The sequence below is a fragment of the Gigantopelta aegis genome, chromosome 9, assembly GCF_016097555.1.
Source record: "Gigantopelta aegis isolate Gae_Host chromosome 9, Gae_host_genome, whole genome shotgun sequence".
Classification (NCBI taxonomy): Eukaryota; Metazoa; Mollusca; class Gastropoda; order Neomphalida; family Peltospiridae; genus Gigantopelta; species Gigantopelta aegis.
Window position 1 is genome coordinate 81,874,964 of NC_054707.1, and position 125,805 is coordinate 82,000,768.

The 125,805-nt window shown below is 37.7% G+C and overlaps 3 protein-coding genes across 4 annotated transcripts in view; 1 reads left to right on the top strand and 2 right to left on the bottom strand.

Moving 5' to 3' along the window:
• Nucleotides 1-4,313, bottom strand: part of LOC121381786 (cysteine--tRNA ligase, cytoplasmic-like) — a 270,786-nt gene extending 266,473 nt beyond the window's left edge. Inside the window, exons 1-2 of the mRNA XM_041511141.1 lie at nt 4,157-4,313; nt 429-520 (exon numbers count right to left, since the gene is read on the bottom strand). Coding sequence (XP_041367075.1) covers nt 429-520; nt 4,157-4,172 — 108 coding nt within the window. The 5' untranslated portion in view covers nt 4,173-4,313. The remainder of the gene's footprint in view (nt 1-428; nt 521-4,156) is intronic.
• A 136-nt stretch (nt 4,314-4,449) lies between these two features.
• LOC121381276 (eukaryotic translation initiation factor 3 subunit M-like) lies at nt 4,450-33,274 on the top strand. Of its 2 annotated transcripts, XM_041510520.1 has the most exons (9): nt 4,450-4,584; nt 5,944-6,082; nt 7,082-7,232; nt 8,809-8,932; nt 10,275-10,369; nt 19,918-20,101; nt 21,523-21,604; nt 31,262-31,405; nt 32,935-33,274. In XM_041510520.1, exons 1-9 carry the CDS (start codon nt 4,534-4,536, stop codon nt 33,135-33,137), a joined length of 1,173 nt encoding a protein of 390 aa, XP_041366454.1. In that variant the 5' UTR covers nt 4,450-4,533; the 3' UTR covers nt 33,138-33,274. The 2 variants fall into 2 exon arrangements, with proteins under 2 accessions (XP_041366454.1, XP_041366455.1); XM_041510521.1 differs by lacking the exons at nt 4,450-4,584; nt 5,944-6,082 and adding an exon at nt 6,218-6,264.
• A 10,805-nt stretch (nt 33,275-44,079) lies between these two features.
• On the bottom strand, nt 44,080-121,168 carry LOC121381929 (low-density lipoprotein receptor-related protein 6-like). The gene is made up of 16 exons (XM_041511353.1): nt 120,966-121,168; nt 95,634-96,027; nt 67,333-67,739; nt 59,877-60,008; nt 58,388-58,588; nt 55,595-55,790; nt 55,201-55,451; nt 54,430-54,570; nt 52,973-53,262; nt 52,016-52,242; nt 51,269-51,453; nt 50,612-50,815; nt 48,671-48,811; nt 47,729-47,946; nt 47,041-47,240; nt 44,080-46,274 (listed from the first exon to the last, which is right to left on the bottom strand). The coding sequence occupies exons 1-16, from the start codon at nt 121,018-121,020 to the stop codon at nt 44,672-44,674; spliced, it is 4,845 nt and encodes a 1,614-aa protein (XP_041367287.1). The 5' UTR covers nt 121,021-121,168; the 3' UTR covers nt 44,080-44,671.
• Nucleotides 121,169-125,805: the final 4,637 nt, after the last annotated feature.

Consider the following 125,805-nt stretch of genomic DNA (forward strand, 5'->3'; position numbering starts at 1 on the left):
CCAGACATACACATTATGTATGTCATATGACAAGGTTAATTTAGATTATCACTTTGCTTTAACTTGATGCGCAGTTGGTCTGGGATCGATCCCCGTTGGTGGGCCCATTGGGCCATTTCTCGTCCCAGCCAGTGCACCACGACTGGTATATCAAAGGCAGTGGTATGTGTTATCCTATCTGTGGGATGGTGCACATAAAAGATCCCTTGCTGCTAATCGAAAAGAGTAGTCCATGAAGTGGCGACAGCGGGTTTCCTCTCAATATCTGTATGGTCTTTAACCATATGTCCTACGCTATATAACTGTAAATAAAATGTGTTGAGTACGTCGTTAAATAAAACATTTTCTTTGCTTTAAATGGCCATTATATTCTTTCAGTATAGGGAGGAATGCAAGACACTGTAAATATAGAGAGAGACACCACTTACCTTCTGCCGAGTCAAACTGTTATACAGCTTGAGTTTGGTTTCTCCAGATCCGCTAGGTGGCATCCACGAAGGTTGAGTTCTCTTCATCTTACCTGGAAATAAAAACAATAATATGTATATGTAATATGTAGCTCGGTGTTACAAGGCAGGACATAGCCCAGCAGTATAGCATTCACTTGATGCACAGTCGGTCTGGGATCAATCCCCGTTAATGGACTCATTGGACTATTTCTTGCTCCAGCCAGTGCACCATGACTGGTATCTCAAAGGCCGTGGTATGTGTTGTCCTGTCTGTGTGATGGTGCATATAAAAGATCCCTTGCTGCTAATTGAAAAGTGTAGCCCATGAAGTGGAGACAGCGGGTTTCCTCTATCCATATTTGCATGGTCCTTATTCACATGTCCGATGCCATATAACCATAAATAAAATGTGTTTAGTGCATCGTTAATTAAAACATTTCCTTCCTTCCTTACCATGCTACATTTTTTTTCCATTAGTAGCAAGGGATCTTTCATATGCACAATCTCACAGAAAGAATAGCACATACCACAGCCTGTGATATACCAGTCGTGGTGCACTGGCTGGGACAAGAAATAGTCCAATGGGCCCACCGATGGGGATCAATCCCAAACTGACCGCGCATCAAGCGAGTGCTTACCACTGGGCTACATCCCACCCCAAATGGTATATAAAAATGTTTCAAAGAATGTGGCATGGCTCTCTGTTAAAACAAGTCTGCTTGTTGAGAACACGTCATTTGGGGTGCAGGACAATTAAATATAATTGTTCAAATAACTTGTCCGACTGAATAGGTGAACTAAAAAAAAAAAAAAAATATTAAGGGATGTAAATAATGGGGGAGGGGGGTCCACAAATGGGCAGTTGCTTCACAAAAAAAGATAATAATAAAAAAAAAAAACCCCGCAAAAAAGTGCTTATTTTATTTTAATTTGTGAGTGAGCAGTTTGAAGGCAGTGATAACAAGTCAGTAATTCTTATTGTCAACAAAAAGTTAATATTGATCCTGAACTTCCATGCTGGGACTATAACAAGGCCAAATGGGGGCTCTTTAGACATCGTACAAGTACTCTCATCAAGGCTTTGCAAGTCAAAGGAAGAGATATCAACCACGAGCAGCTAATCGCCTAGCTGACAATTATGAAGAGCAGGGAAGCATACATGTCAGTGCTGAGCAGCAGCGAGAAACAAGAAAAGAACAAAGGGAGATAACAAGAAATGCTTCACCAACAGAACCCATGCATTGACTGATCACAATCTATGAGCTACATGTATCACAAAAGCTACATGTATCACAAAAGAAACTCAAGAGGAAAAAATCACCAGGTCCAGACGTGCTTACTCATCTTGGCAATGCAGAAATCACCAGGTCCAGACATGATCACCAATGGGGTGCTTACTCATCTTGGCAGTGTAGCAATCACCAGGTCCAGACATGATCACCAATGAGATGCTTACTCATCTTGGCAATGCAGCAATCACCAGGTCCAGACATGATCACGAATGAGGTGCTTACTCATCTTGGCAATGCAGCAATCACCAGGTCCAGACATGATCAAGAATGAGTTGCTTACTCATCTTGGCAATGCAGCAATCACCAGGTCCAGACATGATCACCAATGGGGTGCTTACTCATCTTGGCAGTGTAGCAATCACCAGGTCCAGACATGACCATCAATGGGGTGCTTACTCATCTTGGCAATGCAGCAATCAACAAGCACTTGGAGGTTTTTGATCGCAGCTGGGAAGACGGTGTCTTTCAACAAATCTGGAGACAGGTCACAATGATTTCGGTCTACAAGAAAGGAAAAGACAAGAAGAATGCTACTACCAGCTACTGTTCAATCAGCCTCACCAGATGTGTTGTCATTTTGGCAATGGAGAGAATAATCAACCAATGCCTCCAACGGTGTCTTGAAACTAAGAATATCCTGGCTCCCGAGCAAGCAGGCTTCAGACAGTTTCACAGTAGTCTAAGATGCATTTCAGAAGAAAAAACACGTCTTTGCTATCTGGGTAGATCTACAAAAAGACTTTTGAAGCTTCATGTCTGGACTGATGGTCTCATTGTCAAGTTACAGAGATGTGGAATAATTGGAAACATGCTCTCATGGATCAAATCATACCTTTACAACCATAGAGCAAGGGTCACAGTTGACAGAAAAGAAAGCAAAAAGGTACTTTTGCGATATGGTGTCCCACAGGGAAGAGTCGTATCACCCACCTTCTTTCTGATCTTCATCAACGACCTGATACAAGAACTCCCCAAAGGAATATTAGCTGCTCTCTATGCTAAGGACTTGGTGATGTGGTGCAAGGCAGAATATGCTAGTACTGCCACCTACAGAATACAGATAGCAGCAGACAAGCTGACAGAATGGTCACAAAAATGGTGTGGTTATCAACAAAGACAGTCTTCCACCACACTTTACTCTATCACTAAAGCAAAAAAAGCGGGAATTATTAAATTGTCATTACTCCACTAAAGAGTGAAGAAGAAACAACATACCTTTGACAAGAAACAAACTTGGATACCACACATCCAAAAAGCAGAAAAAAAATCTAGACACAAGCTAACCATTATGCAGAAACTAGCAGGGACCATCCTCAAAGAGTATATGAAGGAACCATAAGACCTCGTCTCGAGTATAGTTCGACAACTTGGCCAACAACAGAAAAGACAAACCAGCAAACTCTAGACACGGTTCAAAATCAAGCTTGTTTATGAAGTTCCCTTCAGAACTGGCTCCTACAGTTCCAAGTATACTGCAGAAGCCCAAACCCTAATGCAGACAGCTACCATGATTCAGGACTCCCAAAGATGAATGTCAGCAAGTCGCCTTTCTGTCAGATGCTTGTTCAGTCCTGCAAGTGTTAGAACAGGACAAACTTTCTCATCTAATGGAGTGGTCAGACCAAGACCACATCAAAAACTGCCCTAGTAAATAACTGGCAGATAGTTACAGAAATGTTGTAGCCACTTTAAAAAAGAATTAGCAATTGACTAATTTGGCAATGGGCAAGGTGAGCCGTAATTAAGCTATTTCACATTCAATAAATTCTTTCTTGGGTCCCAGGTACTGAAACAAGTGTCTGTTAGCCTGCATTCTCACCAAACAAAATACTACCCTCATTTCAAAACTGCAGGGCCTACAGCTCTATGTATAAACCCCATGATCTGGAATCTGCAACAAGGAAACATTTAATTTGAAAATACATTTTGTGGAAATCACTGAACAATTTCTTATGCTTAAACAAATGTAACTGATATAGGTCTAAATATCAAATATAATTACTATAAAAAGATATTTAAATAGACATCACATTTATTTTTGAAAATTAAACTTAAAACCTAGAATCCTTAACAAGGAAGTATTTGGTACAAAAACATACATTTTTGAAAACATCACTAAACAGAACTTACTATACTGGTATTTAAAATTCCATGATTGGTAAACATATCACACATCTATAAAAAAAAAAAATTAAAAACTCATACAAAAACAGACATTTCTTTTTAAAAACTATTGAGCATTATTAATCTAATTTACCACATTTTTGCAAACATGAATATGAAGTGAACAGATTCATAACACATATCTATTACACAAAAACAAGACATCTACATTTCATAAACTTCTTGAAGTTGCTTTAAAAATTATTTGACATATTTTATACCGTACTGTGTTTCATAAACGTAGTCACTTACTTGTTGAGTCAGACATGACTGCTGATAGCTTGCTCTATGTTCTTCCTGGAAGATGCAATAGATGACTGCGAGCTGCAATCCGTATTTATACCAATCAAGGAGGACTTAGAAACTGAAAACGAAACAAATGTGATGCAACCGGTTATAGATGCAGCTGCAAGCATAAGGAACCACGTGAACGCGCGTCTTATTCTCCAGTAGACGCCTATCGATGTATCAGAATCTTTCATTGGTCTGAATGCATCCAATGATTTTGTGCAATTTATTGGCACTAGACCAGTCTAAGGTCCATACGTATCTCTTGTACTAAAATAAGCCTAGCGCAACAGAATAGAAAATTGGCAAATCGCCATCATTGAAAATCTTTCCGGGACAAAATGACTGAGATGTCAACTCCCGTTTTTATAGACATTGCTGAATCTGATCAGGTGTGATGTGATGCTGTTTGTTTAAATGAGCAATAATACAAGTTCCAGCGTTCATTAGTGGCATTAAAAACATGCATAAATAGTTTTTAAAATACACATATGGCTTAGGCACGTGGGTTGTGAATTCAGTGTCCTTTAATTCCGTTATACTTTTAACAAGGCTGTAAAGCTTTAAAAGGGCATATTGTATATTTTTATCCATCCATTTGTCTAGAATAATTGACACTTAAGTGTTAGAAACTTCAGCATACGGTACATTCATGTTATTGTCATAAATTATGTTGCATTCTTGAGTTAAATTAGGTCTAATTAGTAACGAAGTCAACAAAGATGAGGCCTTTATAGTTGATACCTTTGCTAACACTTCTAAACAATAAACATCAGGTTTGTTACTAGGCTGATCTGATTAATTTAGCTAAAAGGCAGAATGGGTTTTGGGAAAGGGTACAGAAATGACAGATTCTTACTCTATCTATTGGAATTAATGTCTTGCCAGTGATTCTGGGTCGTTTCATCCTAAGTCTTATTCACTCAGGGTTAGTTCGCCCTAAATCTTATTCTTACAGTCGTTTCACACACACACACCAAATTAAATATATTTATTATAGTTTTGAAGTTGGGTTTTTTCTTCTGTTTATTCATTATTCATTACCAAATATTAAATCAACATATTATACTCGACGTTTGAACGCTGGGGAAAATCGCCATATGTAGTATATTTAATAAGAAATCACAGCACATCAGACTCAGTAGTATGCAGTGTGACTATAAATTAAATGATTAATGTGTATATGGCTTGAGTAATTAATGATATTGGAAATAAAAAAATTTATAACATTATTTTTATCTGTAAATATAAACCCACAATATAGACCACAATGTGTGAAATCTAAAAATCAACGAATTTATGATTCATTAATGAATAAATGTACTTTATTAACAAAATAAAAATTATGGCGAAACAACTTGGTTAGAGGTATGAATCGACCCTGGCCAGAGCGACTAGGGTGAACTCGTAATAAGAGCAAAACAACCTGTTACCCTTGCCAGTGGTAAAGCGCACACCTGATGCACGGTTTGTTTAGGATCGACCCCCATCGGTGGGCCGATTGGGCTATTTCTCGTTCTAGCCATGTGCATCACAACTGGTATGTGTTATTCTGTATGTGGGATAGTGTTAGAAAATATCCCTTGCTACTAGTGAAAAAATGTAGCGGGTTCCTCTCTATGACTGTCAAAATGACCATATGTTTGACATCCAGTAGCCAATGATTAATAAATCAATGTGCTCGTGTAATAAGCAAAACAAACAAACTTTTTAATGTCTTGCCATTCAACTTTTATTATTTTTGGTTTTAGACATCTGAATTGCGCAGTTATCTCAAGTCTCTAGGAGCAGAAATATCAGAAGAAAACTCCGAACATGGAAGTTTAACAGATTTGAAAAACATTGTGGAAGCTAGTACAGTATGTTGGAAAGAGGTCAGCAGTGAAAATGGTAAGCATATTCAATGTAAACTTACAACATAGGTTATGAAACATTGTGGAAGCTAGTACAGTATGTTGGAAAGAGGTCAGCAGTGATAATGGTAAGCCTATTCAATGTAAACGTACAACATAGGTTATGAAACATTGTGGAAGCTAGTACAGTATGTTGGAAAGAGGTCAGCAGTGAAAATGGTAAGCATATTCAATGTAAACTTACAACATAGGTTATGAAACATTTTGTTCAGTATCATGTTGCTACATTATTCTGACATGTTAAGTAATAGAACTTTGCGAATCAGTTTTCAAATTCACAGTGCAGTACTCGGACATATGACTGACTAGTTGTGGAAAACAAGGTGGAATTTTTAAAATGAACTTTAATGACTTTATTCTCTATTCTGCTAGGTTCAATCCCCATTGGTGGACCCATTTCAATATTTCTTGTTCAGCTAGCAGGGGTGAAGAAATGGAAAATATTTAGTTAGTCCGTCAGTCTATAGAACATTATATATTATTAACAATATTATAATATACCATGTCTTCACTTCAGATGACAAAACATTATTAAGAACACTTGGTAAGTGATCAACATCATGTGGCAAACCACATCTAACAGACAGATAGATCTTCGGACTGGTAGTTGCATGTTTTAACTCGTCCATCAGAATGTTTACTTGCATTTGGCGAGCAGGCGAGTACTTTCTACATCCCTGAATTAGTGCTCCACAACTGGTATAACAAAAGCCATAGTATGTATTATTCTGTGTGTAGGATGATGCATAATAATAATAGATCCCTTGCTACTAATTGAAAAGGGTAACTCATGGAGTCCGAGTGGCAGTATCAGGTTTCCTCTCTAATTATGTCTGTGGCCCTTAACCATATTTTCAATGCCATATAACCATAGTTGAAATATGATGAGTTCATCGTTAAATAGAACATTTCTTTAACTTTCTCTTTTCTCTATTTTCTTTAATAAATATTTTGTTACATTATTTAATTTTTTCAGACATTGAAATGGTCTTCAATGGGATTATATCTCTCATTCTCTTGGTTCCACCGGAGGACGCAGAGAGCTTGGGTATTCTCTTCTGTGAGAAGATCATGAAAGCAGGGCAGAGCGACAAAGGAGATAAACGCATGAGTACTAGAATAAAGCTGTAAGTGTCAGGCTTTCAAAGTCTGTTGTGTGGTAACTTCATTTGTGTACACATGCAAGATGAGTTGTTAATTTGGTTGTTTAATTCCTTAAAAATACTTTATTTTCTAGAATTCATTAACAGTCATGGTTTATAGGAGTCATTGAAATCTTGGAAAGTCTTTTTATACCAATTCAATGTTCAGTAAATGTGATAGGAGAGGATAAACAAAAATTCTCTGGGTGAGCAAAACAATTCTCCAAATTGTCATTAAACTTAAAAAATTGCAGAAATTATCAGTTTTTTGTTTTTTTAAAATCAATTATTACCGTATATCTTCGCTTATAAGTGGACTTTTTTTCACCCAAAAATGTATTTATAACTTGGGGGACTTATAAGAGGATAAAAAAATATTACCGTTTTGGGGATTATTTTACAAGTTTTATTGTTGAAGTATGCCCTGTATTTATACTAAAATATGTTAATTTGACACATTTATTTTTTATAACCTTTAGTTTTTTTTGCATTAGAACGGTTTTGGTTATGCGAAAAGGCATGTGATCTCTCTGACATGCCAAGACAACAGTCCACTTAGTTAAAATAACAGTCATCACTAATAGCTAAAATGTAAACAATACTAACTACCTGTTGCCTGAGTTTATTTTGAAATCTGCTCACTGTCATTAATGGTTGTTTCAAACAATGTCTTGTCGGTGATTAACTTCATGAATATTACTGAGCCTTCCCTTAAAATAACTTAGACTGATCTCTGCAGTTCACTAGACCAATAGGGACACACATCATTTGGTACAAAAACCAGTGTACTTTCCAGAGTTATCCTCCTCACATGTATTAATATGGCAGCAAAACGTGATTAACCGATGATAATGTACTTTCAGTTTTATCGTAGTGATCTGTTGTCAGTGTTTATAAATAAAGTTGTTGTCTGTGCACAAAACCATGCTGTACAGTGCCATACGGTAACAGTCAAACAGCTTTCACTATCTACTAAGGGAATATTTCGTTTTGATGCTATGTAGTTTGATTGGAATATTTCGATGTACAAAACGTGAAAACCGAAGTTTGTAAAATAATTTTCTTTTGTTCATATATTATTGTTCTCATGTGCTGAAAATAACAAATACTTCAATATTTATAAGTTGTTTTTCATGGGTCGACTTATAAACGGGTCAATAAAAAAATATGTTTTCATGGCTTGAAATTTAGGGACTCGACTTATAGCCGAGATCGACTTACAGGCGAAGATATACGGTACCTGAAATTATTTCGCTATTTTTTTTAATTGAACTAAAATAAATTTTTCCAACTGCTTTAAAAATTTGCAGTTGGTGAATTTGGCGAGTGCCAGAGCTAGCCGTGGCAGTGAAGTTGTCTGCAGGTGCTCATCCTCTTAAAAAAACATCACAACTTCATACCCTGTGTTAGCTTATTCCATATTTCCCTCATTACAACATCTTGACGTCTTAATTCATGTCTTTAATTTACCATCTTGCAACTTTGATAAGCTGTTTATACAGATATATATATATATATATATATATATATAAAAAAAAAAAAAATATTTTTATCTCTCTAGGCTGAGTAATCTGTTTCACGGTTTACCTGAAACGTCTCCGGTGCGGTACACAGTGTATTTAGCCATGTTGAGACTCGCTGGGCAGGCTGACATGCTGCAGATGATACCCACTGAATTAGATCAGGTTTTTATGCTCTTATTTGAGTTTTTAATTTCATGGGTCACATGTACAGTGTACAACGTATCCAAGACATTCACAAAATGGGCTGGTTTTGAGAAAAAGAAGTAGATTGGAAACTGGACACTAGCAGGGAACATTTCTTTCCTCTTCACATGTAATCAAACAAATGCATATTCCCCTACGGATAGTAGTCTGGTAAAGTATCTAAAAAAAGAGAAAACATCTTAAGTTATTTCCATTTTATTTTCAAAATCTTGATTAGTGATATTTCTAATTGAAAATAGTAGCAACAGCTGTTTAATGTTTTAAAATTGTGTAGCGATCTCTGAAACTTGCGATACTGAACAAAATGTACTCTTGACTAGAAAATGAAAGTAGTACAGATTTTAGCCACTCGATAAAAATTATAGCTGTTGATTGATAGGATATTATCTCGCCTTCATGTAAAATTCTTTAATCTCATTGGTTGTTTGCCGTTGGACAAATCCCTTATACCCCTGTGGGCGGAGCCAAATTCTCTTATACCCCGTCTGTAATTTCCAACAGTTTCCAGCCACTCCAGTTAATGCTAAAGCAATAATTAGATTATAAATAACATTGATAATCAATCAAGTATACATAATTAATTTTATTTTTACTATAAAATACACTATTTCAATACTTTTAAAAGCTGCACTGTTGAACTGGGCCACCTAATTACAGTCGTGGTGTTATTGTATTAATGCACGATTAGCAACAGTTGTTTTTTTGTTTTTTATTTTTAACATTTTAATTTTTTTTACTACATACATTTCTGATAAAAAAAAAGGTTGGTTTTTTGTTTTGTTTTTATTAATATATGTTTCAGACAATTTCGTATTACAAACATTTGAAGTTAAAAACTCGTTTATCGATGGAACTATTTTTCGTCACTGGCAAGTGGTTTTGTTCGCACCCGCATGGTATGGCTCCGTTAATAAATTGTTAACAATTATTGTCTGGCGTTATTTTGATTATTTGGCTATAGGCCTATGGTTTAACATGTCAGCAAGATAAATTCGTTGTAGAAGCATCTCTCGGGGTATATGGCTTTTTATGTACCCTCTGTGTGCCTTCGGCTCGGGGTAAAAGAACACACAAAGGGTACATATACCCCTCATGACGCTTCTACAACTTATAATGTTTGTTTTTTAATTTTGTGGGGTTTTTTCTGCCAAAGGTTTCTTGTTTAAAATTGCTGTAAGTAACACATTTTTAACTTCAAGCCTTAAATCTGTGGGAGTAACATACATTTGAATCAAAGTAAGTTATTTTATTCTTTAAATCTGTTACATAATATAATATATTGCATAATTGACTTTTATAGGTTAAAACTTGGATTGCTCAGTGGGGCATTAACATTCAGAAGAAACAAAATCTCTACCGGGTGCTTCATGAGGTCCTCTTGGAAGCTAAACAAAGGTATGGTCCTACCTACTGGCTATCGTAGTCCATTTTTAATTAAGCTTATTAGTCCCCAACCCATCCAACATGAGGGCACTATTGGTTTCATCTCCATCCTTATGTCTGGCTTTTTATGGTTTTTTGAATGTTTTATCCACAATGCCTTGAGATATTGAGCTGAAATTTTGTGTATAGGTTTATTATGTACTGTTACCCATTATTGACATTATGCCCCTTGAACATAGGAAATGTAACCGGGTTCAAAGGACGAAAACAACACGTCACAACGTTTGGAAATGATTTACTTCATAAACAGTTCATTATGACATTGCAAACAACGCCCTGCAAGAATAAAATATACAATATATAACAGGCGTTCATTATAAATAATTACATGTATGCGTCATAAAAATAGTTCGATCATACATGTCAATCACAACATCATAAAAATATGTCCATCACATGTCATCAATATTAAAAAAATATATATTAACATTTCAATTCGTATCCCATTAATGTCACGGTTATAAGTAACATCTACTAAAATATAATATCTTCCTAATCAAACAATCTGTTTGATTAAACTAAACCTGAATAACCTTTTGGTCCACACCTACATGTATATGATAGATATCGGGATAATCAATTCCAAGGGGAGGTAATTACAAGAATAACAAATGGTTGAGATTTAGTGAATACATTAACCTAATTGACTTAAAATAAATTACTGTGGAATGTTGTCAGAATAAAAAAATACTTTACTATATTAAATATTACAATTATTTTATAATGAGGTTTAAGATTAATAATTAATTGAAATAACTGCTTGATTACTAACTAACTATGTCATACCCTGTATGTGGTACACGAGCGTAAACAATGCCGGTGGTCAACAAGACAGTGTGTGAAAACCTGGGGAATAAATTATAAACTATTAAGCATCATAAACTACAGATGCTTACGAACCTGCAACAAAATAAAACATTGGCACAGCATACACTCATAAATCATACACGCATATCTTCGTACAATTATGATAGTGGGAATATTAAAATAAGTTGATGTTTAAAATACAAACATATCTTTACGCTGAAGAATTAAGTGTTATTGATATAATATATTTATATGATTCCTTTTTAGAAATAATTTAAAACATTTAGTAGTTTATTATACTTAGTCGTGGAACTCCTAGAACTTGCACAATTAGTTATATTATTATCAAAACAATGTAATCATTTATCTGCATTAATTCGCTAGTATGTGAGCAATATATTTATATATATTATTAATAATGTTTAACTAAAAGAAAGAAATTAATTTGTACCTATAATGTATTCTGATCTGTCGCCTGTCAAAACCCGTCAAACATGTCTGCTGTTCATGTAGTGTGTGCACGTGAAAAGCATGCAGTGCTATTAGCCAATCAGATAAACTAATAGAATAAATACTATTTGGCAGACAACAATATCTGACAAATACCTGCGAAATATTAAAATAACAAATTACATATTTACACAATATTAAAACATCAACTGCCACACACTTCCCCCCACCGTGAAATGACGTCCTCGTCATTTAACACTACCGCTGACCAAACTTAAAATAGCATGGCCAACATCTGACGGTGTTGTAAACACCCCCTCAGCTTGAAGAGATCTGAGGTAATTGGCACGTACATACCAGTCAGGTTGTGACACTGCTGAAAAGACATAATCTCCTCCAGTCATCCACTTAGGCTCTGTGCGTCGTCGGCTCGACCGCCGAGGTTGGGGCATAGGTGGAGTAACTCTGTTATCTTCAGAAACAATGTCGTTTTCTTCATTACTTGGGTCGGGATCAACATCCACCAGTTGAGTTGGGGGTTCGTCCGATTCCTGTTCACTGGAAACGTCATTTTCTGATGTCTCTGATACAGCAGCATCTTAGGGTACCTCTACATCTCCTAGAACCTCATCATCAGCACTCATGTCCTCTCTCTGGTCATCCTGTACTGCTTCTACCTCAGATGGCCCATCAGCTGCAATATCAGCTGAAACTGAAGTATCAGATGGGTAGGCGGAGATAATAACTAAATCGTCATCCCCAGACTCAACTTCTTGGTCACTGTCAACTACGGTAGTAGTTTTCACCTCGGTGCTATCTTTTACTGAAGATGTTAACGTCCGATTCCTCCTTGGTTTAGGGACTGGTACCAAAGGTTCCTGTGGAGCAATGGATCCTATGGGAAGTAGTAAATTCCTATGTAGCGTTCTATTGCGACCATCTCCATTTTCCTTGCCAACGATGAAAACTGGTATGGATGGATTTGTTTGTTTCTGAACGATGTACACATCTTCTTCCCACTTGTCTGATAGTTTGTGCTTACCATCAAACGCAACAATCTTCACTAGCACTCTATCTCCTGGTTCCAACACTGCAGCTCTTGCTTTCTGATCATAATACAGTTTTTGTCTTGTTTGAGACTTCTTGACTGCAGCGGAGGCTAAATCATAAGCATGTGTTAGACGTTCTCGTAATTCTTTGTTGTAGGCTGCTACAGATTTGGATTTCTTTGTCTCCATGTCCAATCCAAAAGCCATATCCACAGGTAAACGCGGTTGACGTCCAAACATCAATAAAAATGGAGAATAACCTGTAGTTTCATGACGTGTGCAATTATATGCATGAACTAAAGGACCTAGATGTACTCTCCAATTCTTCTTGCTGTTCGAATCTAAAGTTCCGAGCATGTTGCAGAGTGTCCGGTTGAAGCATTCGCACATCCCGTTACCCATTGGGTGATAGGATGTGTTTCTGGATTTGTCAATCTTCAACATGGCACACAGCTCTTGCATCAGTTTTCCCGTGAAATTAGCTCCGTGGTCGGAATGAATACGTTTTGGAATTCCATAGTGAACTACAAAGTTGTTGAAAAACGTCTCTGCTGTAGTCTTTGCAGTCATGTTTTTGGTGGGATATGCCTGCGCATACCTGGTGAAATGGTCGGTAACTACTAAGATATACTGTTGCCCTCCTTTCGATGGTTCCAATGTCAAGAAATCCATACAGACAAGTTCAAGCGGATGTGAAGTTTCTATACTGACTAAAGGTGCTCTACTTGTTGTAGGTGTCTTTCTGCGTAAACAAGGCACACAGTTATGAACATGTTCCTCAACATCTTTTGTCATTCCCGGCCAGAAAAATCGTTCTTTAATGAGTGATAATGTTCTATCTCTGCCTGGGTGTCCAACATTATCATGCAAGCTGCTCAAAGCCACCAATCGGCATCTGTCTGGAAGGACCAGCTGTTTGTGTGTCTGACCATCCACTTTAGTGATTCGGTACAAAACACCACGCTTAAGTTGAAGCTGTTGAAAGGTCTTCAGAAATCCGATCATCTCCTGATTTCCAGTATACTGCAACCTGTCAGGTCTGGTTCCATTCCTCAAATGTCTTCAGAAATCCAATCATCTCCTGATTTCCAGTATACTGCAACCTGTCAGGTCTGGTTCCATTCCTCAAATGTCTTCAGAAATCGGATCATCTCCTGATTTCCAGTATACTGCAACCTGTCAGGTCTGGTTCCATTCCTCAAATGTCCGATGACTGTGGCAAGTGCTGGATCCTTGTTTTGAGAACGTCTCCATTCACGAGCATTCTCTACACATTTGTCCTCTGTAATATCGGTATCATCAAATTCACTAACATCAATGGACAAACACAAACTTTCAGCCAAATTGGAAACACAAGTTGACTTACAAATTGCTTGAATGGAATCGTTTGACAAACTTTCCATTTCTTGTGAAACATCTGTGTCTTCTGGTAACCGTGACAGTGTGTCAGCATCGGCATTAGCCTTGCCTGGTCTGTATCGGATACTGAAATTATAATTTGCCAATGAAGCCAACCAACGATGTCCAGTGGCATCAAGACGAGCAGAAGTCAATACATATGTCAACGGATTGTTGTTAGTCACTACAATAAAATCATGCCCATATAAATAATCATGGAATTTTTCAGAAATTGACCATTTCAGACATAAAAATTCCAGCTTGTGAGCTGAGTAATTCTTTTCAGAGCGGCTCACTCCTCTACTGGCATAGGCAATGACTCTTAAAAGTCCATCTTGTTCCTGGTATAATACAGCTCCCAAACCTTGAGCAGATGCATCCGTGTGGAGCTCAAAAGGTTTGTTGTAATCTGCATATCCCAATATGGGTGGAGAAGAAAGTCTACTTTTTAATTCTTCAAAAGCATCTTCTTGTTCCTTCTCCCATTTCCACTGCACTGCGTCAGAAGCCTGTCGTCTTGTCTTTTTAGAAGCGGTTTTGGCATAAGTTCATTTAATGGCTTCGCAATCTTGGAAAAGTTTGATACAAATTTCCTGTAATATCCTGCAAATCCAAGAAATTTTCTAACTTCTTCCGGGGTTTTCAGAGTAGGCCACTGCTTGATCTTATCCACCTTCTCTGGATCTGCTTCTATGCCATCTGCAGAAACAATGTACCCAACATACTTCACTCGATGTTTGAATAGATTGCATTTCTTTGGACCAAGCTTTAACCCACAGTCGCGAAGTCGTTGAAATACTGTCTCCAATCTCTGGGCGTGCTCTTCATAAGACTTTGAAAATACAATCAAGTCATCAATGAATCATGCAAATATTGAGATGCAGTTCATCCAGACAAGTTTCCATCAAATGTTGGTATGTTGCTGGGGCATTGGACAACCCAAATGGCATCCTGTTAAACTCATAAAACCCAAGAGGTCCAACAGTAAAAGCAGTCCATTCTTTGTGTTTTTCCTCGATCTCCACCTGGTGATAACCACTTTTCATATCGAGAACTGAAAAGTATTTCATTCCTCCCAAACAATCCAGAAGTTCATCAATCCGTGGCAAAGCGTAAGAATCTTTGATGGTCTGGTTGTTCAATTGGCGGTAATCAATACACATTCTCAGTTTACCATCTTTCTTCTTAGCAAGCACAACATTTGAAGCCCATGGACTATGTGATCGTCGGATAACTCCAGCAGACAAAAGTTGTTGTAGATGACTCTTCACTTCTTCAAACATGGATGGAGGAATCCGTCTATGTCGTTGTTTGAATGGTGTACAGTCATACAAATCAATTCTATGACGAACTTGACCAGAGTAACCAAGATCTTCATCACCTTTAGAGAATATATCCTGAAAATCCTTGACAACTTTTATTCCCTGTTCCACTTCCTCTGGAGTAAGGCCTTCTTTCTCAATCTCAACCTGATCTAACAATGTTGTTATGTCAACTGGCTGGTGGACTGGTGGATCCTCTAAAGTCACTGGGTGTAGTTCACAAAGCAGTGCTCGTGGTGGAACCATTACAGTTCGAGACGTTACATTGCAGATATGAACTTCAATAATGTCCAAATTTTCACTGTCATAGGTGACAATAGAAGGTTCAATACCAATGTCATCTGTCAGAGATGACCTTGACGTCGATTGGAGGAGTACACACATCTTCGGTGATTTCAATCCTTTATCAACTCGACCTCTTACAACCACTCTGCTATTAGGAGGAACCAAAATGTTCTTATCTTCCACACTTTTGACAAAACCCAAACACCAATCATTCCTTGCCAAGTCTTTCTCCTGCAAAACCATACTTCTATAAGCCAAGTACCATGGAGTAAATAATGGAGCTTTTTGTAGAAATTTGTTTCCATGTTTAGTCTTACATTCTGTTATTAGACAACTCAGGATGTTGGTACCCAACAACACAGGCACACAGGCGTTATATTGTGTATCCGGGACAATCAAAAACAGACAAGGTACACAACCAGTGTCGATTCCACCACCAGTAGTGGCGAGTTGAACCTCGACAAACCCGTTGTAAGGAAGATTTTCTCCTCCTGCGCATTCAATGTTGAGAAGATCTCCAACCGGTTCTAGAGGGATATGCTGCAAATTCGAAACAAAAAAATGATTCTGAAATGATGGAAACAGTGGCACCAGTGTCTAAGAGAGCACACACTGGTACACCTTCAATAAAGACATCTACTTCGTTAGCATGACCAACTAACCCATCTGGTATATGATTCACTGTAGGGCGAGCATCAGGACTTATGGTCGCCCCCTTCGCATAAGCCCTCGGGAGTTTAAAGGTCGGCGTAAGTGATCAACTCGCACTCTGCAACCTAATGCAATATGTCCAGAATAACCACATCTATAACACACAGGTTCCTGATATTCATAACCTGTAACACCTGCATCCTCAAAGTTGTTACCATCTGGAAAAGATGAAGCGTGCTGACTGTAATTCCGAGTTGGCGTTCCCGTCTTTGGCCTTGTGTCATCCACATATTGCGATGTACGTCTTGGTCCAGACTGTTGGCTATAATACGGTGTAACTCCACAAGTAAACATCTTCCTATCACCTCTACTCTGGTTGTATGGTGCATCGAGTCTCGGCTGACTGGCTGGATTCTGAAACTGCTGTTGATTAACAAAAGTAGAATCTTGTCTATGCTTCAAATCTGAAACCTGACTACAAAGATCCTGTACAACTGAAGTGAGTTTATCCAAATCTGTTCGTGTTACAGTATCTGATACTGATGCCATCTTCACCGAAGCAGGTTTCTTGAATGGTGCAGTCGCAGCACTCGCCAGGTTACTCTTCATGTCATACTCAATTTCCCTCAAAGCAATTCTAAGAGCATCAAAGGAATGTATGCTGTCAAATTTATGACCAGAAACCGCCTTCATGCCTGGTATCAACCCACTCCAGAGCATGTTTCTCAACATCTCATCTTGCTCTGACAATGGAATTGGATGATGTTCTGTAACCTTTGACAAAAGGTGTTCCAAACGGCATCCCCATGCCGATATATCTTCCTCAGCACCCTGACTCGCACCATAAAACTGTGCCATTAAAGCTTCCCTGCATTGTACTGTCCCAAAAATACTTCCAAGTTTTGCCAAAATATCCTTGATTGAAGCTTTAGGACCCAATCTCATGGCAACCCGAGCAGCTTCCCCTCTAAGTGATTGTCTGATGGTCTGACTGATGTCCTCTGAACCGTAAGCCTTGTCCTGAATTAAACAATTAACTTCGTATGTCCACAAATCAAAAGTAGTATCTTTTCCCTGCCTATCACCACTAAAGAAGGATAATTTTGGAAAACGTGGGAAAACAGCAGATTCCTTGGGTGGTGGTGGTGGTGGCAAAGGATCCTCAGTCTTTAAAAGCGGTCCTTGCTGTTGCGACATACCATGAATCCATGTCTTTAAACTGTCAGATGTATCCAATTTGGGTTCCAACCCCATCTTATGAAACACATTGACCAGTTCTCCAATCTGTTGTTTATCAAGTTCCATGGCTGAAGATCAAATCAACTTGATAAAACAATAAACTGAATATAAACAATTCCCAAATAGATGGTACTATGAACACAGTCCAATCCAAGATCACCAAATATACAAGAAAGCCAGTTTATTTTAAAGAGAATAAACAGTATATGTCTTCATAAATATGAAAACATTCATCAGTGTTCTGAAATTTTTAGAATTTCAACTAATATTTTTGTTTAAAACAGAAAATGGGAATGTGTGGACCAGCTAAGTACAAGATGGACTAACAAAACTGACAAAATTGTTATCTGAAAGTATCTGAAAAATCACAATCCAAATCTAATCAATAAATGTCAGTAAAAAAAGATTAAAGTGTAAAAAAAACAAATTATGCACAATGCATGTACATCAATTGCAATGACAATAATTATTGTGAGCTCACATAAAAAAAAACTAAAAAAACCCAAAAATATAAATTTACACACACACAACACAAATATTCAAGGCGCCAAAGTATACATGATGGAATCGACAAAGATCACATTTAGCTAGCTAAATACCGTTCAATCACAGTCTGTATCACTATCAACAGTTTTCACAACACTTGTGGCATTCCAACGATGTTCAGGTCCAAACGAATTGATGTCCCTACGTCGGCTCCAATTTGTAACAGGGTTCAAAGGACGAAAACAACACGTCACGACGTTTGGAAATGATTTACTTCATAAACAGTTCATTATGACATTGCAAACAACGCCCTGCAAGAATAAAATATACAATATATAACAGGCGTTCATTATAAATAATTACATGTATGCGTCATAAAAATAGTTCGATCATACATGTCAATCACAACATCATAAAAATATGTCCATCACATGTCATCAATATTAAAAAAATATATATTAACATTTCAATTCGTATCCCATTAATGTCACGGTTATAAGTAACATCTACTAAAATATAATATCTTCCTAATCAAACAATCTGTTTGATTAAGCTAAACCTGAATAACCTTTTGGTCCACACCTACATGTATATGATAGATATCGGGATAATTAATTCCAAGGGGAGGTAATTACAAGAATAACAAATGGTTGAGATTTAGTGAATACATTAACCTAATTGACTTAAAATAAATTACTGTGGAATGTTGTCAGAATAAAAAAATACTTTACTATATTAAATATTACAATTATGTTATAATGAGGTTTAAGATTAATAATTAATTGAAATAACTGCTTGATTACTAACTAACTATGTCATACCCTGTATGTGGTACACGAGCGTAAACAATGCCGGTGGTCAACAAGACAGTGTGTGAAAACCTGGGGAATAAATTATAAACTATTAAGCATCATAAACTACAGATGCTTACGAACCTGCAACAAAATAAAACATTGGCACAGCATACACTCATAAATCATACACGCATATCTTCGTACAATTATGATAGTGGAAATATTAAAATAAGTTGATGTTTAAAGTACAAACATATCTTTACGCTGAAGAATTAAGTGTTATTGATATAATATATTTATATGATTCCTTTTTAGAAATAATTTAAAACATTTAGTAGTTTGTTATACTTAGTCGTGGAACTCCTAGAACTTGCACAATTAGTTATATTATTATCAAAACAATGTAATCATTTATCTGCATTAATTCGCTAGTATGTGAGCAATATATTTATATATATTATTAATAATGTTTAACTAAAAGAAAGAAATTAATTTGTACCTATAATGTATTCTGATCTGTCGCCTGTCAAAACCCGTCAAACATGTCTGCTGTTCATGTAGTGTGTGCACGTGAAAAGCATGCAGTGCTATTAGCCAATCAGATAAAGGGTACCTGACTGAGAAAACTAATAGAATAAATACTATTTGGCAGACAACAATATCTGACAAATACCTGCGAAATATTAAAATAACAAATTACATATTTACACAATATTAAAACATCATCTGCTACAGAAATATGAACATTTGCTTGTCAAACCTTTTTTTCTGCAATGCCTGAAGATACTGAGATGAAATCTGTATATGGCTTTACTGTTAATATTTATTTAACTTTCATAGCAATTTACCAATTTTTTGACAGTTATGGCCCTTGAATTTAGGGGATACAAAAAAAATGTTGGGCATGGCAAGGGACATGTTTTGCTTTAACAGTACTCACAGAATACTATTTTTTTTTAATACCTACTGATTAAATACAAAGCAGACATGTTATTAAACAATTGTTCGTTTCCCTCCAGCAAACAAGCGACAAAAGTGATGATAGAGTTGCTAGGCACATACACGGAGGACAACGCGTCTCAGGCGCGGGATGACGCCCACCGCTGCATCGTGACGTGTCTGAACGACCCGGACACCTACCTCATGGATCATCTACTCACTCTGAAACCAGTCAAGTTCCTCGAGGGAGAATCTATTCACAATGTAAGTTTTATTTGAATGTGAGTATTTAACTCTTATCAAGTTCCTCAAGGGAGAATCTATTCATAATGTAAGTTTCATTTGAAATTGGGGTATTTAACTCTTATCAAGTTCCTCAAGGGAGAATCTATTCATAATGTAAGTTTCATTTGAAATTGGGGTATTTAACTCTTATCAAGTTCCTCAAGGGAGAATCTATTCATAATGTAAGTTTCATTTGAAATTGGGGTATTTAACTCTTATCAAGTTCCTCAAGGGTAAATCTATTCATAATGTAAGTTTCATTTGAAATTGGGGTATTTAACTCTATCAAGTTCCTCAAGGGAGAATCTATTCATAATGTAAGTTTCATTTGAAATTGGGGTATTTAACTCTTATCAAGTTCCTCAAGGGAGAATCTATTCATAATGTAAGTTTCATTTGAAATTGGGGTTTTTAACTCTTATCAAGTTCCTCAAGGGTAAATCTATTCATAATCAGGGCTAGCTCTAGCACTCGCCAAATTCGCCAACTGCGAATTTTAAAAACAATTGGCGAATTTTACTTTAATTTGGCAAATAAATTTTATGTAACATTTGTTAATTTATTAGAAAATAACTAGGTTTTTGCTATTTTTTAAGGTTAAATAAATCATTTGGCAAATTTTTCTGCTCACCCAGAGCTTGCCCTGATAATGTAAGTTTTATTTAAATGTGAGTAATTAACTCTTATCAAGTTCCTCGAGGGAGAATCTATTCATAATGTAAGTTTTATTTAAATGTGAGTAATTAACTCTTATCAAGTTCCTCGAGGGAGAATCTATTCATAATGTAAGTTTTATTTAAATGTGAGTAATTAACTCTTTATCAAGTTCCTCGAGGGAGAATCTATTCATAATGTAAGTTTTATTTAAATGTGAGTAATTAACTCTTTATCAAGTTCCTCGAGGGAGAATCTATTCATAATGTTAGTTTTATTTAAATGTGGGTAACAGAAACTTGTCAATTGCTTGATGGAGAATTTATCTACAACCTAAGATGGTATCACCTATGCCTGTAACAGTTCCATTTGTTCTTGGTAACGCAATTGATTAATTTGTTTGCTATTACTTCATACATTTTTGGCTCAAATATGCAGTATGTAGTAAGAGTTGATAGAATAAGAGAATAGAATAACACTTAAATTCCTCAAAGGAGAATTTATCCATAATGTTTTATTGATAAACAATCTCATCTGAGTATGGGTAATAAAATCAGTTAATTTGTTTTAAATTAGAATTGTTTTCTGGAAAACTATGAATATTTTACCTGGCATCTTCCGGAACTCAAAGTGTGTGTTTTCATAATTTGCAATGTTTTTTTTTATTTCAGTCTCTTTTTGGGGCAATTTTATAGTATTACCTGCAAAATGTGAAATAGGTCAATAGTTTACTTGTTTTCTTTCAGCTCTTAACAATATTTGTGTCTGGAAAATTGTCACAGTATCAACAGTTCTACAAAAACAACACAGACTTTGTGAAATCTTTAGGTAAGTTGACAACTCTGTGTCTGTGCAAAAATCAACAACTGCTTATCTCTGCAGATTCATTTTATTTCATTTCAACAAAGTTATTTAAGTGAGTGTTTTTTATTGTTATTATTGGGGTTGTTTGTGTGTGTTTTTTGCTTATCATCACTTAGGTTCAAGTATACAGTCCTGGGCACACACTTCAGCTATCTGGGCTATCTGTCCAGGATTGAGATTAATGATAAGTGGCTGGTAAGAGAGAAATCAGTGTAGAGCATTGTTGAAAATTCTGCTGGACAGGAGTCTGTATGTGGATTTAAACCCCAAACTTAACACACTGAGAACTTGTCTCTTAACTACTATGTCACCAAGGCCTGTCCATTCATTTCAACTTCACTGCATAATTATCCCATGCTAAAATCTGAATGGGCACTGGTATGTTCATTTCCTTTCAGCTGCAGGGTTTGAACACGTTATTTTCTCTTTTTTAAAAGGTTTTAGGACAATTACAAATCATGGTAGCTGTTTCGTGGAATTTCTATGTATACAAAAAATAAAGTTTGTTTTGTTTAATGACACCAATAGAGCACATTGATTATTAATCTTCGGCTATTGGATGTCAAACGTTTGGTAATTTTTGACATAGTCTTAGAGAGGAAACACAATACATTTTTTCTATCAGTAGCGGGGGATATTTTATATGCACCATCTCACAGACAGGATAGCACATACCATGATCTTTAATATACCAGTCATGATGCACTGGCTCCAACGAGAAATAGCCTAATGTGGCCCACCGACGGGTATCATTCCCAGACCGACCGTGCATCAGACATGTGCTTTACCACTGGGCTACATCCCACCCCAATGTATACGAGAAATAGCCTAATGTGGCCCACCGACGGGTATCATTCCCAGACCGACCGTGCATCAGACATGTGCTTTACCACTGGGCTACATCCCACCCCAATGTATACAAGAAATAGCCTAATGTGGCCCACCGACGGGTATCATTCCCAGACCGACCGTGCATCAGACATGTGCTTTACCACTGGGCTACATCCCACCCCAATGTATACAAGAAATAGCCTAATGTGGCCCACCGACGGGTATCATTCCCAGACCGACCGTGCATCAGACATGTGCTTTACCACTGGGCTACATCCCACCCCAATGTATACAAGAAATAGCCTAATGTGGCCCACCGACGGGTATCATTCCCAGACCGACCGTGCATCAGACATGTGCTTTACCACTGGGCTACATCCCACCCCAATGTATACAAGAAATAGCCTAATGTGGCCCACCGACGGGTATCATTCCCAGACCGACCGTGCATCAGACATGTGCTTTACCACTGGGCTACATCCCACCCCAATGTATACAAGAAATAGCCTAATGTGGCCCACCGACGGGTATCATTCCCAGACCGACCGTGCATCAGACATGTGCTTTACCACTGGGCTACATCCCACCCCAATGTATACAAGAAATAGCCTAATGTGGCCCACCGACGGGTATCATTCCCAGACCGACCGTGCATCAGACATGTGCTTTACCACTGGGCTACATCCCACTCCAATGTATACAAGAAATAGCCTAATGTGGCCCACCGACGGGTATCATTCCCAGACCGACCGTGCATCAGACATGTGCTTTACCACTGGGCTACATCCCACCCCAATGTATACAAGAAATAGCCTAATGTGGCCCACCGACGGGTATCATTCCCAGACCGACCGTGCATCAGACATGTGCTTTACCACTGGGCTACATCCCACCCCAATGTATACAAGAAATAGCCTAATGTGGCCCACCGACGGGTATCATTCCCAGACCGACCGTGCATCAGACATGTGCTTTACCACTGGGCTACATCCCACCCCAATGTATACAAGAAATAGCCTAATGTGGCCCACCGACGGGTATCATTCCCAGACCGACCGTGCATCAGACATGTGCTTTACCACTGGGCTACATCCCACTCCAATGTATACAAGAAATAGCCTAATGTGGCCCACCGACGGGTATCATTCCCAGACCGACCGTGCATCAGACATGTGCTTTACCACTGGGCTACATCCCACCCCAATGTATACAAGAAATAGCCTAATGTGGCCCACCGACGGGTATCATTCCCAGACCGACCGTGCATCAGACATGTGCTTTACCACTGGGCTACATCCCACCCCAATGTATACAAGAAATAGCCTAATGTGGCCCACCGACGGGTATCATTCCCAGACCGACCGTGCATCAGACATGTGCTTTACCACTGGGCTACATCCCACCCCAATGTATACAAGAAATAGCCTAATGTGGCCCACCGACGGGTATCATTCCCAGACCGACCGTGCATCAGACATGTGCTTTACCACTGGGCTACATCCCACTCCAATGTATACAAGAAATAGCCTAATGTGGCCCACCGACGGGTATCATTCCCAGACCGACCGTGCATCAGACATGTGCTTTACCACTGGGCTACATCCCACCCCAATGTATACAAGAAATAGCCTAATGTGGCCCACCGACGGGTATCATTCCCAGACCGACCGTGCATCAGACATGTGCTTTACCACTGGGCTACATCCCACCCCAATGTATACAAGAAATAGCCTAATGTGGCCCACCGACGGGTATCATTCCCAGACCGACCGTGCATCAGACATGTGCTTTACCACTGGGCTACATCCCACTCCAATGTATACAAGAAATAGCCTAATGTGGCCCACCGACGGGTATCATTCCCAGACCGACCGTGCATCAGACATGTGCTTTACCACTGGGCTACATCCCACCCCAATGTATACAAGAAATAGCCTAATGTGGCCCACCGACGGGTATCATTCCCAGACCGACCGTGCATCAGACATGTGCTTTACCACTGGGCTACATCCCACCCCAATGTATACAAGAAATAGCCTAATGTGGCCCACCGACGGGTATCATTCCCAGACCGACCGTGCATCAGACATGTGCTTTACCACTGGGCTACATCCCACCCCAATGTATACAAGAAATAGCCTAATGTGGCCCACCGACGGGTATCATTCCCAGACCGACCGTGCATCAGACATGTGCTTTACCACTGGGCTACATCCCACCCCAATGTATACGAGAAATAGCCTAATGTGGCCCACCGACGGGTATCATTCCCAGACCGACCGTGCATCAGACATGTGCTTTACCACTGGGCTACATCCCACCCCAATGTATACGAGAAATAGCCTAATGTGGCCCACCGACGGGTATCATTCCCAGACCGACCGTGCATCAGACATGTGCTTTACCACTGGGCTACATCCCACCCCAATGTATACAAGAAATAGCCTAATGTGGCCCACCGACGGGTATCATTCCCAGACCGACCGTGCATCAGACATGTGCTTTACCACTGGGCTACATCCCACCCCAATGTATACAAGAAATAGCCTAATGTGGCCCACCGACGGGTATCATTCCCAGACCGACCGTGCATCAGACATGTGCTTTACCACTGGGCTACATCCCACCCCAATGTATACGAGAAATATGCATAAAGGTATTATATAAAAAAAGCATCAAGAAAATTTCACTCACCCTCTTCTGGTTGGTGTGAAAAATCACTGATGCAAGATAGAAATTATGATTATCCAAGGCAACTGCTTTCAATAGCTTTTTGCTTATTTCAAGTCACAAACACAAATTAATTTAAACCAGATGGTCTGCCACATGGCACTAATCAAAGATTGTCAATGTGGATGGATGCATTGTAGGTGTTTGCTTTATTTTGTACTTCATCGAGATAGTGAAAACAATATTTTGTATTTTAAAAATAAATGAATAATATTACACATATAAAAAAATGGAAGTGATGATATTTATCCTTTCTAGAACACTCCCCCTCTCCACACACACACTTTATTCAGTAATGTTTTGTGTTATAGTTAGTGTTAGAATGCTAGCCTGAGATGTGATGGGTTGCTGGATCGATAACCATTGAAGGATGAGGTGGGGAAGGGTTGTAGTGGGTGGGTTACAGCTCAGTGATAGAATGCTAGCCTGAGGTCTGAAGGTTGCAGGATCAATTACCCTCAATGGGCAGTGGTGGGGGTGTTTCTAGTCAGTAGTGACTCATGACATACATCAGACAATAGGGTACTCTGTTGGAATGTGTATGTAAAAGATACCTGGTTGCTTCTTGGAAGTAGTAGCCAATCACAGAATTGAATGCCGTATATTTTTCACTATAGTGCTGTATGTGATGCATCATAGGGCACTGAAATAACAAAGCATCAAGAAAATTTCACTCACCCTCTTCTGGTTGGTGTGAAACATCACTGATGCAAGATAGAAATTATGATTATCCAAGGCAACTGCTTTCAATGGCTTTTTGCTTATTTCAAGTCACAAACACAAATTAATTTTAAAAACTGGTCTGTCATATGGCACTAACAACAGTTCGCTCATCTTAGTAGGTGCATAGTTGATGGTTTTGTACTTAGCCAAGGTGGATAAAAGCAGTGAAAGAATGTGCTGTATTTTATGTCTTTAAAAATGTATAATATTATACATATAAAAGAATGGATGTGGCTATATCAACCTCTTCTATGAAAAAACAATTCACGCTATTCCGTCTTGTTTTATAGTAAGTCGTTGTTATAGCTCAGTGATAGAATGCTAGCCTGAGGTGCTGTGGGTTGGAGGATCCAACACCATTTAAGGAGGGGTGGTTATAGCTCAGTGATAGAATGCTAGCCTGAGGTGCTGTGGGTTGGAGGATCCAACACCATTTAAGGAGGTGGGTGGTTATAGCTCAGTGATAGAATGCTAGCCTGAGGTGCTGTGGTTTGGAGGATCCAACACCATTTAAGGAAGGGGTGGTTATAGCTCAGTGATAGAATGCTAGCCTGAGGTGCTGTGGTTTGGAGGATCCAACACCATTTAAGGAGGGGGGTGGTTATAGCTCAGTGATAGAATGCTAGCCTGAAGTGCTGTGGGTTGGAGGATCCAACACAATTTAAGGAGGGGGGTGGTTATAGCTCAGTGATAGAATGCTAGCCTGAGGTGCTGTGGGTTGGAGGATCCAACACCATTTAAGGAGGGGTGGTTATAGCTCAGTGATAGAATGCTAGCCTGAGGTGCTGTGGTTTGGAGGATCCAACACAATTTAAGGAGGGGGGTGGTTATAGCTCAGTGATAGAATGCTAGCCTGAGGTGCTGTGGGTTGGAGGATCCAACACCATTTAAGGAGGGGTGGTTATAGCTCAGTGATAGAATGCTAGCCTGAGGTGCTGTGGGTTGGAGGATCCAACACCATTTAAGGAGGGGGGTGGTTATAGCTCAGTGATAGAATGCTAGCCTGAGGTGCTGTGGTTTGGAGGATCCAACACCATTTAAGGAGGGGGTGGTTATAGCTCAGTGATAGAATGCTAGCCTGAGGTGCTGTGGTTTGGAGGATCCAACACCATTTAAGGAGGGGGGTGGTTATAGCTCAGTGATAGAATGCTAGCCTGAGGTGCTGTGGTTTGGAGGATCCAACACCATTTAAGGAGGGGGGTGGTTATAGCTCAGTGATAGAATGCTAGCCTGAGGTGCTGTGGGTTGGAGGATCCAACACCATTTAAGGAGGGGGTGGTTATAGCTCAGTGATAAGAGTACCAACCCCCAGAATCAGTCACCCACTGTGGACTGGTGGGGTTGCCCCTTTCCTATCTAGTGTCTTATGACTGGTACATCAAAGAATATGGTCCTCTACTCTTCTGCCTGTGGAGATGTGCATATAAAACATCCCTTGTTGCTTCTTGGAAGGAGTAGTTAATCACCTTTATATTTTTCATTATAGTGCAGTATGTGTTGCAGCATATGGCACTCAAAGAGATCTTTTATATGCACCATCCCACAGACAGGATGATACATACCATAGCCTTTAATATACCAGTCATGGTGCACTGGCTCTATCAAGAAATAGCCCAGTTGGACACACCGACGGGAACCCTATCCCAGACGAACCGTGCATCAGGCATGTGCTTTTATCATTGGGCTACATCCTGCCCTTAAACATACAAGAAATATGCGTAAAGCTATTATATGAAACAAAGCATCCAGAAATATGCGTAAAGCTATTATATAAACAAAGCATCCAGAAATATGCGTAAAGCTATTATATAAACAAAGCATCCAGAAATATGCGTAAAGCTATTATATGAAACAAAGCATCCAGAAATATGCGTAAAGCTATTATATGAAACAAAGCATCCAGAAATATGCGTAAAGCTATTATATGAAACAAAGCATCCAGAAATATGCGTAAAGCTATTATATGAAACAAAGCATCCAGAAATATGCGTAAAACTATTATATAAAAAAAGCATCCAGAAATATGCGTAAAGCTATTATATGAAACAAAGCATCCAGAAATATGCGTAAAGCTATTATATAAACAAAGCATCCAGAAATATGCGTAAAGCTATTATATGAAACAAAGCATCCAGAAATATGCGTAAAGCTATTATATGAAACAAAGCATCCAGAAATATGCGTAAAACTATTATATAAAAAAAGCATCCAGAAATATGCGTAAAGCTATTATATGAAACAAAGCATCCAGAAATATGCGTAAAGCTATTATATGAAACAAAGCATCCAGAAATATGCGTAAAGCTATTATATGAAACAAAGCATCCAGAAATATGCGTAAAACTATTATATAAAAAAAGCATCCAGAAATATGCGTAAAGCTATTATATGAAACAAAGCATCCAGAAATATGCGTAAAGCTATTATATAAACAAAGCATCCAGAAATATGTGTAAAGCTATTATATGAAACAAAGCATCCAGAAATATGCGTAAAGCTATTATATAAACAAAGCATCCAGAAATATGCGTAAAGCTATTATATGAAACAAAGCATCCAGAAATATGCGTAAAGCTATTATATAAACAAAGCATCCAGAAATATGCGTAAAGCTATTATATGAAACAAAGCATCCAGAAATATGCGTAAAGCTATTATATGAAACAAAGCATCCAGAAATATGCGTAAAGCTATTATATGAAACAAAGCATCCAGAAATATGCGTAAAGCTATTATATGAAACAAAGCATCCAGAAATATGCGTAAAACTATTATATAAAAAAAGCATCCAGAAATATGCGTAAAGCTATTATATGAAACAAAGCATCCAGAAATATGCGTAAAGCTATTATATAAACAAAGCATCCAGAAATATGCGTAAAGCTATTATATGAAACAAAGCATCCAGAAATATGCGTAAAGCTATTATATGAAACAAAGCATCCAGAAATATGCGTAAAGCTATTATATAAACAAAGCATCCAGAAATATGCGTAAAGCTATTATATGAAACAAAGCATCCAGAAATATGCGTAAAGCTATTATATAAACAAAGCATCCAGAAATATGCGTAAAGCTATTATATGAAACAAAGCATCCAGAAATATGCGTAAAGCTATTATATGAAACAAAGCATCCAGAAATATGCGTAAAGCTATTATATGAAACAAAGCATCCAGAAATATGCGTAAAGCTATTATATGAAACAAAGCATCCAGAAATATGCGTAAAACTATTATATAAAAAAAGCATCCAGAAATATGCGTAAAGCTATTATATGAAACAAAGCATCCAGAAATATGCGTAAAGCTATTATATAAAAAAAGCATCAAGAAAATTTCACTCACCCTCTTCTGGTTGGTGTGAAAAATCACTGATGCAAGATAGAAATTGTGATTATCCAAGGCAACTGCTTTCAATGGCTTTTTGCTTATTTCAAGTCACAAACACAAATTTATCTAAAAAAACCAATCTGATTATTTACAAGTATTATAGTGTAATGTGTTGATAGTATCTGGGGGTTTATTGCTAATTTCTTTGCCAGATTATGGCTGTAACTTTAGTTAGTTATCCAGATATTTATTGTTGTTATATCATGAATCTTGTTGACTATTCTTAAAGCATGTTCACAAAGTGAATAACAGTAAATGTGTATCTTGATTAGCTGATATTATTGCTTGGATTGTTATGTTATTGTCACTACTGATATTGTAACTGTCTTTTAATCATGATACTATTACAGTGCAGTCAGCACCCATGCTTTTAGCAATTAAAATTATTTGTTTAAACTTTATGGTCTAGTTTAATTCAGTCATGATCATGTAGTTTTAAGCATAATTTGTTTATCATATAACAAGACTGAAATGGCTATAGATTATTTTTGGATTTATAAACAATTGTTACTGGCGTTTTTTAGTAATTATTGTGGTGTTACCTGATTAATTTATTATGTTCAATAATACATGGAGCATTGAGAAAATTTCAAGGAACAAAATCTTATTAATTGTTTAAAATTAGTGGTGCAAAATGAAATTCATGAGTACCCAAGATGTCATCTACATGTGTACTTTTGTGAGGTGTTGCATATTTCAGCTCATTAGATTTTCAAATATTTGTGATGTAAGTTAAAGAGTCATTATAACATTAATTATAAGTTAACTTGTAAATCTTAAAAATAGTCAAAACTTTGTATTTTGGTTTTTTTATTCTGAAAAATACTAATGTACTAGCCCATGTTATAATGAGACAGACCACGACACATTTGTTTTTAGAATGGGAAGATGTATAATAACCTTATGAATATGATTTTTATATTTTCTTTTTGATGTCCCCCACCCCTCTTTTTTTTTCTTGTTTTTTAATAAAGTGGATTTATCTTGATTGGAAAATCTTAAAGGGACATTCCTGAGTTTGCTGCAATTTTTAAGATGTTATCGACTAACCAAGACTTTTTAACGATTGTAATTACATATCAAATATATTTTTCTGCATAAAATATTAGTGGCTGTATATTAAACATGTTTGTGGTCGTTCTAATATTTGTACTAGGTTAAATTTCATTTTATTTCCTAAAAACAATTTTTTCATATGTACGAAATTATTTGAAGACAAAATCCAGTTTGGGCTTCTTACAAATATTGAGATGACCAGAAACACATTGAATATACAGACACTGATATTCTAACCGAGAAAATATATTTACTATGTAAGTTTAATCATAGAAATATTTTCTTAGTGGGAAAAATCTTACAATGCAGCAAACTCAGGAATGTCCCTTTAATATTTATGTATGTTAAATGATAAATCATTTATACATTTTTAATGATAGAGTTTGTTTAGACTATAAGTAATTTACAAATGTACAATTGGTAAGCAGTTTGGGCTATATGTACCGCGTAGCTCGGTTGTACTGCGTAGCTCGGTCATAGTGTTTGATTGAAAAATCTATAACATTTGTGTAGGTAGGAAACAATTGTTTTATTCTTAATGAAATAATTTTGCAAGTTTATATACCTCTCGCATAAAACATTTAAAACGTGCGGTCGGTTCGAGATCGATCCATGTCAGTGGGCCCATTGGGCTATTTCTCGTTCCAGCCAGTGCACCACGACTGGCATATAGAAGGCTGTGGTATGTGATGTCCTGTCTGTGGAATGGTGTATATATAAAAGATCCCTTGCTACTAATGAAAAAATGTAGCAGGTTTATTCTCTAAGACGATATGTTAAAATTATCAAATGTTCGACGTCCAATAGCCAATGATGAATTAATCGGTGTGCTCTAGTGGTGTTGTTAAACAAAGCAAACTTTATATTCACGTTGTTGTTGATGTTGCAGGGTTGTCGGATGACCAGAACATGCGTAAGATGCGGCTGCTGACGTTCATGCAGATGGCGGAGAACCGGAAGGAGATCAGCTACGCGACCATCATCGACGAGATGCAGCTTGGGGACGAGGACGTCGAAGACTTCGTCATCGAAGGTCAGGCTCCTAGATTATCTCCCCTTGCATTCTGGGTCATGTTGTTTTGTATTCTGGGTCATCTCCTATTGCTCTCTTGGGCCATTTCCCCTTGTTGTTTTTTTAAACAATATTTATTCAACTAAATGAAGTGAATTGGCAAACAGGTGATAAGCCTATATAAATGCCTGTCCACGAGATCATGTTACATACTGTGCAACATAAGTGGTATAACCTGGGGCCTAATTCACAAAGGTCTCTTAGGCTCTGCTAGACAACAAAGCATCCTCTTTGCAAGTCTTTTAGTATTGCACTGCGACATCGCAAAGTTGCTAGAGTTTAGTGAATTAGGCCCATGGTATGTATTATCCTGCCAGTTGGATATTCCATATAAAAGATCCCATACTGCTAATCAAAAGAGTAGCCCATTGCATGTGGGCAGCAGGTGTCCTTTCTCATCTGTATGGTCCTTTAATATATCTAACAATTACAATGTGTTGAGAGCATCATTAAATAAAACCTTTCTTTCTGTGCTCTTGGATTCTCTCCCCTTATTATCTTGTTGGTGTGAAAAATTGATTTAAATAATTGTCAGGCTTCGTATCTTGTGCGGAATTATGTAACAATCCAGTATAATATTCAGATGACAGGAGTAAATATCAAAATGTTCCTGTCAGCTTAAAACAGACTATATTGTAAAATAATTTCAGCTGATAAAGCTCAACTCTTATAGTACATCTGGGCCCCGTTCTACGAAGCTATCTTAGCACTACTATCGCCATAAATACCTACTATCGTGACCTTAACTTTGGTCTACGATCGCCAGCCTGTACGTTCTATGAAGCTATCTTAGCACTACTATCGCCGTAAATACCTACTATCGTGACCTTAACTTTGGTCTAAGATCGCCAGCATAGTTTACTATCGTTGTAAATTACTGTGAAAATTTACAATTGGTACGAGGCAGTTGTAAGCCACTAACGTAGATGTCAAATGGCAGTTAGATGATGATTTGATAATTTTCTAAGAACGATACTAACTTATTGTGTAAAAATAGATCTAATACATACCAAATACATTTTATGAAACTCGGCGTTCCATGAAAAATATTCTAGGTCATACGGCCTTCACACAAAAATACGCAGATAACTCTCATGTCTTATGCATTCAGCAATTTTCGCTTAGCACACAAACTGACAAAGTTTCTTCATGGATGTCCGATACCAATGAATACATCAAAGATGTTCTGAAAAGTCGGTAACCAATTCACACTTCTTTGCAAAGAATATATTAATCACTTACGACCACCGTAAGGTTGCTTTGTGGAACGGCTGTGACATTTTCGGTGCCAGTTGTAAAACTCACCTAAAGTCACTACAATTAACCTTAGCTACAATTCTTTCATGGAACGGGGCCCAGGCAGATAAATGTTGTTAGAATAATATTATAAAAATACAAAGTGTATAGTGTTGAGATTCAAAATTGCTGCACTGATCCACACTTGGCCACTCATTTCTAAACATCCTTCTCTTTTCTTTTTTTTTCTCCAGTTTTAAGGACAAAAGCTGTGCGGGCAAAGATTGACCAGATGCAAAAGAAAGTGATAATTTTCTCCACGACTCACCGGACATTTAGCAAGCAACAGTGGCAGCTACTGCGACAGTATCTCTCGCAGTGGAAGAGCAACCTGCACATGGTGGAAAGCAATCTACAGTCATTGTCGACATTGCAGTCTCAGACGCCACAGGCATAGATATCGGTTTAGAAAAAAACAAACACGTTATATCAAAAAGAAAAAACAATTCAAAAGAAAAAAAAGATGGTGGATGATAGAAAAAATAAGTGACATGTAAATAGTATTATTAATAATTAAAAAAAATTGTCATCTTATTTTGTTTTAGTTTTTATAGTTATAGAAAATGTTGGATGGGATAAGTCAGTAAGGCTTTCTGCTAGAAAATAATTTGATAATAATAAAAACAAAACAGGCCATAAGTGCCCCTATTAGGTAGTTAAGGGTTTTAAATATTTTGAAATTCAGTGCAGGAGTTCTCTTACTATAATATTTAAAAAAATACATTTCCAAGATTTTAGGGTTAGAAAATTTACCCTTCATACCCTCCAACAGAAACCCCCTCTGGATTTTTCCAGTATTCCAGATTTTAGATTCTCATAAAAACTTCCTGAACCCCGTTCCATGAAGCAATCTTAGCCCTAAGATCAACTTAAGTGCATAGGGTAGCTATGTGCTTAAGGTAATCTTAGGGCCAAGAGTATTTCGTGGAACGGGGCCCTGGCCTTGTAGTTTTGAGATGTGTAGCCTAGCTCGGTTCGTAGTGTTCACCTGAAATACTTTGATCGTAGAACCAAACCCCCTCAGTGGACCTATTCACCGATGGGGTTTTTTCTTGTCGCAACCAGTGCAGCAGACCTGGCATTTCAAATTCTGTAGTATGTGCTGTCCTGAATGTGGGAATGTGCATATAATAAGATTTCTTTGAAGACTACATGTTAGTAAACATTTTACCGAATGTTTGACATCCAATAGCAGATGAAAGTAAATCTATATACTCCAGTGAAGTCATTAAACTGAGCAAACTTTATTTTTATTATTTTGATGAAAATCTCATTTTTCTGAAGACCCTGCCAAGGTTTCCCCCATTTTTTAGCCTACAGTTACATCTGCCCACCCTTGATCGACAATACATTAGAGATGAGCTCTTGAACTTCCAATAGTGGGTATGATCTTCAGTTGGTAGAGGTGCTACGATCGTAGGATCAAACCAACTTGGTGTATCCGTTTCACAATACGGTTTTTTCAACCAGTGCCCCATGACGTGTATCAAAGGCCCATGGTATGTGCTGTCCTGTCTGGAGGAAAGTGCATAATAAAACAAGTGCTACTAGTGGAAAAATTAGAGGGTTTCCTCTTTTCATTACATAGCCCAGTGGTAAAATGCTTGATGCAAAGTTGGTCTAGGATCGCCAGTGACATGGGACACTTAATATCCTCATGTGTATGTCACCAACAGACATGTAATATCCTCATGTGTATGTCACCAATAGACATGTAATATCCTCATGTGTATGTCACCAATAGACATGCAATATCCTTGTGTATGTCACCAATAGACATGTAATATCCTCATGTGTATGTCACCAATAGACATGTAATATCCTCCGACAGTGATTCAACATGAATGAATGAATGAATGAATGAATGTTTAACGACACCCCAGCACGAAAAATACATCGCCTATTGGGTGTCGAACTATGCAGGCCTTTCCCCAGGATTTTTTTAAGGCGCTTACATATTTAGCATCATTATAAGACAAAAATCAAGCCAAAAGAAGTGGGGTAGTGGGTTGAAAACAGCCTTCAATCCATCAAATCGTTTTGGGGGGTGGGGGGTAAAACTTTAAAAAATAATAACCCATCAATTCCCCACCCCCAACAATTTCATAATTTGGGCCATGTTTTTGCTGTTGATTTCAGCGTCATGTTAAATGCTTGTTGTGATTTCTGCTTGTAAAATACCTAAGCTAAGAATGCTGACGTCACAGTATATTCATTTATAAACAAAGGTAATAAAATACAATTTTACGGTCTTTTTAAAATCCAGCTAACTTATTAAATGTCACCTCACAGTTTTACAAATATATATCTAGTATTATCTAACAAATATGATTATTGTAAACTAATTCAGTGTGCGTGTAACTGCAATTTGTATAAATACTGCATGTTCATTTCCCGCTATCACGATCTGCATGCGTGCTCACGACCATAGGTACAAAATTAACAAAGACAAAGGAAATAACCGAAACTGCAGTTAGGTATTCATTGATGCAAACAACTATTGCTTTTCTACAAATTTACATCAAGATTTACTTCTGTGTAACTGTACTGTTTAATGTCCGCAACGATGTCTCTTGACACGTGGGTGTCGGCCGACTCTGAACCGTGATGTATATTACGCCAAGAGTTTTCCTCAGTTCAGCCAACGAACGTTCTTCCTAATGTTCGCGAACTATTTGATTGGTGTCTGTCATGTCCATTTGGTTTAACGTGAAGCACACAAACCAGTGTAGCGAACGTTTTCTTTTCGCTCGGTCTGGCTGAACTCAGCCCTTGGGATAACCTGTACCACGTGACCAGCACAAGCCAGCCGACAATTAAAACGGTGCGATCAATGGACCTCAAAGTGAACATCTAAAGAATTGCAGAGATACCAAATGGAAGTGTGATAATGTGTGGTGAATGACGTTATGGATCACAGCTCCATTGTTTTGTATACATGTTACAAATTAAGCCGACACAGTCCTGCAGTTAAGGCGCTTACCAGACATGAAGGCACTTACTTGGCTGGCTAAGGGAGCATGGGCCGTGTCGGCTTATCGCTCTAGGGAAACCCCTGCTATGGTAATACAAATAAAGTGATGATCAACATCAATATAAAAATTCAAAATTTAAATAAAAATAGTGTAAAGAGCTGTGCAAAAATACAAATATCACAGATAGATACGGACTTTTATTGAACATTTCAATTGTATCTCGAAAAAAACAAGGGGATTTGTGCTGTATTGGCCATTCTCACCATGGTGAGGTTACAGCACGCACAGGGGTGATTCAACATGAGACATTTAATATCCTCGTGTGTATGTCGCCAAGACATAATATCCTTGGACAGTGATATACGAGACATTTAATAATCTCATGTATGTCACCAGTAGTTACGGTGTGTAATATCCTCGGACAGTGATACATGAGACATTTAACCTTCTTGTGTGTATGTCACCAATAGACATAATATCCTTGGACAGTGATACAATATAGGACATTTAATGTCTTCATGTGTATGTCACCAATAGATATGTAATATCCTCCAACAGATACAATATAGGACACTTAATATCACAGTGTATGATGTCACCTATAGACGTAATATCCTCGGACAGTGATAAATGAAATGTTTAATATCCTTGTGTGTATGTCGCCAATAGACGTAATATTCTACGACAGTGATACGTGAGACATTTAATATCCTCGAGTGTATGTCACCAATAGATATGTATTATCCTCGGACAGCGATACAACATGAGACATTTAATATCCTCTATTAATACCCACCTGGTGGATGGGCACGTGTCCTACACATTTTGTAAATGATGTCATTTCAGTAAGTGACATCATCTTCCTTGGTATTCTATATATGTTACAGTGATTCAAAATAGGAAATTTAATATTCTACAATGTCACAGTGACGCAAAACTTTGTAAAATTAAAACAAAAAACACAACGCCAATGTATGGTCATCATTATCTGTAATTTTATTTGTACAGACTTGTGTGGCTATAAAACTAGAAAGCATTGTATAAGCTACATATGCATAATTAATAAATGACTGTACACAGCTTTGAAGGGTGGCTGTGGTCTACACACAACACTGTATAGAGAACACTGTGTCCAGCCCGACTGGCCCTGTCGTACACACACACAGACAGACAGACAGGCACTCGGTTACGATATAGACGGTAATACTTTCACATCGTAAGGCAGTAGTCGAATGTACACAACTAAAACACTGATCACTTGCTTATAGTACAATAACACGTATTCCATCTCGAGCAAGAATTGTTCAGTTGGAAAAAAAGAAGAAGATAAATAGGTTGAACCAATTGATGACAATTTGTTCATTAAAAAAGCCACTCTGAACAATTTATTGTATGACAAGTCAAGACACTTAATGGGCTAAATTTACAAAGACAATTTTTTTTTTTACATACATTTACAATGCTTAAAAATATGTGTTCAGGAAAAACAGACTTGGTAAATTAGGCCCAATGTATGTGTGGTGCATGTTATACTGTCCACATGTTTGTATGTTTTATATGTACGCGTCCACATATGTACATTTACAATGCTTAAAAATCTGCGTTTAAGAAAAACAAGACTTGGCAAAATAGGCCCAGTGCATATGTGGCACATTTTATATTATTATACATGTGTTTGTACATGTATGTATATGTGTGAATGTTATGTATGTTTTATGTGTTCACACACATACATGTGTAACATTATCAAAGTATGTGTGAATGTTATGTATGTTTTATGTGTTCACACACATACATGTGTAACATTATCAAAGTATGTGTGAATGTTATGTATGTTTTATGTGTTCACACACATACATGTGTAACACTATCAAAGCATGTGCGTGTTATGTATGTTTTATGTGTTCACACACATACATGTGTAACACTATCAAAGCATGTGCGTGTTATGTATATTTTATGTGTTCACACACATACATGTGTAACACTATCAAAGCATGTGTGTGTTATATATGTTTTATGTGTTCACACACATACATGTGTAACACTATCAAAGCATGTGTGTGTGCAATGGGACACAAATTCATCCGTTAAGAACCCACAACCTACACCTGTTGAGTTGTTTTTCATTTCTTACATACATATAGACAAACTATAATTATGAACAAATTGTCACAATTTAGTCATACCGGTATATGGTTATAGGATGAACACATGAGAACTGAGAGATACACATGAGGTTGATGAATTTGAAACTGAGATGAGAGTACAGAACCTTCGAGTCTTATCACAAGTAGATTTCACTGTAATCACTGGGAATGAACAAATGTAAGTTTTAAATGCAACAAAATGATCCAGAACACTGCTTGAAAAAAGAAAAAAAAAGTGTTAAAAATGCATGGACACCATTTAAAAAGTAGTGACAACAAATCGTTTAACAATTATTAAGTACTTGGATATAGTATGTAGTTCCAACATATGCTAAACCAAATAAGAAACTTGAAAGCTTTAATAAACCAAAAATAACACCTTGATCCATTTTAAACTATGGCTATTTGGTGTCCAATAGATTAAACATATGGTTATTTTCACACCTGGTCGAGTGAAATTTAAGAGAAACCCGCTGAATATATACAGGTTGCTTCTACTAAAAAAGCAGCAATCAAAGTAAAAAGAAACATTGAACTTTGAGAAAAGACACCTGCTGAAGAGACACATACAGGTTGTCCCTACTAAGGAAAGCAGCAACAACAACAATATTCAAGTGTTCTTATTTGGCTTGGTATACTTGTATATATTGCTAAATTAGCAAATTACCAATTATGGGTTTTATTACTTTCTTTCATAAATTCTCCACCAGTTATATTTTCTTTGATGAGCACATCTTGTCAATAGACAAATCAGCCAATTGTTAATTTTTTTAACTACATTTTTTAAGTTAACCCTGCATGTATACAGGGATTTATGGTATGTTCAATCTAATTACAGTATTATAACATATATAGTCAATGCTTACATAATAACAGACTTCTAATAATTCATGATAAACATTCAGGAGCTTTTAAAAACAATAGTAACTGCACAGAACTAAATCAAGTTAAGTACTGCAGACTGTTAAGCCAGTTTAACTGGAAATTCTCAACAGAAATTATCTTTGTGAGTGCTATGTCTGCTTGGCAGCCATTTTGTGACCATCACAACATGAAGATTAATCTAGTGAAGAAAAACAACCGTTAAGTAACACTAGAAATTGGACAACATTGAAAATCTTAATGAACTGACACAGTGAAGCCCTATTTGTATTTGTATAAATATCATAGCTTGAAGTAGCATCATAACAGTCACGATTTGATGACTTGGCCATTTTCCAAACCCATTGGATTTATGAATGTGTAAAATTACTAACAAAAATATGGAAACTTCATTATCTTAATTTTCCTAATTTTATAAATTATTATAACTACTAGATAATGGACTTGTGGACTTCTGCCAAAATTGTAAAATGATGTTCCTGGTAATAAGATATTTTGAGATTCCCATCCCATAGTCGTATGCTGCCAACCCCAAATCTGGGATTCACAGAAGTACAAAATCCACTTAAATTTGCAGCTGATTAGTAATCACATTTGTTGCTGTATAGTTTCAGAGGATCATACATGAAAAATTAGCATTATGTAAACAAATCTGAAGATTTTGTGAGAGAGGGTGTCAAGTCATTTGTGAGTGGATTATTATTGGTACGGTACTAAATATCAACAAGGGACAATGTTAGTAGTATGCTCTTGGCCCGAGGGGTGTGTGTGCTCAAATCACTCCTGACAATCTGTAATAATGCTACTTCAAAATATGCCTGTTTCTTAAAATAATATAATAATAAAATGATTTAAAAAGACATTTTCTTTATAAAATCATTCAAGATGAAACAGAGATACTGGACATTTTTCTTTGGTGTACACTTTCTTGCTGTTCATATCTTTGTGCTAATGTAACATTTTATTGCTTTTCAGAACCAAAACAACAGATAAAACATAAAACAAAACACTAAAACTATAATTTCCTTTTTGTTCAGCAATGAAGCATTAACCAAAAATGAACATACGGTACATGTATGCATAACATAACAAATTCATAAAATTCTGAAAACCTAAAAAACAAATTCTAATCATGTTTGTTTATAATATGAAGAACAAAAACAGAAGAATGAAGAGAACAAAAACATTCATATGAAGCACTTTGGGAAAATAGCCAACAAACACAAAAACACATCACTCAAAATTCAGCACTTGTTAGTATATGAATAGCATGTACAAGAAACTCTTTAACATCAAACAAAGTGGAGATAAAATTGCAGTTGTGGATCCAGAAGAGTCCATATTTCAGTCATGTTGGGAGAAGGGGGTGAAAAAAACCCACAAAAACATTTGAAGTAGAGTATCTCAAACTGTTTTTTGAATTTTATTGATAAATGACGTTAAAATCACAGTTACATAGGAATTAGTGAAGTTGGTGGGGAGAAATGTCATCCAAAACAATGATAGTTTTTCTCTAAATGCAAGGAAGTTACATTTAAAATCAAAACCCCCAAGGATAATGTTATGGTTAAATGTTAAAACAATAACATTAGCTTCAGGGTTGTTGTCTGGGAGTGTTTGTGTTTGAAGCAATCCAAAGATAAAACGTTTACTTGTACCTATGCACCCCTTCTGATATTGTTCCTGAAATAAATTGTTTTCGAACAAACAATAAATTCTACATTTTGTTAGTTTACTTTGTTAAAAGTTTTTATTTCCCTTTTGCCTCTTTTGGGACTAATCTGGATCCACCACTACGCTAGCAGAAACAAGTACTGGAATACAATGAAACTGATTATTTAACACAAGTGTATTCCATTAAGAAATTATTTTATTTTTAGTATTATTTTGTTTCATCTAGAATTCAGTTCAATTCAAACAATGTTGAAAGCTAGTCAACATTGTGTGGTTTATTAATGAACATTTCAAATCATTTATAGCCAACACGTTGGTTCACACTGAAGTTTCATTGAACACCCGTTTGTTAATTCGAACCATTTATGATATAGCAATAAATATTTGAGACAATTTTTCAACTCTTTCCACCAGTGTGTTAAAATAATTACAGAGCCTTTTTTTGTTTTTCAGAAATAAGGACAACATTCTGGAAGAAGACTCAACAAGACACTGCTACATCTTCCCCCACCTTTTTAACATTCTTAGTGTCATGATATACATGTATGTGTACATTTAGGGCCCATCCTTTAAAAAAAAAAAGTGTATTCTGGACACGATTCAAACTTGAAATCCAGAATCAGACTTAATTCAGCTACCATGAATTAAAATCTTGAAGAAAAAAAAAGCGTCTAGAATTCAGTTTAAGAATAAATCCGATATCATAAGCATATGACCACATACTGAATTTTGAAAATACTAAATACTATCTTCCATACATATATCTCGCTAAATATTTATTGCTATATTATAATCTGTACAAATACAGACATGGCAAAAAAGAAGTTTTAAATATATATTTATGAACAAATATTGGGTTTTTTTATACAGACAAACACTATTGCATGCATTCAAATATCACACAGACAATTCTGGGCTTGAGGTCATTATTCAAGGTCTAGGTCATACTATATACAAACTACACACAACACTTCATAAACAGTTGTATTCCTGTCACTAGTAGCAGAGATTTTGCTTTACTCAATGACTGAATGTTTATGAATATTTACAGATGAACTGTACAGCAACATAAATATAAGATATTCTTATTGTAATCAATTAAACATGATCAGTTCCATTCAAAAAGTTTTAATATATCCACCTACAAACAGCAAAATGCAACAGTTGTAGCTTATAATAGTAACTATAGTTTTGCTGTCAGATGTGTTAGTCAACAAGTGAAGTAATGTCTTTTAAAAGCATATCCACACATTAAACAACCCCCACAAAAATATGTTGGTTTTTTTTACCTTTTCAGTCTTCCGTCTACTGACTAGTAATATTTTGATTAATCAAGTTTGTCAAGCATTAATTGCTTGACCCATTTGATCAGTTAACCGAATATAAGTTTCATAGTCTAGTAATACAGAGTACAGTACAAAGTTACCTCCCTTTGGATCTCAATACAAAAATTGTATATACCAGTACTTTAATTTAAAAATTATATATACCAGTACTTTAATTTTAAAATTGTACACAATGTAAATCCCACCCATCCTTTGAAAGCCAGTTGTAGACAGATCTTCTTTATTATGTTTTTAATTATTATAAATTTTAAAATAATTGTAATCTTTGTAGGTATAGCAGTTGTGCAATTCAGATTTCTAGTTCAATAACTCTGTTTAGACTTACTTGTAGAGTGGAAAGAATAATAACGAATCACAACCTGTATGGCCCTGGGGATAGAATCAATTGCAAAATTTAAAGCCCATAAAATATTTACAACACTATTTTCCTAACCACTAAATAGAACATACATATAACTGTGGTGAACGCAACAACAATAATAAAACAATAACTTTTACTATTAGAGAAATAAGAATTACTATAAAAATGAAATTACTGTAGCCCCCACCCACCCTCCTAGCTAATTTTAATTAGAAAGTGAGTGAATTACAGGTATAGTTTACTATCATCATACTGTCCATCAGTGTGACATAGTCTTAATTAGCCTGTTTTAAATCTTCAAAACGATTATGTAAATCTATATTTAAAACATACTTGGTTCTCTTACAACAATGTATGGTACTTCTTGTGTGAAACAAGTCTTTTTCAACATCTGGTCGTGTGAAATGTATTAATGATTATGAGTGTCTAATCGCCTAAATGTACAAATTCATCCCGACACTATATGAGTTGATACAAAAACTAATGATGTTTAAACTGAATAATATAAATAAATGAAAGAAAAGTAAATTACTAAACCCTTTCTTTTGTTGTTCGGTATATTTGTAGAAGGTTCTTACAAGGAAATGTTTTATTTAACAAAGCACTCGACACATTTTATTTACGGTTATATGGTGTCGGACATATGGATAAGGACCATACAGATGTGAGAGAGGAAACCCGCTGTCACCACTTCATGGGCTACTCTTTTTTCGATTAGCAGCAAGGGATCTTTTATATGCACCATTCCACAGACAGGATAGTACATACCATGGCCTTTGTTAAACCAGTTGTGGAGCACTGGCTGGAACGAAAAATAACCCAATGGGCCCACCGACAGGAATCGATCCTAGATCGATTGCGCACCAGGCGAGCGCTGTACCACTGAGCTACATGTACGTCCCGCCCCAAGGTACTTACAAAGGCCCATCATCATCATCATCAAAATGCTGGCATATGCCAAAGTGTCACACCAACTTGAGCTTCTATTACTTAACATTAGGACAACCCAAAACCATACCAGACGTACAAACATGTAATTTACTAAGTTTCAACCACAGGTGCCATACAATGTTTTTTAAGAGTACCAAATATATCAACCATTATTTTTTAATGTATTTTTGTTTTGTGTCGAATACAATTTGTATGTCAACTTGTAATGAGTGAAACACTGGGTTTTCATTTACGGAGCACTCCACAATTTGTCAAAAAATCACTTTAAAACATATTTTTTTGACATAGTAAGCACTTCACAATTTGTCAGTAAAATGACTTTAAAACATATTTTGTTGACATACTGAACACTTCACAATTTTTCAAAATATGACTTTAAAACATATTTTGTTGACATAAAAATTGTATTATTTAACACAAAATACATGAAAATAGTTCTGTATATTATTTGCATTCATGAGACAACCTTTTTATATCAAACAAAAATGACAATTTGTAAAAGACAACAAAACCAGTTTTTTTTGGGGGGGGATACAGAAATTGAGTTTTTGGTTGAGTAATTCTTTGATCTTTATGTAAAAGCACCAAATATTAAAGACAGATATATGTGGTAACAACAGAAAAGTGTCCCTCACTGTATAACAATCAAATTCAGCACCTAGGAGATGTTCATGGGAGATAATCTTTGTGAAACCCTTACAAGAGGGGGTACAAACACACAAATATACACACAACACACACACACACTGATATACTGACACACAAACATGGCAAGTTTGTCTTTTCGTTGATGAAAGTGCTAATGAAACCTTATTATATTTTATTTCATTAAATATATATATTTTACTTAAAAAGTATATTTTTTATTAAACAGAAAACAAAATGTATATATTTTACCTGAAAATATATGCCGTAATAAAAATGAAACAAAAAAAAAAGCAATAAAGAAAAAAATCCAGTTAATAAAATGATATTTACTAAATGCACATAAATGTATGTATATCTACCATGCATGTATTTCACTCTAAACAGGTACTTGCCATTTTTGGACATCCATTCCAATTTGAAAATGTGCTGAAATCTATAATATTACATGATAAATTAAAACTTTGTTAAGATATCAAATAAGTTTTTTTTTTTATCAAGAACTAAAAATATTTTTGGCTCGAAGCATTTCCCTGAGAATACAAACAAAATATATTCATGAAGGATTTACGCAATAATTCACAATATATATACAACAGTCTGGCGGTCTGTTTTCAAACATATACAACTGCTCTTGGCTGTTAGAAATTAATCTTAACAAACCTTCTTTAAAAGTGAAATATTCATAACATAAAACATGTGAACAGTTCTGAATAAAATTCAACTTGGAATATAAGTATTCAGAGGTAACAACCATTTTTGTAAGTAATACATCCATTCTTATTTCACCAATGACAGACACTATTCCAAGCAACACGTTTGGCTTAAAATGTAACAAGCCGCATGATTGGAAGAATTAAAAAAAAAAATTCATATGATCCTTATGATTGGATGATCAACACTTGTTATAACGGTCACATGAATCGATGTTTCACAACAGCTGGGTGTCAGCAGTCTGATGTACCGACAGGTGATGGTGGGGGTGGGTACGGGTTGAAGAAGCTGCGTTCTGTGGACGGTGAAGGGGGACAGCTCATTTCGTCGGAGAAGTAGTGACTCCGCGGGGTGGGCGGGGGAGGGTAAGGGTCGGAGTCGTACCCGAGTTCCACCACTGAGTTATTAAAGTAGTATTTTTTGGCCGCTGCATTGTACGGTTCACTGTCCTCACAAACGTCTGTACTACAGGGGCTCGTCGGGGGCGGTGGAATGTGTTTGCGCATCTTATGCGCCTTCGTGAAGTGTGCTTTGTACTGCCGACACGACCGCACCGTCGACAGACTGTTGGATGAGTAATAGCAGTCCTCCGCGTACACCGACCGGTCAGTCACGGGGCTGGGGGGTGGATTTAATGTCTCCTTCGGGTAGTGGGTCACCGTGGAGCTGCTGGACGACGCACCGGTCACGTGGTTGCGGTCGTAGAGTGGTGGCCCACTTCCCGAGCCCATCGACAGCCCGATCACCATCGACTTGCCCCGCGATGACAGCGTGTTGCCGGGCGTTGTCTGGTCCGAATGAGGATTCAGCGGTTTCTTGATCACCATCAGGTCGACGTCCTCCAGCGGTATGTGGCTGGTTTTGCGCCGACACACGAACACCAGCGCCACGACGAGGATGAGGAACACGAGGCCGACGACGATGGCTATTGCGTAGTGGGTAGCGTTGGGCTGCCCGACGTTGGCGCCAGTCTGTGAGCAGTTCTCTTCGTCCGACTTGTCGGTACAGTCGTGCTGCCCATTGCAGAGCAAAGACTTGTCGATACACTGGTGATTCAGACACCGGTGTTCGCCATCTTTACAGCACTGTTCTTCATCACTCCCATCGTTACACTGTCGCATTCCGTCGCAGAACAGCTGTATCGGGATGCACTGGCCGTTCGTGCACTGGAATTCTGACTGTTGCGAGCAGCGCGGGCAGTCTTCTTCATCGGAATTGTCTTCGCATTCCGGCAGCTTGTCGCAGCGCCACACCTGGGGAATACATCGGATGTCTCCGCTCTTGCACGTGAAGTGATCTGGGGGACACGTGGGCGGGTCGGCGCACGTCAGCTCGTCTGATTTCAGCTCCAGATTCAACGGACACGAGCATCGGAACTCGCTGTTTCCCTTCGCCAGGCACAGATGCGAACAGCCTCCATTGTGGTGTGAACATGGGTGATTTGGCTCCTGCAAGGAATTCTCCACGGAAATCAAATCGCTGAGTCCAGGAATGCGACCCCGCACCCATGACCGCTTGTCTCCCCTGCTTTTGTGGATCCTCTCCACGAGCTGATTGCCACGGTCGAGCCAGTAGAGGAAGTTCCCGTACGTTGCCAGTCCCCGAGGGTTTCCCGTCAGCCCGTCGAGAAGAACTTCGCGGTTACCTCCCTCGAGGTCGGAACTCTCTATCCGTTTGAGGTCAGTGTCTGCCCAGAACAGCTTGCCGCTCTTCTTGTCGATAGTAAGAGCGACCGGATGTCCGAGTCCAACATTAAACAGAGTGGTGCGCTCTGTCCCATCCATAGCCGCACTCTCGATACGAGCCATACTCAGGGTGTTAGTCCAGTACATATATCTGAAGAGAAAAAAGCACATGTTCAAGTAATCCGAAAATATTTGGGTGTTTTAAAAATAACTTATGAATTTATGATCATCTTTAATGTACGAGGGAAAAAAATATTAACAAAGACTGCGATGATGTGAGTTGAAATCTGCTGCGAATGCTTAGGTTACAGTGAATATTTTGTTTTTTGAAAATTTGTATTAGCAACAGGTATTATTTAACATTTAGAATTGAGTAGCAATCTCTAAAACTTGCATAGCCAATCGCAATGCAATGCTCAACAGAATGTTCCCTGGGATACCTTCTTAATTACAAGCAGTGGGGGGGTAGGGGGGAGGCAGCAGGATGTACTTCTGTTAAAGAGTACTTGTTTAAGGCGCAGTGGGTTACAGGATCAATACATCTTCACAGACATGTCAACATTTTTCTTAAGTCTCAACCAGCCGAACAAATCATAACAATCGTCTCAGTGGTGATATGGCTAGAAGATTTTGGGTTAATGGAGAGATGCAAAGTCAGAACACCAACTTCTCCATCAATGGCCACTAAAAAGGACTCATTAACCTGTCCTGATAGACTGCTCAGACAGCTGAGGTGGGATCCCAGGACAGAATTTTAAAATTAAATAAATACAATTTTTAAATAAGAATTCTGCACAATTTAATGTCTTGCCTACCAAAAAAACTACAATTCAGTACACTATTGTAGTTACAGTTTGTCAAACTGTTAATAATTTTTGGCATCCAGCTTAAAGCCTACAAAAAGTATCATATCTTACCCTCTCTCTGGATACAGAACAATCGACCTCGGCTTGTTGTTGGTTTTGTCGATGACCACTCCAATGGACGTCATGTCAATTCGGGTGACGTTGATGACATTGTTCTGAGAACACGTCCAGTAGATGGTTCTCGAGTACGGATCAACGGCCAGGTCAAATGGCTGGATCTTCAGGTGTGGGTTATTGACCACCACTTCAATCTGGAACAAGACAAACATTCTGTCAAATTTATTCAGATTCAGAAGCTGAAATTGAAAAGGCTTAACCTTGAAGTGCAGATTGAGGTCTCCCACTTCAATCTAAGAAAAATAAAATTCAGTCAAATACGAGATACTGAAGTGCAGGTTGAGGTTTATCACTTCAATCCAGAAAAGGAGAAAAAATCCTGTAAAATACAGATTTGAACAAATTGATTTAATTTAGTTCTCACTCTCAAAAAACATTATCTCACCTGCACTCTGACTGGTTACATAAAACCTCACCTAGATATCCAAAGGTTTATGCAGACAAATGTCATTTAAAATTTTAATTTCTTCCCAAAGATATTCCCAATTTACATTATTCAATTTATTATTATAACACCAAAAATGCACCTATGGTTCTTCTGTGAAATTTTTGCAAGAAATACCATCTAATTCTGATACTATTTTGTAAAAAGCAAGTCCACAGAGAGAATACTAAGCGGTACCTTTGTTCCGTTATCGTGTGCTCGTTTAATTGTTTTCTGCCGCCCGTCGATCCAGTAGATGTAGTCGGCCACAGGGTCGTACGCCAGGGCCTTGATATTGCGCAGGCCGTGGATGGGCAGCATCACCTCAGGGTTGTCCACCGACTCCGGGTCATCTGCGCCCATCGCCAGGCGACTGATGGCGTTCTTCTGACTCAGAAGCAGGTAGCGCTTGGGTGCTGAAAACATAACAACAATATATAGTCTGTCCCATCCTCCTACAAACATGATTTTTTGTAAATAATTTCAGTTTGGTTCGAGGTAAGCAGAAAGGTTTAACTGTTTTGGAAATATAAAAAAATACTAACAGCTCATAAATAAATTACTTGTAGTTAAATTCCATAGTATGAAAAATGGCGGTCTCTGTGGGAAGAACTATAGTTCTTGTATTTCAAGAGAATAATATGAATCTCAATTTTAACAAATAATATAACTGTAAGCATCTTAAGAGTGTCACAATTGCTGTTCTGGGCCCTGTCCCATGAAGCAATCTTACTGCTATAACCATTGTACATGCATAAGGTAGTGTAGCACTTAAGGTGATCTTATCGCCAAGATTGCTTCGTGGAACAGGGCCCTGGTGCAAATCTTAGATGGTTCCCCCTTCTCCAAAGTCTTCTTCCGCATTCATATCAAGTTCTTTATTTTATTTTTATTTTCAAATTGGGAGTCAGCAGTAGGTCAAGGTTATCTCTTTCAACCCAAAGTTTTTCTCTGATTGTTCAGTAGAGAGTAGACCCCTTCAAGATACGCTCTTGGTATTACCAGAGGTCGGAATTTAAATAAATATACACACCAGTTATGGGAGATAACTGCTGATTTTGGCTGCATTATTCCTGAGTTATGTCCCTTTAGATATGAACAAACTATTTTATAAACATGCAATGAGCTGCCATAACCTACCTGAGCATGTCTTGTTGTCCGAGTTGAGAGTATAGTGTGTGGGACAGGAGCAGTGGTGTGTGATGTTTGACGTGGTTGATTTGGGGTGAGCCATACACAGGTGAGAGCAGCCGCCATTATTCACGCCACACGAGTTCCAGCCTGAAACACAACACTCAAATATTAAATATACTCAAATACATTTTAAAATGTTTTTAAGCACAAAGATAGCCAACATGTTTTTTTCTACTTAAATCTTCAAACTGCAAACAATAACGAGTATTTGTTAAAAAGGAAGAAAGGAACAATTACGTAATTGGAAATATATTAAGTGAATGTAGGCCTTAGTTACCTGATTGTCATAGTAGGCCAGTAATTATCTGCCTACAAGTATATTAGACCTAGTTATCCGATTTTCTAGAAGTATGCTAGACCAGTAGTATGGTAGACCAGTAGTTACCTGACTGTCTATAAGTATAGTTGACTAATAGTTACAAGTAGGTTAGACCAGTTGTTACTTGACTGTATAGAAGTATTGTCGACGAGTAGTTACCCGACTGTATAGAAGTATGGTCGACCAGTAGTTACCCGACTGTATAGAAGTATGGTCGACCAGTAGTTACCCGACTGTCTAGAAGTATGGTCGACCAGTAGTTACCCGACTGTCTAGAAGTATGGTCGACCAGTAGTTACCCGACTGTCTAGAAGTATGGTCGACCAGTAGTTACCCGACTGTCTAGAAGTATGGTCGACCAGTAGTTACCCGACTGTATAGATGTATGGTCGACCAGTAGTTACCCGACTGTCTAGAAGTATGGTCGACCAGTAGTTACCCGACTGTCTAGAAGTATGGTCGACCAGTAGTTACCCGACTGTCTAGAAGTATGGTCGACCAGTAGTTACCCGACTGTCTAGAAGTATGGTCGACCAGTAGTTACCCGGCTGTCTAGAAGTATGGTCGACCAGTAGTTACCCGACTGTCTAGAAGTATGGTCGACCAGTAGTAGTTACCCGGCTGTCTAGAAGTATGGTCGACCAGTAGTTACCCGACTGTCTAGAAGTATGGTCGACGAGTAGTAGTTACCCGACTGTCTAGAAGTATGGTCGACCAGTAGTTACCCGACTGTCTAGAAGTATGGTCGACCAGTAGTTACCCGACTGTCTAGAAGTATGGTCGACCAGTAGTTACCCGACTGTCTAGAAGTATGGTCGACGAGTAGTAGTTACCCGACTGTCTAGAAGTATGGTCGACCAGTAGTTACCCGGATGTCTAGAAGTATGGTCGACCAGTAGTTACCCGACTGTCTAGAAGTATGGTCGACCAGTAGTTATCCGACTGTCTAGAAGTATGGACAACCAGTAGTTACCCGACTGTCTAGAAGTATGGTCGACCAGTAGTTACCCGACTGTCTAGAAGTATGGTCGACCAGTAGTTACCCGACTGTCTAGAAGTATGGTCGACCAGTAGTTACCCGACTGTCTAGAAGTATGGTCGACCAGTAGTTACCCGACTGTCTAGAAGTATGGTCAACCAGTAGTTACCCGCTTGTCTAGAAGTATGGACGACCAGTAGTTACCCGACTGTCTAGAAGTATGGTCGACCAGTAGTTACCCGACTGTCTAGAAGTATGGTCGACCAGTAGTTACCCGACTGTCTAGAAGTATGGTCGACCAGTAGTTACCCGACTGTCTAGAAGTATGGTCGACCAGTAGTTACCCGACTGTCTTGAAGTATGGTAGACCAGTAGTTACCCGACTGTCTAGAAGTATGGTAGACCAGTAGTTACCCGACTGTCTAGAAGTATGGTCGACCAGTAGTTACCCGACTGTCTAGAAGTATGGTCGACCAGTAGTTACCCGACTGTCTAGAAGTATGGTCGACCAGTAGTTACCCGACTGTCTAGAAGTATGGTCGACCAGTAGTTACCTGACTGTCTTGAAGTATGGTAGACCAGTAGTTACCTGACTGTCTAGAAGTATGGTAGACCAGTATGTCCATGACATAGTTGACTCCTCCTTGGATCATGGTTCTGTTGCTGCCAGTGGTCTTGTTGGCTCGTTCAATAGACTTGCGGCTGAAGTCTGTCCAATACACAAAGTCCTGATACTGAGTCAGACCCATAGGGTGCGGAAGTTGGCTCTGTATAACCTGGATTCTGTTGTTACCTAGCAAATGCAGAAATATAATAATAATAATAGCACCTTATTTTATCATAAAACAAAGAAACAAACTAGGATTAGGAAAGGAAAGGAATATTTGTTTAAATCACTACAAGACTTGCTGACCAGTAGAAGCTCTTATTTCAAACCTAAAGTTAAGTCAATGTTTTCCCACTATCATCCTAATAATTTGAATTCTTGAAACCCACCTAAAATATTTAAAATAATTTTGCCAGTGAACTGAGTGACTAAGGCACGTTGTTATTGTCTCTCTTTACAGCAACAAGTAAGAGTTATTGACACCATAGCACCTTTAATCATGTTAACTATGTACTACTTGATCTGCTGCTATGATCAGATTCAGCAGAAAATGTTAACATTATCAGCAATGAAATTGATTCGGTGCAAAGAAACCTGAAACATTCTGAAAGTTAATACAGATACAAGTTATATATCTACCTGACAAATCAGATGACTCAATTTTCTTCGTGTCAAGATCAGCCCAGAAGAGTCGACGCTCAATGTAATCAATGGTGATGTCCTGAACCCGTCCTAGATCTGAAACCAGCACTGTGCGCTCACTTCCATCTAGAGCGGCTCTCTCCAGCTTCGGCTCATTTCCCCAAATAGTCCAGTACATGTATCTGTAGGAAGACAGGACAGGAATGTTGGTTAACAGCTCTAGTAAATGGTTTAAATGGAAGGTTTTAAAAATGAAAAAAGAAACAGGCACAGATGGGGCCCCACTTTGAAAATGTTGCCTTGTATGTAGACATTAAAGTTGTATAAGCATGAGCCCAAGCTTATAACATTTTAGAGTCTACAGTTAAAAGTTTGTTTTGTCCAACGATACCCCAATTTATTAATCATCGGCCATTGGATGTCAAACATTGTTAATTTTAACATATAGCCTTAGAGAAAACCTGCTACATTTTTTTATTAGTAGCAAGGGATCTTTTATATGCACCATCCAGCAGGCAGGGTAGCACATACCAGACCTTTGATATAACAGTCAAGGTGCACTGGCTGGGACGTCAAATAGCCCAATGAGCCCAGTGATGTGAATCAATTCTAGACTGACCGTGCATCAAGTGAGCTCTTTACCACCAGGCTACCTCCCATCCCTTAGTCTACAGATTGAAATCTTTAACAATGTCACACACAGGCTATAGACTGAATGTGATCTCACGCTACTCTACAACCTACCCATTCGGTGGATCGAGAGCCAGAGCTCGTGGGTTCTCGAGATCCCTCCAGATGAGGACCTTCCTGGACGAGCCATCGAGTCGGGCCATTTCGATCCGGTTCTTGCCAGTGTCCGCCCAGTAGATGTTGTGAGCCACCCAGTCGACCGCCATCCCCTCGGGGTAGTCCAGGCCAAACTCGATGATGTGTTCCAGTGCACTGCCATTCATAAATGCACGGGTGATGCTCTGGGAAAAAATAAATAAAGCAATAGTTATTTATCATCTGTTCATTAATATATCTGTTACAAATTCATTAGTAAACAAATTTTTACATAACCTTAATCATGCCTGTCTCCAGTTATGGGTAACTAACATGGAGTGACAGAGGACATAACTCGTCAATGTCTATGAGACTCACAAGAAGGAAGGAAGGAAATGTTTTATTTAACGAGGCACTCAACAAATTTTATTTACGGTTATATGGCATCGGCTCAGAAGAAGAATTCTGATTTAATAACTTAGGCCAGTCTAGCTGAAGGCTACTCCAAACTGAAAATACAGGCAGAAGGGGATACAATATCCCATCAAGGAAATCGGTCTAGGAAAGGAAAACTCCAAATTCAACCCCAGTGGTCAAAGAACATTTAATTTAGTATCACGTTACAATTTGCTATGCAATTCCAAAAAAAAAAAATGGTAGTCACTACTAAATTTTCAAATGATCACAAACTGTTGCTAATAAAAAATGTAAACCTAAAAGGTTCCTTGGTAGGCCCTTAGGCATATTATGACTCGTGGTCATGTTTCACAATTTTGTTATTTATTTGGTGCATGAACTAGTACTTTCTGCAATCTTGGGCCAATAGCCCAGACAGCTGCGATACATGCCCAAGCACAGAAAGCTCTTTCTTGAACCTTAATTGGTATACGCCTGACAATCAATGACAAGAAGTAAAAGAACTGAAGTTAAACATACCTTGCGTCCCACGTCGGTCCAGTAGATGCGATTATCATTGATGTCGAAGTCAATGGCCAGTGCCTCCTCTACCCCCTGCAGTGGGAGGGGCTGGTTGTTGTGGTTGGTCTCCAGGGAGATGCGGCGTATGTCGGTGTGGCTGGAGAAGAGCAGGAACGCCTCGGGGACGATGCACATCTTGCCATTGCTGATGAGCTCCAGCCCCATGGGACACGCACACACCGGCCCCTTCGGCCGGAAGAGACACAGGTGGCTACAGCCTCCATTGTTCTCCGCACACGGATTGGTGCCTGGAATTATACAAACAGAAGATGTAGATGTGGAAATTAATAGGACAGAAAGAAAGGACACTTCGGCACATTTTTAAACTATGGCTATGTGTACATCAAGGTTGATTTGATACATGGTCAAGATAGAAGAACCCCACTGCTACCAAATGTAGGTTTAAACTCAGACACAACCAAATATTTGTGAATATTATGTATTTTTTAATCTTTTTACCAAATGAAAAGATAATCATCTTATTCAAACTGTCAAGTCTCAGGCGTCTACATTTGAAAACAGTAATTACTGGTGAGAAATTTAAAGAGAGAAGAGCAGTTTCAGCAAAAGCTCTCATCACTTTCCATCTATTGGGTGAGCATCATAGAGGAGATTTTTATATTGTTGTAAACTATTTACATATTCATAAACAAGAAATGTAACTTTCTCAAAAACACTAACTTCAAGGAAAGAATCTGAAAGGAACTTTTGTTAAAGACATTTTAAACTATGGTTATTTATCTAACATACAGTTATTACAATACTTTTATAGATGAATAGAGAGGACACACACTGGATTCTCCTGCTGAGGATCAGCAACAGATCTTTTATATGCACTGTCACCTAAATAAAACAGGACAGCATAAACCAACACCTTTGATATACCAGTCTGAGAATGGTTGGAACAGAAAAAAACAAGATGGATCCACAGACATGGATTGATCCTACAACCTAAATGTGGACAGCCATGTGCTTTTTCTGGTTTTTATCCGATTCCTGTTCATTTATTTTATTTATTTATACAATGAAACCTGTCTAAACCGGATCATGTTGGGTACCTAATATTTATCAGTTTCCTGTTCATTTATTTTATTTATTTATACAGTGAAACCTGTCTAAACCGGATCATGTTGGGTACCTAATATTTATCAGTTTCCTGTTCATTTATTTTATTTATTTATACAATGAAACCTGTCTAAACCGGATCATGTTGGATACCTCATATTTATCACATTTAGACACGATACGGTGTTTAGAGGGTCGAGTTTTAAAATGTAGAAAATTTAAGACCTAGAAACTTGGCTAGTTTTGACAGGATTCCAGTTTGTTCAAGTTCTGGTTTAGACAAGTTTCACTGTATATATATATATTTAAATCAATGCCATGACCACTGATTTAAAGGAGCATGTTCCTACCTTCAGGTATGTGTACACTGATTGCTTTTAATCCCATCAGATCTGGCAGCTGTTCTGTGATGACTTTGCGGTTCTTCCCTGTATGTTTGTTAACTCGCTCAATGGAACGGCTCTGCCAGTCAGTCCAGTACACATACTCCCCTGAAATAGTCAATTCAGAAACAATTATTAAACGTACCAAATGTCTGAAATAGTCAATTCAGAAACAATTATTAAACATACCAAATTTCTGAAATAGTCAATACCAAAACAATTATTGAATGATATTTAAAATATCTTTAAAATGAATGCATAAACTATTTGGGTATAAAAAATAAGAAAGAACATTTTCATATATGGCTTCAGTTTACTCGACATTTTCATTGGTCGGCTGTTGACAATAGACACACGCCTGCGGCCTTGGTAATGGCACAAAGCTAGACAAAATGGAGCTCAGGTTGAAATGAGTGATAAAGATATTTAATTCTAAGAATGTAGAATGTAATAATAATTAGTTGCTTTAAAAAAACCAATTGTGAATTTTTCAAAAAATCCAGATATTTGGCATCAATTCCGGAATTCCGAGTACGTGACAAAAATTCCAGATTTTTGGAAAAATTCCAGAAAGTTGGTCGGCCTGCAAAAAACATATTACATCGCAAAATATCTGTCCTGGGTTGGGTTTCCAGCTATCCTAAGGTGGACCCCGGCACAGACATGCTCGAAACCTTCGTGGCATATGAGCATGGAAAATGTTCCACACACACATCACAAAATACAACATTTTCTTACCTAAGAGACTGAATCCAAAGATGTGTGGCAGATTCTCCGAGACCAGCACACTTCTGGTTGTACCGTTCAGATCAGCCATCTCAATCTGGTCGTCTTTGGCATCACCCCAATACATCTTCCTAGCAACCAGGTCGAGAGACAACCCATTAGGCCAGCCGAGGGACGTGTTCACTAGAGTTACTCTTCCTGATCCATCGAGATTCGCACGTTCTATCTTGGGACGTTTGCCCCAGTCAGTCCAGTAAATATGTCTGAAAAATGTCAAATCAAACTGAAATTATTTACAAAAAAACAATGTTCATGGAGGCTGGGAAGAACTATAGACATTAAATATGATCACTCTGTACCCATATGGGTTATAATAAACCATTTCAACAGGTAAAACCATACATACCCGTTAACAGGATCTAAGGCAATAGCTCGTGGTTCGTCCAAGTTATCCGACAGAAGGACTTTCCTCGATGTTCCGTTCAACCTAGCCACTTCAATCCTGTCGGTCCCTGTGTCTGTCCAGTACAAGTTCCGTCCGATCCAGTCAACGGCAATTCCATCAGGATGGTCCACTTCAGTGCTCACTAGAACCTCTTGGTCTGTAATATAAGGGAGATCATTTATTTTTATAAAATTAATTACTTTTTTTTATTTAGTTCACATTTGCACAAAGCAATACAACATTAAAAAAACAAGTACCTAAGTATTCTTTTTATGTTAACCCACTTACCTTCCTAAAAAGTGTACCTCAAACTGATGAAACTCTCCTACTGACTAGCCATGAGACAAGACGTGTCGACTTGCGCTCTCGAGCTGCCCCCCCCCCCCCACCTGGGGGGGAATGATTGCCTCTTTTGGGGCGCTGGTAGAGTTCCGAGTCGTATACACAGGGTCAGAGGCAACCGTGACCTTAGTGTATGGCGACTCGGGAAAAGAAGACCAAAAAAGGAGGGAAGAGAGGAATGAGGAAGAGGAAACGTGCGCCAGGGGCGGCTCAGGCGGGGACAAAGCTGGCAGTTCAACCGCCAGCGGCGGTCCCGTCTGTATCGCTGCCCCCACCACGACCAAACCAGAAAGATCGACCGGAGAAAGATCCAACCGAGCCAACTGAACAGACGCGGCAGGTGGAGCAGCCAACTAATGCACCACGGCCAGCATCAACCGTTCCTGCCCGTCGTTCGTCTGCATCGAGGACCAGCCCCCACCACCATGGGGGAGTCCGCAACAGCGACTTTGGATGTTGGAGTTGCCAAGCGGAAGGCCGTGACCCCCCCCCCCCCCCCCCCGGGGGACCAACCAGCCAAGACGCGGCCTTCTGCTTTTGCCCGGGACGATTGGCAGCTCGCGGCAGGGAAGATCAAGGGCCAGTACTCCCAAGTACTTGGTGGGTGACGTCTCCAATCCCGACAGATTGCCAGGTGGGATCTTTGAGAAACTTCAAGACATTCCTGGATGGCAACCAGATCACCATCCACACAACGGATCTACGGGGAGTGGGGCAAGCCCTAGTGGTCACTTCACGCAGGGATGGACTTTATAGACAGGGAATTCTCTACAAAGACATGGACAACTACACCATCCACAGGATTATGAAGATCATCGCCGGCACCCAGTACCTCCAGCTAGTGACCTGCTTGCGAACCCACAACTACAGGAAGTTGGTGCCTCACTTCCACAAGGATTACATCATCACCTCCCCGTAGACGCCAACCTTACCTAGGACAGGTAACCTCCTTTTTTGGGCTTAGTTGGACTTTAAATTTTTTGGCCGTGGCTCAAAATTCTTATGTTTATTTTTTTATAAATAGTCCTACACACTTTACTTTGGTGCCCGTTCAATTGCTCAAATCACCTTAAAACCTTTTAGGCCGAGCAGTCAAATATATTTTTGGATTTAATTTCTTAGTCCAGACATGATTGGGGTGCAGATTATTCTTCGTAGACTTAGGATTTTTAGACCTTTACTAAAAAAATATTATTCCAAATTCCGCCCACTTCAAACTTACCCCCCCACCCCTTCCTGTCCCGGACTTAGTCACTGACGAAAGTCAGAGATTAAGCCCATGATAAGCGTGTGTGAAGCCTTCGTGGCATATATGCACGTAAATACTTTACCGACTGATCAAAACTGTTCATTTTGTAAGTGTATAACGGCTACTAAAGTAAAAAAGATACATATTCAAAAGGTCCTCAAAAATGTACATTTAATCTGTTTGAGGAACATTACAATACAGAAACACATTTTCACTTGTGAATTTTACAAATGTAAGAAAAGATGTCATTTTTTTTTTTAGTAAAGGTGAGGAAAGGTACATTTGTTTAATTGCACCTCAGCATATTTCAAATAACAAGTATTTCATGTCTAAATTATGGTTATTTCCAGACTTGGTCATGAGAAAGAGAAAGAAGAGAAACTTGCTGCCACCACATACATACATGTGTATGGAGGCTACTGCCTACCAATAAAGCAGCAAGAGATCTTTTATATAGTTTCACATAGACAGGACAGCACATACCACAACCTTTGTTGTAAAGGTCAAGAGGGGGATAAAACATAAGTCCATAAAGAGCAATCAATCCTGTGACTCACTGCACCTCGGGTTCGCTTTCTACCATGGAGCTACAGGTACATTCCGCCCTATTTCTTTTTCAGTGTTACACACATCAATAGTGTCTATCATTGATACACCTCACCCCATGAAAAGCCCTATTAGCAGTTCTTCACATTTGAAAATATCAGTCAAGTGATTAGTGTACATAGCAGGAAATATACTGAGTATAGGATACCACTTTCTTTTGGGAAGGGCCTACGCTCGTAATCCACACAACACCTGGATAAATCCTAGTGCTATTACCATATTCTAGGTAGATGATAAAATTAAAACAAAACACTCCTGGGATAAAATTAAGGTGTACTTTGAAAGGATTGTAATAGTAACAATAAATCCCAGGCCTTTCGATTCCACGGAAACGATCGTTTCCAGTACCGTGCCAGTAGCATGTCAATAAAATCATGGAACTGAAATTTCGTTTCCCATGATTATTATATCGAGTACGACTATTCAACGAAAATGATATATATCTAATTATTTGTTAAAAACAGTTTCCGATCGGTTCCCATGATCACAAGGCATGGAACTGACAGTGTGTTTCCGATGAAATTTGAAATGCTATGGCCTGAAAGCCTGTAACACACCTGACCCGTCCAGATTGGCTCTCTGTATCGCGCGGACCTCGTCGTCCGTCCAGTACACCTTGCGGTCCACGGGGTCGTAGTCGATGGCGATGGCGTGTTTGATGTCCTTCAGTGGCAGCACCACGTCCGTGTAGTCCGGTGTGTCCAGAGAAATCTGACGCAGGTCCGTCCTTCTCGCCAGAAACAGAACTTCCTGGGCTCCTGTCAATGGGAAAACATAGATTTAAACACTCTGTTATAAGAGCAGGCCCCAATCTAGAAGTGAAAAAGTAGAATGGATTTCTCCCTTCCCAGAAGAAAGGGGAGAAGTTTGATAAATGTAGATGAAGTGAATATTTATTGGTAGATTTCATAACGTTTCGCCATGTTCTGTGTCCATTCGGAAAAATCTGATGTATAAACCTGATTCTAATTGTAATATTTTGATATAAAATACTACTTCCAGTAATAAAATTTAAACAAAACAATTGTATGTTTCATTAAAAACATGATATTATTAAGTTAGTTGATGTGTCGTTATATTAATATGAAAGTAATAATTAGCATGTTATATTAAAATGAAAGTAATAATTAGCATGTTATTTAAGGATTGTCTGTTGTTTCTTTTACGTTCATCGGGGTATGAAAAAAAAAATCATCCGCAAACTGTGTGAATCGGCGAAGCCGTTCTCACATAAGTTTGCGGATGATTTTTTTTGTTCATACCCAGATGAATGTAAAAGAAATAACAGACAATACTTATAATTAAATTTGAATCATACATCCTAATAATAACACTAAAATTTCATACTTTATTTTCAATTATTTTTTATCTATAAACAATAACGCTCATTAAGACAACTTGCCCATATAAAATGACGTCATCACATATGACGTTCCCCGACGATGTAATTTTTACGTTCATCGAAAAATGAACAAACTTCCGTTACTACGTCTGGACCAATCGGATGACGTTACGTTGTAATGAATGTAACAGAAATTTAATTATATTAAAATGAAAGTAATAATTAGCATGTTATATTAAAATGAATACCACGGCCTTTAGTAGTATTTTTTTAAACTGTATTACAAGTAACAACTTGAGCAGGCTTCACTTTAGAGCATCATTAATTTCAGAGTCTGTTTCACCTAATTTGGGACCTTTCTTTTACTCTATCAGCTATATTATTACTAACTCTTATATTGCTAACTAATATGTCAGAAAAAGCTGATTCACTCTTGACCATCATTAAAGACCATCATTTTAAAATATTTTTTGTACATATCTGACCCCACATGATGAGAGGTCACAAAGAATGTCACAAATAAGGCCTGTTACTTAAAACACTATTAAAAAATCACTTCCATAAATAATCGCAATCTTATAACAATAATATCTGCCTGTGGACTAAAATTGGCACAACTCTCCTTAACTTTGATATGTTGGCATTTTTACAGCCCATTTTATATATCCATAAACGTGTGACACCGTCGCTAAATCTGTACATACCATCGGCGCACGTCTTGTTGTTCAACAGCAACTGCACGCCGGTCGGGCACGCACACACGTAGTATGGTTTCCGTGGCGACATCAGACAGAGGTGTGAGCATCCGCCATTGTTGGAGCCGCATGGATTCACGCCTGAAAAATATGATTAAATAGAATTTTAACATATATTTTACACAGTAATAAAGTTAAACATTTGTTTTGTTTTTAAACAACATCACTACAGCACATTGATTTATTGATCATTGGCTATTCGATGTCAAACATTTGTTGTTTTGTCACAAGAAGTCTAATGCTTGTTTTGTTTAATGATACCACTAGAGCACATTGATTTATTGATCATCGTTTATTGGTTGTCAAATATTTGTTAATTTTGAAGAAACCTGCAACTTATTATAATTAGCAGCAAGAGATCGTTTATATGCACTTTCACATAGACAGGACAGTACATACCATGGCCTTTGATATACCACTAATGTAAACACCTCAAGCAAGTGCTTTACAAAATAAGATAGATCCACCCTACCCACCCCCACCCCAACAGTTAATAAAAGATTCACACACACTTACAAATACTTGGTGGGCCATAAATATAAATAAATAAAAAAGTATTATTAATATTAATAGTGGGAAAATTGTTAGAGTGTTTTTGTATGCCTATATGTTTATGTATGTAAATACTGCTACATGTGTCAATTAATTATGTAATAATTAATAAACCTGGGATAGGGGGGAAAAAAGGTAGGGGCATTATACAGTCCCAGCTCCCATCCTTGGCTCCAATAAATCTGCTGTATAACTGTCTTGAGTCTTTAAAGAGTCTGGAATCTGTTCCATGCTGGTTAAATACATCTTGTTACAAAGAACACCACACACATAAAAACTGTAAGGTTATTTGTGGCAGTTTTACACAAACTTCTGGACCAAAACAACAAGTAGAAGAGATGGACACAATGGGCAACTGGGGAAATATTTTCAGTGAAGATTAAACAAATTTAAACCGCAGATACTGTCTTCACATTTTCAGTGGCAAATTGATTGCAATGATTTGTGTGCAGACTGCAGATGAAGACGGAGATGAAAGGGAACCCAAGGGAGCCATCATGGTATCGAACTTCTTACTTTATTGACTAGACTCCCGTTTTATAGAGGGCACTCCGATTTTATGTCCTGGCAAGAATCTTTGACTACAGGGAAAACAAGGACTGGCTATATAGGTCACTTTGACCTATATTTCACAACTGGTTGAATGCTGGGTGTTCATTATATTTAAAAGTACATATACATGCAGAAATCTTCAACTATAGGAAAACAAGGACTGACTATACACAATATAGGTCACTCTGACCTTTATTTCAGAACTGGTAGAATGCTGGATATTTATTATATTTGAAAATATGTATACATGCAGGAATCTTTAACTACAGGAAAACAAGGACTGACTATACACTATATAGGTCATTCTGACCTAAATATATTTCACAATGGGTAGAATGCACGGTGTTAATTATATTTGAAAGTACATAAACATGCAGGAATCTTCAACTACAGAAAAACCAGGACTGACTATGTAGGTAATTTTGACTTATATTTCACAATGGGTAGAATGCAGGGTATTATATTTGGAAGTACATATATACACTGTACATACAGGAGGCTGTTTGAGGAAAGCAGGTGACTATTTCCACCCAGGGCAGTGTGGTGTGCACTGTTTTGTTATAAAAATAATCTCCTCACTTTTAGACAATGGTATTTAAATTAATGAAAGTCAATCCAAATATTTTGTCAAAAGTGTGTGAAGGTATGGTGAATAATGAATGAAAGTTTAAAACGTACAGTTTTTGTATTATTTTATTTTAAATATCATTAAAAATTAATTGTTTGTTTGTTTACTTGTTTTAATTCTATACAATATAGGAATTAACATTTAACGATACCCAGCTCAGTTACATCAAAGAAAAAACCACTGTTACACAACTTACAATAGAAACATTTTGACCAGAAACACATAAAATCTCAGGCACCCCATTTCTCCCGAGACTATAGATCAAGAAGACTAATTTTTAGCTTATGAAGTAATAACAAAAATACAATAAAAGGATTAAACATCAAAGCTCCTGATACACAAATTAAATATGAATGCTCTTGGTAAGTAATATCTTAAATGGCTCCCCATAATCTTAGTTAGGGGTGCAATTAATCACTCCCATCAACGTTTCTTTTTATGTCAAGGTCTGATGACAGTTCAATAAAAAATTTCAAAAAGTGTATCGAGCTGACATATTTTAAACAAAAAACAACATCAATATAGAGTGAAAAACAACAACAAATATGTATAAATATCACAGATCAATGCTTACTGGACTCATTTTAAAACTGTTAAAGAGATATTGATCAATGATTGTGTGCTGTATTGGCCACTCACGGGGAGAACTCCTTGAGGGCAATTGATCTCAGGTACACATGTAAATACATGTATACTGACATCCAAAAGAATATTTACATAGGGTATATAATATTTGAATTATTTGATTGAAAAGAACCAATTTAGAAAGCACCTTACAAAGACTTTGCATGTATCATGAAATACATCGTGATGTTTAGATGTTGAACTTCATGATATTTTCATATCTCACCGTACCATTTGTTGGTTTTCTATAATTTAACTTAAAGCCTTGAAAAGTTTCTTTTGGATGTCAGTATAGTTCTATCACTAACCTACATCCCATCTTATTCAAGTTGAAAACTCTAAAATAAATTCTTCTTATCAATTCTTTGTGCTATTAATAATAAGCATTACAAAATGAAGAGAAAATGTTGCGTACTAAATAAACGTGAGAGAAACATGCAAGTCTATTGAAAAATGGTGTAAATTCTTTTCTTATGAAACCTGACCTTCAGACATCTGTTTGTGTGCAATATTCCATTTAGCATTTGGTTCAGTTGAACCCATTTGGGAGGGGCCAGAATCTGTCACGGAGGGAAAATGTTTAAGTAATCTAAAAGGTTTAAAGTGTATAGCCACAGAATTCCCATTAGACTTGAGAATTAGAAACTACTGGATAAATAAAGTGAAATCTAACAGACATAGATAGATTAAAAACTTATTATGTATGTTAAGATTATCTGGCATTCCATTTACATGCAAGTTACGTAAACAAATTAAAAAGTTGTCCCACATTACAGGCAGGTATGGTAATACAACAGTTGACCTAGAACTATGGTATGTAAATTGAAATTTAATACATGTATTGGATGACACCTACTAAATAAATCAATTGAAATCTACTATCAAGTATTAAAGTGACATTAAACATGCAAATGAAATGAAATTTAATACACTGTCTTAAATTACACACATGACTAAAAACAGATTTATATATGTATGTACCTATTCTAGCTGGAGTAATCAACAGCTGTGTATACCAGGACGAATAGTAAAGTAAACACTTGTACCCCAAAAAGCAATAAAATAAATATTATTTACTTAACTTGTTAGTCCTGTGGTATATATACAACACACTATTTGTTATTAATATCTACTGTCAAATTCAGTTGAAAAAATAGAAAGAAAGAAATGTTTTATTTAACGATGCACTCAACACACTTTATTTATGGTTATATGGCATCAGACATATGGTTAAGGATCATACAGATATTAGGAGAGGAAACTCGCTGTTGTCATTTCATGGGCTAATCTTTTCAATTAGCAGCAATGGATCTTTTATATGCACCATCCCACAGACAGGGTAGTACATACCACGGCCGTTGATATACCAGTCGTGGTGCAATGGCTGGAACGAGAAATAGCCCAAAAGGGCCACCGACAGGGATCGATCTCATACCGACCATGCATCGAGAAAGCACTGTACCACTGGGCTATGTCCCGCCCCTTGACAAAATAAGTTTTTAAATACACATCGAATCGATCCCAGTTCTGACGTACTACGTACAACATAACAAAGAACTGCGCACTCCATACTTATTACATGTTCGGTAATTCCTGTCTCTGGACCCTTGTCTTTGGTATTAGAAAACAACTACCTTTTTATTGAACAAAAAACTAATTACTTATCGATATGTTCATTTTTATAACAATCCTGTTAATGGATGAGGAAACATGTTATTTTTCCATCTGCCAAGCTTCTTACGCTATTTGGATGGCTAAATTCAAGCACTTTTTACTGTAAAATTACAGTTTTCAGGGTTTTTGCATTCACCGTATTAAATCTCATATATATGTAAGCATTTTTGTCAGTATTCATAACAGCTTCGCCAACAATTTTCTATACTTGTGATAGCAAAAACCGTCAATAATATCAGCTGACAAATTTGGGAATTACAAAAAAACAAAAACAAAAACAAAACAAAAACAATTGATGAAGTAAAGTAAAGTTTGTTTTATTTAACGACATCTCTAGAGCACATTGATTTTTACCTTATCATCAGCTATTGGATGTTAAACATATGGTCATTCTGACATATTTCTTTTAGAGGAAACCCGCTGCTGCCACATAGGCTACTCTTTCCGATAAGCAGACAGACAGGACAGCACATACCATGGCCTTTGATGAATCAATTGTGGACCACTGGTTGGAACAGCCCAAAGTACAAATGGGTCTACTGAGAAGGATCGATCCGATGGCCGACCGCTTTACAGGTGGATACGCTACCGTTTGAGCTACATGACGAAGGTCAATTTTAATATTTATCACAGGAAATAGGCAATTCAAGCACTTTTCAAGATGATTTTCTCATATTCAACAACTTTCCACGAGTTTTGACAAATTCAAGGCATTTTAATATTTATCACAGGAAATAGGCAATTCAAGAACTTTTCAAGATGATTTTCTCATATTCAACAACTTTCCACGAGTTTTGACAAATTCAAGGGATTTTTATTATGACCACTCTAATTCAATTACTTTTCAAATCTGTATAAAACCTGTCTGTTAATAAATCTGATGTCATTGGTTCGAGAGTGCTCACGAGATTTAGACAAAAATGTGACGTGCATGCCTGTTGATTACTTCATGATATTTCAGCGTTCGGCAAATGTTTGAGAAAGTCACTAGCCCTCACAGAAGCTTTGGCTAGTGCCCTATGTATTATAGTAATACAGTTGATAATTTACACTAACCCAGACCACAAAATCACTAGCCAGGCATCGGGGATAGTGGATTTATTAAAACCCTGCATATTTGTACAGGTCTACTACCTGTAATCATAGGGGGGAAAGCTGTCAGGTCAGAGTGTGTAACGTGAACATTCGGAACAAGCCGTTGTAGCGCACGCCTGTCCTGAGCACAGGTGCCGGCCTCAGCCAGCTCTTCCATTCAGGACAGGAAAGGTGTGGGGTGGGTAGGAGAGGGGACAGCCTGCACTGTAAGGCACAAGGGAACACCAGCAGTCTGGCCATAGCTGGTAACAGGCAGAGGATGGTATGGTGGTGCTTTGGCATTTGGAATGTCCCATTGGATTAAGCCAAAAAGAAAGGGTACGCAATTTTTGTGAAGGAAATTAGGCGCAATTTTGAGCAGTCCGCCAAAAAGTAAAAATAGGGAGCACAACTGTTTGTACATTCCTACATTTGTATTTAGCTAACAATTGATTTGTACCATAAGCTATTTTACAAACATATTAAACAGTTAATGTTAAAAATTATAAAAGTTGTCTTTGCTGGTGGGGGATGTTTGTTTCTTTGTCCACGTATGTTGTTTTCTTGGGGATTTGGGGTTGCTGCTTTTTTTTCTCTTTTTTTTTTGGGGGGGGGGGGGGTGAGTTGGGGTTTGTTTTTCTTAAGGTTATGTCATTATACCTGAATTGTATACTAAAATACTGATAACAAAAGGGACTTGATGACTGAATAGTTGGCTGAATAAAGTACATTTCAGGAGAAATTAAATGTGTATATTTTCAAAAAATATCTGGTTGTGCTGTAGCAATATTCAGCTACGGTGTAATCCTGTGCTTAACATGTACATGCATACAACTTTATAAGTAATTTGACATACAACTTTATAAGTAATTTGACATACAACTTTATAAGTATAAGTAATTTGACATACAACTTTATAAGTAATTAGACATGCACGTAGTTAATTAAGTGCGTGACAAATACACAAAACCACAACACAGCAGCAGTTAGTACCTCCCATTTTGTCCAGTTCTAGCAGCAGCATGAAAATAAATCAGTGTAAAATTATACAAAGTGAAATATCTGAAAATACCACATCTTATTTGAACACATCGATTTATTAATGATCAGACCTCACTCGTAAAGTATGAACACAGGATTTCTTTTTACTTCCCTCCCTCCCTCCATGTACAACATTTGTAAGGTTGATCATTACCTCCCTCCCCCACAGGGTTTGAAACTTGCCAAAAAATATGGTGACCCAAAAAATAATAATGCATGTTGGCAAATTATGGTAAGCGAAGCACAAGCAAGATTTTAATGTGGAATACAAATATTAATAGTGGCTCATACGTTATAGTTCTAAAGAAAATAATATTATTTGGGCGACTAACGTCATTATTTTTTAATATTTAAGTCGCCCAAACAGGACATTGGTTGCATTTGGCGACCTGGCCACAGGCCATTTCAAGCCCTGCCCCATCTACAATGAATAGGCGTACATCGATCTTCCAAAAGCATTTTACACCAATAAATTTTTTAAAATAATTTTGGTGTTTGTACACAGCGAACCCATCTCTCCCCCCCCCCACCCATACACTCTTTGTACATAATGTCTGAACCCTGTCTCCCCCAGGCATGTAATATCCAGTTAAAAATAAAAGGTGAAATAATCTTTAGATAAAGTTTGTTTTTGTTTAGCGACACCACTAGAGCACATTAGTTTATTAATCATTGGCTATTGGATGTCAAACTTTAGTTGACTCACAGTCATCAGACGAAAACCCGCAACATTTTTCCATTAGCAGCAAGAGATCTTTTATATGCAATTTCCCACAGACAGGAAAGCACATACCATGGTCTTTGACCAGTTGTGGTGTACTAGTTGGAAAAAGAAAAAACCCAATCCGCTGAATGGATCCACCGAGGTAGTTTGATCCTGCGACACAATCACCTCAAGTGAGCGCTCAACTGACTGAGCTAAATCCTGCTCCAATATCTTAAGGTTGCTAAACCTCTATGTACTACATCTAAATAAAGGTAATTTTCCACCTTTCAGATCAAATCTAATCTACTTTGTAAAAATAACTTTACACACAAAAAAAAAAGAGAAAAAAAAAGGAAAAAAGAGAGGCACAAATCAGATTAAAATCTGAAAATTCACATCCCTGGGCATACAAGTACATACTTTATGGATAGCCCCTAAGGTCAATGATCTTAACGATTAGAAATTATTACTAAAAACAAGCAAAGTATGGCAAATTACAGTACTATAACAAAATAATTAGCACAAGAAAAGAAAGAAAAAGAAGATCTACACACCTTTTGGCTGTCTCTTTGCCGTGAACACGTGAATATCCATGGGGGAGAATATGTTTTCATGAACAACCCACTGCTGTTCTCCTGTCAGCTTGTTACAGCTGTGGATAGACCGCGTCTGCCAGTCCGTCCAGTACAACGTGTCGTCACACAACGTCAGGGCAAACGGGTGGGGTAAGGAACGTTCCCCCGCCACCACCTCGCGGCGGTTGGATCCGTCGAAATCACAGCTATGAATAAAACTAAGTTTGGCGTCTGCCCAGTATATTTTAGAATCGGTGTAATCCAACGTCAAGCCGTTTGGCCAAAAAATATTGTCACCGATGATAACTTTGCGACTCCAGATACTTCCGTCCATACCCGCTCGTTCTATTTTTGGTGTTTCGCCCCAGTCTGTCCAATACATATACCTGAAAATAAAAACAAAAAAACTTTATTATTAGCAACAAATTAATACATATTTAAATAAGCTTAGGCCTGATACTTATAAAACTGTTAGAGTCTAGACTCGAGACTTTAACAGAGTCTGAGACACTAATGTCATGACAACGCCATACAAATTGTATGTGTGTGACATCATTAAAGATTGAGTCTGGACTCTTAAAAGTTGAATAAACACGGGCCTTGGTATACAGTGTAGCTGCATGTATGTATGGATTGGCTGCGAGTCATTTTGGACCCACAACAAATGATATAGAATCATTTCGATTCCACTCTGAACATATCTTGTAGATTTTGCGAGGTGTTGATTTTTATTATCTTACACACCTGTTGGTGAAAACACCATGTATTATTTTTGATAACACATGAGTTGTTAACACACGTAGTTGATTTCAAGACATGCAACTGGCTGCTCCTAGGTGATGACCAGGTCACCAATGCCATCCAGCTAATGAAAAACAACACGGTGGAAATCGATTACACTGTGACGTATAGTTAACCTGACAATCATGTGTCTGTGACGCGTAAGTTCGCTACAAGTGCAACAACAGCTGTAAATAACTTTTAGTTGATGTTGCATAAAACCTGGTTTTTGAGGATATGAAAGAAATAGAATAATACAGTCCTGTCCGTTAGATACCATTTATCTCACAACTTGTTTAAAAACGTATCAAACTCACTTTCGCTCATTAGATACATTTTAAAACAATTCTTTGTGAGATATATGGTATCTAATGGCCACTCATGTATTATTCTGTATTTAAAGTTTAATATACCTACCTGTGATATTTACATTTTAGAATTTTTATATTGATTTTGTTCATCAATTCATTTAATACATTTATCACTGTCTGACACCCAATAACCAATGTATTTTTTATGCTGGGGTGTCACTAAATATTAGTCATTCATTCAGTCAGTCATGGCAGAAACAAAAAACAGTAGCAGAGTTTTCATTATCTTTTAAAACAGGAGACTTTTTTTGTTTTTTTTTGTTTAGAAAAGTATCTGCTGACTATGCTAACCTGGAATTCTAAGTATACTGATGGTAAATGGATTCGGGGAACAAGTAATCACCCAAACATTGCTGTCTGTTGACGGGATTATATCATTTGCCTACTAATAAACCTTCTTCTGTAGAGTAAGTAGGATTATTTAATTCACCTAATAATTAACACTGTATTAGGGTAAGCAGGATTATTAAATTCACCTAATAATTAACACTGCATTGGGGTAAGCAGGGTTATTAAATTCACCTAATAATTAACACTGTATTGGGGTAAGCAGGGTTATTAAATTCACCTAATAATTAACACTGCATTGGGGTAAGCAGGATTATTAAATTCACCTAATAATTAACACTGCATTGGGGTAAGCAGGGTTATTAAATTCACCTAATAATTAACACTGCATTGGGGTAAGCAGGATTATTAAATTCACCTAATAATTAACACTGCATTGGGGTAAGCAGGGTTATTAAATTCACCTAATAATTAACACTGCATTGGGGTAAGCAGGGTTATTAAATTCACCTAATAATTAACACTGTATTGGGGTAAGCAGGATTATTAAATTCACCTAATAATTAACACTGCATTGGGGTAAGCAGGATTATTAAATTCACCTAATAATTAACACTGTATTAGGGTAAGCAGGATTATTAAATTCACCTAATAATTAACACTGCATTGGGGTAAGCAGGGTTATTAAATTCACCTAATTATTAACACTGCATTGCCAATGATTGGGGTAAGCAGGGTTATTAAATTCACCTAATAATTAACACTGCATTGCCAATGATTGGGGTAAGCAGGGTTATTAAATTCACCTAATAATTAACACTGCATTGCCAATGATTGGGGTAAGCAGGGTTATTAAATTCACCTAATTATTAACACTGCATTGCCAATGATTGGGGTAAGCAGGGTTATTAAATTCACCTAATAATTAACACTGCATTGGGATAAGCAGGGTTATTAAATTCACCTAATAATTAACACTGTATTGGGGTAAGCAGGGTTATTAAATTCACCTAATAATTAAAACTGCATTGGGATAAGCAGGGTTATTAAATTCACCTAATAATTAACACTGTATTGGGATTGTATTGGGGTAAGCAGGGTTATTAAATTCACCTAATAATTAACACTGTATTGGGATTGTATTGGGATAAGCAGGGTTATTAAATTCACCTAATAATTAACACTGTATTGGGATTGTATTGGGATAAGCAGGGTTATTAAATTCACCTAATAATTAACACTGCATTGGGATAAGCAGGGTTATTAAATTCACCTAATAATTAACACTGCATTGCCAATGATTGGGGTAAGCAGGGTTATTAAATTCACCTAATAATTAACACTGCATTGGGATAAGCAGGGTTATTAAATTCACCTAATAATTAACACTGTATTGGGGTAAGCAGGGTTATTAAATTCACCTAATAATTAAAACTGCATTGGGGTAAGCAGGGTTATTAAATTCACCTAATAATTAACACTGCATTGGGATAAGCAGGGTTATTAAATTCACCTAATAATTAACACTGTATTGGGATTGTATTGGGATAAGCAGGGTTATTAAATTCACCTAATAATTAACACTGCATTGGGATAAGCAGGGTTATTAAATTCACCTAATAATTAACACTGCATTGCCAATGATTGGGGTAAGCAGGGTTATTAAATTCACCTAATTATTAACACTGCATTGCCAATGATTGGGGTAAGCAGGGTTATTAAATTCACCTAATAATTAAAACTGCATTGGGATAAGCAGGGTTATTAAATTCACCTAATAATTAACACTGTATTGGGGTAAGCAGGGTTATTAAATTCACCTAATAATTAAAACTGCATTGGGGTAAGCAGGGTTATTAAATTCACCTAATTATTAACACTGCATTGCCAATGATTGGGGTAAGCAGGGTTATTAAATTCACCTAATAATTAACACTGTATTGGGATAAGCAGGGTTATTAAATTCACCTAATAATTAACACTGCATTGGGATAAGCAGGGTTATTAAATTCACCTAATAATTAACACTGTATTGGGATTGTATTGGGATAAGCAGGGTTATTAAATTCACCTAATAATTAACACTGCATTGGGATTGTATTGGGGTAAGCAGGGTTATTAAATTCACCGAATAATTAACACTGCATTGGGATAAGCAGGGTTATTAAATTCACCTAATTATTAACACTGCATTGGGATAAGCAGGGTTATTTAATTCACCTAATAACTAACACTGCATCAAGGTTAGCAGGGTTATTAAATTCCATGCAATTTTTGTCTATTATCAAAGTAATTCTGTTCAGATTAAAGGTCTTCCAGTAAAATCATTACCATTATCACTACATACACGTATAAAAATATTTAAGTACATATATACACTGTAACGGGTAATCATAGCATCTATTAACATTCAAACTGAGTTCTTCAAATAAAGGTATTGTCCCCAAAAGAAGTATGACTGTAGCAACTACATTTGTAAAATGTTGCATGTCCACATTAAAGAGCTTAAGTTAATTCATTGTCATACTAATGTTCAATGAAGATACAAAACTCTGTACCATAACTGTAGCAGCTAAATGTAGCATGTCCCCTTCCCACTGATAATTAAGACCCCCTAAATACTCCAGCAGTGAATATAATACTTCCTATAAAAAGATGAAAGTGTGTTTGTGTTTAGCTGAGAACAAACAGTCCCAATGAAAAGGGTGGAAGGATTTAATTATAAAGGAAACAAGTCTAACACTGTTGACACAATGCTACAGGTCAAATGACCTGAGGGGAAGCGACCTTGAAAGATGAAGAGGCCGAATGAAAGAGGTCGGCAGTCTGTTTGGAGCTTGATGGATTGGATGCCAGGATGCAGATGCGGCAATCATCAAAGTAATGAATGATGAGAGGCAGAGATTAAAAGACAAACCTACAAAACCAGACAATTGGAGGCCTTACGTTCTTAAAACAAGATGGATATGCTCTTTACATTCTAAGCTGCCAGCAACTTGGACAAAAAGCAAAAATGTTCCAGATTCTATTGTGCAAGCAACTCAAAGAAAGCAAATTTACAACTACAAATTACACCCCACCACTGCCACCAAATAAAATCTAATTTAGTAAGTACAACATACAAAATAGCCAGGCAGCACTCAATACAAATTACATTAAACAATGAAAAACTTAATGCAGTAAAATCGCAAAAGGTACTTGGTGTTTATATAGATGAGTCACTGACCTGGACAGTAGACATTAGAAAAGTGATTTCAAAATTGGCCTCGACTATCTCACTTCTCAGGAGACTTAATATATACTTAAATCAAGTTGCCAAAACAGTTTTCTATAATGCATATGTTGTTCCAATTCTCGACTTTGCTGCTACTGTTTGGGGACACTGTGCTAAGGAACAAGTGGTTCAAATTCTAAAAATGCAAAAACGTGCAATGAGAATAATTTTAAACAAACCATTAATAACTCTATATAAAGACATGTTCAGGGAACTAAATATTTTACCTTTCCCTGACAGAATAAAATACCACATCGGCATAATGGTATATAAAGCACTAAATGGCTTCTCCCCAGAATACATTACATCTCTCCTTACCCCAATATCTGACACCTGTAATTATAACCTAAGATCCTCTAACAAAAACAAACTTCAGCTACCAAGGCCTCATACTGAACTATATAAAAAATCCTTCAGTTACTCAGGTGTTCAGATATAGAATACAATACCCCTTGATATTAGACACCAGAAGTCAGTTGCGAAATTTAAATCCAGCCTGAAACAATATCTCATGGATGTTTATTTGGCTGATTAATTTTTATTCTATATAATAATTATGTTTTGAGACTTTAGTGTCAATATTACACAACTAACAGATGTCTGTTAAATGTAAGATTTCTCTAGTCAATATGTATGTATGCATTATTATAATAGTATAGTACTTAGTATATATGTATTTTCTTTTCCAATATTTCAATGTATTGTTGAGGGCCAAGTGGAAGATTAGCTTGTGCTAAACCTGTCACCCTCATTAAATAAAGTTATTATTATTATTATTATTATTAAGTTGCACTTTTACAATGCTAAAAACAATGACTACACACATGAAAATACCAAGCATTATCTTCAAGGGCTGTGCACCCACCACTGAAGTATCTTCTATTCCTGAACAAATGGTGTTACTGATGTACCTGCAGGGCTGTACACCTACCCACAGTATGGAGCTTTTCTGTCAGGAATAACAGGCCTCGCCATTTAAGGCAGTTATCATTGGCTCCCCATCAAACCCCTGAGACAGTTCAAGGAAAGTAATGTTTAGCTATTCTTAGCATGTGAATTTTTTTTAAAGGACTATGTATGTAAAAATTTGATTCATGCCTTCCGAAATGAATTTTTAAGCAAGTAAATAATGGACATAAAAATTTCCTGAACACTCTCCGTAGTGGTCAGACTAAGCCCACAGCTAAAGCTGTCGCAGTTGGAGAGATAAAGACTGGGATGTGGGGTGGACAGCGAAAGAAGTTGAAAGATAGGGAAGAATTAAATAAGATGGAATTCAAAAGAGAGATAAAAAAATTAAATTAAATCCAATAATGTGGTATAACTGTTACCCAGGTAACTAACTATTCACTTAGGCAAATCATACACATGTGCAATCAACCAGGGTTAACAACTTATGGTTAACTGAGTAACCAAGTTGTTGTTCTTGGCATTAACTAGCAAGCACACAAAATAGCCATCCATGTGGAATATTGCATGCCTATTACTAATTGCTGTATTAAAAACCAATCTCACAACACCTGAATATTTATATTTAGTTTTATCACATAAGATAGGTTTTGTATTTCAAGAAGCCTTGTATCACTTGGCATGCATTTCAATGAGTTACACAATTCATCTACACTATAATATATATGGAATTTTCACATTCATAAACCTCACAGGTAACAATCTATAAAACTGTGTTATTTGCTATTACAAGGTAAACAGTAATGACATTAAATGCATTAGTGAATTGGTGAGATGTTATTAAACAAATATTTCTTCCCTCGATGTTAAAGGAATAGCAGGGCTGCAGAATTACACAAGTTTACCTGCTCGCCCGAAAATGTAAAAAAACTACCAGGTGAATCTATATCAAAACCCACTCACAATTTTGAGCAAAACTGTGCTGACGATTGGTTTGTCTTACATACAGTATATGAAAGTGGTCATAAGATTTGAGGTAAAATCTCGGGCTAGTAATACTATCTGTGGGCTAGTGGATTTTTTTATTTACTAGCCCAGCTGGCCTGAATAGGCTACATGTATGTGGTACCTGTAGATTTCTTCTCACATATTTAATATGTCATAACTAACAAGTACTTGACACCTTCAGGGCTTCTAGATTATGGTAGCCCCACTCCCATGGCTAGTGATATTCAATGTTGGGCTAGTAAATAACTATTACCATGCCCGACGGCTAGTGAAATTGTTTTGTCAAATTTTGTAGTTAAGTCTATTTTGTAAATATGAATATCCTGCCCTCCATCCCCCCCCCCCCCCCCCCCCCAATGTTCAATGTTAGTGTTTTTAAGCTATCTCTCTCTCTTTAGGTGACATATCTGATTTTTACTATTATTTAGTAAAATTGTATTAACTTAAAGTAAAGTAGGGCTAGTGAATTGTTAATCAAGGCTAGTAGATTTTATAAATCACTGATCCCGTGACTAGTCAATTTTATAAAAATTCCAGAACCTCTACACCTTGCACACACCGATTTAAGAAATTATCAAGAGCTGTCATTAAACAGCCTTCTCTAGCTGTTAAAATGAGCAGCCTACATGTATGTGACAGATGCTAATCTTTTCTTTCATATGGAACATGTGTCATAATTGTTTGATGCCTTATAAACACAAATTTAACAAACTATCAACAGACATAATTAAATAACCCCTTATCTGGCCTGGTGCTTATAAAACTTTTAGTCTAGACTCGACACTCTAATAGTCTGAGACGTGAACGTCATGGCAACGTCATGGCAATGCCATACAAATTGTATGTGTGTGACGTCATTAGAAACTGGGTCTGGACTTTAAAAGTTTTATAAGCACGGACCCTGGCTGTTATAGGAGAAACCTTTCTCATACCTAACATATACATGTAACTATGTACACCGAGGCTCACCATTAAAGTCACGGACCCTGGCTGTTATAGGAGAAATCATTCTCATACCTAACATATACACGTAACTATGTACACCGAGGCTCACCATTAAAGTCACGGACCCTGGCTGTTATAGGAGAAACATATACACGTAACTATGTACACCGAGGCTCACCATTAAAGTCACGGACCCTGGCTGTTATAGGAGAAACCTTTCTCATACCTAACATATACAATTAACTATGTACACCGAGGCTCACCATTAAAGTCACGGACCCTGGCTGTTATAGGAGAAACCATTCTCATACCTAACATATACAATTAACTATGTACACCGAGGCTCACCATTAAAGTCACGGACCCTGGCTGTTATAGGAGAAACCTTTCTCATACCTAACATATACACGTAACTATGTACAAAGTCACGGACCCTGGCTGTTATAGGAGAAACCTTTCTCATACCTAACATATACACGTAACTATGTACACCGAGGCTCACCATTAAAGTCACGGACCCTGGCTGTTATAGGAGAAACCTTTCTCATACCTAACATATACACGTAACTATGTACACCGAGGCTCACCATTAAAGTCACGGACCCTGGCTGTTATAGGAGAAACCTTTCTCATACCTAACATATACACGTAACTATGTACACCGAGGCTCACCATTAAAGTCACGGACCCTGGCTGTTATAGGAGAAACCTTTCTCATACCTAACATATACACGTAACTATGTACACCGAGGCTCACCATTAAAGTCACGGACCCTGGCTGTTATAGGAGAAACCTTTCTCATACCTAACATATACACGTAACTATCTACACCGAGGCTCACCATTAAAGTCACGGACCCTGGCTGTTACAGGAGTAATCATTCTCATACCTAACATATACACGTAACTATGTACACCGAGGCTCACCATTAAAGTCACGGACCCTGGCTGTTATAGCAGAAACCATTCTCATACCTAACATATACACGTAACTATTACTTCTCAGATGTACCTATGTACGTGTATGTGCGTTTTAAACATTCTTTTTAAAATTTGATTCCCACCGGTGTGCCCAATGGGAGAATTCTTGTTCCAGCCTGTGCACCACAACTGGTATATCAAAGACCGTGGTATGTGCTATCCTGTCTGTGGGATGGTGCATATAAAAGATCCCTGGCTACCAATGCAAAAATATAGCAGGTTTTCTCTGAAAGACTATAATGTATATGCAAAAATATAGCAGGTTTTCTCTGAAAGTCTATAATGTATATGTAAAAATATAGCAGGTTTTCTCTGAAAGACTATAATGTATATGTAAAAATATAGCAGGTTTTCTCTGAAAGACTATAATGTATATGTAAAAATATAGCAGGTTTTCTTTGAAAGACTATAATGTATATGCAACAATATAGCAGGTTTTCTCTGAAAGACTATAATGTATATGTAAAAATATAGCAGGTTTTCTCTGAAAGACTATAATGTATATGTAAAAATATAGCAGGTTTTCTCTGAAAGACTATAATGTATATGTAAAAATATAGCAGGTTTTCTTTGAAAGACTATAATGTATATGCAACAATATAGCAGGTTTTCTCTGAAAGACTATAATGTATATGAAAAAGGTTTTCTCTGAAAGACTATAATGTATATGTAAAAATATAGCAGGTTTTCTTTGAAAGACTATAATGTATCTGTAAAAATTATCAAATGTTTGACATCTAATGATTAACAAATCAATGTGCTCTAGTGGTGTCGTTAAACGAAACAAACTTTAACTTTCACTTTTTACCTGATTTAACAAACCAATGAAAGTTTGTTTTGTTTGATGACACCACTAGAGCACATTGATTAATTAAGGATCGGCTATTAGATGTCAAACATTTGGTAATTTTGACATGTAGTCTAAGAGAGGAAACCCGCTACATTTTTCCATTAGCACCATCCCACAGACAGAATAGAACATAACACAGCTTTTGATATACCAGTCGTGGTGCACTGGCTGTGAAAACTGGTGAAAGCTGCATGTCATTAAACAAGCCTTGTTTTTCTTGTTTCCATCCCGGACTGTCCTGTCCAGTGAAGCGGTTGTTATGCGAGTTATACAACCATTGTGGTAGGACAGCGGAGGGGCCGGTGATTAACGACTTGCACCATACAGCGTAGTGACCAGGGTCATGGGCCTGGACAGGTAATGAAGACATATTCATGAATTTCAATGCCAGTCAAAACCTGCGACATGACAACCACCGACACCTGGTGTATACAGTGAAACACGAAATTAACCAGAGTAGCTTGACCCCTAAAAGACAACACTGGTCTTCACAAAGATTAACCCTTTTACTGATAGGAACAAATTTGTGAATGATGATGATCTGAATGGTTTATTGTCACAGGTTTAACCATTTTTATAACAGGAATGGATTTATATACAAGTATAACGATTTTACAAGTTTAACCCCTTTACTGTCAGAAACAGATTTATATACAGGTAAAATGATTTACAAGTTTAACCCCTTCATTGTCAGAAACAGATTTATATACAGGTATACAGATTTACAAGTTTAACCCCTTCACTGTCAGAAACAGATTTATATACAGGTAAAATGATTCACAAGTTTAACCCCTTCAATGTCAGAAACAGATTTATTCACAGGTAAAATGATTTACAAGTTTTAACCCCTTCACTGTCAGAAACAGATTTATATACAGGTAAAATGATTCACAAGTTTAACCCCTTCACTATCAGAAACAGATTTATATACAGGTATAAAGATTTAGAAGTTTAACCCCTTCACTGTCAGAAACAGATTTATATACAGGTAAAATGATTCACAAGTTTAACCCCTTCACTGTCAGAAACAGATTTATATACAGGTAAAATGATTTAAAAGCTTAACCCCTTCACTGTCAGAAACAGATTATATACAAGAATGATTCACAAGTTTAACCCCTTCAACTGTCAGAAAATGATATACGTACATGCAGGTATAATAATTCACCAATGTATAACCCTTCACTGTCAGAAACAGATTTACATACTTGTAAGTATAATGATTCACAAATTTAAATACATTTACTGCCAGGAACATATTTATATACAAGTACATGTATATTAATAATTGACAAGTTTACCAGTTTTACTGCCAGGAACGTATTTATATACAAGTACATGTATATTAATAATTGACAAGTTTACCCGTTTTTACTGCCAGGAACATATTTATATACAAGTACATGTATATTAATAATTGACAAGTTTACCCGTTTTACTGCCAGGAACAGATTTATATGCATGTATAATGATTACCAAGTTTAACTCTTTCACTGCCTGGAACATATAACTTTACATACAGATATAGTGATTCACAAGTTAAACCTTTTTACTAACATGGACACATTTACATGATATAGGTAATACACAACTTTAAAGCCCCAGTCTCACATACACTAATTATAGCCCGAATGTCCAGGAATACACACGATCCTATGAAGCCCCAGTCTCACATACACTAATTATAGCCCGAATGTCCCGGAATACACACGATCCTATGAAGCCCCAGTCTCACATACACTAATTATAGCCCGAATGTCCCGGAATACACACGATCCTATGAAGCCCCAGTCTCACATACACTAATTATAGCCCGAATGTCCCGGAATACACACGATCCTATGAAGCCCCAGTCTCACATACACGAATTATAGCCCGAATGTCCAGGAATACACACGATCCTATGAAGCCCCAGTCTCACATACACTAATTATAGCCCGAATGTCCAGGAATACACACGATCCTATGAAGCCCCAGTCTCACATACACTAATTATAGCCCGAATGTCCAGGAATACACACGATCCTATGAAGCCCCAGTCTCACATACACTAATTATAGCCCGAATGTCCAGGAATACACACGATCCTATGAAGCCCAGGTCTCACATACACTAATTATAGCCCGAATGTCCAGGAATACACACGATCCTATGAAGCCCAGGTCTCACATACACTAATTATAGCCCGAATGTCCAGGAATACACACGATCCTATGAAGCCCCAGTCTCACATACACTAATTATAGCCCGAATGTCCAGGAATACACACGATCCTATGAAGCCCCAGTCTCACATACACTAATTATAGCCCGAATGTCCAGGAATACACACGATCCTATGAAGCCCCAGTCTCACATACACTAATTATAGCCCGAATGTCCAGGAATACACACGATCCTATGAAGCCCCAGTCTCACATACACTAATTATAGCCCGAATGTCCAGGAATACACACGATCCTATGAAGCCCCAGTCTCACATACATTAATTATAGCCCGAATGTCCAGGAATATACACGATCCTATGCAGCCCCAGTCTCACATACACTAATTATAGCCCGAATGTCCAGGAATACACACGATCCTATGCAGCCCCAGTCTCACATACACGAATTATACCCCCGAATATCCAGGAATACACACGATCCTATGAAGCCCCAGTCTCACATACACTAATTATAGCCCGAATGTCCAGGAATACACACGATCCTATGAAGCTCCGATTGCTCCCGATTTTTTGACAAAATTTGCATGATTCGGCTTCTTTCCTGAACTACGTACGAATGCTCACGACTGCTGCAAGAACTAATTACGATCTTGAACCCGATTCATTACGAATCGGGATGCACTGCTACTTGTCCATTACACGCCTATGAATCCACATGACTGCTATACGAATTAGTATGACTGCCTCAAGAACCAGTATGACTGCCGCAAGATGCCTATATAAAGGCTGCTGAAGAGGCCAAATTTCATTCGATGTTCTGCCTGCAAGCAGTGAACATCGCCATGCCGCTCTTCAAGAAGTCAGCAACCGACCGCAAGGAATGAGGGAAGAGCCAGCATACCCGTGGAGAACCAGAGGCAGAGAAAGAGCCAGAAATAGAGAAAGACCCTTCAATAGTCATACGAATACCCCACGTTTAACCATGAATATCCCGAATGCGTCTACGCACGATGCCCTCAAGAACTTGTAAGACTGAGTTACAATTTCAACTTTATTCACGATTACTCTTGACAGTTTTGAACATGTTCAAAACAGTTGGGAGTTGATCCAGAACATTCAAGAAAACTGACAAAAGACTAGTACGTATATCCAAGAATTCTTAAATCGGGCCAATTTGGGATATAATTTGTGTATGTGAGACTGGGGTTTAACCCATTTGCTGGCAGGAACAGATTTACACAAAGGTACAAGTCACAAGTTTAACCCTAACCATCTCACTGAAAGGAACAGATTTATATCCGAGTATATGCAACATTTGTTTTCACCTAGTTTAACCCATTTGCAGACGGGAACAAAAAAAAGTTTGTTTTTAAAGTTTTTAATGAAAATGTGTTGAGTACACCATTAAATAAAACACATCTTTCTTTTTCTTTTCAAAAGGATATATACAAAGTGATCAACTGGGTCGTACAGTTCTGCAATATGACATGAAGAGAATTTGTTTACACACTCTTGAAAAATCCATTATAGACAGGTGGTTATTATACGAGGTTTTTATATAGCAGCTTCCATTGTAAGTTCTCAACACTGAAGAACATAGTTAAAGGTGATAGAAACGGGTCTTTCATCATGTGCAGCAGATAGCCGGCAAATGCCTCATGATTAAAATCAGTAAATCTGAATATAAAAATGACAATCTGGTGAAAGGCCATTTTCCCGTTCTGGAGGGTATGATCGCCCACTGAAAAGAAAGTCACTCAGCTGCAACCGACTGTGACAGCATTTATCACAGAACCATCATGGGTCTTGAAACATATTCTCACCCAGTCAAGCATGACCAGGTAGCCAGCTATAGCGTAACTTGCTATTCTGTATTGTGGAAAAATGTTGCCAACGCACTGTTAAAAAATGTTGTTTCTTGTCCGTGTCATATACACATTGTACAAGAAGAAATTATGGGAATAGTATAGTTAAAGGTTATTATACCACTGGCTGGTGTAGGAAGCCCCCCCCCCCCCCCCCCCCACACACACAAACTTTGCAGCAGCAGCGATGGTTTTTATATATTTATACATGCACACCATTAATTTTGTCTCAACATATACACATGTATTATATAATACAAATAAGTATTGTTTTTAAAATATTACAAACGTTATACAAACGTTATACAAACGTTATATGAGATGGATACATTTTGCTATTCACACTTTATTCTTTTACTGGGGGACTGAGGCGGGATGCAGCCAGGTGGGAAAGCATTCGCTTGATGTGCAGTTGGTCTAGGATCGATACCCATCAGTGGGCTCATGCACCATGACTGGTATATCAAAGGATGTGGTATGTGTTATCCTGACTGCAATTTAAATAACGTATATTCAACTCTCGAAAGTCAAATCATCGTGTGCTAGCAATTTAGTACAGATAGTAAAAAAAAGTAAACACCTAATAATGGTGGAGGGTGGCAATCTCTAGTGTGGGGGGGGGTGGGGTGGGGGTGGGGGTGGGGGAGGTGCACAAGCCAGATTTGTTTTCTTTATTTATATAGAGTAGGTCCAAAAAAAAAAACTTAAATGTTTGTCCTCAAGTGGGGGTTATCTGTGTGGTCCTTAACCATATGTCGGACGCCATATAACCGTAAATAAAATATGTTGTGTGTGTTATTAAATAAAACATTTCCTTCCTTCCTTCCAGTTGGGGAAGGGGTGGGGGGCATAGGCCTTGTGTTCCATATATAAAAAAATACATGTATTTTCAATAAATAATCCATCTTCTTTTGCACTTTCTCGGTACAAAGTGTCTTTTGAGTACAGTTTACAAACTTGTGAAAATGATAAACCCTCAGACCGTAAGATCTTATCTTAAGTGATTAAACTAATTTCACTTTAGGTGACTTTTTAATTAATCCACATATTAAAAAACCCAAAACATTTTGCACTGCCTTGTCCTCAATGCAGAGATAAATAATGTAAGCATGTATTTTTCTTTAATCTAAACAAAAGCCCACACTAATAAATTTATACATTAACCTTTTGTAGACTCAGCTTCATAAATATACTAACCCTTGCAGGCCAAGATAAACTATGTAATTAACCCTAGAAATAGTAAAAAGACAAAGAGTCATAAATATATTAACCCTTGGCAGACCAGACTCATAAATATATCAAGCCTATAAAGACTTGCAACTCACAATATATATTCACCGCTTCCCTCCCCTTAGACCAAGACTCATTACATAATTAATTAAGCCCATGAAGATGACAACTTGTACATATAAGTGAATGTATTAACTCCTTGCAAACACGGGGTCCGATGTAGCTCAGTGGTACAGCGCTCGCCTGGTGCACAGTCGATCTAGGTTGAACCTCAATTGGATATAAGTTGAAATTAACTAAATATATACATGAAAGAAAGAAATGTTTTATTTAACTACGCACTCAACACATTTTATTTTACGGTTATATGGCGTCAGACATATGGTTAAGGACCACACAGATTTTGAGAGGAAACCCGCTGTCGCCACTACATGGGCTACTCTTCCGATTAGCAGCAAGGGATCTTTTATTTGCGCTTCCCACAGGCAGGATAGCACAAACCATGGCCTTTGTTGAACCAGTTATGGATCACTGGTCGGTGCAAATGGTTTACACCCACCCATTGAGCCTTGCGGAGCACTCTCAGGGTTTGGAGTCGGTATCTGGATTAAAAATCCCATGCCTCGACTGGGATCCGAGCCCAGTACCTACCAGCCTGTAGACCGATGGCCTGCCACGACGCCACCGAGGCCGCTAAATATATACATGAATACATGTATATAAAACTACTTAAATAAATATTAACCTGGACATTCAAATCTGTCCTGAATTTCATTATTTATTTTGAGATTTACACATTCACCATTTTCACTTTTGCAAGCCTATTTCTACATGTAAATGATGTAAGCAGCTCTCAAAATCTGCCACGGTAATCACAAGCACCACCACAAAACATAATTTGCAAAAATTGATCTGTAATGGCATTTGTATAATTATCAGCATTTACTTTGATAATATCTGTACTAAATTGATGTCGCAAGATGATAGGAGTTTTGAGGGATGTGCATATGGATCTATCTCTGTCTCTCTGTCTCTCTCTCTCTGTCTCTCTCTCTCCCCTATTCTTCATTTCTTTTCTTTTTGTTTATTCTCCATTAGCAATTTACAAATATCAATTTATTATATTTGTCATCTTTTTTTTTCTTTTCTTTTTGTCATCTTGTTTTTTATACAAAACATTTGTTTTAGTAAAATGTACGTGTAGGGACAGCCCTTAATATAGGATTATGTTTATATATAAACCACAAGTTTGTTTTGTTTTGTTTAATGACACCACTAGAGCACATTGATTTATTAATCATCGGCTACTGGATGTCTAACATTTGGTAATTCTGAATATATCCAAGACTCACTATTAATATAACTCTTTGCAATGCCAACACTCCTTAATATATATTAACCCATTTTGTGCAATCAAAGAAACGGACATTTTCCTTACTATGCAGACTACATGCATTTTAAAATTTCACACTATATGGGGTAAAAGTAAAGTTTGTTTTGTTTAACGACACCACTGGAGCACACTGATTTATTAATCATTGGCTATTGGACATCAAACATTTGATAATTTTGACATAAAGTCTTAGAGAAGAAACCCGCTACATTCTTCCATTAGTAGCAAGGGATCTTTTACATGCACCGTCCCACAGGCAGGATAGTACATACCATTGCCTTCGATACACCAGTCATGGTGCACTGGCTGGAACAAGAAATAGTTCAATGGACCCACTGAAGGGGAATGATCCCAAAGCGACCGCTCATCAAGCGCGCGCTATACCACACTGGGTTTCATCCTGCCCCTATATGTAGAAAGGTAACAGAACTTTGTGTACTGCTTCAACTTGTGATATTATCAATTTATCAATCTTCTAGATACATCATCAAGACTCGTAAATATATTAACTCCACAAAGACCAAAACCCATAAATATATTAACCACTTCACATCACCTGTCCTTGACCCAGTTTCAGTATGCTCAGCGGTGTCAAATAAAGCTGGGTGATCTTTTCTTCACTGATAATGAAAGCTGACCCAACTTCAAAAGGTACCCGAGAGTCACGGTGAATAGCGTTGCCTGGTGCAACTATATCTTGATTTAATACCTGATCCTACAATAAATCACAAAGATCAAAATACCCATGCCCCAACACAGAGTCACCGGCCTCGGTGGTGTTATGGTTAAGCCATTGGACATAACGCTGGTAGGTATTGGGTTCGCAACCCGGTACCGGCTCCCACCCAGAGCGAGTTTTGATGACTCAGTGGGTAGGTGTAAGACCACTACACCCTCCTCTTTCTCACTAACCACTAACAATTAACAACTAACCCACTGTCCTGGACAGACAGCCCAGGACAGCATTATTGAACCTAAACTGAATATAAGCATGAATATAATTTGAAATGAAATGAACACAGTCAGATCTGCCTTAAAGGAAAGAAAGGCAATCATTGTCTAATGACATAACACACTGTAAACTGTGCACGGCTCACCCTGCCCAAAGTGGCTGCAACATTTAGAATTTGGTTAATAGTTTTTCATATTTTCAAAAAAAAAATACTCTACATATACTAAAAATTGTCTACAACAAAAATATTCCAAGTGTGACCCCTGACTGGGGCTATCTAGTATCTACAAGAAAAAGACAGAGATACACAGTAACAGACAAAGAGACAAAGACAGAGGAAGAGAATCAGGGTTCTACTGTAGAGAGAGTAAATGGGATAGAAGCACAAGAGAAGAGAGAGAGAGAGAGAGAGAGAGAGAGAGAGAGAGAGAGAGAGAGAGAGAGAGAGAGAGAGAGAGAGAGAGAGAGAAAGAGAGAGAGAGACAGGTGACAGAGAGAGAGACAGACAGACAGTAATAGACAAAGACAGAGGAAGAGAATCAGGGTTCTACTGTAGAGAGAGTAAAAGGGATAGAAGCACATGAGAAGAGAAAGAGAGAGAGAGAGCGAGAGAGAGAGAGAGAGAGAGAGAGAGAGGTGACAGAGGTGACAGAGAGAGAGAGAGGTGACAGAGAGAGACAGAGACAGACAAAAAGACAGGAAGAGAATCAGGGTTCTACTGTAGAGAGTAAAAGGGATAGAAGCACAAGAGAGAGAGAGAGAGAGAGAGAGAGAGAGAGAGAGAGAGAGAGTGACAGAGAAAGAGACACACAGAGACAGACAGTAATAGACAGAGACAAAGACAGAGGAAGAGAATCAGGGTTCTACTGTAGAGAGAGTAAAAGGGATAGAAGCACATGAGAGAAAGAGAGAGAGAGATAGAGGTGCGAGAGAGAGAGAGAGAGAGAGAGAGAGAGAGAGAGAGAGAGAGAGAGAGAGAGAGAAAGAGAGAGGAAGGAAGTAAGGTGGCAATTTCTCCAAAAATACAACATACATTTCTTTAATTTGTTGCAATTTGTAGTTTTTTAATGGTATGTACAACATTATTTGGCAACTTCAATATCAGCATCAAAACATGACATGTAACTTATCATTTCACACATGTATTTAGAAATGGTATTATTACTATTAAGTCTTTGGTCAGACAGAATGTTCTTAGGCCTAAAAAAATATCTTTCAGGTTTCTTCCTTGAAAAAATAGGGTAGGTAGGTAGGAACCTTTTTTCTTTTTTTAATCGAAAAACAGTAATTGGCAGAGGTGTTTCGAATATAGTTTACTGATTGCAAAAGATCATGGATCATGATTTTTTTTTATTGAATTATTTTTTTTTGCTTCAAAACCATTTCAGGGTTACCACATAAAATTAGGGTAGGTTGGGAAACCGGAAACACACACATTTTTTAGGCCTTATCCAGTGCCAAAAAGTACATGTATATATAATTCAGTCCATGACTGAACAAGAGATTATATAATATACTCTCTTATTGCCAATAACTTTTGGTTTCTGATTTGGCCCAAAACAAAATCTGGTTTTTGAAAATGCCATAGACTTGTTTTTTCTCTAACCATTTTTGGAAAGCCCCTGATTAATGTCATGCACTATAGTGTTGGCATACAAAATTGGTGAGTCTTTTTCTGAATAATACTTGTCAAAATACAATAAATGTTTATCATTAGTGCTTCCGAATTAAGTCAGAAATAAATCTTCATCATCAGTTTAAAAACAAATCAGCTAGAATCAGGAATTCCATTTCAGATGCTGAATTTCTGTGATTGTTTTTCAGTGATTATGAGAACTCATGCCCAATCTACCTAGCCTATAAACAAAAAGATTACAACTGGATGCACTTCATAGCCTTTGTATGCTTTTATTTGATAACTCAAAGCTAAAGAGCCGGCCTTAGTTACAGCTATCGGTTCATAAATATTTTATCTTTAATATCATCTTTCTATTAAAAATTACATTATTTCTAAGAGTGCATTTCAGTACTCACCTCAAAAAAATATTAAAAAATAACATGGTCAGCTAGTGTAACAGCGACACCACACGATACGATTGCTTCGTACGAGAATAGGCAATTGTGACAAGACAAACATTATGATTTCACCAGTTTTTATGCAATAGGTTATTTTCGTACACAGCGCTTATATTGTATGGCATCGCATTAAGAAACTCCGAGGCTGGGGTTTCCCCAGAGTCATATGGCGTAGGGGGCCCACTACGTCTTAGGTGTGTAAGTAAGCACTTTGGCTTCATGTAAGTGCCTTAAATCAATTGACTCTATGCTTTAATTGACTATATGTGACAATCAACTGTTGTAACAACTTTTAAAACTTTACAGTACACAGGTATTCACACTTCTAACAGGTGAACTATGTCCTTCATACCTAATTAGGTACAAGGCCCTCAGCACCCTTTTGTTCAACAACAGTCGATTACTAATTGTCACAGACAACCAAGCTGGCACTTGCATTTGTATTAAACTGATAGTTAAAATATAAGCACCTTAAAACTATCTTGGGGAAAGGTCTGCGACATTTCTCAATATTTTCTGCTGATATTAGAAAGAAATGTTTTATTTAACGACGCACTCAACACATTTTATTTGTATGGTTATATGGCATCAGACATATGGTTAAGGACCACACAGATATTGAGAGAGGAAACCCGCTGTCGCCACTTCATGGGCTACTCTTTTCGATTAGCAGCAAGGGATCTTTTATATGCACCATCCCACAGACAGAATGGTACATATCACAGCTTTTGTTATACCAGTTGTGGAGCACTGGCTGCTTAGAGACTATTTCATGGGGGTTTTTCTAATACGATTTTTAATTGTCAACTCATGATGTATGAAAACTGTATTTTTACTCATTGCTTTGCAATTCATGAAAATATGGCTTTCGCACATCGCTCGTTGATATAAAAATCATGTTTTAATAAATACAAAATTTGTTTGACAATATCTTTAGCTTTTTGTTAATATCTATTGCTTATCCGATGGAAAACATGGGACAACATGACATAGTTATGCAATGTTTCGAGGGGACTTTTGCAGGAAATTTACATGACCATGGACTTTTTAAAAGAAATTTGAATCGAAATTAACCTTTATTTAACAACAGTTAAATTAATAATTATTTAATAATACTGTTGTGACAACACCTGACAAAGTGATCAATAAAACACCCACCCCAAAAAACATGAATGGAAGTCATTGACAGGACACTGTGTCACCATTATTTGGCTTTGTATTGCAATCAGTTTTAAATATCTTACCATCATTGCACTTCATATCCATTTTTAAATATGTATAATTGTTTAAATAATAAAATAAAAGATTAGCTGTATTGGTAATCATCAAACAGAAAAGATTTGAAGTCACAATTCTGCCAAGTAATTCAGGAAGAGAAGAGAAAACATTTGGAGAGAAGTAAATATTAATTTTGTCATACATCATCAGTAATAGTTAAATGTGATATGTACCATTCTGTCTGTGGGATGGTGCATATAAAAGATCCCTTGCTGCTAATCGAAAAGAGTAGCCCATGAAGTGGCGACAACGGGTTTTCTCTCTCAATATCTGTGTGGTCCTTAATCATATGTCTGATGCCATATAACCATACAAATAAAATGTGTTGAGTGCGTCATTAAATAAAACATTTCTTTCTAATATCAGCAGAAAATATTGAGAAATGTCGCAGACCTTTCCCCAAGATAGTTTTAAGGTGCTTATATTTTAACTATCAGTTTAATACAAATGCAAGTGCCAGCTTGGTTGTCTGTGACAATTAGTAATCGACTGTTGTTGAACAAAAGGGTGCTGAGGGCCTTGTACCTAATTAGGTATGAAGGACATGTTTCACCTGTTAGAAGTGTGAATACCTGTGTACTGTAAAGTTTTAAAAGTTGTTACAACAGTTGATTGTCACATATAGTCAATTAAAGCACAGAGTCAATTGATTTAAGGCACTTACATGAAGCCAAAGTGCTTACTTACACACCTAAGACGTAGTGGGCCCCCTACGCCATATGACTCTGGGGAAACCCCAGCCTCGGAGTTTCTTAATGCGATGCCATACAATATAAGCGCTGTGTACGAAAATAACCTATTGCATAAAAACTGGTGAAATCATAATGTTTGTCTTGTCACAATTGCCAATTCTTGTATGAAGCAATCGTATCATGTGGTGTCGCCATTACACTAGCTGACCATGTTATTTTTTAATATTTTTTTGAGGTGAGTACTGAAATGCACTCTTAGAAATAATGTAATTTTTAATAGAAAGATGATATTAAAGATAAAATATTTATGAACCGATAGCTGTAACTAAGGCCGGCTCTTTAGCTTTGAGTTATCAAATAAAAGCACACAAAGGCTATGAAGTGCATCCAGTTGTAATCTTTTTGTTTTATAGGCTAGGTAGATTGGGGATGAGTTCTCATAATCACTGAAAAACAATCACAGAAATTCAGCATCTGAAATGGAATTCCTGATTCTAGCTGATTTGTTTTTAAACTGATGATGAAGATTTATTTCTGGCTTAATTCGGAAGCACTAATGATAAACATTTATTGTATTTTGACAAGTATTATTCAGAAAAAGACTCACCAATTTTGTATGCCAACACTATAGTGCATGACATTAATCAGGGGCTTTCCAAAAATGGTTAGAGAAAAAACAAGTCTATGGCATTTTCAAAAACCAGATTTTGTTTTGGGCCAAATCAGAAACCAAAAGTTATTGGCAATAAGAGAGTATATTATATAATCTCTTGTTCAGTCATGGACTGAATTATATATACATGTACTTTTTGGCACTGGATAAGGCCTAAAAAATGTGTGTGTTTCCGGTTTCCCAACCTACCCTAATTTTATGTGGTAACCCTGAAATGGTTTTGAAGCAAAAAATAATAATTCAATAAAAAAAAATCATGATCCATGATCTTTTGCAATCAGTAAACTATATTCGAAACACCTCTGCCAATTAATGTTTTTCGATTAAAAAAAGAAAAAAGGTTCCTACCTACCTACCCTATTTTTTCAAGGAAGAAACCTGAAAGATATTTTTTTAGGCCTAAGAACATTCTGTCTGACCAAAGACTTAATAGTAATAATACCATTTCTAAATACATATGTGAAATGATAAGTTACATGTCATGTTTTGATGCTGATATTGAAGTTGCCAAATAATGTTGTACATACCATTAAAAAACAACAAATTGCAACAAATTAAAGAAATGTATGTTGTATTTTTGGAGAAATTGCCCCCTCACTTCCTTCCTTCCTTCCTCTCTCTCTCTCTCTCTCTCTCGCACCTCTATCTCTCTCTCTCATCTCTCTCTCTCTCTCGCACCTCTATCTCTCTCTCTCTCTGTTTGTCATTTTCTCCCTCTCTCTTTCTCTCTCTCTCTCTCTCTCTCTCTTCTCTTGTGCTTCTATCCCTTTTACTCTTTCTACAGTAGAACCCTGATTCTCTTCATCTGTCTTTGTCTCTTTGTCTATTACTGTCTGTCTCTGTCTCTCCTCTCTCGCTCTCTCTCTCTCTTCTCTTGTGCTTCTATCCCTTTTACTCTTTCTACAGTAGAACCCTGATTCTCTTCCTCTGTCTTTGTCTATTACTGTCTGTCTGTCTGTCTGTGTGTGTCTCTCTCTCTCTCTCTCTCCTCTTGTGCTTCTATCCCTTTTACTCTTTCTACAGTAGAACCCTGATTCTCTTCCTCTGTCTTTGTCTCTTTGTCTATTACTGTCTGTCTGTCTCTGTCTCTGTCTCTTTTCTCTTGTGCTTCTATCCCTTTTACTCTTTCTACAGTAGAACCCTGATTCTCTTCCTCTGTCTTTGTCTCTTTGTCTATTACTGTCTGTCTCTCTCTCTCTCTCTCTCTCTCTCTCTCTCTCTCTCTCTCTCTCTCTCTTCTCTTGTGCTTCTATCCCTTTTACTCTCTACAGTAGAACCCTGATTCTCTTCCTCTGTCTTTGTCTATTACTGTCTGTCTCTGTTTCTCTCTCTGTGTCACCTCTCTCTCTCTGTGTCACCTCTCTCTCTCTCTCTCTCTCTCTCTCTCTCTCTCTCTCTCTCTCTCTCCTCTTGTGCTTCTATCCCTTTTACTCTCTCTACAGTAGAACCCTGATTCTCTTCATCTGTCTTTGTCTATTACTGTCTGTCTCTGTCTCACTCGCTCTCTGTGTCACCCCCCTCTCTCTCTCTCTCTCTCTTCTCTTCTCTTGTGCTTCTATCCCTTTTACTCTCTCTACAGTAGAACCCTGATTCTCTTCCTCTGTCTTTGTCTATTACTGTCTGTCTCTGTCTCTCTCGCTCTCTGTGTCACCCCTCTCTCTCTCTCTCTCTCTCTCTCTCTCTCTCTCTCTCTCTCTCTCTCTTTCTTGTGCTTCTATCCCTTTTACTCTCTCTACAGTAGAACCCTGATTCTCTTCCTGTCTTTGTCTATTACTGTCTGTCTCTGTCTCTCTCTCTCTCTCTGTCACCTCTCTCTCTCTCTCTCTCTCTCTCTCTCTCTTCTCTTGTGCTTCTATCCCTTTTACTCTCTCTACAGTAGAACCCTGATTCTCTTCCTCTTGTCTTTGTCTATTACTGTCTGTCTCTGTCTCTCTCGCTCTCTGTGTCACCCCTCTCTCTCTCTCTCTCTCTCTCTCTCTCTCTCTCTCTCTCTCTCTCTCTTGTGCTTCTATCCCTTTTACTCTCTCTACAGTAGAACCCTGATTCTCTTCCTCTGTCTTTGTCTATTACTGTCTGTCTCTGTTTCTCTCTCTCTCTCTCTGTCACCTCTCTCTCTCTCTCTCTCTCTCCTCTTGTGCTTCTATCCCTTTTACTCTCTCTACAGTAGAACCCTGATTCTCTTCCTCTGTCTTTGTCTATTACTGTCTGTCTCTCTCACTCTCTGTGTCACCCCTCTCTCTCTCTCTCTCTCTCTCTCTCTCTCTCTCTCTCTCTCTCTCTCTCTCTTCTCTTGTCCTTCTATCCCTTTTACTCTCTCTACAGTAGAACCCTAATTCTCTTCCTGTCTTTGTCTATTACTGTCTGTCTCTGTCTGTCTCTCTCTCTCTCTCTCTCTCTCTCTCTGTCACCTCTCTCTCTCTCTGTCACCTCTCCCTCTCTCTCTCTCTCTCTCTCTCTCTCTCTTCTTGTGCTTCTATCCCTTTTACTCTCTCTACAGTAGAACCCTGATTCTCTTCCTCTGTCTTTGTCTCTTTGTCTATTACTGTCTGTCTCTGTCTCTCTCGCTCTCTCTGTCACCTCTCTCTCTCTCTCTCTCTCTCTCTCTCTCTCTCTCTCTCTCTCTCTCTCTTGTGCTTCTATCCCTTTTACTCTCTCTACAGTAGAACCCTGATTCTCTTCCTCTGTCTTTGTCTTTGTTTATTACTGTCTGTCTCTGTCACCTCTCTCTCTCTCTCTCTCTCTCTCTCTCTCTCTCTCTCTATCTCTCTCTCCTCTTGTGCTTCTATCCCTTTTACTCTCTCTACAGTAGAACTCTGATTCTCTTCCTCTGTCTGTCTCTTTGTTTATTACTGTCTGTCTCTGTCACCTCTCTCTCTCTCTCTCTCTCTCTCTCTCTCTCCTCTTGTGCTTCTATCCCTTTTACTCTCTCTACGGTAGAACCCTGATTCTCTTCCTTTGTCTTTGTCTCTGACCTTTCCCCAGGATATTTTTACGGTGCTTATATTTTCACTATCAGTTTAACGCAAATGCAAGTGCCAGCTTAGTTGTCTATGACAATTAGTAATCGACTGTTGTTAAATAAAAGGGCGCTGAGGCCCTACACCTAATTAGCTATGAAGGACATGTTTCATGTATTATAGTGTGGTGTACTGTAAAGTTTTAAAAGTTGTTACAACAGTTGATTGTCACCTATAGCTAATTAAAGCGTAGAGGCAATTGATTTAATTTAAGGCCCTGACATGAAGCCAAAGCGCTTATTTACTCACCTAAAGCGTAGTGGCCCCCCTATGCCATACGACTCTGGGGAAACCCCTGAGTAATGGTAACTAAATGTTCTGATATCTTTGTCCGGAGATAAACAGAGGATACTCCCGGAGTGTCTTGTGATATAAAGCCTCGGATTTCATACTTTTATCAACGAGTGCTGATAAATTATCATATCACAAGACACGAGGGGGTATTCTTTTTATCATTCATTATCATTCTTTTCATTTACGACAGTTGTAAACAATGTCAGTAATGTGGGTTGAATGTCAGTGGTAGACTCGTTAACTAGCAGAACGGCAGTGGCGTGACGTCACTAATGGTAGGTTTAGCGCTGAAACAAACACAGTGATGTAACAAAACATTGTCTTGTGATTAAAATTTGACCAAACAAGATTATAAGAAGCGATATCTCCACAAATTTTAGTGCCAGCGATATTTCCTACAAAAGCCTTTAATGGATGATAAAATCTGGTTATTTCTATCACTACATCATCATGGGCCATACATGTCAACACCACACTGACGAAAATATACACAGCATAACATTTTTAATCAATTCAAGTTTGATTTTTTAAATCATGTATTGAGATGATCATCTGAAGAGCTGTGATCCACGTCAGAGCTCACCCTACTCACACCCAGGGCTCACCCTACTCACACCCAAAATCAGCCAATTGATCTTTTTTATACAAAGTGGAAAGAACATTTAACATTTGGCCAATAAATTTTGTTAAAATTAGCCATTTTGTAATACTGTTCAAGGAAATATTCCACATACATACATATATAGGGCTCGCGCTGTCATTCGCCAGTCGCCAATTGTGGGGGGGGGGGGGGGGGAATTGCAAACGAATTTTCGGTTTGGCGAAAAAGTTTGCGAAAGATTTTTTTCGATCTCGATTTTTAGAACCAAACGTGTTCAACCAGTTTTGTTCAGTTGATCCGCCTCGCAGTGTGAATAAGCGTTATTTGCATGTTCACGTTGCCAGTCTACTATTCAGCAGCGTACTGCCAGCTGCTTGTCGTAAAGCTAGAAAAAGCGATTAAATAAAATGAAATACTGTTTAAGACATGTTGCATTGTTGATACTAAATGTTTGATTACTATCAGCTACAAGTTTTACTTTTTATTAGTCATGTTTTGTCATACCGGTTAATGTTATAAATCTAGGTCACATGGTTGAGTTCATTTCCACGAAGTGGGTGCGTTGGTGAGGAATACATATTGTTTCTCACTTATATACAACCATTATTAGTTAAAACTTATATCTTAGTCCAGTGAATCTTTTTGGGAACGTATATATTGGATCAAAATTCACTTGATTCTTTCAAATTACAGAGAAACATACAATTTATATCATTCTCTGATGCATACAAAAAGTAAAATTGTCTCTTTTGTGATATACCACTCGTGATGCACCGACTTCAATGAGCCCATCGACGGGGATCGACCCTAGACTGACTGCACATCATACAAGTGCTTTACCACTGGGCTACAGCCAGCCCTAGACATCAGCAGCATTTCATTATTAGATTACAAGACGTAAACTGAATAGTAAGTACATTTTAGCATATACTATATTATCATAAAGAACGAGATTAGAAATAAAATCATTCGACTGAAATGCCAATATGTTACTGGTGAATATATATTTAGATTGGTGAAAGTAATTGAAGATTGGTGAATATATATTTAGATTGGCGAAAGTAATTGATGATTGGTGAATATATATTTAGATTGGCGAAAGTAATTGAAGATTGGTGAATATATATTTAGATTGGCGAAAGTAATTGAAGATTGGTAAATATATATTTAGATTGGCGAAAGAAATTGAAGATTGGTGAATATATATTTAGATTGGTGAAAGAAATTGAAGATTGGTGAAAGAAATTGAAGATTGGTGAATATATATTTAGATTGGTGAAAGTAATTGAAGATTAGCGAAAGAAATTGAAGATTGGTGAAAGTAATTGAAGATTGGCAAATATATATTTAGATTAGCGAAAGTAATTGAAGATTGGCAAATATATATTTAGATTAGCAAATATATTTTTAGATTAGCGAAAGTAATTGAAGATTAGTGAAAGTAATTGAAGATTGGCGAAAGTAATTGAAGATTGGTGAAACTAATTGAAGATTGGCAAATATATATTTAGATTAGCGAAAGTAATTGAAGATTGGCAAATATATATTTAGATTAGCGAATATATTTTTAGATTAGCGAAAGTAATTGAAGATTGGCGAAGTAATTGAAGATTGGCGAAGTAATTGAAGATTGGCGAAAGTAACTGAAGATTGGCGAACGTAACTGAAGATTGGCGAATTTTGGGGCGAACAAAAATAGCCACCCAGGGCTAGCCCAGATATATATATCTGAAAATTGGCTGAAACAATTTTATTCACTCATCAAACTTGTATATAGGGTGTTTGTTTTTTTAAATCACATTAAAAAATGTAGATCTAAATGCAAAAGCTGATGCTGGTACTGTTGGAAAAATAATATACACAGAATATTTATAATTATCACCATCTAAATTCATCAAGGTGAGACACAAATAAAAACATCTGACTTTTTTGTGACATATGACCTGGAGCATGAAATGGGTCGTCCAATATCAGATACATGACATTTAATGGCATTGTGATAACTGATAACTGCCTATTTTAGATTCTTATTAATCTTATTACACTAATGTATGGACGATATTGTGGCTACTGGTGTGTTTTGTTTTGTAATAAATGTGTGTATTGACTCTATATTTATGTCACTGTTTTGGACACAGATCTACTGGATTCTGTCTTGTTAAACTTTGTTTTGATTAACAACACTACTAGAGTACATTGATTTATTAATCATTGGCTATTGAATGTCAAACATTTGGTAATTTTGACTTGTAGTTTTCAGGGAAAATCCATTACATTTTTCCTAATTCTGCAAGGGATGTTTTATTTGCACTTTTCCAGTCTTGTAGACAGTATATGATATTTTGTTGCTTTATTAATTTACATCCTTTTTATTTTACCAAAATCCTGGCATTAAATGCAGTGCCCAAAATAAGAATATAATGTATACATTGTATACTTGTGGGCAGAGAAAATTGAGGAAATATTTTGCCATCTTCTCTAGATACGCCTATGTGATGTCATATTCAATGTCTTAATATCCCCCATTTTCCAAGTATACATAAATATATATATATATATATATATAATACTATTATTGTTAGCAAAACAAAAAAAAATCACTAAAATATAAATCACTAAATATAATATACAACTTACCCGTTAGGTGGATCAAGCGCAATCGCTCTAGGCTGATCCAAATTTTCCCAGAATAGCACTTTTCGATAGGTTCCGTCTAAATGACTAACTTCAATACGATTAGTCTCTGAGTCGGTCCAATATAACTTTTTGCCCAGCCAATCGCAGGCCAGACCATCAGGGGAGACAAGCCCTGTGTCTATCACATTAACACTGGTCTGCGAATCGTTCACGTAAGTTCTCTTAATAACTTCCAAGCTGACGTCGGTCCAGTAGATAGCACCATCGCTAAACAGAAAATCAACTGCGGCTGCATCTTCGAGATTGGAAATAATAACTGTCGAGTTTCCTTGTGCGTTTTCGGCATCAATGATCCGTATGTCCTTCCTGTTAGCAAACAATAACATAGGTATTCCTAAAAGAAAAATGCAAACAAAGTTACATATAGGTAAAAATATTAAACTTTAAAGTCATAATGTCACATTTAAAAAAAACTTAATAACTTTTACTTGTTAGCAAACAATAACTTAAGTATTCCTGAAAGAAAAATGGAAACAACTTTAGCTAAGAATATGAATGAATGAATGAATGAATGAATAAATGTTTAACAACATCCTGGAATAAAAACACACATAGTCTATTGCATGTAAGCATATGATTATTGAATATTAAAGTCATAATATCACCTTTTTCAAATTTAATAACTTTTACTTTTACACAGGTAGTCTAAATAAAAAACCAAGGTTGAACAACAGCAGATCTTATAAAGAGCTTATTATCTATTACATATAAATGTATATGGTATGTAAAGTGTAAGCTGCAAGACATCATTCATTCAGCATGTATTATAAATAATACAATTTTTATGTCAGAATATATTCCTTGAAAACAACAGGATATTAAAAGGGCCATGTGACTGCTAATTTTAGGAAGTACAGTCAGTTGGTGACTAATATACCAAAAATATTACCTAGTTATTGTACGCAACACACCACCATCCCAAGTTGTACTTGCATGCAAGGTTTGATGATCTTATATGAACTAATAAGAAAAATATGGCCCGGATAAGGATTTCCTTTAAAGTGACACACACTAGTTTTAAACACTAGGGCATATTTTTCACTATTAGAGCCATTTTTTATCACTGAAATCAAACATTACTTTGATTTTATTGTTTACATTATTCATGACCGTACATCCGAAGTGATTCTGGTCATCCTGGTGTTTCTAATACAACAAAATGCATTTTTCATATTTTTAGAAACGCATGTGTGTCTGAGAAGTAACAGTTATGGAGTCTATATTAGTCTGTTTTTAATGGTATTTCAACATCACAGACTCACTTCACTCTGTTGTATCCAAATTTGTTACAGATTTGTAAATTAACCAAACTTAGTGTTCATTTTCACGTGTTGAAACTGTCTAGATAAAAAATATGCCTTGGAATTTAAAAACTAGGGTCTGTACTTAAATGTGCAGTATTGCATGAAAAGTAGGTTGCAGTGACCTAGTTATGGTATGTGACACACCATTATCCTCGAGCTTTGATGTTATATGAATTGATAAGGAAGATATAACCTGGACAAGGATTTCTTTTCATGTGCAGTAATGTGTGAAAACTAGTCACTTCGACCTAGTTACGGTACATGACATACCGCCATAACAAGTTGTACTTGCATATACGGTTTGATGCTCCTATATGAATTGATAATGTAGATATGGATGGGACAAGGATTTCCTTTCATGTGCAGTAATGTGTGAAAAGTAGGTCACTTCGACCTAGTTACGGTACATGACACACCGCCATAATAAGTTGTACTTGCATATAAGGTTTGATGGTCCTATATGAATTGATAATGTAGATATGGATGGGACAAGGATTTCCTTTCATGTGCAGTAATGTGTGAAAAGTAGGTCACTTCGACCTAGTTACGGTACATGACACACCGCCATAACAAGTTGTACTTGCATATAAGGTTTGATGGTCCTATATGAATTGATAATGTAGATATGGATGGGACAAGGATTTCCTTTCATGTGCAGTAATGTGTGAAAAGTAGGTCACTTCGACCTAGTTACGGTACATGACACACCGCCATAACAAGTTGTACTTGCATATACGGTTTGATGGTCCTATATGAATTGATAATGTAGATATGGATGGGACAAGGATTTCCTTTCATGTGCAGTAATGTGTGAAAAGTAGGTCACTTCGACATAGTTACGGTACATGACACACCGCCATAACAAGTTGTACTTGCATATACGGTTTGATGGTCCTATATGAATTGATAATGTAGATATGGATGGGACAAGGATTTCCTTTCATGTGCAGTAATGTGTTACAATAAAAGTTTGTTTTGTTTAACAACACCAATATAGCACACTGATTTACTAATCATACTAGAATGTCAAACATTTGGTGATTTTGATATATAGTCTTGGAGAAGAAGCATGCTATATTTGTCCATTAGTAGCAAGGAATATTTTATATGCACCATCCCACAGACAGGATAGCATATACCACAGCCTTTGATATACCAGTCGTGGTGCAGTAGCTGGAGTGAGAAACAAGCCCAATTGGGTATGATCACAGACCAACCGTGCATCAAGTGGACACTTTACCACAACAGACGAATGTGAATAACAACCATTCGGCAAGATTTAGTTCAGTTGGTAGAACTTGTGCTTAAGAAGCTTGGATCACAGGATCAAACCCCATTGGTGGACCCATTTTTTGACTGGTTCCCCCCCCCCCCCCCATCCCAAACAGTGCTGTCCTGCCAGTGAAAAAAGTGCATATAAAAGATCCCTTGCTACTAATGGAAAAAGGTAGCTGGTTTCCTTTAAGACTACAACATATATGTCAAAATTACAAATTGTTAGACATCCAACAGCCCATATGATGAATAAATCAATGTGCTCTAGTGATATCCTTAAACAAAACAAACTTTAACTTGTTAACTTTGAAAAACAACCAAGTTATCCCCTACCACACACAACCCACAACATGGATCATTGAACTGTAAAGTAACAACTATACTTTGAAAACAATCACAGCTGGCAGCTATACAGAATACAATACAATATATATACATATATAACAGCCAGGACAACGCTGCTTATTGTGAGAGAAACTGTGAAACAGACTATAAACCGAAATGACAGCCTAATCCCCTTGACCTGGGGCATGTCAAAAACGTAATCAGGAGCTGACATGAAAAGCACATCCATGACACAGTGTGCGCTGCCTGCCTGCCCACCAACAAAGCCTATCCATTCAGCTGCCTGGACCACTGCCAGAGTGTCAAAAGCCAGGAGAGCGGTTATGGGTGCAGTTTTGACACGTACCCTGCACAGCTGGGTCTGCCCGTCTGCCTGGTTTTACGGGCTGGCTATAAGTAGGCTATATAGGCTAGGCTGGGTAAAAGAGCACCTGATTCTTCCTCAAAACACAGAAGAGTTACATGTAGTTATATATTATGGGCTCCCAATGCTTGAAGTATTTTAGTAAGCTCCATCTTAAAAAAACTTGTTCTTCCAGAAATAGCTGTTTTGGAAGTGTTTACAATTGAAAGGCAATGTCTCATTATACAGTCGGTTCTCTGTTAACTTTTAGCAACCAGCTTTCTCAACGTTGTTTTAAAAGGTTTAACTAAAAAAAAATTCGGAGGGGGTTAGGTGGTGGGGTGTGTGTGTGTGGTGTGTTGGGAGGAGGGGGAGTCATATTTGATTGTTCATTTCAAACAAAATTCGCCAAACTGCTGTAAAATGTTGTGTTGAATTTAACATAATTAAATGCTATTTATATATAATAGCATACATGTATATAGCTGCCTTTGATTCAAATATTGACCTGCTTGTAAAAAAAATAATAATATATATACAAGTTTGTATTGTCATACTATTGCTATTTCCAAAAGAAGGAAATATAATAGCATAAAAATTAAAAATTAAAATTTAAAACATGCCAGATTGCACCAAATGCATTCTGTAAAGTAAAAATAATAAAATTTTAAATATGTTGAAATGAGCCAAACATATTTTGTAAAAAGCAAAAAAAAACCAAAACTAATTTTTAAATCCCCAACTAAATGCATTCTCTAAAGTAAAAAAATAAAATTGAAGGGGGGTGGGGTGTTGAACGGCATGTCATCTCGTTGTATACTGCTTACTCATCACTATTCTGCCTGCTCCGCCCTGGTACATATATGTAACTGTACGTGCAGGGTTATTCAGTAGTATGCTGCGTCCCAGAACACACTGTGTCATTAATTATGCACACAATTACTCTTGTGAGCCATGCCAGCCACTTTCTCACAAAATCCTGGGACAATTATCTATACACACACACAATATATATATATATATATATATATATATATATACCTCAAATAAAACGTAATGTCACAAAAGTACTTATTGTTGTATACATTTCTGTAGGGGGATTAAAATGTTCGTTCTTTATTTACTTCTCTCATCGTGACATGAAGTGAATTGCACATTAAACTGTCTGTTGACATGTCATTAGCTATACACAGGCCCGACTTTCTACAGTTTAAACATGTATATTTGTGGCACATGAAGCCGACCGTGGTGAGAAGACGACAGTACAGAGCAGGTTGTTCAAGTGTTATGGACATACTGAGATACACGTGTACATGTGTGCCTACAGTGTCGGGGCCAAATTGATTTATAATAATACAGTATCCGATGGTGACACAATAAGAAAAGCCAACTGTCATACTGACAGCACAGTCAAACTGGCTTAAACAGACACTTCTACTTTTAAAAAAAATGAAAAAAAGAAGTTTGTTTTGTTTAACGACACCACTAGAGCACAATTATTTATTAATCATTGGCTAATGGATGTCAAAATATTTGGTAATTTTGACATATGTCACTTTTACTAAACAGCAACTTTCTACTATGAGACAATTCTTACATTACCCCTAAATCTTAAAACATACTTCATTTCACTTAGAGTTATTTTCGTACTTATATCAATTTAAGGTTGAGGCATGCTGTCCTTGGCATATACCTCAGCTTTATGAACTGTCTGTCCAGCTCAGTTAGTTAGTGGTTAGTTTTTACTTGTTATTAGTGTGTAAGAAGTCGATAACGTGACTTCTGAAGTGACTTTGCACCTAACCACCGAGTCGCTAAACTCACTGTGGGTAGGAGCCAGTACCGGAATTCGAACCCAGTACCTGCTAGCATTAAGTCTCATTTCTCAATCACTACATCACTAAGATCGGTTGATAGAATATAGTATAAAGCTGGTATGTAATGAAACAGGACCCATATTCACAAAAAGGTGTAAATTTACGTCTACGACTAGCACTTACATCTGCCGTAGATTTACGTTTACGTGCAAGAAGCACCTTATTCTCAAAGACGGTCGTAAATGTAAACGTAACTTAGTTGGATGTAAATCTACGATTTAACACTCTAACTGGAGAATTAAAAAAACAAAAAAACATTGGAAACAATGGTTACCGGGGTAAATAACAAATGCGCAAAACACAATTTCGTTTGTCGTCTGCTAACAATAACATCGCGAACGGCGAACCATGACATTTTAGTATTGTGAGGATCCACGTTTTGGTACGAACTTGAGGATATTTCTTAAAAATCGAAAACATCTGTTCGATCACCAACAAAAATATGTTAAATCCGTGGGCGTTTGTCATCGCAAACTGCTTCAATTGTTGGAAATGCTGCCAGTTTCCGTAAATAATAGTATATAACGGCGGTCGTGCTTGATTTATTATATGTACACGACTTACGTGCAACGTTAGCTGTAACCGGAGGCACTCTTATATTTACGACCAACTTTACACGTAACTTAAGTTTTCGTTGTTTCGTGAATAGCTCTTCAGTCGTTGATTTACATTTACGTGTAAAACTAGGCTTACGATGTTTTGTGAATATGGGTCCAGACCTGTAAGAACAGTGGGGGTGGGGTGGGGGGATGGGGAGGCTGTGTCCTTCTCATTTGAGGAATGTAAGAGTTTTACTTGGTCATATTTTAATATATATACATCATGCTTATGAAAGAAAACAACTTTTATTTTTTGACACTGGAGGGGCGAGACGTAGCCCAGTGGTAAAGCTCTCGCTTGATGCACAGTCGATTTGGGATCGATCCTTGTCAGTGGGTCCATTGGGCTATTTGCCACTCCAGCCAGTACACCACGACTGGTATATCAAAGGCCATGGTATGTGCTGTTCTGTCTATGGAATGGTACATATAAAAGATTCCTTGCTGCTAATCAAAAAGAGTAGCCCACAAAGTGGTGACAGCGGGTTTCCTCCCTCAATATGTGTGGTTCTTAAACATATGTCTGATGCCATATAACTGTAAAATAAAATGTGTTGAGTGCATTGTTAAATAAACCATTTCCTTCCTTCCTTCCTTCCTGTAGTTAGTGAATCTGTATGCTCATGATAGTTGATACATCTTAAAGTTTTATTTAGGATTAGCTCTGGGTGAGCAAAACATTTCATCAATTATCCCCAAAAATGCCAAACCCACAGTATCAAAATGTATTTAGCAACAAATATCAACTATTACATAAAATATTAAGAACTCCAAATTAAAATAAAATTAGCCAATTGTTCCTATAATTCTCAATTGGCAAATTTGTCCAGTGGCAGACTTTGCAAATTGCAATATATGTACAAAATGTACAATAAACCATGCTGTGATGTATGGTTTTAGAAGTGCTGGTGTATCAAGATCTTATATGTATCATACAGTACGACTCAAAAGGTACATAGTGTGTATTACGATACACTGATATGTACACCGATACTCTCAGAAAAAGTGTACTGTCATTGAAAAACACCCGTCTCCCGGCTTCAACCGGTTGTCTCATCTTGTACTTGCAGTGAAGACACTGACTGATTTAACTAAATAAACTGTTGTAAACCGAGGTGACCCATATGATCTGGTTACAACTTGTAGCATGTACATGTATTTTCGTTATTTTGTCATATAAGTATTCCTGAAATTACACAGCTGGGCCCAATTTCACAAAACATCGTAAACCTAGTTTTGCACGTAAACGTAAAGCTACAACTCAACCACAATTCTTATTACTACTATAGTACAACTATTATAGTTTGAAATAAACATATTTCATTTTATTTTGTCCTCAAAATGCTCCATCTTCCGTAATGATGTAATTTTCTGCATGAAATAGATGTCAAACACGTGTAAATGAATGACCGGTATAACTGCAAGTTACAGACATAAATATACAATGTTTTGTGAAATAGGCCTCTGATGCTGTTATAAATATACAATGTTTTGTGAAATAGGCCTCTGATGCTGTTATAAATAATTATATACATGTACTTGACCGGTATAACTGCTAGTTACAGACGTAAATATACAATGTTTTGTGAAATAGGCCTCTGATGCTGTTATAAATATACAATGTTTTGTGAAATAGGCCTCTGATGCTGTTATAAATAATTATATACATGTACTTTGTATGTGTGTGTGTGTTTGTGTTTTAACACCCGAAAATTATCTCAAACCAACTGCAAAGTTTGTAAATGTTTGAAATGTGATAAAGACATACATACATGTATATAATTGTACAAATTGTCTGATGTTTACATGTAAAGAACCCAGGTGTTTATGGTTAGGTATTGCTCTAGGTCCCCATCATTCCCTTGAGGCTACTGTGATCAAAGTAATTTCTAGGTCCCCATCTTTCCCTTGAGGCTACTTTGATCAAAGTAATTTCTAGTCCCCATCTTTCCCTTGAGGCTACTGTGATCAAAGTAATTTCCAAGTCCCCATCTTTCCCTTGAGGCTACTTAAAAAAGAAATCAAGTTTTACTTATTTCACACTAGTTAGTGAATCTGTCTGCTGATGATAGTTGATGTATCTTAATTTTATGGGAGTGAACTTAGGATAGTCCCTTTATTTATGTCAGATAAAAGTTCCGAGTCCATCCCATGCTATATAATAAATTACTTAAAGCGACACGCTAGTCTCAACCCGTGAAAATTAACACTAAATTTAGTTAGTCTACAAACCTGTAAAACATTTAGATAAAGTTACAATTGAGTGAAACATGAGTCTGTGACTTTGAAATGGTGAAATACCCTCTAAAAATAGACTAAATCTCAATTCTATAACTGTTACTTCTCAGATGCGTGTGTTTTAAAAAATATGAGAAATTGTGATATTAAAAACACCAGGATGACCAAAAACACTTTGAATGTACGGAAATGGATAATCTAAACAATAAAATCCAAGTCAAGTATGATTTCAGTTATCAAAAAAGGGCTCAAATAGTAAAAAATATGCCTTAGTGTTTAAAAACTGGGGTATGTTCCTTTAATATATAAGCCTATCATTTGTCATCTGTTAATCAGTGCCTTCCATGCGTGCTCATAAACACATGTACCTGTAGTATCTACATTTACAAACGTGCTTGCATATTGCTATGGTGACAAGATGGTGTTGTATTTTTCTTTGTTGGCATGATAATTCAGAGCTAGGTTAGCTCTGTTAGCAGCAGACAGGGTAACCATTCGGAACATCCTATGTATTCTCGGCTACAGACAGGCTGGCGTTGTGTGCTCTCTCTCACTGGGGAGGGAAAAAAACCGGGAACGCTTCCCAAGATAAACTGTGTATTTGAAAAGTAAACTGAAAGCTGGTCGAACTGTAAGCGCTAGTTCTCTGCAGTGCCTGGCCGCGTGACCCAGCTAATAAACAGGCTGAAGGGCTGCCATTTTGTTCCCCGCCCCTGTGTAAACAAATGCATGTCACCTAAGCAGTGACAGGTGCTTGCTCAAAAAGTGTGGACGGCAGATGTGTGTAGTCAGTTGGACCCATTAAACACATGTAATAATGTTTCTTTTTCTCTTTTTCTCAGCTCTAGTTCATCGGGTATGATGTGTGTAGTCAGTTGGGCCCATTAAACACATGTAATACTGTTTCTTTTTCTCTTTTTCTCAGCTCTAGTTCATCGGGTATGATGTGTGTAGTCAGTTGGGCCCATTAAACACATGTAATACTGTTTCTTTTTCTCTTTTTCTCAGCTCTAGTTGATCGGGTATGATGTGTGTAGTCAGTTGGGCCCATTAAACACATGTAATACTGTTTCTTTTTCTCTTTTTCTCAGCTCTAGTTGATCGGGTATGATGTGTGTAGTCAGTTGGGCCCATTAAACACATGTAATACTGTTTTTTTCTCTTTTTCTCAGCTCTAGTTGATCGGGTATGATGTGTGTAGTCAGTTGGGCCCATTAAACACATGTAATACTGTTTCTTTTTCTCTTTTTCTCAGCTCTAGTTGATCTGGTATGATGTGTGTAGTCAGTTGGGCCCATTAAACACATGTAATACTGTTTCTTTTTCTCTTTTTCTCAGCTCTAGTTGATCGGGTATGATGTGTGTAGTCAGTTGGGCCCATTAAACACATGTAATACTGTTTCTTTTTCTCTTTTTCTCAGCTCTAGTTGATCGGGTATGATGTGTGTAGTCAGTTGGGCCCATTAAACACATGTAATACTGTTTCTTTTTCTCTTTTTCTCAGCTCTAGTTGATCTGGTATGATGTGTGTAGTCAGTTGGGCCCATTAAACACATGTAATACTGTTTCTTTTTCTCTTTTTCTCAGCTCTAGTTCATCGGGTATGATGTGTGTAGTCAGTTGGGCCCATTAAACACATGTAATACTGTTTCTTTTTCTCTTTTTCTCAGCTCTAGTTCATCGGGTATGATGTGTGTAGTCAGTTGGGCCCATTAAACACATGTAATACTGTTTCTTTTTCTCTTTTTCTCAGCTCTAGTTGATCTGGTATGATGTGTGTAGTCAGTTGGGCCCATTAAACACATGTAATACTGTTTCTTTTTCTCTTTTTCTCAGCTCTAGTTGATCGGGTATGATGTGTGTAGTCAGTTGGGCCCATTAAACACATGTAATACTGTTTCTTTTTCTCTTTTTCTCAGCTCTAGTTGATCGGGTATGATGTGTGTAGTCAGTTGGGCCCATTAAACACATGTAATACTGTTTCTTTTTCTCTTTTTCTCAGCTCTAGTTGATCGGGTATGATGTGTGTAGTCAGTTGGGCCCATTAAACACATGTAATACTGTTTCTTTTTCTCTTTTTCTCAGCTCTAGTTCATCGGGTATGGGAAGGGCTTGTAAGGCTATATGTTGGGGGGTGGGGGTGAGGTGGGGGTAAGGTGGGGGTGAGGTGGGGATGGGAGTCGGGGCATGGTGGTGATGACCCCCACAATCATTTTTCTTATGTCTTCCGTGTTTTGTTTTTTGGGGTTTTTTTTCAAAATACAAATTTGTATGAAGCATTTTTTAATTTTTTGATGTGAGTGTGAGGGCTGGTGCTGTAAAGATCACAGCTGGCAGTCAAATTTAAGTACATGTACTGTATTTGTAACTACTGGGTAAATGAATGTATACATACATGTACATGAATAGACTGTAGTAGTGACATACATGTATATGTATATATGTATGTAAAAATATAGTCTTTAATTATTTGTTGATATTGCAACTTTCTAATGTTATTTTGTGCACTCTGTTCCCATGTGGAATGTTTAAATGCAATAAATTTTATCTTATCTACACACACACACATGCATTATACAGGTATTCATAACTATGTGCTTATCTCTCCCCCTCTCTCTCTCTCTTTCCCTCCCTCCTCTCTCTTTCTCTCTCTCTCTCTCTACCACTGAGTAACACCCCACCCCACGGGCAGTTCTAGGTATCAGTTGGAATTTCATTATTGATTGTCAGTTATAATCAATTTACACCAGACAGCTAATCAACTTGCGTTACACAATCGGTTACAATTAAATGGACTTACGAATGAATTTGAATTATTAGGACTATGCACCTATTATTAAGTTCACCAAGATAGACCCAACAAAGCAGTAATGTATACTCAAGTTAATACCTATGAATGAGTATAGATCTGTTTTCTTTACTTTATATACATGAACACAAAGCCAATCCCGAGCATACTTACATCTAATTCCGACATCTAAACTGTAGGAACAATGTCACTTTTTCATGACAACCGATTATGAATTTTAAAAATCTATTATTACAACATCACTAGGTTCCAGAAGTGAGAAAAGAACCCACTACCTATCAGTTTTAATAGTATAAGGCCGACGGCTTAACAATATGCCACCAAGGACATTTATATACTCAATAACAAAGAGAAACGCAAATGCTTAAATAAAAAACATTCCTGATAAAAATGAATTTGCTAAATTCTGTTAAAATAGGCCTAAAATATTCACAAGACGTTGATAATTGTAATAAACACATAAACTCGTAGGATTCCAACTGAATAATTTTAAATAAATTAAAGAAAATTAAATATTCACCTTTCTTTTGTTGATCAGTACATTTATGTATGTAACAGGATACACAGGGCTTCTAGATTATGGTAGCCCCACTCCCATGGCTAGTGATATTCAATGTTGGGCTAGTAAATAACTACAACTGCCATGCCCAATGGCTAGTGAATTTTTTGGGTCAATTTTGTAAATATGAATATCCTGCTCCCACCGCACCACTTAACGTTAGTGTTTTGTAAGCTCTATCTCCTTCTTTAGGTGACATATCCGATTATTACTATTATTTAGTAAAATTGTATCAACTTACAGTAAAGTAGGGCTAGTGAATTTTTAATTGTGGCTAGTACATTTTTTAAATCACTGATCCCATGGCTAGTGGATTTTATACATGACAACTGTAACACAAACAGGAGTGACAAGTAGCCCAGTGGTAAAGCGGTCACTTGCGGTGTAGGATCAATCCCTGTCAGTGGGCCCATTGGGCTATTTCTTGCTCCAGCCAGTGCACCATGACTGGTATATCAACGGTTGTGGTATGTGTTACCCTGTCTGTGGGATGGCGCATATAAAAGATCCCTTGCTGCTAATCGAAAAGAGCAGCCCATGAAGTGGCGACAGCGGGTTTCCTTTCTCAATATCTGTGTGGTCCTTAACCATATGTCTGACACCATATAACCATAAATAAAATGTGTTGAGTGCGTTGTTAAATAAAACCATTTCCTTCCTTTGGAACACAAACTACATGTGTATTAGGGGGAGGGACTTAGTCCAGGGGTAAAGAGCTCGCTTGATGCATGATCGGTTTGGAACACAAACTACATGTGTATTAGGGGGAGGGACTTAGTCCAGGGGTAAAGAGCTCGCTTGATGCATGATCGGTTTGGAACACAAACTACATGTGTATTAGGGGGAGGGACTTAGTCCAGGGGTAAAGAGCTCGCTTGATGCATGATCGGTTTGGAACACAAACTACATGTGTATTAGGGGGAGGGACTTAGTCCAGGGGTAAAGAGCTCGCTTGATGCATGATCGGTTTGGAACACAAACTACATGTGTATTAGGGGGAGGGACTTAGTCCAGGGGTAAAGAGCTCGCTTGATGCATGATCGGTTTGGAACACAAACTACATGTGTATTAGGGGGAGGGACTTAGTCCAGGGGTAAAGAGCTCGCTTGATGCATGATCGGTTTGGAACACAAACTACATGTGTATTAGGGGGAGGGACTTAGTCCAGGGGTAAAGAGCTCGCTTGATGCATGATCGGTTTGGAACACAAACTACATGTGTATTAGGGGGAGGGACTTAGTCCAGGGGTAAAGAGCTCGCTTGATGCATGATCGGTTTGGAACACAAACTACATGTGTATTAGGGGGAGGGACTTAGTCCAGGGGTAAAGAGCTCGCTTGATGCATGATCGGTTTGGAACACAAACTACATGTGTATTAGGGGGAGGGACTTAGTCCAGGGGTAAAGAGCTCGCTTGATGCATGATCGGTTTGGAACACAAACTACATGTGTATTAGGGGGAGGGACTTAGTCCAGGGGTAAAGAGCTCGCTTGATGCATGATCGGTTTGGAACACAAACTACATGTGTATTAGGGGGAGGGACTTAGTCCAGGGGTAAAGAGCTCGCTTGATGCATGATCGGTTTGGAACACAAACTACATGTGTATTAGGGGGAGGGACTTAGTCCAGGGGTAAAGAGCTCGCTTGATGCATGATCGGTTTGGAACACAAACTACATGTGTATTAGGGGGAGGGACTTAGTCCAGGGGTAAAGAGCTCGCTTGATGCATGATCGGTTTGGAACACAAACTACATGTGTATTAGGGGGAGGGACTTAGTCCAGGGGTAAAGAGCTCGCTTGATGCATGATCGGTTTGGAACACAAACTACATGTGTATTAGGGGGAGGGACTTAGTCCAGGGGTAAAGAGCTCGCTTGATGCATGATCGGTTTGGAACACAAACTACATGTGTATTAGGGGGAGGGACTTAGTCCAGGGGTAAAGAGCTCGCTTGATGCATGATCGGTTTGGAACACAAACTACATGTGTATTAGGGGGAGGGACTTAGTCCAGGGGTAAAGAGCTCGCTTGATGCATGATCGGTTTGGAACACAAACTACATGTGTATTAGGGGGAGGGACTTAGTCCAGGGGTAAAGAGCTCGCTTGATGCATGATCGGTTTGGAACACAAACTACATGTGTATTAGGGGGAGGGACTTAGTCCAGGGGTAAAGAGCTCGCTTGATGCATGATCGGTTTGGAACACAAACTACATGTGTATTAGGGGGAGGGACTTAGTCCAGGGGTAAAGAGCTCGCTTGATGCATGATCGGTTTGGAACACAAACTACATGTGTATTAGGGGGAGGGACTTAGTCCAGGGGTAAAGAGCTCGCTTGATGCATGATCGGTTTGGAACACAAACTACATGTGTATTAGGGGGAGGGACTTAGTCCAGGGGTAAAGAGCTCGCTTGATGCATGATCGGTTTGGAACACAAACTACATGTGTATTAGGGGGAGGGACTTAGTCCAGGGGTAAAGAGCTCGCTTGATGCATGATCGGTTTGGAACACAAACTACATGTGTATTAGGGGGAGGGACTTAGTCCAGGGGTAAAGAGCTCGCTTGATGCATGATCGGTTTGGAACACAAACTACATGTGTATTAGGGGGAGGGACTTAGTCCAGGGGTAAAGAGCTCGCTTGATGCATGATCGGTTTGGAACACAAACTACATGTGTATTAGGGGGAGGGACTTAGTCCAGGGGTAAAGAGCTCGCTTGATGCATGATCGGTTTGGAACACAAACTACATGTGTATTAGGGGGAGGGACTTAGTCCAGGGGTAAAGAGCTCGCTTGATGCATGATCGGTTTGGAACACAAACTACATGTGTATTAGGGGGAGGGACTTAGTCCAGGGGTAAAGAGCTCGCTTGATGCATGATCGGTTTGGAACACAAACTACATGTGTATTAGGGGGAGGGACTTAGTCCAGGGGTAAAGAGCTCGCTTGATGCATGATCGGTTTGGAACACAAACTACATGTGTATTAGGGGGAGGGACTTAGTCCAGGGGTAAAGAGCTCGCTTGATGCATGATCGGTTTGGAACACAAACTACATGTGTATTAGGGGGAGGGACTTAGTCCAGGGGTAAAGAGCTCGCTTGATGCATGATCGGTTTGGAACACAAACTACATGTGTATTAGGGGGAGGGACTTAGTCCAGGGGTAAAGAGCTCGCTTGATGCATGATCGGTTTGGAACACAAACTACATGTGTATTAGGGGGAGGGACTTAGTCCAGGGGTAAAGAGCTCGCTTGATGCATGATCGGTTTGGAACACAAACTACATGTGTATTAGGGGGAGGGACTTAGTCCAGGGGTAAAGAGCTCGCTTGATGCATGATCGGTTTGGAACACAAACTACATGTGTATTAGGGGGAGGGACTTAGTCCAGGGGTAAAGAGCTCGCTTGATGCATGATCGGTTTGGGGTCGATCCCCATCAGTGGGACCATTGGGCTATTTCTTGTTCCAGCCAGTTCCCTATGACCGGTATATCAAAGGCCGTGGTATGTGCTATCCTGTCTGTGGGATAGTGCATATAAAACATCCCTTGCTACTAATGGGAAAAAAAGGCAGGTTTCTTTTCTAAGACTACATGTATGTCAGAATGACCAAATGTTTGACATCCAATAGCTGATGATAAATAAATCAATGTGCTCTAGTGGTGTCGTTAAACAAACCAAAACAAACTGAATAATTTTAATAAATTAAAGAAAACTAAACATTTGCAGTTATTTAGTTGTAAGTACATAAATATGTAAATATGTATATTTATGTAAGAGGCTAAACATGATAACTGTAATGATCTGTGAAACTGGATAGATTAATTACTATCAATGATGCTGCCTGTTTGCCCCCATGTGTCAGCTACAACTTATATGCAGATAACCCGGCCAGGTTTAGCATGCATCTTCTGCTCAGTCCATTAACAGGGCAGAAAATCCCACTAAAGCTGGATATTTTTGGCTGACATCTTCCAAGTTCATCAACATGCATTCCAGCTGCAGAAAACAACACACTGCAGCTGTTAGTGCTTGATAAACACAAAACAGGAGGGGGGAGGGAGGTCAGCTCTCAACATGCAGTGCAAGCAATCACTTCTTACTCATGGGAGGATCTGGGTGGGGATCAATGTGCAGTCAAACAATCAGTTCTTAATATGTTACTCATGGGAGTGGGGATCACCACCACATAACCCCTCCCCCCCCAAAAAAAAACTAACTAAATATGCAGTTCACAAAATGAGTTCTTACCTATGGGAGTATGGGATCCATACAGTGAAGCAATCAGTTGTTAGTGTTTTACTCATAGGATGATCTACGAGGGGGGTGGGGGGGATCACCGCCCATACCTCCAAAACACTAACCATGCAGTTTAAACTATCAGTTCTTACTTACAGGAGGATCTGGGTGGGGTAATGAGCAATAAGGGATCAATATGCAGTCAAGCCAGTATTTTACTCATGGGATTATCTACAATGAGGGGATCACCCCCCCCCCAACCCCCCCCCCCCCCCCCCCACACACACACACACTATCCATTAAGCTATCAGTTCTATCATACATATATGGGAGAATCTAGGTTGGATGATGGGGAGTAAGGAATAAATATGCAGTCAAGCAATCAGTTAAGACTTAGATCTTACTCATGGGAGGATCCATGAAGAGGAGGGTTCACCCTCCTCCCCCCCCACAAACCCTAAAAACCTTCAAGCAATTAGTCCTTAGTCAAGGGAGGATATGGGTGGGATGATGCAGAGGGAGTAAGGGATCAATATGCAGTCAAGCAATCAATTCTTAATATAGCTACAATGATATCACGCATTCCTCACCCCCACATTTTTTTAATTAAAAAAACCCATTAAGTATGCAGCTTAAGCAATCAGTTCTTACTGATGGCAGGATCTGGGTGGTTCTTTCATTTCATTTTAACTTACTTCCGTGTTTATATCCAAGTAAGGTTCAAGCATGCTGCCATGTGCACACACCTCAGCTATATGGGCTGTCTGTCCAAAACAGTGGCTTAAAGGTTAGTTGTTAGTATTTAGTGAGAGAGAAGTCGGTGTTGTGGTCTTACACTCAAAACTAGTAACCCAAATTCACTCTGGGTGGGAGCCGGTATCTACCAGCCTTATGTCCAATGGCTTTAACCACGACACCACTGAGGCCGGTACCGGGCTGCGAACCCAGTATCTACCAGCCTTATGTCCAATAGCTTTAACCACGACACCACCAAGGTCGGTGGGTGGTTCTTAGCACCTTACCAGTACTCTTTGGAAGGATCTATGATGAGAGGATCACCACCTCACCCTCACCCCCACAAACCCCACACCCCCCAAACAATACAATATGCAATTCAAGCAATCATTTGTTAGTGATGGGATAAGAAGGAGTAGGAGATCAATATGCAGTCAGGCAATCAGTTATTAATGTCTTATTCAGGGGAGGACCTACGATGAGGGGTAGTACCCCACACCAAACACACACACCCAAAACAAACCTCAACATGCAGTTCAAGCAATCAGTTCTTATTCATGGGAGGATGTGTGATAAGGGATTGCTCCCACCCACCCAAAAACCTCAACATGCAGTTCAAGAAATTAATGAATGAATGAATATTTAACAACACCCCAGCATGAAAAATACCTCATATATTAGATGTTAAACTATATGGTGAATGCACAAATTCAGTGATGAATGTGCAGTACAAGCAGTCAGATTGTTAGTCATGGGTGGGATATGCAATCAAACATATCTTAGTATTTTACTCATCAGGGAATACACAATGAAGGGGAGTAGTGGGATCACCCCCTCACTCAAACCTAATCTTATACAGTTCAAGCAATCATGGGAGGATCTACGACAAGGGAGAGTAGTGGGATCACCCCCTCACTCAAACCTAATCTCATACAGTTCAAGCAATCATGGGAGGATCTACGACAAGGGGGAGTAGTGGGATCACCCCCTTACCACAAACAAAACTCAACATGCAATTCATGCAATCAGTTCTTACTTAATCATGGGAGGATCTACAAGGGGGAGTAGTGGGATCACCCCCTTACCACAAACAAACTCAACATGCAATTCATGCAATCAGTTCTTACTTAATCATGGGAGGATCTTGGTGGATTAATGGAGCGTAAAGGATCAACATGCAGATAAGCAATCACCTGTTACTCAATGGAGGGTAAGGGATCAACATGCAGACAAGCAATCACCTGTTACTCAATGGAGGGTAAAGGATCAACATGCAGACAAGCAATCACCTGTTACTCAATGGAGCGTAAAGGATCAATAATGCAGACAAGCAATCACCTGTTACTCAATGGAGGGTCTGGGATGAGGAAAGTAGGGGGTTTGTTTCTTGGTAGAAAAAATCTATGTGGCTACAGCAGGTTTCTTTTCTTTTTTGACAAAATGACAAAATAATCATATGCTAGATACCAAAGAGTCGTAGTTTAAAATGTGCTGAAGTGTCATTAAAAAAATATTCCTTTTCTTTCCTAATTATAAAGTAACCTTCACCTCAATAGTTTTAGACACCTTACCCTTCCTGCTCTTGCATCTCTCACCCTCCCACTCTTTGCACCCTTCAACCATACCCCTTTGTGGACACCTCACCCATCCCGATCTTTGGACACCTTACCTCTCCCCTTGTTTGCACACCTCACCCACAGTCACCTTTGTACACCTCACCACAATGTGATCCTGAATGTGAAACCTAGACTTTTATACAGACCAAGATGCATTAATAAAAATTAGTGGCAACAAGTTGTTTGACAAATGTTTTTGCGGATCTGGTTTCAGCTTGTTTGACAGCTGGCAGTATAAATGTGAAATGCCATGAAATTCTAGCTTGGTACACCCTGCTGGATGTGATGACATTTGATATTATTCTCATGAGCAGCTATGACGATTGTGCGTTATTGGCGCCAACAGGCCCGGCCAGACATTCTGAAATCACTGAACTTAAAGAGTTCTGTTGTTCTTAACTTGATTTCCATGGGTTTATATATATATATATATATATATATATATATATATATATATATATATATTCAAGTAAGGTTCATACATGCAGTCCTGGGCATGGGTCTCACCTAGTTGTTTTTTTGCATAGATCTATCCAAAATAAGGTTCACGCATGCTATCCAGAGCACATGCCTCGCCTATTGTTCTGTGCTCTATATCCAAAATAAGGTTCAAGCACACTGTCCCGGGCACATGCCTCGCCTATTGTTCTGTGCTCTATATCCAAAATAAGGTTCAAGCGCACTGTCCCGGGCACACGCCTCGCCTATTGTTCTGTGCTCTATATCCAAAATAAGGTTCAAGCGCACTGTCCCGGGCACACGCCTCGCCTATTGTTCTGTGCTCTATATCCAAAATAAGGTTCAAGCGCACTGTCCCGGGCACATGCCTCGCCTATTGTTCTGTGCTCTATATCCAAACTAAGGTCCAAGCGCACTGTCCCGGGCACATGCCTCGCCTATTGTTCTGTGCTCTATATCCAAAATAAGGTCCAAGCGCACTGTCCCGGGCACATGCCTCGCCTATTGTTCTGTGCTCTATATCCAAACAAACGTTCAAGCATGCTGTCCTGGACACAGATCTAACTTACTGTTCTGTACTTTCATATTCAAAACAAGGTTCACCTACTGTCTTGTGTTTCAATATTCAAAACAAGGTTCACCTACTGTCTTGTTTCAATATTCAAAACAAGGTTCACCTACTGTCTTGTGTTTCAGTATCCAAAACAAGGTTCACCTACTGTCTTGTGTTTCAATATCCAAAACAAGGTTCACCTACTGTCTTGTTTCAATATTCAAAACAAGGTTCACCTACTGTCTTGTGTTTCAGTATCCAAAACAAGGTTCACCTACTGTCTTGTGTTTCAGCATCCAAAACAAGGTTCACCTACTGTCTTGTGTTTCAATATTCAAAACAAGGTTCACCTACTGTCTTGTTTCAATATTCACAACAAGGTTCACCTACTGTCTTGTGTTTCAGTATCCAAAACAAGGTTCACATACTGTCTTGTGTTTCAATATACAAAACAAGGTTCACCTACTGTCTTGTGTTTCAATATTCAAAACAAGGTTCACCTACTGTCTTGTGTTTCAGTATCCAAAACAAGGTTCACCTACTGTCTTGTGTTTCAGTATTCAAAACAAGGTTCACCTACTGTCTTGTGTTTCAATATTCAAAACAAGGTTCACCTACTGTCTTGTGTTTCAGTATCCAAAACAAGGTTCACCTACTGTCTTGTGTTTCAGTATTCAAAACAAGGTTCACCTACTGTCTTGTGTTTCAATATTCAAAACAAGGTTCACCTACTGTCTTGTTTCAGTATCCAAAACAAGATTCACCTACTGTCTTGTGTTTCAGTATCCAAAACAAGGTTCACCTACTGTCTTGTGTTTCAATATTCAAAACAAGGTTCACCTACTGTCTTGTGTTTCAGTATCCAAAACAAGGTTCACCTACTGTATTGTGTTTCAATATTCAAAACAAGGTTCACCTACTGTCTTGTGTTTCAGTATCCAAAACAAGGTTCACCTACTGTCTTGTGTTTCAGTATCCAAAACAAGGTTCACATACTGTCTTGTGTTTCAATATTCAAAACAAGGTTCACCTACTGTCTTGTTTCAGTATCCAAAACAAGGTTCACCTACTGTCTTGTGTTTCAATATTCAAAACAAGGTTCACCTACTGTCTTGTGTTTCAATATTCAAAACAAGGTTCACCTACTGTCTTGTGTTTCAGTATCCAAAACAAGGTTCACCTACTGTCTTGTGTTTCAGTATCCAAAACAAGGTTCACATACTGTCTTGTGTTTCAATATTCAAAACAAGGTTCACCTACTGTCTTGTTTCAGTATCCAAAACAAGGTTCACCTACTGTCTTGTGTTTCAATATTCAAAACAAGGTTCACCTACTGTCTTGTTTCAGTATCCAAAACAAGGTTCACATACTGTCTTGTGTTTCAATATTCAAAACAAGGTTCACCTACTGTCTTGTGTTTCAGTATCCAAAACAAGGTTCACCTACTGTCTTGTGTTTCAGTATCCAAAACAAGGTTCACATACTGTCTTGTGTTTCAATATTCAAAACAAGGTTCACCTACTGTCTTGTTTCAGTATCCAAAACAAGGTTCACCTACTGTCTTGTGTTTCAATATTCAAAACAAGGTTCACCTACTGTCTTGTTTCAGTATCCAAAACAAGGTTCACATACTGTCTTGTGTTTCAATATTCAAAACAAGGTTCACCTACTGTCTTGTTTCAATATTCAAAACAAGGTTCACCTACTGTCTTGTTTCAGTATCCAAAACAAGGTTCACCTACTGTCTTGTGTTTCAATATTCAAAACAAGGTTCACCTACTGTCTTGTTTCAGTATCCAAAACAAGGTTCACATACTGTCTTGTGTTTCAATATTCAAAACAAGGTTCACCTACTGTCTTGTGTTTCAGTATCCAAAACAAGGTTCACCTACTGTCTTGTGTTTCAGTATCCAAAACAAGGTTCACATACTGTCTTGTGTTTCAATATTCAAAACAAGGTTCACCTACTGTCTTGTTTCAGTATCCAAAACAAGGTTCACCTACTGTCTTGTGTTTCAATATTCAAAACAAGGTTCACCTACTGTCTTGTTTCAGTATCCAAAACAAGGTTCACATACTGTCTTGTGTTTCAATATTCAAAACAAGGTTCACCTACTGTCTTGTTTCAGTATCCAAAACAAGGTTCACCTACTGTCTTGTGTTTCAATATTCAAAACAAGGTTCACCTACTGTCTTGTTTCAGTATCCAAAACAAGGTTCACCTACTGTCTTGTGTTTCAATATTCAAAACAAGGTTCACCTACTGTCTTGTGTTTCAGTATCCAAAACAAGGTTCACCTACTGTCTTGTGTTTCAGTATCCAAAACAAGGTTCACATACTGTCTTGTGTTTCAATATTCAAAACAAGGTTCACCTACTGTCTTGTTTCAGTATCCAAAACAAGGTTCACCTACTGTCTTGTGTTTCAATATTCAAAACAAGGTTCACCTACTGTCTTGTTTCAGTATCCAAAACAAGGTTCACATACTGTCTTGTGTTTCAATATTCAAAACAAGGTTCACCTACTGTCTTGTTTCAGTATCCAAAACAAGGTTCACATACTGTCTTGTGTTTCAGTATCCAAAACAAGGTTCACCTACTGTCTTGTGTTTCAATATTCAAAACAAGGTCTAAGCACTCTTTCCAGAACATGGGGCGGGATTTAGCTTGAGGTGCTTGCATCACAGGATCGAACCACCTCAGTGGATCCGTTTAACTGATTGTTTTGTTTTCTCATTCCAACCAGTGCACCACAACTGGTCAAATGCTGTGGTATGTGCTTTCCTGTCTGTGGGAAAATGCAGATCCCATGCTGCATAAAGAAAATGTAGCAGGTTTCCTCTATTAGTTCAGAATTACCAAATATTTGACATCCAATACCTGATGGTTAATATATGTGCTCTATGGTGTCATTAAACAAAACAAACTCTTTCCAGAACGCAGACTTCACTTACATATACTGTTCTGTGCTTTCATATCTAAAATAGGGTTTAAGCACGCTATCTTACCCGTTACTCATTTTGGTTTTGTGTAAGTGCCTGTACCACGTAAATGATTTTCTAAATTTTATGTCCAAATGCCAAATGAGTTATAAATGCAATGAGTTATGTATGCAGAACTAGACTTGCAACTCTGGGGGTTGGGATGCAGGTGTGTGGTCTAGCAGGACTTCCAGATGGTTTTTAAAATCCACTAGTCGGTGATTAAAACAAATTACTAGCCACAATTAAAAATTCACTAGCCCTACTTTATTTCAAGTTAATACAAATTACTAAATAATAGTAAAAATTGAATATCTCACCTAACGAGAGAGATATAGCTTTAAAACACGAGGATGGGGGCAGGATATTCATATTTACAAAATAGACTTAATTTCCATGATGAATAAACCACTATACCACCAGGTCTTGTATTGTAATTAGTATTTCTGAATATGATGGAATGAATGAATAAATGAATGAATGAACAAATGGATGAACGAATGAATGAACAAATGGATGAATGAATGAACAAATGGATGAACGAATGAATGAATGAATAAACAAATGGATGAATGAATGAATGAACAAATGGATGAATGAATGAATGAATGAACAAATGGATGAACGAATGAATGAATGGATGAATGAACAAATGGATGAATGAACAAATGGATGAATGAATGAATAGATGAACGAATGAATGAACAAATGGATGGATTGATGAATGAATGAATGAATGAATGAATATTTAAAGACACCCCAACATAAGTATGCTGCTGTAGTTAAAAGTTGAGTTCTTCGATCACATGCGTATTTTCCAAAACAAAAATTAAGTTCATGAAATGTAATATTTATTTACAAACTTTTTTTTATATTAAAACCATTCACTTATTCATTATATATGTTCAAAGCTATTATAAAATAAATCCTATATTTTCATCTGCCCACTCTGAGGATAAAGGCCTATCTTCATTTGTTTTATTGGCTAAAACAAAAGCAGTATTAATTTTTGGCTCTATGTGCAGTATTTCAAGTGCCATGAAAATATAAATGCAATTGGAATAGCCAGGATTTTATATTGGATGGGGGGAGAGGTACACACCATCTATAAGTTGTGTTATGAGGTAACAGGCAAATATAAAATGCTGTGTGTGGGGGGAGATGAAATGAGGTGTGAGTGAGGAGGTGGGCTTGTGAATTTTTATTTTTTTAATTTCACCCCTTGTCCCCATTAAATTTTTTGGATGTAAATAAAAAAAAAATATATAACATACATTAGTATTGTACCTAAAATAAATGTACACAGAATTTAACGCATGTATTATCATGGGCGTAGGAAGGTGCGAAAAGGTGTGGGGGGGGGGGGGGGGGGGGGGGGAGATGGTCACAAACACACAAATATATATACATATATAAAAACCATTGCTGCTGCTACAAAGTGAGGAGGCATATGAGCCCTCCCCCCCCCTCCCCTGCTTCCTACACCAGTGATTATGCAATAAAATATATATCTACACTCTTAATAACTGCTGCAATATATCTAATACCTACACGTGTGCATGTGCATTTCATCTCTACATTATTAACTGCTGCAATATCTACATACATGTACATGTGTTATGTTATCTCTACATTATTAACTGATACTTAAATTTTAATTTTTTAAAAACTTTTTAGTATACCTGTACATGTAAGCACTGTCTAACTGCATAAAGCACAGACTTTTGAAAAACCTGGAGAAATGGCTAACCAATCATAACATTCCCATTTATCACCGCTGACAGCTGCTGATAATAGAAGTAACGCACATGATATGTAAGTTCTGCATTTGTAAATGATGGATTCTACTTTCTAACCTCCAGACAGGATGTCAGATCTCCAAGATATACAGTGTATGTATAGAAACTGCTAGAGATTTCAAAATTTAAAAAAAACATTTGAAAAACAATCTAAGGCCTTTTTTTCCCCATTAGTTGCTAGGTATCTTTTATATGCACCATCCTACAGACAGGATAGCACATACCATGGCCTTTGATATACCAGTCATGGTGCACTGGCTAGAATGAATTACGGTGTGCCTGTGTGATTATATGCATGCATGTATGTATGTACAAAGACGTGTGCAGTGTGCACATGTGTATACACACACATTTATTCTGTGATTTAACTTTCACAATTTTCTAGTATTTGGAGATAGTTTTGCTTCCAGTAAAATTACAGCACAAATTAAACAAATTTGTTTTGGGGGCATTCACAAGTGGTAACAAACTAAAATAAAAGGGAGGGTGTTTAATGTCAGCCTATATGTACACTTTTAAAACAAACAAAAACTGTTCATACAAATATTCCTCACAAAATAAATGTAAGAAAATGATGTATATTAATGGAGATTGGGGAGTGGGATAGTAAAAACTAAATATGTATCCTTCTAAAACATCAGTAAAACAAATTTATTACATTGTTCTATTATATTCCTTTAAAAAAAACCCCATATATTATTATATTGTTATGATATATACTACAACTGACATATGCAATTTAATTAAGTCTAAAACTATTGAGTCTATTCCACATATGATTGTTAACAACTCTATTGCATTGTTTATTTTTGTCCCCCTTTCCTAATTATGTTTGTAAGTACCCCATGAACAGCTATTTAACTGTGAACAAGTTAATTAAGCAGGATACTGTTGGGTCATTCACCAGTAACAAGGTCTAATTAACGGTATCTGGTGTGATTTATAGCACTTCACAAGTATGTGCTAATGGGACCCCCCCCCCCCCACACACACACACAACTGATCAAATCACGTGATCACTGAGTGGTCAATACAATTGTTATTTCAACGAGTTTAATTATTGCGACGACGATAAAATCCCTTTTTTTTAATACAATTAATCAACATACTAATAAGACAACATATACTGTCTTCTAGAGTGTCTTATAAATTATTCGGGGGGTATAACTGAGTTGCGATAGGTCTTTGAGTTTCAAGATGAACCATTTTCGCATTCGCCTTGGAAGGCGAAAAAAAAAAAAAAAAACTTTCGTTGACCGTAAAAAATAGCCAAAAATAAAGATGTAAAATGGCGACCACTGTCCCATCCTTACTGAATATGTATTTATGTTCCCCATTTACCCCTCCATTTGAAAAAAAAATGCATTAAGAAATAAAGCTGAAATACAAAGAGCCACGGCCATCTGCTTGGGTGTACCGTTAAGAAAATCGTAACGGGATACCGCCGGACGATGGGCCGCACATCGCCCTGGTCCGAAATGTACATGCATAACAAAACGGTAAACACCGGAAAGAGTACTGTTAACTTACCTTCACAGAACGCTAAAATGCCGCAGATGAGCAGCAGTTTGCAAAAGCGCCCCATTCCTAGGTGTTGGCGAACCCCCAGAGGAGTTTCTGCGATAATCCGATCATGTATTTCCAATATACGGTCGGCAGAAGTGGGTCATATTCTGACCGCCTCTATCAGCCATACTCCATTATTTCACACACTAATATCTCACAACACAGGTCTTGACGAACTACTTTCGGCGGATCGAATTCCTACACCAACGTGGCGCCGTACACAAAGCACGCATTCCTCACTGAAAATCGTCTATTATTTCACTCCTCGCTAAAGCAAAGTCTCATTTCACGAAATGTAAATTTATTATTGAGGGTTATAGAGTAGGCCGCGACATTATTATGAAATATAGGTTTTCTTTATCAGACTTACAGAAGAACTATCTTCGCTCTAAATCTTTTTAACTTGGACACTTGGATTGGCGTAATGAAATGTCAGAGGTGATAGTGTACAATTGTACATCGTGTATTTTCTTTACAAGCCTCTGCAAGCAAATGATTTGTTTGTTTTGTTTGACACCACTTCAAGCAAATGAACCAGTGTGCAATGACTGTTTTTATTTGGGCATTATGCACCAGGGGAGGATCTACAGGATTTGTTAGGGAGGGGAGCATCGTTTAAAAGCGCACCTCCCGTTTTCAAGGAGGGATTCGGATTGCACTGTTTAAAAAGGGCACCTACAGTATTGAAAGGGACTCTAGCATGTATTATCCATATTGTAACCTTCCACGGAAATATCAAGCTTATCAGTTACATCATCCCCACTAAAAATTAATTTAAATATTCATCTGTTAAACACTGGAATTTTCGGGGCGCATCGAATTTCGGGTGGCCCTGGGGGGCGGGGGTGCATTGGGGTGAACCACATCACCCTCCCCTTGGACCCGCGTCTTAATTATTTATTTTATTTCATTTCATGTAGCTACTTTAATTTGTCTTGATAATAAATAGGGGGTGTCATGATACACCTACCTCACAGTACGATACATAACCCGCGAGACGATACGATCCACGATATTCTCCCTGTAAAACAACAAGTTGAAACTTAGGTGAAATGATTTTAAAATAAAATAATAAACATGATAAAAGTGAAACACTGATTAAATACAGTTTTAGTGTGGAATCGCCACATCATAGACATATTCACAAAAGCAGGCACATAATATTCTCTGTCCGGGCGGGACGTAGCCCATTAGTAAAGCTCGCTTGATGTGCGGTCGGTGTAGGATCGATGCCCGTAGGTGGGTCCATTGTCCGGGCGGGACGTAGCCCATTGGTAAAGCGCTCGCTTGATGTGCGGTAGGTGTAGGATCGATGCCCGTAGGTCGGTCCATTGGACTATTTCTCGTTCAAGTTAGTGCACTACAACTGGCATATCAAAGGCCGTGGTTTGTGCTGTCTTGTCTGGTTTTCTCTCTAAGACTATACTTCAAAATTACCAACTGTTTGACTCGACTCTATAACTGTTACTTCTCAGACGCACGTGCGTTTTAAAAAATAAGTGATATTAAAAACACCAGGATAACCAAAAACACTTCATCTAAGTAAAGTATGATTTCAATTATCAAAAACGGCTCTAATAGTAAAAAATATGCCTTAGTGTTTTAAAACTAGGGTATGTCCCTTTAATGAAAGACAGAAATGTTTTATTACGGTTACATGGCGTCAGATCTACTACATGGTTAACAAATAATGAGATAGGTAAAACCGCTGTCGCCACTCCATGGGCTATTCTTTTTTATTGTGTGGTGGGTAATTTCTGGCATGCTTCCATCAGAGAACTGTTCTCTAGAGAGTCCTGTCCACGCCATTTTTTTAAATTAGCAATAAGAGATATTTTACATGCACCATACCATGGCCTTTGTTGCAGTTGCATGGCCGGACCGAAAAATAGCCCAATGGGTTATAATTTTAAAATATATGGATATTATAATAATCGTACTTAAATGTGCTTATGTGTTTCAAAATGTTATTTTTAGACACCCGTCAATGACCCGGTCACCTGGTACAGCCATACTATTCAATGAAATAAAGTTAAAGTTTGTTTTGTTTAACAACACTACTAGAGCAAATTGAATTTTTTTTTATCATCGGCTACTGGATATCAAACATTTGGTCATTTTGACATGTAGTCTTCCATTAGTAGCAAGGGATCTTATATGCACCATTCCACAGACAGGATAGTACATGTGTACCACGGCCTTTGATATGATATACCAGTCGTGGTGCACTAGCTGGAACGAGAAATAGCCCAATGAAATAAGCACGGTGAAATGTATTGCTCTGTGACGTGTAAGTTAACAAGTTTAGTTGGAAAATACATTTAAATTTATGTCTGTGCGTGTGCGTGTGCATCTCTCTCTCTCTCTCTCTCTCTCTCTCTCTCTCTCTCTCTCTCTCTCTCTCTCTCTCTCTCTCTCTCTCTCTCTCTCTCTCTCTCTCTCTCTCTCTGTGTGTGTGTGTGTGTGTGTGTAAAAATAGAACATTACATTCCTTTCAGTTAGATATCACTTATTAGGATCGGCTAAAACTAGTAAGTTTCTCTCTTCTTCTTTTTTTCTTTTTTTTTTTGGGGGGGGGGGGCGGGGCACTTACTGGGATCTAAGAGGTAACCTTATATAGTTTAAATCATTATTTTATGTATAGGGATCTGCTTAATACTGTAGTGTATTTTCATGTTTCTGCCTTTAATTTTGATCCGACATTTTTGTTTCTGATGTGATACAAAGTAATAATAACTTATTATTACTTTGTATCACTTATTAAATAAGTAATATTTTCCCATCCACATATAAAACATCCTTAGCTGTTAAAGGGTAGAAGTGGCCTTAACTCGAAGGTCTTCCTGTGGTTGTCGTATTAATTTTATATGTATATAATTTTAAGATACACATAGTACTACATATAATAAGGCTAGAGGACTCTGAGCTAGACCAGAGCTCAGTTCGACGAAGCAGTCTTAGTCCTGAGATCATAAAGTAGATCTTAGTGTTAAGAACGCTTCGTACAGTTCTAAGTTTACAACCATTGTAAAATATTTCCGAATAATACAGCCTTTTCGATGACGTAACATACAAATTAAATACATTTTCTTATTTAAAATATCAGTGTCGATATTTACAAGATGTTATCCTAATGTTTACATTGGCCCGGACTGGATTTTACTTCAAAATAATTTCATACGTACGAAAACATATATATCACGAATTAATGTAAAAACTAAGTGCTACAAACATTAGTTTTCGACCGCAAACATAGTCGAAATACAGACACTGGTATTCCAAACAATTAAATGTATTAAGTATGAAATAGTAGTCGCCAACAAGGCTCTGTTATCGCAAACATGATACAATGGCTGCAAACTCAGGTCAGTCCCTTTAAGTATTTACTAAGATATTCCAGTCTTTTCGCATAGTCCTTGCAAGTATTTGTGTACTGCATTGCGAGGTTAAAGGGACAGACCCTAGTTTTTAAAACACTACAGCCTATTTTACACTATTAGAGCCGTTTATGATCACTAAAATCAAACATTACTTATATTTTATTCTTTAGATTATCCATTTCCGTAGAACCGAAGTGTTTTTGGTCATCCCGGTATTTGAACTACCAAAAACTGAATTTTTCATATTTTTAAAAACGCACGTGCGTCTGAGAAGTAGCAGTTACTGATTCGAGTTCTAGTCTATTTTTAAGGATACTTCCTGCTTTAACACCGCAGATTCTTCTTTTACTTTATTGTAGCTTTATCCAAATGAGTTACAGGTTTGTAAATTAACTAAACTTAGTGTCCATTTTTCACGGGTTAAAACTAGGGTCTGCACCTTTAACCATTTATTGAATTGGGACTACAGGGTGGAAATAGCCACATGTTAGAAAGCAGATAGCCGTTGTTTAAAATGTGCCGATGTGTCATTAAACAAATATTCCATTCCTTCCTCTTGTAGCCTACTGGATGGTATTTTGTTTTTCTCTCCGAACTGCCCTAGAACTTCCACTGGAACTGCCCTAGAACCTCTACTGGAACTAAGATTAGAGATCGAAAGGATTAAATGATCTACGGAGATGGCATCTGATGGCTTGCGGTTATCTAAGTGCATCGTGTTTATCTTTCGTTCCTTTGATCTTCCAGGTGCCAATTAGGCATAAAAGCTTTCTTTTCAGCCGCCATTAGTACAAGACAACATTCAGAAAGCACACGGATGAACACACTATAGGAACCAGCATGCCATTTCATTTTCATTTGCTCCACTAATTTCAATTTCATTTCACTTATTCAGGGGTTTTTTTTTTTCAGTATCAGTGTTATCTGACATCGCAAAATGATGAGCGTACGTTACCGGAAATGCACGAAGATCTCCCCATTGACATTTGCCATCCGCAGAGCAATCTGCAATTACAAGAAAATAATCTTCCGATCTGATGGCGGTAGTGGTTTTAGATCATTGATCTTCGCAGGTTGTGAAGAAACTTTGATTAGAGGACTTAAATATTATGTATATAAAAAGAGAAGAACTTTGATTAGAGGAGTTAATGATTAGAGGAGTTAAATATTATGTATATAAAAAGAGAAGAACTTTGATTAGAGGAGTTAATGATTAGAGGAGTTAAATATTATGTATATAAAAAAGAGAAGAACTTTGATTAGAGGAGTTAAATATTATGTATATAAAAAGGAGAAGAACTTTGATTAGAGGAGTTAAATATTATGTATATAAAAAGGAGAAGAACTTTGATTAGAGGAGTTAAATATTATGTATATAAAAAGGAGAAGAACTTTGATTAGAGGAGTTAAATATGTATATAAAA

Bases quoted from the DNA above. Each gene is read 5' to 3' on its own strand.
- LOC121381276 (XM_041510520.1), top strand. From the start codon at position 4,534: ATGACTGAGATGTCAACTCCCGTTTTTATAGACATTGCTGAATCTGAT. The intron at 8,933-10,274 runs GTTTTTATGCTC...TGACTTTTATAG, and splicing joins TACCCACTGAATTAGATCAG to GTTAAAACTTGGATTGCTCA. The intron at 31,406-32,934 runs GTCAGGCTCCTA...TTTTTTCTCCAG, and splicing joins CGAAGACTTCGTCATCGAAG to TTTTAAGGACAAAAGCTGTG.
- LOC121381929 (XM_041511353.1), bottom strand. From the start codon at position 121,020: ATGGGGCGCTTTTGCAAACTGCTGCTCATCTGCGGCATTTTAGCGTTC. The intron at 55,791-58,387 runs GTGTGTTACAGG...CTTATATTACAG, and splicing joins AGCCAATCTGGACGGGTCAG to ACCAAGAGGTTCTAGTGAGC. The intron at 55,452-55,594 runs GTATGTATGGTT...GACATTTTTCAG, and splicing joins GCCTTAGATCCTGTTAACGG to ACATATTTACTGGACTGACT.